At 37.7% G+C, this 144179-nt stretch overlaps 1 long non-coding RNA gene across 2 annotated transcripts; it reads left to right on the top strand.

The window, feature by feature from the left end:
* The first annotated feature begins 70515 nt into the window (after positions 1-70515).
* On the top strand, positions 70516-113612 carry LOC306643224. 2 transcript variants are annotated; one of them, XR_013758857.1, is made up of 5 exons: positions 70516-71176; positions 106899-107029; positions 108398-108483; positions 110277-110408; positions 113224-113612. It is a non-coding gene; the product is annotated as an uncharacterized lncRNA (long non-coding RNA). The 2 variants fall into 2 exon arrangements; XR_013758856.1 differs by lacking the exon at positions 108398-108483.
* The last annotated feature ends 30567 nt before the right edge of the window (positions 113613-144179 follow it).

The following is a 144179-nucleotide window of genomic DNA, read 5'->3' as shown; positions in this document are numbered from 1 at the left end:
CCAATTAAAATCCCAATGACGTACCTTACAGAAATAGAGCAAGCAATTATGAAATTCATCTGGAAGAATAAGAAACCCAGAATAGCTAAAGCATTCCTTAGCAGGAAGAGTGAAACAGGGGGTATTGCAATACCAGAACTTCAACTCTACTACAAAGCAATAGTAACAAAAACGGCATGGTATTGGTACCAAAATAGAAAGGTAGATCAATGGTACAGAATAGAGGACACGGACACAAACCCAAATAAATACAATTTTCTCATACTAGACAAAGGTGCCAAAAATATGCAATGGAGAAAAGATAGCCTCTTCAACAAATGTTGCTGGGAGAATTGGAAATCCATATGCAACAGAATGAAACTAAACCCATATCTCTCACCATGCATGAAACTAAACTCAAAATGAATTAAGGACCTCGGAATCAGACCAGAGACCCTGCAGATTATAGAAGAAAAAGTAGGTCCAAATCTTCACCTTGCTGGTCTAGGATCAGACTTCCTTAACAGGACTCCCATAGCACAAGAAATAAAAGCTAGAATCAACCACTGGGATAGATTCAAACTAAAAAGCTTTCTCTCAGCAAAGGAAACTATCAGCAATGTGAAGAAAGAGCCTACAAAGTGGGAGAATATCTTTGCCAATCATACTTCAGATAGAGCACTAATCTCCAGAATCTATAAAGAACTCAAAAAACTCTACTCCAAGAATTCAAATAATCCAGTCGACAAATGGGCTAAGGAAATGAATAGACACTTCACAGAAGAAGATCTACAAGCAATCAACAAACATATGGAAAAATGTTCAACATCTCTAGTAATAAGAGAAATGCAAATCAAAACTATCCTAAGATTCCATCTCACCCCATTTAGAATGGCGATTATCAAGAATACGAGCAACAACAGGTGTTGGCGAGGATGTGGGGAGAAAAGTACACTCATACATTGCTGGTGGGGCTGCAAATTAGTGCAGCCACTCTGGAGAGCAGTGTGGAGATTCTTTAGAAAACTTGGAATGGACCCTCCATTTGACCCAGCTATCCCACTCCTTGGCCTATACCCAAAGGACTTAAAATCAGCATACTACAGAGATACAGCCACATCAATGTTCATAGCTGCTCAATTCACAATAGCCAGACCGTGGAACCAACCTAGATGCCCTTCAATTGATGAATGGATAAAGAAACTGTGGTATATATATACAATGGAATTTTACTCAGCCATAAAGAATGATAAAATTATGGCATTTGCAGGCAAATGGATGAAATTGGAGAATATCATGCTAAGTGAGATAAGCCAATCTCAAAAAGCCAAAGGACGAATGATATCGGTAATAAGTGGAGGATGACACATAATGAGGGGGAGGGAAGGGTTAGTGTTAGGGTTAGAGTTAGGGTTAGGGAGGGGGGCAAGTATGGAGGAAGGAAGTACTGTATAGAGGGTACAGAGGGGTGGGAGGGGTGGGGGGGAGGGAAAAATAACAGAATGAATCAAACAACATTACTCTATGTAAATTTATGATTACACAAATGGTATGCCTTTACGCCATGTACAAACAGAAACAACATGTATCCCATTTGTTTACAATTAAAAAAAAAAAGTTATGGATACTTCAAGGAAAGACACTCTTCCTATTCCCTTAGATATTTTGCAGTTTAAGTAGAGACAGACATTTAACTGTCCCTTACCCCAATTTCATAAATCAATATTTTTGCAGGTATGGTATGTGCTCATCTGATATGAAATTGGTGCATTTGAATAACAGAGGGGTCTAAACTAGGCTGTGTCACACTGAGAAGAAGTGTCCTCTGGATCAAGGGATGTGATGGTGGATCAGATTTTCAAGGAGTGAAAACACATGGGCAAGGACCCCAAGGTATTAGGGAACTTGGTGCATCTGAGGTCTGGAGAACCAAGCCTGTGTGGCCCAATGGCTGGAGCAAGGGGCCAAGTGACATGAGATGATGCTGGAGGGGTGACCATGGCCAGAGCATGCAGGGCTTGTCCCATCAAGGTGAGGTTTTGAGATCAAGGGTCAGGAGAAGCCACCAAAACAAACAAACAAACAAACAAAAACATACAATTGCATTTGGCTTTTTAATTAAATTTTATAATCTCTTATGTTTTAATAAACGAAGCTTATTATATTGATGCATGTTTTAAAATTATTGTGATACTCAGACTAGTTTCTCCCAGTTTATTTTTGTGTTGTATTTGATCCACTTGGTCTATAACTCTTTTTTCTTTCCTTGAGCATCTGTTTTCCTTTTCTTTCCCACTTTTACCCCCTACTGGTTTAAAAGTTAAAAATGTTATAATGGTATAACATTTGTTTTTGAATAATGTGTTTTTCCAGTTGAGGTCTATTTTTCTGACCTTGTCTTCTTTGAAGATCCTGCAAAGCAACACAAAGAATCTGGAACACTTTGCATGCAGCTGTCCTTTCACAGCTGCTAACAGTAGTTCAGTATTTTTTCACTTTTAAATAGAATTTAATTTTTAGATCAGTTTTAGTTTCACAGCAAAGTTGAGTTGATGATACAGGACCTCCAGGACAGCACCCCTCCCAGAGAGTCCCTTCTGCCAACACGTCACAGCCGAGTGGTGTGTTCGCTGCAGCTGACGACCCCGCAATCACCCGAAGTTCAAGGTCGACCTCAGCATTCACTCTTGCGTTGTACATTGCATGGGTATTGACAGATGTCTAATGACCTGTACTCACCATTGCATGTCATGCAGAGAAGTTTCACTGCCCTAAAGTGTACTGTGACATCTTCCTGTTCATCCCTCCAACCTTCCTACCTGGTAGCCCCTGGTATCTTCAGTCTCTGAGCTTTACCTTTTCCGGAATGCCACATAGTTGGAGTCATGTCGCGTGTCTCCTTTTCAGAATTGCTTCTTGCACTTGACACCATGCATGGGAGACTCTTCTGTGTGGTTTCGTGACTTGACAGCCTTTGTTCTTTTCAGCACTATGAATATCTCACAGTTGAAGTATTTACCTGCTGAAGGATATCTTGGTTATTTTTATCTTTTGGTAATTTTAAATAAAGCTGTTACAGATCTTTGTACGCAGGTGTTTGTCTGAACTTAAGTTTTCAACTGGTTCCAATCATAGAGTAAGACCATGTTTTATTTTGTAACAAACTGCCAAGCTGTCTTTCAACGTGGCTGCATCGTTTTGTGCCAGCAATGGATCAAAGGAGGAGAGTTTGCCTTGCTCCACACTCACCGAAATTTGGAGTTGTGGGCACTTTGGACTTTGGTGTCTCTAATTGTTGTTGCTTTAATTTTTGCCTTTCTTTCTCTTATGACACTTTTCATCTCCTTATGTTCCATCTGTCTGACTCTTTTGCTGAGGTATTTGTTAACCTCCTTTCCACCTTTTTCAATGAAGTTATGTTTTTTTCTTTTTGTTGAGTTTTAGGAGTTCTTTGTAGTTTTTGAATAATAGTTCTCTATCAGAGAGCTATTTCGCAAATACTTTCTCTCAAACTGGGCTTGTCTTCTCATTCTCTTGAGTAGGTAGGTATTTTAATTCTGAATTTTTAACCCTATACATAAAACATTATTGTTATCAGCATCATCTCTTTTTACTCTGTTATAAACATTTGTTCAGATTTATCTATATGTATAAAACTTTGTGTTTCTCATTTATTCTTGCATCTTAGGCTTTTTATCTTGGATTATTTTTCTTCTTCTTGCAGTACATCTACTAAATATTTCTACAGAGATGGTCTATAGATAGAAATACTCTCAGTTTTTTATTTATCTGAAAGTATCCTTATATCCCCCTTCTTTTTTTTTTTTTTTTTTTATATCCCCCTTCTTTTTGAACATCAGTTTTGCCAGAAAGAAATAGAATTCAAGTCATTTTTTACAATATTTTGCATGATTTATTTGTGTTTAAGTGTTTCATGTTATAATCATTTTTTCAGATTATTTGTTATTTTAGGGGACTTTTTGTTTTGTTTTATTCTTAGCTGCTCTTAAATTTTACCTTCTGGCTTTGGTATTCTAGAATTTCACAGTGAAGTGTTTAGATATGCTTTTATTTTTATCTGTTTATTTTTAAAATTCTGGTACATTCTGCCTCTTTCTGTGTGAATTCACATTTTGTATTTGACAGTTTTCTGTTACAGATTCTTGTACTTAATTCTGTCCCCACTCTTTTCTTCTGTGGGACTCTAATTAGATAAATATGATCTATTATTTTCCAATAATCTAATCTTCATTGATATTTTCTATCTTATGTTCTTGTTCTTTCCCTCCCTGCTCTGCAACATACAACCCATATCTTTCACATCTTTCTTTCAAGTCAATAATCCTTATTTAAGTTTCCATTCATTTGTTTGTACATTGAGTTCTCAATTTCAACTGTTTATTTTTTATTTCTAAAGTTATTTTCTTTCCTCCTCAGTGCTTGGTCTTCATTAGTCTTTTATTTCATGGCCTCTAGAAAGAAATACATTTTATTCTTTAATAATGCATGCATGCATGTCTGTATTTTATATCATGTATTTGATAATTCTCCCCCAGAGTATTGCATGTTGACTTGTTTCCTTGTATGCTTTGTGTTGGCTTTGGTTTCACTCCTTTCAATCATAATATTTATCTCTATATATGGAATTGAAGAAAAAAAATACCAGTCAAGCTGTAGCACAATCCATGTTCGAATATCATCTAAACATTTGATTCCATCTGAACAATGTTCTTTGCATGATTTAAAGAGCCTTAATTCAGCATCTTATGAACATGATAAAGTTGTTAGTACATAACCATTGAAAAAATAAAGTTCTTTTGTCCAAATATTTTGTTTCATGCTCACCTATTAATTTAAAATAATTATTTCTTAAGGAAACAGTCATTTAAAAAAACTTAGTGGTAATATCAGTGATTATTGGTTGGATTTTTTAACTGAATCATTGAATCACCAAAGTCTGAAGATGCAGCAATGCGGCAGTGTTTGCCCTCCGCTTTTAGAAAGTGGTCTAGCATCGTCAGATTTCTGGGATGGTTTATGGATGGCATTGGATAAAGCTACATCTGATTTAAAAGGTGCCTAGCCCTTGATTCAGTGATTCTGCAGGATACGTATAGAGATGTTCACTACAGTGTTTCTCATCAATAAAGAACAGACTACTTAAAGCCGATACCTCAAAACAACTAAATGTCCTCATCTGTACCTGTATAATGACATAGAAATATATCCATAATGACCAAAGTAGGGGAAAAAAAATGACTGGGATCTCATTTTAAAAACTGTGTGTAAAGGTGGACCTATTTATCAAGGACGGACCTTCTTCCCATATATATGCTCTGTTTTGACAGACACCTAGGTGACGTTCCTTTCTAGTTCTTTTCACTGTAGTACCAAAAAAGCCATTACACTCTGACCTCAGTTCAAGGTTGTTACCATAGAAATACACAGAGAAAGAATCGTGGCCCTGCCTTAGTATAAAAAATTGACTTTTGAAGTCCAGGGCAGAAAGAAGAGCTTAGAGGGAACAAGGCTTTGTGTCATTAGAGCCATGATTCATTGAGTGTGAAAAGGTGACATTTATGCCATAAATAATAGATTTCAGAACAACTAAATGAAAAGCTAGATGACCCTATAAGGAGTCTGAAAGGTGGCCTGGTTGGGGGAATTTTTAACAACCCCGTGTACGAAATCAGTGGGGAGGAGGGAAATACATTTGGAAGAATCAACCCCCCAAGTACTAATATACCTAGGGGTTCATAGAACACAGCGCTCCTCTTTCTAGATTTTACATTCTTAGATATTTTGTTATTTTCAGTAAGCAAGAATCACTTGTATAATTTCTAAGTGGTAATAAAAATGTAAAACAGGAGAAAGAAGTATTGAGTTTGGGAGAGGGCAAGAATAACCTATGGAAAACAGTTAACAGGTCTGTGTGATTTGTGTGAGTTTTCATAAAATTATTTTTTAAAATAAATGTTGCTACTCCTAGTTATGTTTCAGGAAGTACCAAAGAATTAAATCAGTAAATAGAGGTGAATGTCTGATAATCAGCAGCAAGCTCTGTTATGGATTTTTCTTCATGTTCCTCAGTTATTTCTGAGAGGTTGGAAAATTGAGGAGGAAAGAAAATAATGACGGATGAATAAAAAATGTACTTATCCCATGTCCCAGAGGACGAGTGGAGGCAACAGGATAGAGAAGTGACCTGGGAAGGAGAGCAGACCCCACGCCGGAGGAAGGGGAGTTTTCCTAAGCGCTTCCCAGACAATCCCAAGGTGGTTGCGATCCATACTACAGACACTGTGTTAGGATCACCATTTTTTTTAAAAACTATCTCCCCGGGCCCAATCATGCATGCACCAGAAAATTCTAATGATAAATACTGAAAGCAGTGAAGATGGTGACATATTAATATTAATGCAATTGTTATAATTACTCTATTATTAATTTCATCTTGGATAATAGCAGAGAGCAAACCTAATTAACTGCAATTAATAAAATAATCATCTTAGGTCTTTAACCCTGAGAGAAAAATTATTTTCTGGTTTTCGATTCATTAAATCCTTGAATAATAATGGTTTTTCTCTTCCTTCTTTTTAATCAAGAAAATAATTGCAACAATAATTAAGCAAATAGTCTTAATGAACTATAAGATCCTCCTCCTGCCCCCAGAGCACATAACACTAAAAGAGCAAAAGAATGCGAGAGTAGTCAGCAGGTTGCTCACTATACACTCTATCTCAGCTGGCACATGCTGTTAAAAACTTTTCTAAACCAGATGGTTTAAATTCAGCACCAGATTTTAAAGTATAACCACTAAGCAATTCTTTGTCCGTTTGTTTTGAATTTGCTATGCATGAGTTCAAAGCAAGTATAGTGTATACTGAACTATGTTGCAATGTCTTATTCCAGGTTGCTAATATTTAGAATTTGAATCCAACTGCATGCAGGAAGTTTAGATTGCTTTCAGTAATCCCCCTGTAAAAATCACCTGTCTTAAATACTGTGTACAGCCTGAAATACCCTGATATTGTGTGCTAGTTGATGTCTCCCCATTTTATGAATTACTTTCCTGATGTAGACAAAAGATGAAGGAGAGAATCTATTTTTGGTAGAATTTTATTTGTGCAGACATTATATTCCTGTGATCTTATGTTATGTTCTGACATTTTGGGCTCCTTCCCCACATTTGAAGTCTGCTACCTAAAATGCCTATCAAGCATAAATTATTGCCCTACATTAATCTTTACCGTCCATCACCTGCCATCCCACCTCCGTGATCCCTTTGCCTCTGGTTGTTTCTCTATAGTTTCCCATACCCCTACGAGACACATGTCCTTTTACAGCACAGTGTTTGCAGCTGTAAGAAGCCGTCTTGTGCCCTCTGTGTTCTTAGAATGAATACAGGTCAAGCTCCAGCTATTATTTTTCCTGAAGTTCCTCGCACAACCCGGTGTTGAGCTATGGTAGAAGGCACTTTGAGCCAGATGTACCTGAGTTTAGTCCTTGTCTTTCACTCTTAGATGGGTAACTTGGCCCAAGTTACTTACGCTTTCTAGATTTCAGCTTCATCACTGGTAAACAAGTTAGTAATCTTACTCTATGCAGCCCTTACCAGTCTTAAGTGACTAGGTTGAGTGGAAGGACAGAGATCAGCTGAAGAAAACCTCCAAATGTTTAAACTGGACAACTGGACAAGCTTGATAGTTGAACTACCTTAATTTATTGAATGAGTTTTTAAGAAAAATTGAAATTGTTTAATCTCTTACACTGAATTAAATCAGATTGGAAATACAAACACAAACAGTCTCGACATAAATATCAGGAGTAAGCAACAGAAACTTCTATTATGGAGAAATAAGTGACTTCACCACACCTGAATGAATAATAAAGCAAGGAGATTCAGCTCATATGGTAGCATGTGCGATAGTTTTATGAGTAAATATGAAATTTACAGGTTTCTAAGCAGAAATGTAGCTTTAGTTAAGGAAAATGCATGCTGACGACAAAAGGGTGCTTAATTGCCTTCAGAAGGCTCTGCACGTCTGTGTCCCTATATTTGCATACAACTACCAATGTCCAATCTCATATGTAATTGGCTTGAAGATGTCTGAAACCTTGACCTTTCTGATTGACAGCAAACTCTTTCATCCTGCACTTTTTTTTTGGTGTGGTATTGGGGATCGAACTCAGGGCCTTGTGCTATCGAGGTAAGCCCTCTACCAGCTGAGCTATCTCCCCAGCCCTCATTCGTTCTGCACTTCTAAGTCTTTGTGCCTCTCCCACTGCCATTGACTGATTCCCATGATTCATCTAGTTTTTTAAAAAATCTTCCCACTAGTTCTCCCAGACCTTCAACTTAGTTATACTCCTCTCTAGTACCAGATTGACTTTTCTTGAAATGCAAAATGAATAATGTAACTTACACCTGATGGCTCCCTTTACCATTAGGAAATATTTCTAACGTTTTAGAAGGGTGTAAAAGTTTCTGTATAAGCTGTTATTATCCAAATATCTGGTCTCCTTTCTGACCACTTTGTCAGGTACGTTGAAACCTTGTCCAAGCATATCATTTGCCAGTTTTCAAAGTCCAGGGACTACAGCCTTTGATTTCAATTCTTTCAACAGACATTCTTGAGTCCCTATATACGTCAAGCAGTATTATTTCAGCACATTTGTGAAGGTACTTATATGGACCCTTTTCCCTCATCCTTCAAAACTCAGTTCAAACCTTTCTTATTTCCCTTTTCCTTGAGGCAGTTAGTTTCATACCTTCCCAACCCCCATCACACACATTTGAATTTATGTGTATCTGCATGTCTCTAGTAAGGTCCTTGAAGGAACAGATTATTTAATAATTTTGTGTTTATAAATGATGTTTTAATTGAGCTAAAAAAAAAATCATGCTAACATACCCTCTTGTGATGCCTGGTGAATTACTAAGGTTTTGCGTTGCTTCTGTTTGAGATGCTCACACGTTTATTTTGTATATGACTATGTGGCAGGTCAATTGTTAAGCAATTTGGAATTCTAGTGTAATAATTGGTGGGCATCCTGTTTATTCAGAGAAGCTGACTGCTTAAATCATAGAATCATAATCCCTAATAGCAAGATGTTAATGTTACTTACACTTACTATGAAGAATTTGGCAACAACTTATTCTGATTCAGAGATTTTTAGTTCTGGTCTAGTGGTGAGAATGCTAGAGTTAAATTTTTATAAAACATTGGTGATGAACTAACATAGCATGTAAACAGGGCGAGTTCAAGAGCACTGATTTGAGTGACTCGAGCAAGATATTTTTCTACTGCAATTATCTTTTATAATAAAAGATTCTTTTACGTGACTATAAACACATTTTAAGAGTTAATTAGTGTAAAATTCATTTTTATATATTGACTCCATAAAAGAAAATGATAAATTAAGCTAACAAGATGAACATGGAAGCTGTGGTTCAGTGATTGGCCACTTCTAGCTTCTAAAGCCAGCTCTCTGGAATCATGGATCACAAACAAGGGGAAAATTATGCAGTAGAAATATTTTTATAAGCACATGTTTGTTTCTGATGTTTCTAACATTCATGAAATTCAGCTTTTGGAAAGCCACAGCTTTTAAATTGAGAGCTGCCATTGGAAAGAGCTTTAGCTAATTGAGACTTGCAGTTTCTAGCCATTACCCCTTTTCTTCAGAGTGAATTTTAAGACAACAACACATCAGAGAAACTAATTTTAAAGTGATTTTTAAAATAATTTATATTTTAAAAAAATGTAAGAACTGCAACACAGAAACCATATTTCTGCAACACAAGGGGGTATATGGGAACTCCTCTAATTTTAATTAATTTAGTCTAATTACATTCAAAATATGCAGGTGCAGTGTGCTTGTACAAGAATGTCCTGTTTTATTTCTTATAGATAGTCCTTATACTACTTTGAAAAGTAAATAAAACACTGTCTATTGTGTTTGCATGCATAAGTATGTTCCATATAAGTAAAGTCTGTGCAAAAATAACAAGAGATAATAAAAAATAATGTCTTAAGAAGGACTTTATATAGAACATTCAGTATGATTCATTGCCTAATGAGTAGCAGAGGCATACCACTACTACTAAATTATTCTAATATATAATATGGTATAAGTTGCAATTATAATAATTTAATAAGCATATTCAAGGAATTAGAAAATTAAGAATGTAATGAAAAAATTAAAAGGAACTGAATACAGAAAACCATTGTAAATGAGGTCTGGTCACAAATCATTTCATTTGATAGAGTTAGGAAGATTTACTTGGCAAGTCTTTGCAATCAAAATTACATTTCCAAAATCAACATCAATTTTTATCTTCACAGATTTGAGACTATAATTTTAAAGATCTAAGATACATGCACCTGTACTAATATACAAACGAAAATAGTTATCCCCAAGTGGCAGCTTTAAGAATTAGAATATCTAGTAGTTATATGTTGAATTCCATACATTTTTAAACCAGTGTTATCATTTTCTTTGGAAAATTAGTGCAACTCGTCAATATTCTTATAATTATATTCACATAGGGTTCTAGACGGTTAAGCTCTGGGTAAAGGCGGAGGGTGTAGAGGTGGGCGTGCAGCCAACTGTAGGAGTAGGGAAGCCCCAGCACACACATTCCTTCTTGGGAAGTCGAGGTCTCTGAGAAGATGTGGAAGGTAGCTGGGAGAGCTTCAGGTAGAGCCTGCTTTGAATTGGGAAGATCGACACTGGAAGATGGAAACTAAGGCAAAATATCTTAACATCAGGGAGAGGGGTCGGTAAACGCTCCTCTCCCAATAGGTACCTCCCACGTAAAGAAACCAAATATTCTGCCAGGAAGCGTGGTGGGAAGACCAGCTTTTAAATGCTTCGTGCAACTGGTGGCAACTACAAAAGCTAACTTTGAATTAAAAAACAAGTTTGGTGAATTCTAACGGAAGTTGTGACTCGGATAAAAAGCATTAAAAAAAAAAAAAGAAAAAACAAAAAAACAAAAAAAACAAAAAACTCCCCGCTCTTTGTGTTTTTGTGACTTTCTTCTTTCACAAAGTGCATAATTTTGCTATTGAATAGGAGAAGAGGGCCTTTAGTTTGGTGAGGAAGACTGATGATTTAAGAAGTTTGTAGAGAGGCTAGTAGGGAGGGCAAATGTGGGGCAGGGGGTACCGCCTTAGCCTCTGGCCAGAGTTCAGTGGTCTTTCCAATTCCAGGGTAGGATACCTTTGAAAGAAGACAGATTATAATTAATCAACTCCAGGCAAATGAGTAAAGTTAAAAATGATTTTAAATTAAAAAATAATGAACCCGGGTGACTGTAATCTCTGGTCAAGGGGGAAACAACTAGTCATACTGAATTGTGTGGGACGCGACACAGCTCACAAGGAGGGGTGCTGCCTGGTGCATTTGCAGGAACACCACCCTGGGAACCGGCAAGTCTAGGGGGCGGGTCTTGGCTCTGCTATTGCCGAACAGTTGTGCAAGCTCATTCTCATCACTTAACCTCCCTGTCCCTCACATTCTTTCCTCTGCAACATGAAGGCCTTAGAACAGATAATTTCTATAGATTTTCCATACAAAATTATATGATCGAATCCCTCCCCTTTTACTTACTAGGCTATTTCCTCTATGACATTTGCCATCACTGAAATGTAGTGTTTCAGTAGGGCACAGTTCTCAGAGGTTTGGAATGATGTTGGAGGTTTTCTGCCATCATTCAGCCTTGTCAGCCACCAAGTTGTTAATTTACCATTGATTGATGGAGCAAATGTCTCCTGCAGCATCGATTGCTGAGAGAAGAAAGTCATGCACTCATCACGGGCCAGCTTCCTTTTTTGCTAATCAGAGCAAACTATTGACTGCATTTTCTAAGCAGTCTTTAAAATGAGTGGCAAAATTTTGTTCTAAAATAAAAATAATTGCTAGCGTTCGTTGGTCCATGTGTGATATGCCGAGGGTTGTTATGTGAGCTCCACATATTAACCCACTCATTTCTTGCAATTACCCTGTGAGTTTAGGCCTCCTCCCTGACTTTACAAATAGAGAAATACTAAGCCAGAGACACACAATTACCTTTTACATCTGTGGGAGGGGCGATGCTGAATCCAGGTAATCTAGCTCTGGAGTCCCCAAATGAATCAAGACTGCCAATTTCCATTATTAAAAACATCCATTATCCAGGTCCTCAGTCAGTCCTAAAGGTCCTTAATTCTCATTTCTATTTTTTCTATATCTAGTATTGCACATACATAGAAATTACTGAATATTGACATTTACCTTTTGGCTTGGCTGGTCTGTTGATGCAATCTGAGAATTACATATGAAGTCTTATATGCATTAAATTTTAAAAAAATAATTTCCTTCAAAACTTCAAGCTTCCTTCCTTCCCTCCTTTCTTTCCTTTTTATTTTTATTTTTAAATTTTTGTTCAGAACAAGAGTCAGTTTTGACCTCTGTTGACTCCTCAGCTGACTCTCATTAAACTGAACAGGAAGTTATTACCACAGTGATCTCCTCTTGCCCATGACTGTTTTCTCCCCTGCTGCCTCTAGACATCACTCTTCTGGTTTCACCTGCTTTATCTTTGCGGTGTTAACACATTCTTCAGAAAGGCCCTGTTCTCTTTGCTTCCATAGCTCATCCTGTTTTGGTTCATGACCCCCACGAAGGATTTTCTGCCTCTTTGAATCTAGGAGAAAACACTGGCTGTCAATCAATGGCTACTGACAAGCTGTCTTTTAATGGGACCTAAAAAAATACCTTTTAGCAGAACACAACTTTGGGAGACAATTATGCAGAACTACCTTTCTCCACATTTCTGGACCAACAGTAATGGGCCTTTAAAAGTAGATTACCTGCAGAGGGAGAGCTCACAAGGAATGAACTGCAGACGATGAAATGACACACCATCAGGAGATCTATTTTTGGGCAGGCAGCCTCATCGGTATCTCTGAAGCCATGCTATCTGAACACGCCTTTTGAAAGACACTTTGATAGAACATCTGTGAATAAAAGATTTCAGATTTTTCAAAAAACTTTCCAGTTCTATAGAAGCCTTTATTTAAACCCAAAATACATTATACTATGACATTTAGCTTTGCATCTAAGATGTCAAAGGCAGCAGGATACATGTGAGATTTATATGTGTAGCATCGATTTCCTATTGTTCATTCTTAAGCCTTAACTTCACAGAAGAACAGTTTTAGTAAAACTCAATGTCTCATGTGAATAATAATTCAACTCTCCACTAATTCAACTGTCAATTAACGTTTTGTGTTTTTGAAATTTTTATGCCTGAAAAAAATATTTTTACATAAATAGAAATTTCACTTATTAATATGACTCACCTGGAACTTTTTAGAGTCCTTGAATGGCTTTCGTAAAATTTGCAAGTCCTATTGAATTGCATGGAAAATTTCATGTGAGATGAAATATTCTGGATGAAAGACTCATAGTTTTGAACCGAATCTGAATGAAATGTATAAACATAAAGCCCAGAACCAGCAAACTTATGAAACACTCTTAAATCATTATTTATATTTCATTCCAGTGCTTGCTTGCTTCCATATCTCTCAACTCTGGGCTTTACATGGCTGAGTTTTGTTTTAGGGATGATTTCATTCACTAAAAATAAATCTAATCAAGCCCTCGTGAAAAAGAGGATGTATTATACAAAATCCGAAGCTCTCATGGAAATTGGACAAGAAGTGTGGTCATATTGGGAGAGAGACTGGAACCAGGACCTGCTTGGGCCATCAGTTGGGAGTTGGGTTCGTTCTCAATTTCCTCACGTGAAGAAGTTGTCCCAATTTCATGTGTTTTGTGAACCAGTTTACTTCTCAGAATCAAGGTCAAATGTGTTTATCAACTCTTGTCCTGTGTCAGTAGTTCATTGACTTGAGTTTCTCTGTTTTATTTCGAAGCTTCTGGGAGAGAGGCATGATTGGCTTAAGAGATGTTCACTGCCAGATCCGGGCTGGGGTTCCCATGAGTGCTTGCTCATGGTGACCGTTACTGGGAGGTGAGCCTCAGTTGAATGGTCATACTAACACCAACAATACGGGATGAACCTGTACAACGTGGGAGACTAAAAGTCCACCCAGTGACTTATTCTGAGAATCATCACATACAGTGTGAGTAGCTGAATAGAATCAAATTGCTTTCTCATGTAAAACCCAAATGAATTACCACCATTTAGGAAATATGGACCCAAGAATCACCCTGGAATTTTGTTTATGTATCATGTATTTGACTGCTGAGTCACGGGCGCTGATGTAGGCCCTGTCAGTGGAGCTGTGACTAGGACATGCAGATGAAACAGAAATTTACTGTCTTGCTCGGAGTATAGCAGAGAGCAAGAGAGCTAGAGTAAGAGGCCAAAGATGTGGTCCTCAGTACTGCCACTTAACTTCTGCAACTTCTTTGACTTATTAAGCAGAGGATGCATGCTGTCATCCTGAAGAATATCATAATTGTTTTAATTTATTAAAGTGATCAACACCCTTCTCAGATACTTCCATGAGTAAATTATATTGGAGGAGCACAGCTAAGTGTCTAATTCTGAACAATAGATGGCAAAAAGAGTTGCAATAAACAATTAGATAAAAGAAAAAAGAAAAGAAATAATTCTTCTTAGATGTACAAAAGGGAGCACAAGACTGTGATTTCTGACAGAAAAGAAAAAAAAATTGCTGTCTTTCTGTCTGGAGTCACTTTTTGGATTGCAGTGGGATGAGAGGGATCCAACCAAAATAGTCTTCTCAGCCAGTTGACAGGACAGCACAGAGCTGTTCGGTGGGACAAGTCCTGGAAGAAAAATCTGCGTGGACTTTGTGCTCCCTGAGTCTTTGACTGAGTGCTCGGCTGTGCATGTGCAGGGGAACACTCTAAGGTACCCATAAAATCAACAGCCTCAAAGTTCATGTACAATTGAAAATGTGTGTTTACCGCAGAGTCGACTCAGGGTGCTATGCTGATTGTGTGGAGCATTAGGGAGGATCAGGCCGTTAGCTGGGGCTGGACCTGCAGCAAATGACTCTACAGATCCAATGTACATGCGTAAGGCAAGGCTCAAACCTATCCAGCTGATCTCACTGTTTAGCTAACCACCTGAACTAAAGTCAACTACCTCTTGAGTTGACAAAATCTAGATAGATCATACTCAGGCATGACATTCATAGTATCTAGTATGTAATCAAATATTACTAAATGTGCAACGTAACTGAAAAATTTTAACTTTAGCCAGAACTAAAATCAGATAATAGGGGTGCAGAAATGACAAAGATGATGTTAAAACTCATATTACACCTCTGTTTACAAATTTAATGAAAACTTGTACACAATGAATAAATTAAGAGACGAATAAAAAGGAATCAAATGCATTTTGTATAACTGAGAATTACAATATTTGAAATGGAAACTTCACTGCACGGGCCTAACAACTGAGCAGACAGTGAAGACAAAATAATAGGTGAAGTTAAAGATGTGCCCGTAAAAACGATGCAACTGGAAACAGATAACAGCTGCTAAAACGAAAGGAACAGAGCCTTGTTGTAGAGCAAAACCATGTGTTCTAACTGGCACCGGGGAAAAAATTATCTCAAAATATGACAGGGAAAAAGTGCACATTACTCACCAAGGGACAGAGAAAATGAACAGTCTCCTTAGAGAAATGAGTCAAAGGAAACTTTATTAAAATGGGGGAAGAGGGTGTGTTTGTCAACCCAGAATATTGTACTGAATGCAAACATCACTTGAAAATAAAGGCATTTGCAGATAAACAGAAACAAAGAGAATTTGTTACCAGTCAGATTTCACTATAAGGGATGATGTTCCTCAGACTCAGCCAAGTTATCCAACGTGTAGCCTCGAATCATCATAAAGAAATGAAGAGCAGGGAAATGGGTAAACATGTCTCTAAATACAGAGTTTTTTTCTCATTAAAATTTTCTTTAATGATTGACTATGTAAACAAATCAAATATCACTCATACAGCATGAATAAATGTAGAAAACTCTCAAATTTTCAGTTAGCCTTCTATTTTTTTCTTAAAGTTTTTTATTCTTCAGTTCAGGGTCATCTAACTATTTGTTAGAAGATACTATTTTTTGCTACTATGCATCTGAATTTTCTGTCTCTGATTTAAGAACTTTCAATGCTACCTCTCTTTAAGAGGTAGAAGCTACCTATCAGGCTGACAAATGCCACCCATTTGCTCTCGCTGCCCGGAGCCAGACAAGCACCTAATCCCACTGGCTGCATGATTCTGGAAGGAGTGATGGAACCCAGGACGCTGTGCCACGGAGACTTCATTTTCAGGAGCACACTGCAAAGCTGAGCCTGTAGCATGGAAGGTGAAGACGTGCAGCCCAGAGTTCCCCTTCCCCATCACCATGCGAGTTGCCGGCAGTAGACCTTCTCTGAGACATATTTTAGGCAGAGCTGGTGCTTTGCTGACTAGTGTGGTTTCCAGCATGTTAAAGAGCCCAGCACTCTGTCCCCGAGCCTCCTGGTGCCTCCAGCACGCCTCAGCCACCTGTGCTATGGCATGTCTGACCTCTTCCAACAGAAGCCCAGTGCACAGGTGACGTCTGTCTCCTTTTCTGACTCACAATCGCCTGTGTCTACATAGTTGCTAAGCATTTGTTTCCTATAACTCTGCACATTTTTAGAGGCCTCTGTATTTCCCAAAGATTTTGATTATTAAGATGAGAAATAATTAATATGCTTCATCTACTGGCCTAATAAAGATACAGACTTTTATTAATGCCAATCAATAAACTAGAGAGATGACACAGTGGATAAATAGAAAAGCAATATGCACGTTTCAGAGACTGCAAGGAGAGAGAGAAGGTGTGAATACTGTATTATGGATGGCTTTCTAGTTTTGGACCTTTCTTTCATGAGATCGTCAGGATCCAGGACTGTCATAGAACTCTCATGACTTCCTCTGATTCCTCCCAAAAGAGTTCCACTCTGAATTTATAACAAATTTATCCTTCTTATAACTAAATCACCCAGACAATGAAGTTCACCAATAGGTAGTCCAAGATGGGGAGCTGGGAGAAACAGTATTGCAACAGACAGATCAAGCAGAGTAGTCACAACTGAGAACAGCCTGACAGAGACAGCGAGGTAAGGGCTTGGAATATAGCCTCGATGGTCAGTAGACACAAAGTAAAGACCAATGAGCTCTTGAGAACTGTGGCTGGTAAGATCTGAATATCCAGTGCTCATCTGATATATGTTGCAGAAGGAGGTCGGAAAAGCTGGAGAGATCGTGAGCTTGAAGATTCTGTGAGAATGTATTTTCTAAGAATATTCTTTAATTGATGAAAGATATAAATTCTCAAATCAGTACTCCTGAGTAAGGAGAATAAAAATAAATACACACCAAGGCTTGACAGCGCAAACTGTGGAAACTGCAGGGATTAAAAACAAACTCCAGAGGAGCCAGAGAGAAGACAGAATAGATGCAAAAGAACAATAACAATTCCGTATCTCCTAGATGATAGTCTGTACATTTTTACTTTTACAAAATCTAGAAGCCGATTTTCTATCCTGAAAAATGATACGTTCTTCCAACACCCTCTCCATGTCTGTATCTGCCATGTAGAAACATCTGTTTCTCTGTGGGCTGGAGATCCTTCAGGGAGAGTATGGTCCATCTGACTGTAAAACCCAGGACCTGGCTTTGCTTGGTGCCAGTGCTGAGAGAGGAAGTGGCGGCTACTCCATTGCTCCAGTTGCTGAAGGAGGTGGCAGCCCCTCTCTCACAAGCCCTTGACCGGTCTCCTTCCTCACGGGAATTCCATGCATGCCGAGTTCTTATACGTTTAGGAGGTCATCTGCATCAACACGCCTTCTCTGATAAGGCTTGAATTTACTCTTATGTTTATTTGTTTTGATTTTCAAAATTGTGCTCCTACCTCAGTGCTCTAGACTATGAGGAAGCCAGCAATTTAAGTTTTTCACTTAAGGTTAGTATTCACTTGTAGTATGGGTAATTTTTTCCCCCAATATTCTAAAGAGGAGATTATGCTAAATAATTTTTTAATATTCTAAAGGAGAGAATGAAGTTGACCAAAGAAGTAAAGAAAGAAACAAACAACATACTGGGAAGGTTGAAGACTGCATTTTTCTGCTTTGTGATTTTGAGGAGGATCAGTTTGGCTGTCTCATATTTAAAACTTTCAATATCTTTACATAATCTTAATATCTCTTTCTGATGAGTCAGTTAATGTAGAAATGGATGAATGAATTTTTGAGGTGTGAAATTAGAACAAAGTAGATTATCCGAAAATATTTATCTCAGTCAAGTTCAGATGGGAATGTGGTAGTTTTGCTTTTTCTGTCATTGGGTTTGTCAGTGGGAAATGCCTTACTTGAGAGGTCAATGGGGACAGTTCAGCTGTGCGTGTGATTTGCTTATAAATGAACCATCCTGATATCTCAGAAGGTCCCAGTAATTTCACAGTTCTTATTACCAAGACACTTATTTTGATTTTTCAAAGTGTCAATTTATCTTGATTCCTAACAGAAATGCTTTAATCTTCCAAGAATTTGCATCACAGAAAGCTGGATAAATTTCTAATACTGTTAATTGTTTTATTATAAACAAACAAGGATTCTTGAGTGTAAAACATTACCTCCCCCAGTTTCGGAAGTTTTAGTAATTGGAAATATTTGCATATGCTTTACTTGTGTTCCCACATTCTTTTTTTTAAAACTGAAAATGTGGAGAAATTAGGATCTTTATATTTCAATAAAGAGCAGGTGTGCGTTTTCTAAACTCCTCAGAACATCAGCATTTTCTCAACCGTGCTCACATTTATTTGGGTAATTTACATTTTATCTTTGGACATTCAGCATGGAAATGCTTCTGTTTAGAAGTGGTCTAGACAGTGAAAATTACAGCAACATATGTGACTTTGGAGATGTGCATATTTAGTGGCTGTTTGGTACAGTGATCCTTATGTTTCACCCAACAGAAACCACGGGTGAGAGGAAGAGGGAAAGATCTCAAAGTCTTGCCGAGCATGGGGTCCAGTTTGGTAGCACTTGGGACCCACATTCGGTATTTACATTCGCTGCAGCTGGCTATACTTTGAAAAAAGTTATCTACTTTAAAGGAAAGAGAAGAAAGCTTAATTGGTTTTCTTGTTTTGAACAGCTGAACAAAAATAAAACTCAATGAAGATGGCCAATAGACAAACCTGCAGTAAAAAAGCACGTGCAACATAAAATTGTCCTGTTTTTAAACTTCTAACCATGTTTGCATGATTATTGATCAACCACATTTGGTTGATCATGGATTAATATTGTAAGACTATTTTCCCCAAAGGCTAACGTATCTGTGTTAGGATGGAGTATTTAATTAACATTGCTATAACCTTTGCTATTTTCAAGTCAGCCAATCATGGCCATGGAGAGCAGATTGGCAGCACTTTCTCTTTTAGCACAATTTGAGTCTCAGTGTGAGACTGTCTTCCCTTCTACTTCTAGTCTGTTCACATTTGAATCCATTTGCCCCCAGCAAGAGCTCTCTCTTTCTCTCTCTCTCTCTCTCTCTCTCCCCCCCCCTCCCTCTCTCTCCCTGTATCTATCTCATCCATCTCATACTTCACTCACTTTGTAACAGCATAGGCATAAAGGAACACATCACTGCAGCCAGCCCTGGTTGTTATGGATAGGCATGTTCCATCTTTTTCCACCCCCTTTATTTCTAAGCTTCTCCGTGAGAACCCCCTGGTATCAGAAGTGTGCATTTGCTCCTGATGGTTCAGCATTCCCCACTACAACACTCATTTCTTAGGATCTTACAAACACTTCGCTTTCTGTAAAGTGTACCTAAATATGTTCTGACCAAATGCATATGCTAGAGGTACAGAGGGTAATGATATCTATATATCTACATGCATCTGTATATGTCATATATGCACGACATTGTATAGAATAATGAGTTGACATGCACAGCTAAGACTCCTCTCCTGTGGCGCGCATGCCCTCATTTTCCAGAAGGTCTGTGGGCCTCAGAGTCTGTCTTCTCTTGAGAAAGGGTGTATGGTCATCAAAGCTTTCCTTTCTCCACATTGTGCCATGGTGGCCTGTCCTCAGACGGAAAGTCATAAATCAGGAAACTCAGTTCCTTCTAGACTTAGCTTCTTTTTTTCCTTCTCTTCCGGTGCCTTTTGTTAATTCATGTTTTGTTCTGAGTTAATGGTTGCTGCTTTGTGGGAGTTTGGTCTGGCAGGAGCTTATTTTGGCATACAAGAAGCTAAATTCTCAGGTCGCTTCAGGAAACCTATCACTCTAGCAGTGACTGAATGTGTTACAGAAGGTTCTGATTTACCGTGGAAAGAGCAGAGGATTTGCAATGAGACAGAATTGGGTTCAGTTCTGTTTCATTGACTGTTAGCTTTAGAGCATTATTGACCCTCTCCCAGCGAGTACCTTTATTTGTAATATGAAGTTATAATACTTTCCATGAAAAGTTGTTTTGAGGATTAAATAAGGTAAGCAAAAACAGCTAGCAGAGTGTTAGGCACAATTAATGATATTTGCTATTATTTTAACTATTTTTAGCAACATTAATACTTTAAAATTTAATAAGGTGACTATCTCTAAAATTTTTCTTGATTTCTAGCAGAAAAATTTTAGTCATATTATCAGTAGAAATACATAATATATCCATGCCCAGACTCCTGTATTTTATTATCACCATTTTAATATGTAATAAAATTTTCTTCTATAGATGGATCATATCACAATATTCTTACAAGTTATCATTTTTCAGTCAAATCTGATTAGAATAAATTTCATAGTCTGATATCTATAACTGACTAGTTTCATTAGCTCAACAAATATTTATTAAAGCAGGCACAGCTGATGGTTGAGATTGCAGTACTTAAAATGATCGCTGGGTGCCTGATATGCAGATTTGAATTTAAGTTTCTGTCAAGAACATGAAGCAGCAGATAAAACTCAGCTCAGCGTCTCATCCCTTACCACACTAGAAAACATTTTAACAGAAGTGATGAACATAAAAATAAGACAGCATGTCATAGCGATTGTGATGACAGAGATATACCCAGGTCTGAAGAACAATAAGTAAAACTCACATTCCCAATTTCCTAAAACTGAAAATGAAAGAGCGTCTGCCTGTTTTATTTTATAGTTCTATCAAAAATCTCTACAATAGCTAAAAATGTTCATGATCCAAAGACATAAGAAGGCATTATAAATTTATCTTTTCCTACCTATTCATCTTAGGAATCCTGAATGTGCATGTTTGTCTTTGTGTGTGTATGTATGTGTGTGTTCCTGTGTGTGTCTGGGTGTGTTGTTGTTTTGATGATTTAGATGGCAAAAGGACTAGAATGTTGAGATATAAGATTTAATCAAAGTTGAAGTAATATTTTTTTCTTGATGGAAAATAAAACAGAGAAATCCTGTTAGAGACCCGTGTTCCTCTCTATGGATATAAGGGGTGTGCAGGCAAGAATTTCCTCTGTGTTGGTTCGAAACTCTAGGGCAGGCAAAGGGGAGCACACGACAGTACTTATTTCCAGACTAATTCATGTCAGATCAGAAATGAATTGGGGACAGACACCTGTTCAACAGCGGCACATGGATCACTTCCTCTTGTGAGAAATCCAGGAACCAGTTGAAAATCTCCTGCACCCAAAGTGAGTATAAATAGAGCTACATCAAAACTGGCAGTAAAAGCAAAGACACCTTTCATCATAACCCACCCCAGCTGCAGTGCCCATGAACAGGAAGGAGCCCTGAGGTTCCAACCCATCCCTGGGGGGAGGAGGAATTGTGCTATGCTCCTGCCCTGCTCTTCCAGCTCCCACGTAGTCGGCATGTCTTGGAAAACTGACAGAGTCCAAGTGAACCCTGGCCTCCGAGTGATTACAGACAACACTCGGAGGACAGTGACTATGGCTCTGCCCTCTTTGCTCAGTGCAGTGTGTGGACAGTAACCTCAGATCTGAGGTTCTCCAAGGCGTGGAGGATATTTGGACTGTACACTCAATGCCCCAATTTCTTTGGTTGCTGAACGAAGCATTGTCTTCTGTCTTGTCTGTGTTAGGGTGCTAAGGACTCCTGGTACAACCTAGCGACCCCAGGGCAGGGAGAACGAGGATGATGTGAAATCTCTTACAACTAGCTGTCCCCCACCCCTGCTCAGTGTTGGGTAGACAGACCAACAGCTCACATCCCAGACTCGGTCTGGTTTGTTTCAGAGTACTGCTGGGACCAGCTTACAATAGACAAGTGGGGTTCTCTAAGAAAAATGAAAGAATAATACAAGGATTGGCAAGATTTCCAGAATCTCTGGGCAGGATGATTGGTGAGGATTTTTTCCTGTAACAACTAGTCCATGAAGACTGACAGAGGAACCTACTTAAAGTAGATACAGAACTCAACATTACTGTAAGAAGGATATTCACTGGGGTGAGTTAAAAACTGTCCAAAAAGACAAAAAGAGGAATTTATGTGATGATTAAAAAATCAGTCCATCAGGAAAATATGACAATGATACATTTCTATGCCCCCAACATCAGAGCACCTAAATCTACAAAGCAAACATTGACAGAGCTGAAGGGAGAAACAGCAAAGCAATACCAGGAGGAGAGTTCAGATCCCTGCTTTCAATGGTGGATAGGACAGCAGGAGGAAACTGTTAGCTCACAAAACAAGCCTGGAGCTGGGTGTGATGGCGCATGCCTGTTGTCCCAGCTCCTCAGGACATTGATGCAGGAGGATCTCTTGAGCCCATAGTTCAAGACCAGCTGGGGCAACATAGTGAGACCCTATTTTAACAAATTAATAACTCTGAAATAATGCAGAGTTATCTTTTCTAGTTACAATGGAAAGAAATGAGAGCAATAGCGGAGGGAAAGCTGGAAAATTCACAACGGCACTGTCTCTTTGAGACAGTCGGTACACATAGACAGTGTTTTATGGACTGATGGAGATGGTCTTAGACTGAGGAATGCACTCGAGTCAGTTGTTACTGCTCAGAGCAACTTCTCGGTTGTTGGTGAGAACTTCAAAGAGGAGGGGAAAACACTAACATGTCACCGTCCCTCTTCCTGTGTGGCCCTAACGTTCTTACCAGTATACCAAAAGTACCTGATCTGGAATCTGCCTCTACATTGGCCAGCTGGTAGAGGGTTTGACTTGGTCTTGTTCATGTTATCCAGGTTTTAATCTTTTAAAGGATGTTTGGTTTCATGTGGCACACTTCTGACCCTATAGTAACACTATGAAATAATGGCCTTTCATTGGGTCATTGAGCACAGGGCCCCTTATCCATGGTGTCTCCTTCTGTGTCTTTAGTCAGTTACCTGCAGTCAACATGATCTGGAAATACAAAGTGGAAAATACCAGAAATAAATAATTCATAAGTTCTAAATTGGGGCTATTCTGAAAAAGTGATATAATCTTGTGCTGTCCCTCTCTGTTCCACCCAAATGTGGATCATAGTGTGTCCACACTGTGTACCCATCCCCACTATCAGCCACTGGCAACCATCTTAGTAGCCAGATGAACTATCTCAGAATTCACTGCTGTGTTCAAGTGATCCTATTTTCTTAATAATGACCCAAAGTCACAAGAAGGGTGATACTGGTGATTTTATGACATTATTTTTATAATTGTTTTATTCTTTTAATTATTATCTTCAATGTCTTCATTTATAAATTATCATAAGTATGTATATATATAGGAAAATATCATATAGATAGGGTCCAGTTCTATCCATGGTTTCAGAAATTCCCTGGGATCTTGGAAGTTACCCAGGGATATGAGGTGGTGACTGCATTAGATTCCTATAGGCACTGTTGCGAGCATCCCATGGATGACCTTAAACACTAATGATTTCTTGTCTCGATGTTGAAAACCACGTGCAAGCGGGCCACGCTCCCTCTGTAGGTGCGGGGAGGGGCCTCTTTCCATGGCTTCTGTGGTTGCTGGGCATTCTGTGGTTCTTCTTGGCTTAGGGCAGCCCGTCTCCAGCCCTCATGTGGTACTCTCCAGGAGTGTGTGTCTATGAACAAATGTCCCCATTTTTCAAGGACTGAACTAAATCTGCAATGCCAGTATCTCACAGTAAGGTCACATTGTGAGACATGGGAATTAGAACTTCAGTGAATGAACTTTTAAGGGGAACACAACTTGGTCCATAGCCATCATCAATGTGTTTTGATGTCCCTGAAACCAGTTCACAGTGAGACTCACCTATGGCTCTCAACAATAGAAATTGTGAGCAAGGGGCTGCACACTGCAAGAGAGGAGTCAGTAAGTAGTGTAACGTGGGAGAAACAATTCCCATGTCAGATCAGCAGTTGGGATCAGGAGATTTCTTTCAATCATACTCTGTTCCTGAATGGAATAAGAAGAAAATAATGAAAACTCATTCCCTCTTCCAGCAGGCTTATTGTGAAATAGTTTGAATTTTAGATTTTTCCTTTTTATTTATTTCTTTTCCTTTTTTTTTAAGGCTAAGAATGTTTGTGTTTTAAATATTATCCTCTTTACCTCTTTGTTCTGAACTAAAATTGTCATCCTTGTTCAACACAGACCTCTGTGCCAGAGAGAAATGTGTCATATTCTATTCTTCTGGTTCAAAGGGTAGTTATAGCGTTCTGGTGTTGACACAATACTGCGGAGTAGCACAAGAAAAATGACATGGGTTTAATGCAAAAGGAAAACATAAGTGTTTCATTTAAGAATACTTTTATTATGCTGTCTTCAGAAGTTGAAGAAAATGGAATGTTGTAGGAGAATGTAAATTATATTCTTGAATAAAAATCATGCCAGAAGTAGCATGAACTTTCCTTGTATCTGTTGATTTTGAATATAGGTATTATTGAAAGAAAATAGATAGCTTTTATTTTATATAAAATGTTTTTAATGCCAGATTTTTAAAATGTGATTTGTTAAAACTAAATTGGTATCATTTCATTTTATTCTTCTTTTGTTGTAATGTTGATCAAGGAAAAAGATCAGAAGCAAAGCTGCAGAGAACAGACTTTGGGTAGAGGAAAGGACACCAAACAAATTCACTGTTTTCCTTCCTTCCTTCCTTCCTTCCTTCCTTCCTTCCTTCCTTCCTTCCTTCCTTCCTTCCTTCCTTCCTTCCTTCCTTCCTTCCTTCCTTCCTTCCTTCCTTCCTTTCTTTTCTTTTCTTTTCTTTCTTTCTTCTCTCTTGTGCTTGGGATTGAACTCAGGGCCTCGTGCATGCTACACAAGAGCTCCACCACTGAGTGACCTCCCATCCCCAAGTTCACTCTTACCTGATTCATCTACCTAGAGCTTTTCCTTGTCATCATGTAAAAGTCAAATTGTGCTGAAGTCTATGAATCGTGACTCCACAACTCCACAATTTGAAAGCAGCAATTATAATATGAGGCCACATTCAAGAAGTTCAAGAAGAAGATTCAATTTCCACAAGTTTAGGAAAATCAAGGTTTATTTTATCTGAGTAGCTTAGAGAAATCCTCATGGCCCTTGTTCAGATCAGAGGATTTGTATTCGAGATGCCTTTGTAACAAGCAGTCCTGGAGAGACAGCGTCTTGAAGGACCCAATGGCAGGAACTGAAGTCTAGAAACTGAAATTGGAAAGTGATGAGAGACGGAGAAGAAATGTAATTTTTACTAAAGGTCAGAAAATGGTGTCAAGACTCAGAGGAGAAGGTCTGGAGAGCACAGAGGGATCTGAAGCCCAGACCAGGGTGTTCAAATTCAATTTGCTGGAAAACAATGTGAAAGCAAATAGTCGAGTACTGGGGTGACATGTTACCAGTAGCTTTAAAGACGATGTGCTGGGGCACCCATGGCACACTTGATTGGAGGGGTGCTGAAATAGGTGGAATGGATGCAGCACGTGTCACTTCCCAACAGGGACACACTAGGGAAACATAGATTTGGTAATGTCATTGATACACACGTGTCAAAGAGTGCATTCACAAATCCTGATGGTTCCTCTCAATCCCTGACCCTGGTCTTTTAATGCAATAATGAGAAAAGGAAAATCTGAGATGCATTCAGCTGCTGGAGGCAGCTTTTAATAAGTAGAAGGATTATATTTAAAATAATATTAAAATATAAAGAATAGTGAACATACAAACTAGGGACTTGTTATCAGTATCAAACATTAAGGACTGCACACAATTGCATGGTCTATTGTCTGTTGTGTGTGATACCAAGCACTGAACCCAGGACTTTTCACAAGCCAGGCGAGTGCTTCACCGGAGAGTGACATCCTCAGGTCCTATGCTGTTACACACCAGGCAGTGCAGTGGGTTTGTCTACACTGGCATCAGTGGGACCATTGAGTTGTGCTGCCCTGCAACATCATGACAGCTATAAATACTAGGTCACAGGACTTGTTCACCACCATTAAGCCCTTATTATAACCACTGTTGTATACGTAGTAGCTTTTGATCAAAACGCTGTCTTGTGGCTCATGGCTGTAATTGCTTCATGCATCATCACAAAGAGAAGACATGGGAACTTTAATTTGGTTGATGGTAGCAAAATAAAAGGAGAGAGGGAAAATGATTCTTTCTTTTGAACATATTTTCTTTGATATGATCATTCTTTTCTCCTTTATTTATGCAAATATAGCATGTGATCTTTGCTAGATATATATCGTATCTATGACCTGTAGACATGAGTTCTAGACTTTGAAGAATTAGTGAAGGTGTTATTAATCTAACTTGTGTATGTTGCTAGCAGTGGAGGACTGAGAAGGTGCTTCACAAACTCTGATGACAAGGAGCCTCATCCATCAAGGGCCCCAGTCGCTGAGCTTATCGTATCTGCTCCCACTCGTGATGGGGATTTGCTTCCCATGAGCAGCTCCCACCCGTAGCACTGTGCTATGTGGGTGCTTTCAGCAGCCCTGTTACCGGAAGATGCTGGAGTCCTTGATGGGGGCTTGTGGCTCCAAGGTTCCCTGATGGCTTTGAGACATCACAGATGGATGCCACAGCCTAGAGTGCATCCACCCAACTTCCTGACCCACCCTCTTTGCCTCAGAGCTTGATCTAACCAAGATTTTCTATGTCTCCCACCTTTTCCAATGCCCTCTCTTTTTATTGCACAGATATTTTCCTTCATAAAATCTTTGCATATAAAATCCTAACCTGATATCTGCTTCTCACTGCGTCTAGATTAATTTGTATGAGGCTAGGAGTGGTCCAGCCAAACATGAAGGAAAATAGACTTTGGAAGGACTCATGTCACCTGGTTGGCAGATAGGGCACTGTCTGGGTTTCTAGGTGGGGGGCACATAATTTCTGGCATAAGGTAGCAACTGAGTCACTAATATTATAAACAAAGCTGTCCTAGGTGACTATGCTGTTGTAGGGAAAGTTATGGCATGCACAAAGATGCAGATATATGAAAGATACAGGGAACAGCGCTTAGACAGACAGTGGGATTGGCTGGTGACTAAGTTGCACTAATGCCCTGCACAGGGATAACACAGAGACAGAGACAGAGAGCCTGGTAATATACATGTAGTGGCTGAGCCAAAGAGCCAGACAGCCTTGTGCTAGCATGTAAAGAAGGCCCTTGCTACTGAGTTGAAGATGGGGATGCATACACTCAAACATGAGACTGAAGTTCTAGTTAAGAGAGTAGTGTTGCATCAGAGGTTTTTAAATAAGAAGTTTGGGTCCCTCTATCTGTCATTAAAGGCTTAGAGCTCCCGTAGGGAAAATCTGGAATCTTTAAAACTGGAATGAGATCATCTAGCTAGATGGCCCTGAGGATGTTGACTCTACAGCCCCAAACTAGCCCCAGAACTTCACTTTCCCCATCAAGGCCTAGACTTCTATTGTGCTTATGGCTCTCTCAAGGCAAGAGACTGCGCCTTCTCACCTCCTCTCCTGGTGGCCTCAACCCACAGAGCATCTGTTTAACCTGATGAGGGAGGAAAGAGTCCATACACCTGACAAACTATAAAAGGTGTTTGCATGTCCTGGAAAGAGCCTGAGAAGTACCCAAGGGTAAAATTTGAGAGTGCTGGCGAAGGCGGCCAGAATGTAGGTCTGGTGAGCTGGAGTTCATTGGCTTGTGGACATTTTATTGGGGTGCAGGGTTCATGACATGTACAAGAACCACAGGGCTTAGGCAATCTTACCTAAATACTGCAAGTTACCCTGACACACGATGAAGGTGTGGAGAGGTTGAGGTAGACAGACATGGGGAGAGGGGGATGTCCTGGAAGGTCTGAAAACCTGCCAGAGAAGTCTCAAGGAGGCATCATTACCAAGGTCATGGGATGTCCCATGAAGGTTGATGGTGAGCAGGTTTGATGACAAAAGATGTCACAGGGATGGCTGCATGGGGAAGATGGGACCACAAGCAAGAGGAGGCAAGCGGTGGAACTCAGCTTCCAGGTGCATGGGTTCCAGAACTGAAATGCCTTGAATGAGGAGATACCTAGAAGGAAGACATCCTACAACATCGTGAAAAGCATGTTCTGTCAGTTCCTTAGCTTTTCCCAAAGGGGACTTGCTTTGGTTTTGAGGTTTTTGACCCCCACAGGTTCATGTGTTGGAAGTTTGATGCTCAGTGTGGAGGTGGTGGATTTTAGGAGGTGACATGTGTAGAAGTTCCCTAGGTCACTGAGGGCATGTCCTAGGAAGGGAATGTGGGGGTCTCTTCTCCTTTGGCTTCCTGTTTGGAGATGTGATCTATTCCTCCCACATGTCATTTGTCCCATGAGGTGTGGGAAGGTATTCACTGGCTATTTCTCTAATCACTCAGTGCATACTTGGAAGTAATATAGGTGTCATTTGCAAATCCCCTGCAATGAGTTCTTCATTTGTGGATAGAGACCATCAGGATAAGAAAGGCTAAAGGAAATCTCTGATTGCCACTCCCTTATCTCCCCTGCTTCATCCAGTTTAGGAAATTAAAAAGCCTTATCTTACTTTGGGGAATATGATAGAAATTAATGCCACCATTAAAGTTCTAAATAACACAAGCAAGTGGTCTGTATTGTAGTTCCGCTAATTCAGAAGAGTGTTCCTGGCAAAACGGCATGGATGCTGGGGAATAAGAGTAGATTAGTACAAGCAGCAGCTCTGATCACAGCTGCTCTGACAAACACAGAGTCATAGTTATGGTGGATTCCTGAGGCCCCAGGACCTGTGCGTTGAGTAGGCATTGAGTTGACAGTCCTGTTCTTACTCCTGCTCCTAGAGAGGGGTTTGGAAACTGTGCATTCATATCCCTTGAACAACAGTGCTCATTTACAGTGCTTCCTGGGGGCTATGCTGACCCTCCCTCTCTCAGTGTGAAGAGATCTGAACCATCTGCACATCCACTTAGCGTCACACCAATGCATTGTCTTAGAAAGTCACTTCTGGACTGGAGTGAGGTAGGCAACATGCTGGGGACAAGGTCCAGAGGATGGGCCCAAACCCATAGGGATTCAAGGGCCTGCTACTTTACTGTCTTTTAGGGTCCAGTGAACTGGAATATACTCTCAGCAAAGCCATCACCATCACACACACAAAAAGGGAAAACAGCAACCCAACCAACGCTGGGTTCCAGAATCAACACAGTTCACATTGAGAAATATTGTTCTTGTCCATATTTCCAGAGATATGGAAGGATGCCAGTTTTAAGTGAGGCCTGGAGGAATCTGCCCTGCCAAGTGGGCAGTAGTGTTAGGAGTACCCATGGTGATAGAAAAGCAGCAAATCCCAGCAGGAGAATCAGTGCAAAGCCCTGGTGTTCTCCTCTGAGGCCAGGCCACCAGTATCAGGTATTATGCCATTTGAGAAGCAGCTCTTGATACATAGGGGTTATCTGGGTGGATCCTCAATGCGTTTGCTAGGACACTGTAACAGAGTGGCTTAAGTGACAACAATGTACTGTCTCACAGTACTGTAGATGGCACTTCTGAGGTCAAGGTGCTGACAGGGTTGGCTCCTCCGAGGGTCTGAAGGAAGAACCTGTTCCAGCCTCTTCCCTTGGTTTGTCCATGTGTCTTCCCGAAATGTGGGTACGTCACCTTCCCTCTGTGTATGTCTGTGTCCCAGTTTCCTCTTTTCATAGGAAAAGCCATCATATTAACAAGAGACCATTCTACCACCTCATTTTTACTCATAGCCTCTGTGAAGAAACTGCAAACACAGTTGCAGTGTGAGGAATTAGGGGTGAGACTTCAACATGGGCATTTGGGGGTTGTGATTCATAATAACCCTAACTGGCATCACAAGGTCCTTAGAAGAAGGAGGTGGAGGAAATGTGAACCACAAAGTCAGAGTTCAGAGTGCTACAGCCGTAAATCTGGAATGTCCACAGCTGCAGGAGGCAAGAGACAAGCTCTTCCCTGGAGCTTCCAGAGGGACCAGGGTCAGACTTCAGCTTTGGTCCAGTTCATGCTGATTTCAGACTTATGGTCTAGCAGACTCTGAAAGGATAGGTCTATGCTCATTTGAAACCACAGAGGTTGTGACAATTTGTGACACTAGGCTTAGGAGACTAACACAGGCCCCACCTGCTGTCCTCTGAAAGCTCTTCAGTTTTGTTCCTACTCAGTAATGGACTATGGCTGGGATACCAAGGCAGCTCATGCCTGGAAGACGGGGTCTCTCCAGATGGCCAGTTTTAGCCCAAACTCTCTCTGGCAGCTTGGTTGAACTTTTCTTAGATGATGTAGCCATTTAAGTTGTGTTCATCCCACTTGCAAGCAGTCTGATGTCTCTCCTAGGCCTGTGGAATTGCCATTCTACTTTCTCTTATAAGGTCATTTCCCCAAATTACATCCAGTAGTTTAGTCTCTTCCTCACACCCTCCACTTGGAGGATCTAGATTCACACATTGGAATTCCAAGACATTAATTGAAAAATTAAGGTAACGTTCTAATTTCTTTCAATCCCAACTTTTTCCCCAAGTCACAGTTCTCTGTGTATTACCATCTGAACTGTATAAATTTCTCACAGATACTTCATGTACTGCCTCATGGCTAAAAGTATGTTCAATGAATCCTCATCCCGACATGAGTGTACACACACACACACACACGCACACACACACACACACGCACACATACACCCTTCCAACTGTAATCCCAATAAATGCCACCATTGTATGCTCATTGCCCAAATGGAAATTTTTTTCTTCCTTGGCTTTTCTTTTTCTCTTCACACCCCTTATTAAGAAAAGCCCAGTTCTATACATTCTGCTGTGAATTTTAGATCAAATTTTCCCATGACTCTCCATTTGCAGACCTCAGTCCAGACCATCATCACTTCATATTTAGGGTACGTCATTGACTCCCTAATAAATGTCACCATCTTTAATCCCATTGGCCTCTACTTCATTCGAACCCTGATTACACAGATCTGTGATGGTCCTGCCTCCCTGTTAACACCTCTTCTACCATCTACTGCCACCAGAAGCCCTAGGGTGGGTTCCTCTGAGACTCATGGAGTGCTCCTTGCCTGGCTCCCGTGGGTTTCCTTCCTCCCTGCGCAGCGTCAGTTGCCTGTCACAACACATGCACCTTTGTCACACGGTGCTCTTTGTCTTGCTCTTCACAGTTCTCACAGTTTTCTTTCTCTGCTGGGAACATGCAGTTATTTGGTTTTAAAGACTTTATGCCCTGAAAAGTCTTCCAGAATGAGCCTCTGAAGCAGTGGTTTTCAGACACGGGCAATTGCTCCTTTTGGGGACTTTTCAGCAATCTCCAGAGATGTTTTCAGCTGCCACAGCTGGGAGGAGTTACGGGCATCTAATGGGGAGGCCAGGTCGCTGCTGAGCATCCTACAGAGTGCGGGCAGCATCCTGGGCCCCCAACCGAGAATTCTCTGACCCAGAGTGTTGACAGTGCTAAGGTTAAAAAGCCCAGGTGGACTAGTCTAGGTACCTGAGCTTCCTGAAGGCAGAGGCCATGCCAGTCTGACTCACCTGTGCCTCTCGCTGCCTGTTGCTGTGCTTCAGCAGGTGTTTGTCAAATGAACAAACGCATACCACTCTGGTACCCTCATCTCTTTGCTGAAAAGACAAATACATGCCATATTGAACATAATTTGGCTTTTAAAGAAAGTTTTATTTCCTGGGCAGGGGTGTAGCTCAGTGGTGGGCCATCTGATTAGCACGCATGAGGTCCTGGTTTTAATCCCCATCACTAAAAACCACAACAAAACAAAGATCATTTTACTCCCCATCCCCGCCCACATTAGGTACTATGGTTGGCTGGGCCTGTGATGTTACGGGAGCTCAGACTTTTCACACAGCCCCTTCTCCCTTGCTCTTTCGGGAGAGGGGCTAAGAAGCCAACCCCATGACGTTCTCAGGGATGATTCACAGGCCTATCTCCACAGGGAATAATTTCATTATTCCATTTTCTGACTTTTAATAGTATTGAAGCCGTGCTTCCCCCATTGTGATTGCCTCATTTGGATTTTAAGATAGATATCACTGTTGAGACCCGGAGCTTCAAAACACCACTTGACTCCCTAGGACTGAGTTGTTTCTGCAATTGGAAATGAAAACTTCTGTACTTGAGGACTACCTGAGATAACATAAAACTGGATCAATATTAGCATGGCTTAGAGAACCAGCAAATTTCTTCAAGTCTGAGGAAAATGCTTAATGAGCTAGAGGGCTCTCTCTTGAAGATCTTGGCATTCCTGATGAAATGCTTGAGTAGCCTTTGACATTAATGAAATCAAGAGCATTGCTAGAAGTCAGAGAGAGATTTACATGCCCAGCAGATTTTGAAAGATATATCAGTCTTTAGCCAGCTTCATGGTTATGCTAATAAACCTAAATCAAAAATCCTTTTGCGTATGGAATCTAACAATGATAATCTAGCTAACGTTATTTTTTCTGCAATGTGTCTCTGTCAAGAGGAAACCTGGCTTTCTCAGTATCATTTCTCTTAATGATGAGCTTGCAGTAAAACTCTGACATGTGCTCACAAACAATTCTGAGAAGTCCTTTAACAGGAGTCAGGGTAGGCAGTACCAGCTTCCTGGGGACGAGATTTGTTGTCAACTTCAACTCCCAGGGAGGAGTGTCTCAGTATTTCACCAGGTTCTCTTTTCATATTACAAAGCTCTCCCAACTCACCCTTCTTCCATCAGTAGAACGGCATGGTGGTCCACACTCCTTAATACTCCATCAGAGGTATGTTTACCATAGCAGAACACCGCCGCAGGTATTTGGACCTACGTATCAGGTCTAGGAGTTGGAGATGCCTCTGTGCTTCCTGACACTCTGGTGCCTGTGAATGACAGTTGAGATTTCAATGTGATTCCCTGATATCCGGAGAAGAAGCACCAAGACCCACTGCACACTCCTGCTCAGTAAGCAGGAGTAAACAGGCTCTGACTCTCAACACCCTGAGATCCAAAAGGCTGTAACAAATTCTTTTGTGTCATAGAGTAAGATTACCTCCAGCTGGCTGCCTTTTTGCAATTAGGGAAGTTATTATTCATTTAAAAGGCTTTTAGCCAGATTGTAGAAAGAAAATAAATGCCTGAAAGAGTATGATAAAAGAGAGAAGGTTCAGCTTTGTAGAATGCTGTTTTTTAAATGGGGGGTTCTAAAATATCTTGCCCTAATTAGGTTTAAATAGACTTATTTTAAAATTAACACAATGCAATTTAGTAATTTGTGTAGAACTAAATAGGATTCCATGTTTTCAGAGGAAAGTAGCTAAATACATCAAATCTGGGGTCATGTGGCTTACCAGAAGCTGCTTTCTAAGGTCATGCTTTAAAAATATGGGGTTGTGGGAAAATCTGCTTATTAAAATCTATCTTTTCTTCTTCCTGAGGCTGCAGCTAGACTACGTTTTCTGTTTTCCATTGCAATTAGATTTGACCAATGTGCTATGAACAAAAGAATGTGTATCATGTACAGGCTGGGCCCCACAAAGGTTCCAGAAGGTTCCTTCCACTGACCTGACCCTTGGTTGCCTGGAAGCAGGTGAGCATAAAGACTTGGGGTCTTGTGGCACCAATGAATGGAAGAAGTTTCTGCCTGAGTGTTGTGGCACTTGTCTCTTTCCACTGGCTGAAGTAATAAACCAGCTCATCTTCCCAAGCTTGAGAGCACCAAGTCAACTCTCCATGTGAAATTTGTTTTGTATGTTCCCACATCCAGGGCACCCCGACACATCCAGGGTTTGGAGGGCTTACTTACTGCAACTGTACTTATATCCTCTTTTGATATTTTTTCATTCTTTACATCTCTAACTTAGCCATCTAGCCTTGCTTCATGAAGTCCCACTCACTTTTATCCTCAAATTTCTTATATTTCCCTCTCAGTTCTCTCATTTCCAGATGAGCAAATTCCATGACTGCTCCTATGTGTTTGATGAGGTAATTAACAAGGACACGATACAAAGTTTAAAAATATTTTCATGAGCAAAAATAGAGTTTAGTCTTGGAATTATGTAGGAAAATTTTGGAAACATTCCGATTTTGATATCCCTTTAGTGTTTTAATGTTTCTTCTTTCATGTTGTGTTATAGACCATGATAGGTGGGATTCTGAGTTTAGATGAAATTTTATTTGACTTTCTAGGTCTGAGAGTTTCTTTCATGAGGGGAAGAGCATAGTAGACTCAATGAAGAGACATGTCCTATGACTAGATAATAGATCTGAAGGTCGAAACCCTCTAGAATAAACCTAAAAATGGTAAATGTTATTAATTATACTCTGTGAACTTCACCTAGTTTTGCAGTATGAAATATGCCACAACATACTAAAGATTTTAGGAAATCATAATTTATATTGGTGAACCTCATTACCAAGTGGCAAAAAATAGATATTGGCTGGATATTGTTATGTCATTTTAACATTTGATATTAATCGTTTATTTTAAATTTTATGTTCAATTTATTTCTATATTCTGTTTTCTTGAAGAGTTTTTTTTTGAACATCTAGTTCCACATGCACAGGTGGTAAGGAAGCCCAGGATCACGGAAGGCTTATTTTGCCATATGTGGAAAATAATGTTTTGGTTTCATTCAGAACTTAAGTCATCACTTGAAAATCTTAGAATTAAATCTCCTCTGCTCACACCTCTCTCATTACTCAATATTCTCATTGTTAACAACTTAATGCCAGAGAGGTTGTGCTGTTTAAAGGGTAGAAAATCCAGGTACCCTACTTGAAGGAGGAAAATGTACACTCAAGATGGACTGAAGTCTTGACATGCTAAGCATGTGATTCATTACTGAGTTACCAGTCCTGACATGGTGTTCTAAGAAGTCACCCAACACAAGAAGGCAGCTCATTTGACCAGTCTCTCAGGCTGAGTAGGGGGTGTGTCATGCTGGAGTGTTTACTTGATGTGTGACTGACTCTTGCTGGAAACCTGACTTTCCTGTTCCTCTGCTCTGCTTGGAACCCTCCTGCTTGTGCCTTGTCTAAGAGAACTTCGACTGCTCAGGTAGCAACTCACTTTTCACTTCCCCAGAGAGGAGTCCCTGTTTTACCCTGCCAGGCGAATTCCCTGTTATATAGTATGCTTCATAGTACATTGGCCCAGTTGTAATTCTGCCTTTTGTTTATGTAGTGATGTTAGTGTCGGTCTCATTTTCTAGATCTTTCTGTTCAGTGTGTGACCAGTGTACGGAATCACTGCATCACATGGGAACTCATTAAAAAATCAGAATTTGGGGCTCAAGTCAGGCCTATGGAATCAATCTGCATTTTAACAATATCCTCCATGATGCATATACAGATTAAAATTTAAACTGCACTCCCTAGGCTCTAAGCTTCATGAGGCTGTATTGCAACAAATCTCTAGTGCTACAACTGAGCTAGAAATTTATTAAATAAATTTTAATTGAATTACTACATATGAAATGTCTAGAATCATATGTGCTCATTGAGAAACAAAAAATACACACCAGATAATCATGATTCTTTCCAAATTTCCTCATAGTTCATCCAAATCACAGGGCATAGATGATAATATTAACAGGTGCTTATAGCACACACATTAACTTATCATCTATCCCTTGTTAATTGATAAATAGTAGCATATTCCAAAGATTAAAAAAGATAAAAAGCTGTATCAGAGAACTACATAAATTTGGCCAGTCCACTGTTTCTACTATTTTGAAAAGATTATCAGAATATAATTTTAGCAATAAAATTCCTCAAGTAATTTTGCAAAACAGTGGCATGAACTGTGAGTATGTTTTATGGCCACTCTTGTAAGCTGTGAGTTCAGGAAGGGGGAAGTCAGGATGAGGGGACTCATCCTGAAGCCTTCGGCTAGTGCACAGACCCTGTAGCTGCTACTTGGAAAGGGAGCAAGATGCCTTGTGGAGGAAAAAAGGCAAGATTGTGGGAAATCTTCCAAACTGAGATCAACATGAAGCAAACAAAAACATGAAACAAACAAAAACTGATAAACTGTCTGTCATCCATCTAATATAAGAAACAATACCAGATCTGTAACTTCTTTCAAATTACTAGATCTTTTAATTTCAAGAAGGTCTTAGATTCACTGGTTAGGGAACAGACTAAGCCAAAATACCCCAAATATGTGTGATCGGGATGAATACACGTTTCTTATTTCATTTGCATCTACACAATGTAATGACATCAGTATGCAGAATGTGCTACCAACTCCAGTTTGATGGGACTAGGAATCCTTAGCTCTAATTAAGCTGGAGCACAGCAAACTTTTCTAAAGTTATGCTTTCAACTTATGTAATTAGATTTTCTTTTCATAGAATAGCACATGTGGAACAACTTCAAAACTATATGTGCAATCATTTATCTTTGCTAGAAATGTGAGTTTTTCTCAAAGGATCCAATTAAAGTTCTAGACCTCTATCCTTTTGATTTGACGCAGACTATAAGATCATAGGGGCTATGAATGTGACTGATAAAGACTCTAAAAATATTTCACTGGTTTAATATCATTGTGCAGAGTCAATTTTTCTTAATTAGCTGAGAAGAAAAATTATTAAAACTTCCTGAAAGGAAATATGTACTGGTTATTACATTCTAATATGATCAGGTCTTTAATTCCGTATAAAGCTTTTATAATTGAATCTTGGCAATACACACACTCACACACACACACACACACACACACACACACACACACACACACTTACTTTTCTGTGTATGTGAAAAATGCAGGAAGAAATACTCATATGGCTCAAATAAACTATGTATGGTGGAATCTTGATCATTTTAACAGAGAAAGCTCTATCTGATTCAATGTAATTTGAACCAAAGTTAATTTTTAAATATTAAATATATGACAAGTTTTACGGTATAGATCCTAAAATGGCAGAAGGCCCTTGAGATTGATGAGATAGTTTTCTTCTCCTTGGTCCATCCTCCACGCTACAATGGAGGGTCCCTCTTCTAATTTACTTCAACAATACAATCTAAGAAATTCATCTACTCTGTACTGGCAATTCAACCAATCAACGTCTACAAAATGTCCATGAGGACATTTTGCTTTCTTTACTGTCTCATGGACTTTGCATATGTGTGATAGAATGAGAAAATAATTAAACATAGCTTTATATATAAGAACTCTGTTTCAATTAGGTTCTGATTTTCACGATGTGATTTCAACATTAGTGAGTATTGAGATTAGGTAAATTATTGCACACATAGAGAAAATGTTGTGTTTATGCTCTTCTTCCACATAAAGTACCATAAAAATTCTTTAAAAATAGAAAAATTATGCTAATTTTAAACCCAATGTATAACTAAACAGAACCGGTAAGAAAACAGTCAGTTAGCCCCTATTTCAGTGTTAAAACTGAGACTGGAATTTGAACATCGAACTGCTGTTGGTCTGAGTCCATGAGCCTCTTTCGCATGTTCTATGCTGCCACATAAATCTTTTTAAATTTAGATAACTATATACAATGTATTCAGTATTCTCATTGTTCTCCAAAACATACACAATTTTTGACGTTTAGAGTGTCATCCATTTTAATGAACTTATTTGTATAATACTTTCCTATCATTTTCCTTCAAACACACAGTGGTGAGAAATAATGTCTCCTTATCACTCATCAGTTCTCTGATCCTTCTTGAGAGTCTCTTCTTGTGGATCCACCTTAACTTAGCCCCGGAACTCATTGTGGCTGGCATCTTTTTTCTTTACCTCTCCATTCTAATCAATATGTAAATTCTCTCTCCTCAGAATACTCTTATTTTAACTAAATGCAATTCATCCTCTGTCACTTTGGTTTATTCAACATCCCTCCTCTCTTGGAGGGCAGGGTCAGCAGGGACATTGTTCAATGTTGTGTGCTTAGCAACTAACCCCAAATTTGACATTTAGACGGCATTCAATGACTATTTACTGAATAAATGATTAAATTTCTGATGGACAAGTTGACCTTGCAGTCATATTCTAATGAATATTTCTCCTTTCCTCCATGCTACTAAGAATAGTTCATGGATGAAAACAATTATATAGGACTTAAGGGTATGTGACATATAAAATAAATTAATAAATTTTCTTACCTGTTATCTTAGCCTTACTTTTCAAGCTTTTCTCTTGCAGATAGTGTTTCATTTTCTTGTTCACTAAAATCAAGAGCTTACTTATTTCTCATTTTAAGAATCCTTGATTTCATTTATTCCTTTAAAATAGTGCTCCATGACATGAGTCCTTTACGTTCTTCTTGCAGTATCCCTCTTTTACATCCTGCCACCCACTCAGGCATGAAGATGTTCGGATCCTCTAGGTTTTCTCTTTCATAGGTTATTATTTCTCAGTTTTGTTACGTCTCTCTCCTCAAGCCCTGGAGTGAATGCACATAACTTACCCATTCCTGTCTAAAATTTCCAACTTCTGATCAGTGTTGCTTATTTCTTCATTCATCTCTAACTAGTATCAAAACGAATGTTTATACTTCAAATTTATTGACAGTTATATGCTAGGCCTGTTTCTCCATCTCTTTACTTGGGTTCTTTCTTTACTCTGACATCCTCAAATTGCTCACAGTCCTAAGTCTAACAAGCCGGAACTTCTCAAAGATACTTTACCTGTTACGCTCACTCAGGAGTTTTCTCTGCCAGCTCTGTATTCCAGGAACTTCCTCATTCAAGTATAGATTACTGTGTACCGTTAGAATCTTAGTCTGCCACTCGTTAGATGAGATGTGGGACCTTGAGTCCTTTGAGTTTCAGTTTTAACATGTGTCAATTGGAGCAAGTAACAGCATCTATCTCAGATTTAAAGAATGAACATACTGATGCATGGAAAGCACATGGACCTGTGCCTAGTGTGTGTCATGTGTTGGTGGCTGCTATCTATTTTTCAGCACATGATTCTACGTGGTCCAGCACTACAGTGTGGGCTTCCTGGAGACACAGGGAGTGACCGCAGGAACTCAAGTTGGGCCTGAAGTCGTTTCAGGACAAATACAGATATTGCACAGAGATTCAGTTAGAATTTTTTAACCTACAAGTGTTTCAGTGGAGATTGAGGAAGATCCCAGTGAAAAATAAGTGCATTGCTTGGACCCAGCAGCCTTGGGACCCAAAATGCCCCAGTGTGAACTGCTGTTCTATAATCATCCCACTCCCTCCGATTTCCCCGCATACTGGCATGGTGGGGCTGCTGGTCCTGCCCTCACAACAGAAAATCCCTTCAAGCGTTATCCCTGACCAAAGGTTCCTGTCCACATCTCGAGACCAGTTTTCTGAGGACATTTGAATCTCTGTTGGAAGATCTAAGTGCTGCGAGTCTCTAAGTGAGCTCAAAATTCAAGAAAAGCTGCTCCATTTGCCCAGCTGTATGACATCGCAGATTTCTCCTGCTAACAGACGAGGCGCTCAGCTCTGCTCATTTCTGTGTGCTCGAAGAAGCTCTGAGCAGGGAGGCTGTCCCTCCAGGTACCCCCAGCGCTTTGTACCAGCCAGAGGACTGGGTGGCGCCTGGCTCAGATGTGCCCCTCCAGGCCTTGGCACACAGCCGCTGCTCCCTGATGGTCTACACACAGTGCCCACCGCACAGCAAAGGCAAAGTGACTTCAGGCTTAGAAACAGCCTGGCCATCCATCTGTGTCAGCAAAGAAATAGCTTTATCTCAGCGCACTGGAAAGAACCCAGAGGCAAAGTTCCCCAGCTCTCCTTTCTGTGATTATTTTCCTCTGAATAAATTCCAGCCTGCTGCTTTGTCCTCCTTCATCTCTCTCTTGCTTGGTGATCCCTCCACCATTTATTGCTTTCTGCTCACCGCCTTGCTGATCTCATCTCCCCTTTAGGTTTCTAGTTTCAATAAGACTCAATGACTGAAATCACATTATTTATTATTCATGTGGGCTTTATAAGTTTTTGGAACCTCCATATTCCACTTAAAGGAGAGCTCATCGCACTTCCCTGGAGGGGTTGTCAACAGCACTACCACCATGTTGACTAGAGGACAGTGTTTGGCACTGGAAACTAACAATCCTGCTGTAGCCAATGCTGTGATCATGTAGGGAGCCGGTGAACACCCTAACCCTCTGCTCCTCAAAAGGTCACCAGTAGACCCCAACTCACTGTGGCCACTGCATCCCCGAATAGCGAATCACTTCTAAAATACGCAATCGCCCATAGAAATAACCTATTTGGTTTTTGAGAAAAAGTGCTGTTTAGTTTTTGAAGAAAAGCATTATAAAAATTTTATTGTCTTCTCACTGATTTTATTATTTTTCTGAAATTGATTGTATCTTAAAAGTTCTTCACAAACAAGTAATTATAGTGTGTGTTCACATATCTATCCTGTCAGCAACCAGAGGAGAACAAGGCCACTTGAAGGGCCCCAGCTCATGGTATCTTACTATGTGAAAATTAAGCTCAAACATTTAAATGGAATAATGAAGAGATTAATCTAATCCAGAGACTTTCATTGGCCAGAATTGGCAGCGTGAAAAAAATACCCATAATGTGAAAAGCAAAATGATATTATTGCCATCTTTCGTATGCTCGTACTGCTTTTTATCACATGCAGTGCATATTACAAAACGGCATTACTTTTGTGCTGCATATGTGAACTGGCAGATTGAGAAACAGAACCACAGAGTTTCCATGTGTTGCCGAGGTCTCAGAACGGCTGCTAAGCTCCATCTCCTTTTCATTTTCCATTCAACGGCTCTCCTCCTTCTGACAGCTAATCCATACATTGAGTTCTTGAACTGTATATGGTAAGTGCACGGTTTGAGAGGTAAAGTAATTAGCTGATTTAAATGGACTGGGGAGAAAGCCCCTGGGCAGGGCCTGGAGCTGCAAGCCTTCTTGTCATTGCTCTTCTAGCCCATCTTGCAGGTTCTGCCTTATTCCTCCATCAGCTGGCACTTGTTTTGTTCCGTTCAACTTACTCATTGTCATGAGGAAAGGACAATTTTTAATATATTTAGGACTATGCTTTATCCTTGTGACATTTAGCCCATTAAGGGGAAATAAAACCCATGCAGACCAAAATTACTCTTTGACAGCTGTTCCTCCTTCACTCTGCCCTCCCGTCCTGGTTTTCTCCATTGCACACCCACCTACTGAAACCCATTCTGCACTCACTAAGCCGCAGCATCCTCCCAGGACTGGGGCTGGATTCCTCAAGAGGTTTCCCTGACATGCAAGGTACATTCCCCAGGCTGGTGCACCCAACACCAGCACCACCACCACCATCTTGTTGAGAACACACACACACACACACACACACACGCATTTATACTTTGATGCTCCATGTCTCAGAGGATACCCAAGTTACCTTTAGAATGTGATGACGCTTTTACTATCTTTGGTTTACTATATCACCATGACAGAATTGCTTTATGTTCTTAATAAAAATACATTCTAGATCCCCATCTACATTTATTAATAAGAGTTCCAGGAAATGAAACCAAAATCTTTTATTTTTAACAATCTTCACCCCAAAATCATGGGGAATAGCCAGATATGTTAAATTACTCTGAAGTTGTGAAATTCACCATTCTTACTACCCATGTCAAACTCATTTGCTCGGTTTCTGATAAAATATACCTGTACAATGTAAATTATTAATAACTGCCAATGGCATAATGTTCCTATAGGAGAATTTGCACTGGAAGAAAAGATACTTGAGGACAAATGCTTTACACTCATGAAATGAAACACTGAAAGCTGATGTGTCAGGAACTGAAGTGTGCAGAGGAAGAAGAAGAGTATTTTGGGGAAACTGCCATTGTTGGCATGTCTGAAAATCCACGGTAGCATGGGGACGGCTTCCTACTTGCAAGGCAGAATTGTATATTGAAGGAGAAAAGTAAAAACTTGCACATCTACTAATCAATCTTTTTTATTAGTAAAGCTGCGGTGCATAATGGAAGGGGAAATATTTGAGCAAGCCCATTAAGATGAAGTGGTTGAGTCACTATTTGCAGAAAGGCATTCAAATGAGGGTGATGAGTCATGTGCAGCCTCCCTTTCCTGGCCAGGCAGCTGCTCACCATTAATGACCAGCAGCGGAGAGGAGTGATCCATCTGCCCCGCGCTGGCACCGGGGAGTGCACCACCTGTTCAATTTATAACTAAGGCTCCCACAAATCAACATGGAAATGAAACCTCTAGATTCTTTCATAAATTGGTGATATTGCTGAGCCAGAATGGAAATAATGTGTAGCTTTTATGAAAAAAACACCAAGAAATTCAAAAGCCTTCGTTTGTTCTCCCCAGTGAGCATTTGGAATTAGTTGGAAGAAGCAGTGCTGTCACTTCGAGATGAATATCTTTGACACAATGCAAATTGTTAACTCAAGTGTTCCATATTAATAAAATGGTTTTGGATTCACTGGAAACTAATTGTCCCTGGTTCTTTTCTGGAAAACACCTGCGGGAAGAACAATGCACTTGTGTGCATCTGTGAGAGTGTAAATCTATGTAACAATTTGAGTCCTAGAGAGGTAATAGCATTCAATAACTACAAATAAGAAAAGTGTCCAAAGTGTTGCGATCATACTTTTCTCTGAATATAAAAATTGTGCCTTATAAGGCAACCGATGATGTGTTTTTGTTTTGTCTAGCCAACCCTGACTGAAGTTCTTGCCTTTTCTGTGGAAATATCCCTTTTCATTTTCCTTTCAGGTTTCTGTTTCTGTTGCTTTGCTCACAGTATCCTCTCAGCTACATCCACCTCACACTGTCAACTGTGCTACCCAGGGACTGTCACCCTCAAGACCCGAGTGACCTGCCGAACCCTAAGTGAGGAGGTCTCAAAGCCACCTGGCTTCTGGCCTAAGGGTATTTCCAGCTCTTACATATTAATATTTAGACATTCCTTTTTCCTTAAACTTGATTTTTTAAAACTTAAAATAATAGAAACATGGAATGTGATTCAACTCTCACAGGCTACTCAGTTTTCTATGGAGTGCAAAGCAAACTTTATTGTTCTTTAAAGAACTGATATTTTGTAAAATTAACATTCATTGTATTAATAAAGTATACTAAAACGAGCACTAGATTTCAAGTCTGTCAAGCTGAATGGTCTGAGATTTTACTTCTACTATAATAAGTAAACATGTCAACCTATGGTTTCATGAATCCTGGAAAAATAAATGACACTCTTGGGTCAGAGATAAAAAGATTTATTACTTACAACCCAGAAAGAAGGATGGGCCTCTGCATATTTGGTCTCCAAGTCCCATGGTGGTGTTTCAGATGTACCCAGAGGGTGCTGCAAACATACAAGAGAATAACACTGTGCTGGTGGAATTCAAATCTTTTAAAATGAGAGTAAGCCTGTCCGACATTTGTTAGAGAAAATGGGAATTATGTCTATTACACTGGACAGTAAGGATGGCTGCCTTTTTCTCCAGAGCAAAAGTCAAATGGTTCCTCATCATACAAGACATGCACAAATGCAAGGGACCTGTGGAGAATTATCTGCCAACCATTGTCTCTACATCACCCAGGTTTGTGGAGAATGGTCAGGTAGGTGCCAGTCTGATAAATATGACCAACAGAAACTAAAGTTGCATTTTTCTAATTAAACTAAAATAGTTTTTATTTAAGGTTCCCATCAACACGATTCCAAATATCACGCTGAGGCCCTTTTGTAGCATGACCCCAAATGATCTTTCACCCTCTGACTGAACTGAACAATCCCAGGTGGTTTTCTCCTTAAGTTTCTATGTTCCTATTTCCATTTGGCATTTGTCTTCCTTTGTTTTCTGTTGCTAATAACAAAAGGCCACGGACTGGGTAAGTTTTAAAGAAAAGAGGTTTATTTTGGCTCGCAGTTTTGGAGGCCCAAGGTGGAGGGGCTGCATCTGGTGATGGCCTTCCTGCTGGTGAAGTCCCCAGGTGGATTAGGACCTCACATGACCAGAGACAGGGAGGGTACCTGCGTGTCTTCCTGCCTCTCTCCCTCTTCTTCTTAATTCAGTGATGGAGCTCCACCCAATGACCTTGTGTGATGCTAGTCACCTTGGGAAGTTTCCACTTCTGAACACAGTAGTCAGATGGTTTCCAGACTCTTGCCTTGCAACAGGGGTTGCATTTCAACACAAGAACCCTCAGGAGACACTCCAATCATAGCCACCTGCAAGATAATGCAGGCACAGGAGGAGGAGCGGAGTGTGCCAAGCCCCTACTTTGGCCAGCTTGGAGGAAGACGAGGGCGAATCTGCGACCAGTGAGTTGAGGATTCATTCCCGTCGTCTTCCAGGGCTGAAGGAGAGTAATTCATCATGCCAGATAATGTCAGAGACAAATATCAGAGCAGTTTGTAATTGCAGGATTCCCGCTGGAAGGATAAGTGTCCACGGGGTAAACATAAATCACGGTAATACATGAATGAGTTTTCCTCTGAATAAATAAAGTTTGCCTTATTTTTTGAGAGCGTTCACACTCATTTAAGACCTGCATAGTCTGTTGGTGGATCCTCAGCTCGAAGGTGCCTATGGCCACCCTTAGCACGCAAGCCCGCATGTTTAGGACAGGAAAGGGAGGTTACAACTGACTGTCTTGGACAAAATAGTCTTGGGATGCACATGATCGGCCTGGAAGGAAAGTGTTGCTTACAACCTTGGGGCCCCTGAAGCGAGATGCTCCTCAGCTTACTGCCTCCGACTTGGCATCCTGGCCACTGAGCAAATTGAGTCTCAGCCACTGTGAAGGGTCAAAGCTGGTCTTTGTTGTTGGAGGGCTGGCTGAAGGCAATGAATGCAGCCTCTCCCGAATGTCAAAGCCATCGCCTGGTGACATTCATCTGCCACACAGGAGGACTGAGGAATAGCTTAAGAAATGGGGCTGGGGAGGAGATCCAGCAGAAGCCACAGCCGTGCATTTTGATCCATTCCTGTCCTTTGAAAGGAAGGCTTTCTGGGATATGTATTTATATCCTTCATGAAACATAGGAAATTCCTCAGGAGTTTTGTGCATCTTCTTCACCTCATAGTGAGAGGTGTTTAATGAGAAAATCACGAGCTTAACATGCATCTCCTAATGGCTGTTCTGATGCTGACCTGCAGTTGAAAGTCTAGGATTTGTTGCAGCAAAAGATAGGATTTAAATGGACCAGGGATGGGATGCATGTGAAAGACTACTTGGGTGAAATTGTATTGGATTCTATTTAATAAAGCTATGGAGAGAGGCGTATCTGACTTAGACAGAAAATGAGGTGTCATCAGCTTCCTGGGGCTGATGAAGTAGAAATTGCCCAGCAAGGACATGAGTGCAAATTATTTCATTAAGGACCCACAGCAGGTCCAGAAGCCCTGATGTGGTGAAGTCCTCCCAGTAACGCAAGAGGAAATCACATGGTGCTGAACATATTCAATTACTGAACTGAGATTGTGTTGGTTATTTCGAGTGACTTATGGTTCTTCTGTTTATAATACTGACCAAAGAATCATATGACCTGAGTAAGTTTTCACAAAGAGGCGAGGCAAAACATTGGCCCAAATTTTCTGATCATATCTACAAATTTATGTGTAAACAATATTCTGTTGACATAATATGTTGTGCAATTTATTTAGTTCACATAGGAATTAATATATGTTACACATAATGCAGGATATTATGGTATGTGTGTTGTATATTGGTGTTAGAATAACTTCCAGTATATTCCCATGAATAATTGATTAAAGGAAAAGAACCACCAGTCATAGCAGAGAAAATAGTCTATGGGTTATGAGACCCTTAACCAATTAGTGAATTAGTCCCCTGATGGGATTAACAGAGTGGTAACCACAGGTGGGTAGGGTGTGGCTGGAGGAGGTGGGTCATTGGGGACATGGCTTGGGGGTATATAGTTTGTGTCTGGTGAGTGGAGTCTCTCTTTCTACTTCCTGATGATCATCATGTGAGCTGCTTCCCTCTACCACACTCTTCCTCCATGATGCCCTGCCTCATCTCAAGCCCTGAGGAATGCAGCTGGCTGTCTATAGACTGAGACCTCTGAAACCATGAGTCACAAAATAAACTTTTCTTCCTTTAAAATTGTTTTTGTCAGGTCTTTGGTCACAGCAGTGAAAATATTGACTAGAATATCTTATGTTTTTCTTGCTTCACATAGTGAGAGTTATTGAAGCTTCTTATAGCCTTTGCAGAGAAATCTACTTATATTTGTACATTCATAAGTTCAAAATATTCATTGGAAATAAATAACCAAATGTATGGTCTGATTTTCTGTGTTACCTTTTTCCTTGACACACCATGAAAGATTCCTACTGTTAACTAATAATTACTCTTAAATGGATCAAATGTTCTTTTGTGCAGCTCCATGGTAGTCCATTTCTTCTGTCTTGAATAATTTGAATTATGTGTCTGTGTCTTCCTTTGGGCTTCTTCTATAAAATGCTATGTTCTGCATCCGTGAATTTTATAGCCCTGCTTTTTGTTTTTGCAGAAAGAGCCAGATTAGTGTTTGAGCTTCTGATGTTACACTGGTTGACAGTCATAGCCACTGGGATGATTCCTTGGTGGTGCTGTAAGTGCCCCCTAAAGCATGGTACATGGAGGTTTCAGTGTTGATCATTTTCTCCTGCACGTTGGTTGAACTCGTCATGATCACATCTTAGTTCTCATTTTGGGTTTGAGAGTTTTCACAACCCGCTATGAAAGCTGGACTCTGTGTTGGAAATGGACGAGGTGAGAGTGGTTTCTGGACAACCTCTCCCAGGCAGGCTTGCCGCAGAACCTGACATGTCTGGCAGTGTGGCAGGATAGCCTTGATTCCCAGAATAAAGATTCTCTTCTGTGCAGTGAGCTCACATACACTGATGCTGGTGAAATTTCCTGTGTATTTTTAAAATATAGAAGTGCAATTGAAGGGAGGTTGTAATATTACTGCTTATTTGACAGGAAAAGATAATCGTGTACACTATAAAAAATACTCTTCAGAGTTGATTTATGAAATAGAAATATTAGGGAATCATTTTTCACATTTGTAATATTTAATGATTTTTAAAAAATATCTAGAGCTTTTAAATTTTAGTTCAATTTTATATGATGTTTATACCCTGTGGAGTTTAGACTGCTAAATAAAAAGTGAGATCATTATGAACTGTCAGTGTGACTCCTCCCTGACTTCTTTGTGACCTTGCCTCCTGGTGTCACTCGGATCACAGAGTTTGAGATCCCTAGAGACATGTTTGGTAATTCAGTGGATCCCATTTACCATACACCTGAGTTTTTTTATCTTTAAAATTTTTTGATTTTATTTACTTAACTTGTTCTTTCTAGGTATACATGACAATAGAGTGTATTTCGACTTAATAGACATACGTGGAGTATGATTTAATCTAATTAGGCTCCCATGCCTGTGGTTGTACATGAAGTAGAATCTCACTGGTCATTTATTCCTATGTGAACGTAGGGAAGTTAGTCGGATCCATTCTACGGTCTTTCCTATGCCCATCCCTTCGCCTTCCCTTCTTTCCTCCTTTTCTAATCCAATGAAATTCTACCCTTATTTTGTGTTAGTATCCACCTATCAGAAAATTTGGTCTTTGGTGTTTTGGATTGACTTATTTCATTTAGGATGATAGTATTCAGTTCCATCCATTTACCGACAAATGCCGTGATTTCATTCTTCTTTATGACTAATATTCCATTGTGTATATATTCACCACATTTTCCTTATCCATTCATCTGTTGAAGGGCATCGAGGTTGGTTCCATAGCATAGCTATTATGAATTGGGCTGCTGTAAAGATTTATGTGGTTGTGTCACTGTACTGTGTCTGTTAAGTCCTTAGGGTATATGCTGAAGAGTGGGACAACTGAGTCAACTGGTGGTTCCATTCCAAGTTTTCTGAGGAATCGCCATACTGCTTTCCATAGTGGTTGCACCAATTTGCAGTCCCACCAGCAATGTATGAGTGTTCCTTTTCTCCCACATCCTTGCCAGCATTTATTGTTACTTGCATTCTTGATAATTGCTATTCTGACTGGGGTGAGATAGAATCTCAGTATAGTTTAAGTTTGCATTTCTCTAATTTGTAGTAATGTTGAACATTTTTTTTTCATATATTTGTGGACCATTAGTACTTCTTCTGTGAAGTGCCTGTTTAGTTCCTTTGCCCATTTATTGATTGGGATTTTTTTTTTTTTTTTTTTTTTTTGGTATAAAGGTTTTTGAGTTCTTTATATATCCTGGAGATTAATGTTCTATCTGAGGTGCAGGTGGCAAAGGTTTTCTCCCATTCCATTGGATCTATCTTCACGTTCTTGATTGTTATGAAGAAGTTTTACCTTGTCTGTTTTTTGAACTTGAGTGTGAATTAACCATTTAGAGTTTAATTTGTTCTACTTATTTCAAATCATTTGTATGTGAATTCTGAGAATAACCTTGAGAAATCAAATTGGGATAACAATGTATTCTCAGAATTCCTTTCCATAGCCTCATTGACTTCAGTGGTCATAGTGTGCCTAGTAGATACTTATTGTTTATACCCTTTATATTTATGAACTTTAGAGTACTATTTAACCCATGAGATATTGTTTCTGATATCAGTGCTTCCAAATTGCAGATTCATATTTCAGATAGGTCAAAGCACCTTAAAGCATTTTGCAAATGTTTGCTACCAATCTATTTTTTGTTATATTATCCTTATAAAATTGTGTATGAGAGACAGTGAATGAGAGAATATAGAGAGACAAAGAGAAGAGAGGCAGAAATATAAACAGAAGAAGATTTTCTAAGTCACTACTGACATTTCATTTCTTTGTCTGTGTAGTGGTGACATGGGTGTTTTTTTCTTTGAAAATATGCATGTGTATTTACACACTCTTCTCCTTGTATCATATTTTTCACAACATGAACTGAAATAGTTAAGATACACATAAATATGTGCTTGCAAAATTGCTATTCCAAATATATATATTAAAAAAATGCTTATTCTCCTGAGTATAGGAATTCAATTTCTAGGAGTGTATATTCAGAATAATAGAAGCGAAGTTGGATAGAGTGAGAAATAATAATTGTAAACCCTAACTTAGAGATGTTGCATGGTTACATGACACTGAAATAGAGTTTGTCAAATGTTCACAAATGTTTATTTGAACAAATGTTCTCTTTGCATTTGATGCATTCTGGGGGACAAATATGAAACAAATCCATTCTGCAAATACATTGATGTGAAAGAGACACAGCATCTTCCCCATTCTGGTCCAGAGAGATTTTTATAGGTAGATTGGTTAATAAGTGACAATTATTATTATTTAAAAATACAAAAGAGTACAAAAAATTTCAAATATTTAGTTTTAGTGAAACTACATGGCACAGAAAAGCATTTGTCAAACTTTTGAAATAGCTGAATATATTCTATTTTTGTTTCTGTTTACCTTTGCTTGAAAAGCATAGCATTCTGAAGAGTATAGAAATCTGTACTTTGGTTTCATGTGTACAATTATCCTTCACTTAAAGTGTACTTCAAAGATGTCAAAATAAGTACTTCTGCTACTTTTACTGTTTTTATTAGAAATATGTGTAGACACTGTCCTGGGTTTGAGAAAGTAAATCTCTTATTTAAGTTTTCATTACCAGACAACAGCATCTGTGTCTTAGTTGAAAATCAATTGTATTTGGTTGTAGCAATTTAATTGTGTGATGACAAACTTAAATACGCTAGTCTACCTGAAAAATATGGGTAAGTGCAAAAATTATTTTTCAGGCTTCTCCCTGTCTGAGACAAAGTTGTTCTCATTTGAAGACCTCTGGGGTTCTGATGATTTGGCAAGCATCACCAGCAGGCCGTACTTCATGTTCAAAGGCCTGATACTAGGGGTAATGACTTGGAGAGAGATGCCGTGTGGCACCCTTTCCAGACGTGACAAGCTGCATTGCCTCTGTACTAGGGTGATCCACATAAAGAGAGTTAGGGTAATTCAAAGACCAGTTTCCTGTGTGTATTGTCACTTTTTTTCTTTTTCTTTTTTTTTTAATGGCGTGTGGGGAGAAACTCAGTAAATAAATATCTGACACTTGCAAATTAAAGAAACTAAGAGATCTCCCGCGGCGTGTGTTCCAGGACACAGAACGGGCCTTGACTCAAGAGGCTGCGTTAGCAGATGCTCCTGCCTGCGCATTCCTGACGGAAGTCAGGGTGCTGTGCTTCGCTCAGGAGGAGAATGGAGGGTGGCACAGGTATCAGGGGGAAAATGGTGTCAGCCAAGAGGGAGAAGGAAATCTCAGCCTGGCTGCCAGGTTCTCAGGTGGCCAGATGTAGGATCCCCGAACTGACTATTTCTTTTTTATGTATTTCCCTTTTATTCTCATCATAATTGCATCCACTTCGTTCAAAAAGGCAACCAGCAGATCCATAATCCATAGATTGTGAAGATTGACAAAGGTGTTTGTTGAGGGAGACGCGCACATAGAGTTCTTGAGCTCAGACTAAATGATAAACTGCATCCCCGTCCCCGTCTTCATTTCTAATATGTACTTTTCCTTTTGAGAGAGATCACAGGTCCTGGGAGTCAGCGTAGATCGTCAAGGGTAGAAGACCATGGGAGAAAGCTTACTGTGGTCCTCAGGGTTCACATAGCAAATAAAGAGCCAAGAAGCAGTACACACTCATCTGAATAAATTAGTGTTTTATCCCGGAGAATTGTGTCAATAACTGAAATAAACAGCAAAACCCAAATCACTAAACTGGAGCAATTCAGTGTATTGAATCACTGTGTTGAAATGGAGTAATTTAAATTATGATTATCAATGACATCATTCCACACAATTTTTAAGGCAAGATAAAATACCTAAAGGTATGTCAATGTGGGTTTTCTTACAAGAAATGTCACTAAAAACAAGGGTTGCAAATCTAACTGACTTTATATACCTGCAGGTCTATGCACATCACCAGAGATTTCGCTATTTTACCGCACTTGCTTTGCGACGTCTTGTTAACTATAGATCTTAACAGTAACAACTACCTTTCATAATGAATCTTAACACATCTTGCAGTGAAAAAATACCTTTTTGCTTAAAATAAAAGCATTGAGATGCTTTGAATTTTTTAAAAATTATTTATTTATTTTTTGGTTTTTTACAGATTGCACCTTGATTCACCATACAAAAATGGGGTACATCATTTCATCTCCATGGTTGTAAACGATGTAGATGCATACCATTTATGCATACATGTACATAGGGCAATGATGTCTGTCTCATTCCACCATCTTTAATACCCCCCGTCCCTCTCATTTCCTTTTACACAATTCAAAGTTCCTCCATTCTTCTGTCACCCCCCACGCCCATTATAGCATTCTCCACTTATCAGGGAAAACATTCAACCTTTGGTTTTTTGGGATTGGCTTATTTCACTTAGCATGATATTCTCCAATTCCATCCATTTATTTGCAAATGCCATAACACTATTCTTCTTTATGGTCGAATAATATTCCATTGTGTATATATACCAGAATTTCTTTATCCATTCATCTGTCAAAGGGCATCTAGGTTGTTTCTACAATCTAGCTATTGTGAACTGAGCTGCTATAAACATTGATATGACTGTGTTACTGTAGTATGCTGATTTTAAGTCCTTTGGGTATAAGTGAGGAGTGGTATAACTGGGTCAAAAGGTGGGTCATTCCAAGTTTTCTGAGGATTCTCCACACTGCTTTCCAGAGTGGCTGCACCAATTTGCAACTCCACCATCAATGTAAAAGTGTGCCTTTTTTTCCACATCCACACCAACATCTATTATTGTTTATGTTCTTGATAATAGCCATTTCAATTGGAGTAAGATGAAATCTTAGAGCTGTTTTCATTTGCATTTCTCTAATTACTAGAGATGTTGAACACTTTTCATAAATTTATTAATCTGTTGCTTTGAATTTTTAAGAGATCCTGCTTCTTATATGAATACTTAGAAATGACTACTTTAAAAATATTTGTGGGTGCTGGGGTCTAAGTATGATTAAGAGAAAGGAAATGAATGAGTATGTCCTTAGTTTCCAGTTTTTGCAAAGCACTGTGTGACAAAATAGGTGTATTCTCAGAGGACACAGTTTTGCCCACTGTTTGGCAGAGTAGATGCAAAGCTGAATCCTAAAGAGGAGGTATGTAATGAAATGAAGTCGGATGTGAAAATAATGTGTGAGAGACTCACAGGTCCTTTGAATAAAGAACTGGAGGGTGGTGAGTCCAAGGGTTTCTGGAAAACCTGCAGGGTTTGCAGAAAGGCAAATGAGGTACACTTTATACATTATATTTCTTTCTTTGTATGTTGCACTTTAAAAAATTTCTTTGTTTTTGATCAATCCTGCACTTCTGTCCCTTAAGCACTAATTAGACCAGCTCCCCACTCAAATAGTTCACTAACATGTTTCTGAGGCATTTTTTTTTCTAGATTTTAACCACTGACATTTAATGAAAAATTCTCAAAGCCATCTGTAAAGCATAAGTGACATGAAAGGGGAGAATAGCATTATTAGCCCAAGTAAAGGGGCTATCTGGAGTCTGGAAGCACCTTGTTTTAAAAACTTTGAAGGCGTAGGTGAAGATTTTTGCGCCGTTAGTGAGAATGAGATTTATTTTGAAAAAAAGGTACGGTGCTTATTTTCAGAGGATGGTGACTCATCAGGATTCAGGAAGGTAATTTTTCTTTTAGAATGATGACAGCTTAGAATTAAAGCTATTATTTTCTCCTAGATGCATATCTGGATTATTAATTATGCATTCAATGTGCCATGTGCAAAATGAGTTAAGAGATAAGGGCTGTGGATCAAGAAAGTTACAGCTGTAGATGATGAAAATACCTTTCTAAATTATTTCATGATTTTAATGCCAGTTTTGTAACAATGTGCACACTTTTTTCTAAATATGGTTGCAGCTCAAAACTTCTGAAGCAGCACTGCATTGTGGCCATAGCCAGAAATATATACACATACACATTTTGGTACACATATATACATATACATATATACACATATATACATCAATACACATTTTGGTATAAATTGAGAAAATTTCTCTGGTTGGAACTTCTCTCTACTAGTCCTCTTGTCAATCATCAAATCCCAGCCCTGCATCTTTTGGTGACCCACACTGAGCAATGTCACAAGTTGCTATGGGAAACTAGACATCCTCAGGGTTACCACCACTATGCTGGTCTTATCTAGAGCTACCTTCTACCAACATGGTAGTCACCAGCCACGTGTGACTATTGAGTAATTTAAATGTGCTTAGTTCAAATTGAGATTAAATGTAAAATAAGCCAGATTTCAGACTTAGTAAATGATGGAAAAATAATATCCCATTAATTATTGCTTATACTAATTACATGTTTAAAATGGCAATAATTTTGGCTATATGCAATATTGGATAAATTTAATGGATATATTATTACATAGATATTTGAACACTTGAAAGTGAATTTCACCTGTTCCTTTGCTATTTCCAATATGAATACTAAACAACTTTAAAGGCCTACATGGAACTTATGGCTTGCATTATATTTCTATCAGACAACATCAATTTCGCAGTTTTAGTGGATCATTACATGTTTATATTGTTTTGTCTTGATTTTTAGTCAATATCATAATTAACAAAATTATCTTATTTCTATTTCCCATTTAACTCATGTAGTTTTCAAACATTCATTTCTTTTAGTCAAACTTTATTCTATATTTATAATTTTTCCCTTTATCAATTTCAAACTGTTTTTCATAGAGGTTGATTTGCTATCAAGATACATGATTAGAAAGTTAATTCTTCTGTTCTTTTTTCTTTTTTTTTCCTTTTCTTTTTCTTTGTGTGTGTATGTGTGTGTGTTTGTGTATGTGTATAAAATGTTAATTTGAATCATCTGCTTGGCTGGGCAAAGTGCCCGGATGTGTGCTTAAATGTTATTTTGATTTCTTCTGTGAGGGTATTTTGGGAGGAGATTAATATTCAGTTGGCAGATTTAGAGTAAAGCAGATTGCCCTCCATAAAGGTAGTGGGCCTCATACCATCGGTTTAAGGTCTGAATAGAATAAAAGACTGATTTTCCTTAAGCAGGAGGGAATTCTGAAGCAGACAGCCTTTCCTGAGTGGCAGGCTTGGCTCTTCTCTGGAATCCCCAGACTGCTGACCTATCTTATAAATTTTGGATTTGCTGGCCTCCATAATCATATGAGTCAATTCCTTAAAATTAAATCTCCTTCTCTATTGTATAAGTAATCTCTTGGTTCTTTTCCTTTATGAAGTGTTTGGTAAACTTTTCTTAAATTGATATCCTTAACATTCTCTAGATTTTTTTTCAATTATGCTATATGTTTCATAACCAGTCTTTAAATTTTTCCTTTATTCAGAATATTTATTGGTCAATTTCTTCAAATTTTTCTTTTCCTTATTTATTTTGCTTCTCATAAAGAGATGGTAACCCTTGATTTTTCCTTCACATATCCATTAAATCTTTTTCTTTTAAATTTTATATTTCTTTTCCTTGACCTGACCTTTTAATTCATTAATTCAAATTTGTCTGTTTTCATTCTGCTATTCAGTTTATCTATCATATTCCTTATTTAGACTATTATGAATTTCATGCATTATATTTCCATTTGGCCTACCATGTAGTCGCTCTAGAAAGCCCCAGCTCTACTCTTTTCTGAAGAAAGAAAATTCTCTCTACTAGTTACCGACAGGTGTGGGGAAATCAGAATAGGAAGAGTCAGAATGCCCCACAGGTAGTGAGTCTGCATGCAATTAAAACCATTTCTTGCCATGTGGCTGAACACCAGCTCTACTCTGCTCTTCTGACCTGGTTATTATTCTAGATTTTTACCTTAGATGTTGAACATGTTCTCTTATTTTTTTCCTAAAATTTTTATTCTTGTATCTGTAAATGCATTAAACAATCCATAATTTACCAGTGTAGGTCGAGAACCTAGCTGTACTTAAACATGGGCTTTTGATGCCTATATTGTATCTGATGAGAAATAGACCTTTTACTTATTTTTCCAATTAAAATGATATGTTTCTGGCTGGTGTTCTGGGCTGGTCCTGGAGCAGTGGGCAGTATCTGACCAGGAGAAGGATGGGGAGACCTGTAGACCATAAGCTGCTCCTCCCTTGACCTCCTCCAGTTGTGGTCATGGAAATCTTTTTTTGCTCTGGGCTATCACCTCCTACCTTATCTACCTTTTGCCTCTATAGGACTTGTAGAATCTTCACAATAGCTTTTAAGGTCCATCCACAACCTTTCGATTTCAGCTGTGGTTCCAGAATTGGGTTCAATAAAGGGAGTTAGCAGCTAGAGTTGGCTCACCATTGTTTATAATTAATTTTTGTTGGTTCTTTTACTTCACTCTCTTAATAGTTCAAGAAGATTCTCAATTGACACTTTCATGACTGTTGGCAAATATATTCAGTTCTTAACTCATTTTTAAATATGATTTAATTTTTAAAATACATTTTTAGATGTTACATGAAAACAAAAATTGTATATATCCATGGGGTAATTGATGTTTTGATACATGCATATATTGTGCAATGTTTAAATCAGGTTAAATATATATAGAGATCTATGTATATCTCTATAGAGATCTATGTATATCTCTATATCTATATAAAGCTATATATAAATATATCTATATAAAGATATATATATATAAATATACATATATATGAATATATCTATATCTACCTATCTATACTCAAATGTTTGTCATTTCTTTATGGCAAAAACTTTCACAATTTTTCTAACTTCTTGAAATACAAAATACATTAATGTGATCTAGAGTCATCTTACTGTATAGCAGCACATCAGAACTTCTCTTGAAAGAGGATCTATTTTCTCTGAAAACCATTGTAACATCAGTGTTGGAAAAACAAGTTTCTTGAATATTTAGCTGTCTCTAATTTGATGAACTTTCATTTTTGACCTGTTCTGGATTCTACTCATTTCCTTGTTAATAAATGATACGTATGTACTGTTAACAAACCATAATCATGACATTGTATTTCAATTTTTAGTATTACTGACTATGCATATTATTACTTAAGCCAAATAGTTTATTGACATACATTATATGCATTTGTCTATGTATCTGAGTTATTTGAGTGTTTCTACCAAATAATGCATTAAACAATCCATAATTTACCAGTGTAGGTTGAATACCTAACTGTATTTAAGCATAGGCATTTGATGCCTATATTGTATCTGATGAAAAATAGACCATTTACTTGTTTTTCAATTAAAATATGTTTCTAAAGATATGTGAACATAAATATATTATTTCTGATTTATATTAAATGTTTATGTATTTGAATAAAATCTATATTCAAATCATTATGGTACATAAAGAATATATTTTTAAAAATTTTATGGGTATTGCTAGAAATTTCATATATTTGAATATATTAGACTAATGTTTTATCTGATAATTCATTCTTATTTGCTTATCTTTTTTAAATATTATTATTAACTCCTTTCCTAGTGAAATAACTTCATTGTTCTCATGAAACTTAATTGTACCATCTCTACAAAATTGTCACTAATGGATCACAGGGTGATTTCATCTGAGAATTGTCATATTTTAGGTTTTTCCCACAATGAACATTTAGCTTTTGTCACTATGCCTTGATTTCATCTTGCATATATATTTCCCTTGATGCATTGCTTTTCCTAAAACCTGTGAGCAGTTTGTGTAACTGATAGCAGTTTGTGATAACTTATGCAGTGTTTTGCTCCTTCCTACAGCACCTGAGAAAGGGGTGTTTGCATGTTAGAGTCTTAATTACTTCGGCTGACATGACTTGAAAAAGAGTCCAAAATAAATGTCAAAATTCACAATAATTAGTCATTTAAATCAGAAATCATTGTATTATAGTTTATGGAATGGATTGGACCAGATAGATTTATTTTTAATTTTCATGAGGTCCCACTTATCAATTTTTCCTTTCAAAGATCCTGCTTTGATGTCCAGTCTAAGAATTCTTTGCCTAACTTTAGATGTTGAACATGTTCTCTTTTTTTTTTTTTTTCTAAAACCTTTATACTTGTATCTTTTTCATTTAGGTCCATGATCCACTGTGTGTGTGTGTGTGTGTGTGTGTGTGTGTGTGCATATGCGTGCATGCATGTGGTATGCTGGAATCGAACCTGCAGCCTCATGCATGCTTGAGTATAGGATGAGGTTATTTTTGCCTATGGATGTACAGTTGCTGAAGCAACTTATCGAACAGTTTGTCCTTCCTCCAGGGAGGATTTTTGACTTTTGTCAAAAATCAATCAGGCTATTTATCTCAGTCTATTTCTGGTTTCTCTTTTCTATTCTTGTTGTTTTTTTGTTCTTGTTTCTCCACCAATACCCACTGTATGGGGCCATACAATAAACCCTAATATCAGTTAGAGAGATTCTTCCCACTTTATCCTAGGTCAAGACAGTCTTAACTATTCTAGGGTTCAGGCCTTTCCACAACATTTTAGAATAAGAGTGTCCATGACTAAAGAAGTCTTTGCTGAGATCTTGATATGAATCACTTTCATCATGAGGGAAAAATATTTCCCTTCACTATTGAAGTCTTTTTTTATTTATTTTGTCAGCATTTTGCATTTTCAGTATATATTTTCTGTACATATTTGTTGGATTTTTGTCCAAGTATTTAATTTTCTTTGGAGCAATTATGCATATTTGTTTTTAATTTTGATTTTCCCAGGTTTCTTGTTATTATATAGAAGAAAAAATTCTTTTTCTTTTGGTGTATTGATCTTGCTACTAGTCTGAACTCATGTATCTGTTCTAGAACTGTTTTGTAGATTCTTGTGGTTTTTTGTTCACACTGTCATGTCATCTGAAAAACAGGAACAACTTTACTTCTTCCTTTATAATCTGCATGCGTGTTATCATCCTTTGTGCCATATTGCAATGGCTATAACTTTTGGTGCTCAGTGGAAAAAGACTGACGAGAATAGATGATATTGTCTCTGATCTGAGAGGAAATTCTTTCATCTTTTGCCATTGTGGTGTTAGTTATAGATTCTTTGTAAGTACCTTTATGAATTGAGGCAGTTCCTCTTTGTTTTTAATTTGATGGGATTTCTTGTTATAGAGGGTATTGTCTTGTATAGTAATTGAAATTCATATGAATATTCCCACTTAACTTATTGATATGGTAGATTATACTGGTAGATTTTTCAATATTGAACCAGCCTAGTAAGTCTGGAATAAATGTTACTGTGCCATGTTGTATCATTATTTTCATAAAATTTGATACGATTGACCCATAGGTTCAAGGTTTATTTTATGTCTCATTTCATGAGTTATTATCTGTAGTTTTCTTCCATTCCACTTTTTTTTTTTTGGTCATTGGGATTAAGATAATTTTGACTTTGTAAAATTATTTGGGAAAAAGTCTTCCCACTTTTATTTTCTGGTAGAATTGATTAAAATTAGTCAATCTTTAAATTGACAGTATAATTTTTTTATCAACCACTACTTTTAAAATTATACTACGATGTCATTGGAGCATGGTCATGTTTATTCATTGACATATTGTCAAGGTTATTTTCATGTCAGGATGGCAGACTTGAATAGCTGTGATAGAAACTTTAAAACTCACAAATTAGAAAATATTCAGTAGCTGGCCCCTTGCAGAATAACATTTCCTGTTCACTGCTCAAACCACTTTTTCTACTCAAACTTTTCACTATGACAACCAAACTGATTTGTTTGTTTGTTTGTGTGGGTGATGTTCTTCTCAATCTGCTTCTGATGAAGTAAATGGTCTGAAGCAAATAATCAGCAGGGGAGAATATAAATAATGAGAAAAGTAACAGCTCAGTACCAGAATAACCACCAGCTAAATAACTCAGAGTTTGCTATTTTGCTGTGTGTGATACCCCTTCAGTAATTTCCCATTTCTCTGCTCCGATTTGATTTCACTTAAAAGTTCACACCCAAAGTCCGAAGAGGCCATAGCATCAGGTCCTTCAGTGTATATACACAAATAGAAATTTGGAACTGGACACTGAGAGTGGAACCACCTCAGGAGAGTACATGAAGATTGGTATCAAAATGCTCTCACGAATCTTCCAATGGTTCTTACTGGAAAGAGACTCTTATTCTATCTCAGAGTCCAAGTGAACTAAAGCATCTCTTTGTTAGCTTGCCCCTGGAGTGGAAGCCAAGCTTCCTGTTTGTTCTCCAGTGGTGCTTTGCCCTCTGTTCCCTAATGTGATTCTGTTACGGCAATCTTTCTTCCACTGTCAGATAAAATGGATTGGACCAAGGTCTCTGAACCAGGCAGTTTCTCTGCCTGAACTTGCAACTTCAGCTGAAGTTGTCACAGTTGGCTTTTTCATGCCTTTCCCGGCTCCTCACAAGATGATTAATCTTTATCTTTTTATCTGTTTAGGACAGAACATTGTCAGTGGTCAAGAATTTTCATATTGCTGCTGAAATCTCTCTTTGAATTTGCTTGGACTCTTAAATCTTCCATTTTCTCACATATTCTCAACCCAGTTTTATTTTAAACCTAAGGGTAGTTATATGCAGAGCATGTATTCCAGAAATTGCAGCCAAACATTGCCTTCAGCTCCTCAATGGTGGTGTTTTAGGATGAGCTGTAAAATGAGCTCAGAGAGAAACAGGGAGACTGTCTAATAGCCAGTCAGGAAATTATGGTCAGGAAAATAGACTCAAAGGCAAGTATTTTGGCAAAAATTGAAAACAAAATACACTTCAGATTCTTTCCAAACCTGAGAAACAGTTGTGCTTGCCATATAACCAGGTCTTCCTTTGCCACAAATTTCCCATTATCTAAATAAGTTATGCATGTTTCCCCCTACCCCAAATTTTCTAATATGTATTTTATTGATGGCCATTATGTCTATGCAATTTCTGAAGAAAAATCTTGAAAACATTTTTTCCATAATAAAACTGAGAGTTCTAAACAAAGAGAAATCTCTGAGCCACCAATTCTTTGTTACAACTGGTTTTACTTAATACTGACATTGCTCACAGTAGGTGTGACACTTGTCATTGCTCAGAGGGAGTTGTCCTTTTTTTTTCCCCCATATGATCTTAGAATGATATTGTGTCTCAGAACCAAAACAGCATTTTATAAAGATACAGAAAAGGCATTTCAACCAAGCATATTAGTCACAATGAGAAGTTGAAACAAATAGAAAGGACAAGAAATGAAGAAAAACTCACATGTTCTATGTACACACTAACTCACACCTCAGTGGAGACACTGAAGTGCCCACAAAGCACACCTAACACTCAGGTGCACACACCTCTCTTCTTGAACACACATTCCTCTCAATGCACTTGTGCTCACACACATGTACACACACACACAGTCGCACCCCAACCCTGGTAGGTACACAATCCCTAAATGTAACACGCCTTATCCTAAATCCCAGAATACATATAGATAACGCAGCCAGTCCCAAAGCACACAGCACAGTTTATCTCAACATGCTAATATGCAACCCCAACACTTGCCTTCCAACGCACGTACTAACATCCGCACGCATCCACACACCTCCTCTCCTCTGGCTGCCCATCCCTCTTTTAAGGTCCCTGTCCCCACACTCCCTGCATTTGTCCTGCCCCTGCGTGGCTGCCTGCAATTAGGATCACATCACCTCTTCTACCTCAGCCACCATGCACAGCTCTTCCCACTATTCACACAGAGGAGTAGCCAGACACACAGGCAGGCAATTTAGTGAATGACTGCTACAGACTGTCAGTGTGATCTCTTCGGGGGGATGATAGTATAAATCAACATACTGTCATAAGCTAATGATCCAGAATGGTTAAGTTGCAGTCACTATATTTTATTTTAGAAGCTATGAGAATATATGTTTCAAGATTTCCATTAAAAGCATGGCATAACAAAGTACTGCAGTGATTAAAAATCCCTGGGGAAAGTTTTAATGATCCAGAATGGCACCTGTCTTAAGATTTGCAAGGTGCTGATGTTTTTCTCCTGGATACTCATAGCTCTTTACCTGCTGCTCCGGCAGTTACAATCTTTATCTCAACCCTACTTCCATCATAAGGTGATCATATAATGGGACTTTTTTTTTTTTTCTTACATACAAGAGGAAACATTTATAACTGTCTGCAGAGTAAGTGTAACTCAGAGCTCTCTGTGAAAATCACAGGCGCCCTTCCTAATATGCGAGCTATGTGCGCTGCCTTCTCATTGCTTTCTAGTTACTGGCGAGTCCAATTGAACCTGAGTCTGACCCTATTTTCTCCATGAAAATTAATTTTGTGATTTTCATCAAAGATCTTTATATGACAAACTCCCAGTGGGTGCATTTCTAAACTTCTGAACCTCGCAGGTGAGTGCTTTCTTCATGAAGGGTTCTCTTCTTTTGGTGTCATGGTACCTACCATACAATTCTGCCTTTCTCTGTCCTTTCTGGATTATTCCCTCCAAGTTTCTTTTCTCACATTGCTCTTGGATTACATTTTTGTTTTCTCACTGTATTTGTTTCTATGAGTATATCACTCGTTTTCTGGTGTTAAATACTACAGCTCCAATTCCTTGAAGTACACAACTGTCTCTCTCCCAGACAGTTACTGGGCTCCAGGCTTGTGTAGCTACCTGCATTTGGAAGTCTCACAGGCATCTCAAGTTTAATATGGTGAAACTAAGTTCTCTACCTGCCTTCTCCACACACCTGTTTCTTCTCCAGGATTCCCCATCTCAGAATCTCCTCTTTGATGAACTCATGCCAGAAATCTCCAACATATTGTCTTCAACATTCTCATTTCTCATCAAATCCTGTCCATTTTAGGTCTTCAATGTTTCTTGAACACATCCCCTCTCCCATCTTCTCTGGCATGCTTCCTTTCTGAGCTACGATGGACTTTACTGCAAATGGCTACACAAGACTCTTTTATCCATCTCCATCCCTGTTCACCTCCTAGCAATTAATTGCATTGCCGGTTATTTTAAAAGGCAAATCAATCACATATTAGCCCTGATCAAAACCTTCAAAGATTCTCTGGTTATTAAGGAGCCTTCACAATCCTTTAGGTCTTGTATCATCTGACCTCTATTTATAGACCTACTTTTCCATCTCAGTTGTCTGACAACCATCCTGCTCATCACACCAGCTACCTTTCCATCTCCTAAAAATGTCTGTGCCTGCACCAGCTCCTTCACAAAGCCCATTCTTTTTGGATATGCTTCCTTCTTGCTCATTGAGATTAACACCATTTACGAATCAGCCCCCATCTGTTTAATACCACTTATGCATCAGATCTCAATTCCATTTATGTGCTCTGGTATGAATTAGTTCCTAATCCAAGTTTCCTAAATACCCTATATTTTTTCTTTATCACATACATCACAATTGCCATTCAATAGCTGTTGGGAAGATGTTGTCAAATGTCTATTTCCCTCTATTTATATTAATGTTCAGTCTATTATTTTAATTATTATATTATAAATGTTCACCACCTAGTAAACATTAAGTAAATATTGTAAAGTCAATGAGATTTGTAAGATATTAATGTAAATGGATAACTAAATAAGCCATATTCAGAGCATACAAACCAAAACAATCTCATTTTTTTTTTCACTACATTTTTAAGATTGCTTTGTTGGATATTTCTCTTCTCTTTGATAAAATCTAAGCCTTTCCCAAAGCTTGTTTACTCAGTCTCCTATAACAAAAAGTCCTTAAACCAATTAAAGTTGCAGTCCAGATTTAGTGCCCAGCCCTATTCTTAATTCAGTTAAATTTAAAACATTTCTCCTCCCGCCTAGATCAGGTTTGGAAGCCTGCCCTGCGAGGGGTCCAAAATAAGTTCGCTCTTTTTCTCCCATTCACATTTTCCTCCACTTCCTGTTTTTCTGATCCTTATATCAGGACAAAGGAGGAGGGACTCAGAAATGCTTGGTGGGCAGGGAGATCCCCCTGGGACCTCCAGACCCCTTGACGCTGACAATGCTTGATTCAGCTGACATCTCACGGTCCTACATTTAGGGGACATTTAGGGGTCCTACCACTGTGCTGGGGTCACCGTGCTCCTCCCTCCACAGGGCAGCCCTGTCTCCAGGACATGCACAGCTCTGCCTTGTGGGAACAGAAGTGGCTCCTTCCCAGGCCTCTTCAACCTCCCACAAGCAGGGCAGACGCAACCTCTGCCCTTCCTTCTGGACTCTGCAGGCATGAGCAAACTCCTCTGGGGTTGCCAAACTCTGGGGTCTCATCTGAACTTTCCTGCAGTTCTTTTCAAGAGCCTCTCTTTCAGCTTAGGACAATGGGGGACAGTACCCTTTCTCTCACGGTAGATGCGGGAAGTGTAAATACAGCAAATAAACCACTGTATTCCAAATAGCCCTATTTTTCCTGCCAACTTCTCGTGGACTGACGCTGGCCGTACTGCCTTCAGAGTCTTAGCACGTTCTGCCAAGTGAGCGGTCTACTCCCTAAGAGATACAGCGTGCTGCTTACTCATCACATTTTCACAGTCGTGGGAGTCCCTGTTGAAACTAAGACAGAAAGAAAATCATTTTAACACCTTTTAAAATTAATCTACCACGACTAAGCCCCCAGATAAAAAAGGAAGCCTGGAGAGGTTCAGTTTTAACCCAACCTTGTAGATGAGGAGCAAGAATTGAAGGGCAGTTTAATGTTCCGACTTTAAGACATTTGAACGTCTTAATTAAACAACTTTGATTTGCATGTGGATATCCAGTTTTCCAAACCACATCGATTGAAGAGAATATTCTTTCCCTGTTGTGGGTTTTCTGGCACACTTGTCAAAGATCACTTGACGGGGCGCAGTTGGGATTACTTCTGGTCTGTATCCCCTTGCTCTGCAAAGTCTGTTTATACCAGATCCCTACTGTTCCATTACCAGGGCTTTAGTAGCAGAGAGTGATGTCAGGAAATCCGGGCCCTCAGCTTTTCTCTTTCCCAACATTGCTTTAGTTAGTTGAGATCTTTTGTGGTTCCAGAGGAATTCTAGGATTGCTTTTTCTATTTCTGTGAAAAATATCATTCTATAGAGGATGCACCGAATTTGTAGATTGCTTTAGATTTTGTGGGCATTTTAACAGCATTAATCCTGTCAATCAATGGTCACGCAAGGTCTTTCCAATCTTGTGTGCCTGCTGAAATTCCTTCCATCAGTGTTCTATGGTTTCCGCTGTCCAAGTCTCTCACCTCATTGGTTAAGCTTTTTTTTTTTTTGTTAAGTATTTCATTCTTTTGATGCTATTGTAAATAGCATAGCTTTCTAAATTTCCTTCTTGCATTGTTTGTTGTTAGTATATGAAATACGGCTGATCGTTATTTTACATACTGCAACTTTACTGAATTTTTTTTATTAGTTCTAATGATTTTTTGTAACATCATTAGGATTTTTCTACCTAGCAGATACAAGGGGAAACATTTACTTATAAGCAGAAATATCTATAAAGAGATAATTTTGCTTCTTCCTTTCTGATTTGGATACACTTATTTCTTTTCATTCCCTAATTTCTCTTGCTAAAACTATGTTGAATGAAACTGTCAAGAAGGAAACTTCAAGTGTTTTCCTGATCTTAGAGAAAAGTCAGTTTTTAACCAGTAATAGATTTTACACACATAACCTTTATTATAACGCAGTTCAGATCTTTATATAAATAATTTGTTGAAAGTTTTGATTATGAAAACATGTTAAATTTTATCCAATCCTTTTTTCTGCATCTTTTGAGATGACCATATGATTTTCACCTTCTGTTAACGTGGTATATCACATTGATTGATTTGTGCATGAGGAACTGTCCTTGCCTCCCAGGGATAAATCCCTTTCCTTCGTGATGTGTGATTCTCTTATTTTGCTATTGAATTGACTTGCTAACATAGAGTTAAGAATTTTTGCATTAGTGTTTGTCAAGGGTATGCATCTGTAGTTTTCCTTTCATGTGATATTTTTGTCTGAATTTTGCATCATGATAAGGATAGTCTCATAAAATGACTTTGGAAATATTCTCTATATTTTGGAGGAATTTAACAAGTAATATTAGCTCTTTTTAAAATATGTGGTAGAATTTATCCATGAAGCCATCTGGTCCTGGAATTTTCTTGTTTGGATGATTTTGGATTACTGATTCAATCTCCTTATTTTTATTGCCTTGTTCAGGCTATTTCTTTTTGATTCAATATTGGTAAGTTGTGTTTCTAGAAAGTCAAATTTTCTTGTTGTCCAATTAGCATATTATTATTCAAAATAATTCTTTATGATTTTTTTTGGTAGCATTTATAAAATCTCCTCTGATTTCTGGTTTTGTTTGAGATTTCTCCCCACTGTTTTATTCCTCCACCCAAGTTTAGCTAAAATTTTCAATTTTGTTTATTCCATAGGTTTTGGAACACTGTGTTTTTATTCTTTTTTTCTGAAGTTATTGCCTCAAAAAACTTAAAATAGAGCCACCAAGTGATCCAGCATGCATTCCTAGATCTGCCCACGCTTGATCACTGTGGCATTATGCATAATAGCCAAGACATGGAGCCAGCCTAAGCGTCCATTGACAGGTGAGTGGATGAAGAAAAAGTATCATCCATAGGATGGCATAGCATATGGCCTTAGAAAGAAGGAATTCCCGCCGTTTCTAACACTAGGGATGCACCTGGAGAACATCATGCTAAGTGAAATAAACAGAAGGGTAACTACTACGTGATACCATTTATATAAAGAATCTTAAGTAGTCAGACTCAGAAGTAGGGAGTAGGCAGTGGCTGTCAAGTGCTGGAAGAGAGGGAAACAGTCAGCGTCTGAAATTTCATTTATGTATGATAAATAAACTCTAGATATATACCACGTAGCATAGTGCCTACAGTTAGAAGTACTGTATCATATGCTGGAAAATGTACTCAGAGTACAGATATTGTGTCAAGTGTCCTTATCACAAAAATGCAGTTTGTTTAGAAACTGGTAATAACTAGTAAAATAGAGAAAGTGTATATGCTAGGAACTCAGCACTGCTACATCTATTTACATTTCTTGGTAAATTCCATAAGGAGATTGGCATTATTGGTTATAGAAACAGAATTTTACGAGTTATGATAATACTGGACACTCAGATAAATATCCACAATAAGAAGGTGGATAAAAATTTGAAATGTGTCCATGCAGCAGGAAATAGCATAGAGTGATTAAAATGAAAGATTTCTATCTCCATGGATCCATAGGGCATATTGCTTTTAATAAGTACAATGCAGAATTAGACTTTGAAAAGAAAGTTAGAGGTCTCCTTACACAAGCTACACATTATGAAACATCACATAATTTGAATTTTAGAATATTTGGTTCTATGTAAAGAAAGTTAAAACCCAAATAAATAGTAAATTAGTAAATATTGTTTGTAGTATATAAATAAATAATAAAATGTTTTTAAAATGTCAGAAAGGAGTTCTGCGTGCTTCTTCATAAGAGCTGTCTCCAGAGGAAGAATGGGCAACATGAGAGAGAAATGGCACTTCAATTTTGAGAATAAGAGTTATTCTTTTAAAAGAACAGATGGAGAAATCTGTCTAAAATGTAAGATTTATTTACTTTTGCTTGTATGATTATAACAAAATGAATTTTTCTGTCATGTATAACTAAAAGAACCAATAAAATATAAAAAAGAGATATACCATAAATTATTTAACCAACATCACCCCCCAAAATGTAATATTTATTAAAATAACTTGGGAGTTACAATTACATTTATTTTTATTATATACTACAATTTCCTGTATGTTTAAATTGAAATCTACCTTCTTAATGGAAGCTAAAATAAATTGCTGCATTTCATTTTAATTTAAATAAATGCTACTTAAACTGTACTTTGCACGGGTCTTATATTAGAATTCTCCATAAGGAAGCTTTACGACTTTTATTCCTTTTTCGTTACCTTTGAACTATGCTACCATCATTTGACCTTGCAGAAATCGGTATCTGCCTAACAACAAAGCATTTAGATGAAAAGCTAAATACTTCAGTCAACCTCATGGGAGTGTTCATGATGTTAAATGTCTGGATAATGAAATCTAATTGGGAGAAAGAGCTTTGCATCTTTTCCCAAAAGAATCTACCATGCAAACAGTGGCACCTTTGAGCTTCAGAAACATATGATTATTATGATGTGTACCTTTCATTGTGCATGTGGCCTTATTTTCTGTATATCTGTGTGTAAAAGATAAAGGCACTCATAATGACATTGTTTTTTTAATAATAAAAATAATTCTAAATAAGTCTTTTAGGAATAAAAGTATAAATTATTATATAAGTTCATTCCCATTTAAAGTTATTAGCTGCTTAAATGTCATTGGCTTCACTCCATATGAAAAGGTAATCAATTAAAATCAGTCAAAGGTATACTCATACATTGCTGGTGGGGTTGCAAATTGGTGCAGCCACTCTGGAAAGCAGTGTGGAGATTCCTTAGAAAACTTGGAATGGAACCACCATTTGACCCAGTTATCCCATTCCTTGACCTATACTTAAAATTAGTATACTACAGTGATGCAGCCACATCAATGTTCATAGCAGCTCAATTCATAATAGCTAGATTGTGGAACCAACCTAGATGCCCTTCAATAGATGAATGGATAAAAAAACTGTGGTTTGTATACCCAATGGAATATTATTCAGCCATAAAGAAGAATAAAATCGTGCATTTGCAGATAAATGGATGGAATTGGAGAATATCATGCTAAGTGAAATAAGCCATTCCCAAAGAACCAAAGTCCAAATGATTTCTCTGATAAGTGGATGATGATATGTAATGGGGGGGGGGGGCAAGGCAAGAATGGAGGAAGGATGGATTGTGTAGAGGAAAATGAGGGGTGGGGAGGGGGCAAGGGAAAGAAAGATAATGGAATGAGACAAACATCATTACCCTATATACATGTATGATTACACAATTGGTGTGACTCTACTTTGTGTACAATCAGAAATGAAAGGTGTACCACATTTGTATACAATGAATCAAAATAATAAAAAAAAATCAGTCAAATAATTTTTATATGTTTATTTATAGTTTGTACATTTTGGAGAACTGAAAACCAGTTATTTTGGATATGCAACATTTTATTAAATCATAAAGGACTCACTATAAAGAACTGCTTCATTTTCTGGGTGGGGTCCAGTTTCCAAATGGGTATGCTATCCCATCACGCATTTATTTAGTCAGTCAGTCAGACGGTTTGCTAGCTGCTGTTCTAGTCACCAACAATTTTCCTGTGACAATATTCAGTCATTCTTCAGGTCACCTCTATGTTTCAAAGAAAAAAAAAATCATTCTCTTCGGATGAATTCGAATGCAAGGACAGAAGAAGTGAAAACTGGAGGGAGAGGCAGGTCTTGGGTGCTCCTTTCTTACCTGCAGATTTGTGAGTCAGAGAGTAGCCCGGATATGTTTGCGAGCTGCAGGAAGACACTGATCAAGGTGCCAGTAGGCTGTGAGGAATGAGCACACGCGACCCGTAATTTGGAGGACAAAGAGCTTCCATAGGCACTAATGTAAAAAGTAATGAGGAAACAAGCACAAAGGACGCCCAGCACTGGGGACGCTTCGGCGAAACTGCAGGAACGGTGTGGCTAGAGGACATGATTATGGCCTTGTGGATCAGGGAGGCACATGGAGTAATGAAATGATTTTTACCCTTGACAACTTCATTTTAGTCTCTTAGAATTTGAAGGCAGCATCGTCGGTTGATAGAGTGTGTGGGTTATGGGTTGTTAGCGCATAATTTCTTAGAAAAATTGATCTTGAGCACATGTCAAAGTATATTAGCTTGTTAATGAAGAAACTCACCAGAAGATAATGGACTATGTCAGGTCAAGGCAGTTCGGGGAGAAGAATTTTTTCTTTTTCTCATACAAAGAAAATGTTTACACAAATAGATAGGTTGCTGAGGGCAGGCGTTGGTTTATTTCACATCATTGTAAATAGGCATAGCTGGAAAATTACCCTGTTTCTGTTGGCGCTTGTTAAATCTGGGAGCTCAGAAATTAGAGCCAAGTCCTGGTGTCATCAGGCATGAATCATTATTCAAAAATAACAAGTCCTGTCTCTGAGAAGTAAACAGTACTCGATTGACCTGTGGCTGTTATTCAGACATATGGGGTTAAAAGTCTCTATCTCCTTTCAAGGAAATCTTTATATATTTAGCACAGCGATACCAAGTGATATCAAAGAGAGACTGCTTAGAAGAACCAGAGATTGCTGAAGAAATTCAGCGTGCATGTAAATATACTCATCACACAACATTCTTATTTTGTCTGTATGCACACACACACACACACACACACACACACACACACACACACACGTATAAAGCCTTTCTCATTTCTTTCTCATTTTGGGCTAGACAGTTGTAGGTATTTCTTGACATGACTATAAAAATTCTCATTAAAAGTGTGTGCCTATAGTTCCCGCTACTTTGAAAGTGAGACAATAGAATCATTTGAGTCCACTAATTTGAGAGCAGTCTAGATAAAATAGTAAGAATCCATCTAAAAAAAGAAAAAGAAAGAGAGAGAGAACATGTGATAAAATTCTTGCTTTATTTACCACTTTCTGAAATGCTACAATGCATTGGTAAGTCAAGACATGCTTATCAAACAAATACAATATGATTATGGTCACAATTATCAGCAACACATTTATAAATTTGATATTATCCTTTAACTCTACTTCTAATTATCGGGAAAGAATTTCCAGGTAAGATTCCAAGATTTAATCTGAATCTAAAGGAAGAGAAGTGAGAGCAGATACAGATAAAGAACTTCATAGGCAAGGGTGAGGGAGGGATTGGGGGTCAGGCCGGGGTGCAGTCTCTCGATTTTCGCTTCTGAGAACCTTCCCACTTTCCCTGAGTGGAGACAATGCCCTGGGCTGACAGCACCCCGGTGTTGTGGTGTGGTAGCATGAGGGAGGACAGCGAGACTTAACTTGACCTGAAGGAGTCTTATCTTTAACCCAGTCTCACCGTCCAACAGTGGCCAATCTTCTCCATCTGTTCCTAGTGTGTATGTGTGGGGAATTAAAAAAAAAAATGTACTTACTGACAGGAACACAGATAGAGGAGGTCCAGCCAAATTTCCTTTTATACAATGTGTTTACCAGTCCGAGTAGATTCAGCCCCACAGGCGCTAAAGAGGCCTGAGTGGGTCAGGACGAGCTGGGTCACCCTGGGGGAGGAGCAACGCCCAGCTTTCAGTGGTCGTAAGGGACATGTCTCTTGCTCATGCTGCATGTCCACGGGTTCAACAAGGCCAGCACTCCTCAGCCCCCTGTCATCCTGTGGGTCTTGGGGCCTGTCTGGAACACGGCTGTAGCAGAGTAAAGGAGGAAAAAGGAGTCAGACGTTCCGACAGATTACACTTGTTTTCTGTCTAAAATTCATAGTCTTAAATTAGTCACAGGACCACAGCCCAACAGAAGGGAAAAAGGAATTGCACTCCTACCTGGCCAGGTGCTCAGGAGAGCTGGTGACTAGCTCTGGACTAACGCAGTCTGCCCTACTGGTTGCCAACCATCCGTGCACTCTCCCTCTCACAGGCAAAGTGCACTTACCCCGTCCTAAGAGGGACACCCCAGAATTCCTGTCCAGCCAAACCAGCAGACTCAAAGTCCAGATGTGCTCACGCATGTCAGGGAAGGAAGTGCAACTCTTGATCTGCCTGCAGGAAAACCAAACAGCAAGTTATTGCTCCTCAGACGTAACCAATGTGCAAGCTGGAGTAAGGACAAGTTGATGACGGGAATCATTCCCTGTGGAGAAGAGGAAGAATGTGAGGTTGGTACCAGTTGTCTTTACAGACCAGTTCTGAACCAGGGAGTCCCGGAACCTTATCTGAGGGCTCACATATTCTTTTTTGGTCCTGATGTTGCTGACACTGCGTCAGTCTGTTGTTGTCCCCGGGGACTCGGCTCTGCTTCCTGAGACGTTCTGATGGTTTTACAGTGCATTTAGTCATAGGGTCTCCCGAGTCCCCTGTAACTGACAGTCTCCCACTTTTCTTGATTTTGATGACCTTGACAGTTTTGAGCAGTATTGATCAGGCATTTCTTTAGAATTTTCTTCTATTTTACTTTTCTGATTTTTTTTTTTTTTTTTAAGGTTAGAATGATTTGTGGGTTTTTGGTAAGAAGGACTCAGAGGAGGAAAACCATTCTCATCACACCCTATGGATTTAACAGAGTTATTGCATTACTGGATCACATGCCTCACTGTGGTCTTGAGTTGCATTTTCCAATGACTAATGATGTTGGACATCTTTTCTGTGTTTAGTAGTCATCCATAAATCTTCTTCAAAATACTTTTTCAAATATTTTGTCCACTTATAAAATGTACTATTTTTCTACTTATATAAAGCTTTTTTGCATCTATAGTCTGAGGACTTTTGTCTAAAGTAATTTGCAAATACTTTCTTTCAGTCTATGCTTTAATTTTTTTAAAAATTACTTTTTAACAGCAAAAGCACTTAATTTTGATGTTTTATTTGCTATGTTTTTTTCTTTTACATACTATGTCCTTGGTCTCATACCTAAGAAATTCTTGCCTGTCTCAGAATCACAAAGATTTTCCTTTCTTTCTTTGGTAGAATTATATTCTATTACATCGAGGTCTAAGTTCTATTTTGAATGAAACATTTTAGACATATTTGTGCGGGCATATTTATGGAGCCTCAATTTAGTTCCAATCTTTGTATCTGTTCTTTCATCAAAACCACATTGTCTTGATTGCTGTAAATTTGCATTAATTCTTGAAGTCAAATACTGCTACTTTTAAAACTTTGCTCTTTTTTAGTATTTTGGGGGGCAGACTAGGATTTTTGTGTACAATATAAACTTTGGAATCAGTTGTTTGGTATCTGTAAAATTCCTTGCTTAGATTTGATTGGGATTGTGTTGAGTCTATGGATCAAGTTGGAATAACTGACATTTTAATAATAATCACTCTTCTGATCCTTAAACATGGTATTCATTTTTCAGATCTTATTTGATTATATTCAATAGTTTCATTTTTCAACTCTCTAGGTATTAGAGAGTATTAGGTATTGTCTCATAGGTATTAGATTTATACCTATGTACTTCAATCGGAGGAGTCATATTCTAAAGGTGAGAGAACTGGCTCAAGAGATTACATGGACTGAGAAGTTTCAAATCCAGAGAGCAGGTCAGCAGGCTGCAGATTCAGGGGCAAAGTGCTGTTGCAGTCCTGAGTGCAATCTGCAGGTCAGAAGCTCAGGTATCATCTCTTTGATTCAGAATTGAGGCAGAACTACTTCTTTTTGAGGAATCCTCAGGTTCTGCTTTTAAGGGCTTCAACTTACTGGAGAGGCTCAGTCATGTCATAGAGGATGATCTGTTTTACTCACAGTCTATAAATTTAAAGGTTAATTATATCTAAAAAACACCTTTAGCACTACATTTAGGTGGATGTTTGAGAAAACAGGTGGACGCCTTGGCCTAGCCAAGCTGCCACTCAAAATGAGCCATTCCACTTGGCTTCCTTGATTCTCTGCCTATGCCTATCTTCCCTTTCTACTTATTTGTGTCTGTTTCAACCTCATTTCAATTGTTATATGTTTATGCTTTTATCCTTGGTCTATGTTGTCCAGCTGGAAAGATGTTCTGTAACCAATCCAAAATTCTTACCTATATGCAAAAGCAACATTGACTTATTCTTTTGTGTCTGCAGAGTTTTAATGTATGTTATCCTTTAATTTCAGCTTTTGCTCTTTGGAGGCGAGAAGCAGGTGACTCCACCAAATACGCAGGTCCATAAATTTATAATTTTTCTTAATCTCCTATAATTTCGCATGGCAACCAGCCAATTCATTTCTAATCAATATATTTCTTATACTACCTTGCCGAAAATAACCAATTACCATATGCTAACAATCTATTTTCCCCAATGATGCAAAGTTATTGAATGCTTTATATGACTTTGACGAACATTTTCCCACCATGTATGTATGAATGACTGCTGCTCAGTCCACATGATGACTGTATCTTGTCTCGGCCACACGGATTATGCAGTAGTATTTTGACTTGCTGTTATTTTTATATCAGAACTTGGGTGAAGCACTTGCACCAATTCCTGTGTCAACCAAGACCATTTAAAGGTTTGCCCCATGATATGCATGATATAGCTGGTTCTTCCTTACCACTGTCTGGAGCAAGGCTTATCTCCATGGCAATGAGAAGAGCATTTTAGGGAAGGCATATACCACCAATTACATGGTCCAGCTCAGAAGTGACATCCATGATTTGTCTTATCCACTCACCGGGTTGAGCTAGTTTCATGGTCTATCACAGCCACAATGGTTCTAAAACACACAATTCTATTCAGTAAAGAGAAGGCATGAAGCCAGCAATATTTCATGAGCAGAAGTAATGAACACTGTAAGTCAATCACCTGTACTATAAATTATCTTGCAATAAGATTTGAAGGTCTCAAACAGCTATTTAAACACACATGCTATATTAAATCAATAACTACTTTAAGCATGTTAGCGTAGGGATTCCATTGTGAAATATGTTAATATATATTATCACTAAATTTTGTGAAAGTTTTAGAATAGAGAAAAAATATTTTCAGTAAATTAATCTTTGATTTTTAATTGAATTTAATGTGTTCTACTTCATAAGGTAAATTTTCAAGATAGCATAATGGATATGAAGCATTTTTTATTTCAATGCTCTATTTAAAATGTTTTCTGAATACGAATATTTTAGATCAATACCCTGATACGAAACATATGTGTAATTGCTGCACTTTACATAGGAATTAAGCTTGAAAAATATATTTCTGTATCTGCTTTACTGTAATTCAGATGCACATGGGTTATGAATTTAAAGAATTTAAATGCATTACTTACAGGCTATGCTATTATGCCATAATTTCATTATCAGCTGTCAGGAACTTGGACCGTTTCAATGAACCTTCATTAAAATTCTTTCTTTTGTATCCTCCTTATCTACAACTAGTTCAAAGTAATAACAATAACAGCAGTAATGCTATTAATTCTGATAAAGCAGCTAACATTTACAAAGTGCTTTCTATAAGCTAGGCGCAGTGTTAAGCACTTTACATTAATTGTTTCACTTAATCTTATCAAAAACTGCATAATTTAAGTATAATTACCGGCATCTTCTTACATAAGAGAAAATGGAAGCCAGCAGGGTTAATATGAGTTGTATGAGATTAGAGATCTAGTATGTAGAGTCTGAATTAGAACCAGCAGCTGGTTTCATGATCCCTGTTCTTGATCATTATGCGTACCCATAAATCAGTGGAAAGCTGACTTCAGTGGTGATTTTCAAACTCTACCCATAGGAGTTCTGAGTCATAAGGGTCTGACTCATGATCACTTATTCATCTTTGGGGCTAAAATATCTGCAAGGTAATCTATGCCTCCCCACGATGGCAGATTAACACTTCCAACAGAAGATCTGAAAATTCTGTAGAATTGTAGTACAGTCGACTGAAGAATGTATCCCAAAGACATCTGGGATATGTGAACAATTTCTCATTTGGCAAAGACTTGGCCCATGTGGTTAAGTTAAGGATGTTGGAGAGTGCATCCTGGGTTTTCTGGCTGAGCCCTAAATATTACACAAGTGTCCTTAAATGAAGAGACAAAGATTTTATACAGATGAAGAACACTCAATGTGACCACAGAGTCAAAGATTGGAATGGTGCAGACACAAGCCAAATGGTTTTCTCTGGGTCCCGACCAATATTGTAATCTATGGAAATTGCTCTATTTGGATTTCAGGAAAATATTTAAAATATTTTATTCTTCGCATGCATTTATTTGAATGTATGGATACCTTCAATTAAAAAGTTGAGGTAGACTGTGCACTGAGTTAGAGGCTATCTGAATCTATTTAATCCTTTTGAAAAATTGGAGCTCAGTACCATGCACACCTGTGATCAGAGGTGGATAATGACTGTCCTGCCGAGAGAACCAAGGTGGATGAGGCTTGAGCGATGCCCACGGGCAGTGCTTGCTCAGTGTTCTCCATTAGGATGCTCATTCACTTTTCTTGGGTTCATTGATTCCTGTGCATTTTATGCTTATGGAGTCTTTGATTTTCCATTGGGAAAAAGCTTATTTTTATTTTTTTTATTTTTGGAAGAAATTTCTCTTTGAGTCCTTGTATTCCAGGAATGCTGGGAAGAAGGATTTTTGACTTGCACATTTAGAGAAATTTCCTTAATACACAAGTAGAAGGCTTATTTTAAAAAAGTAAAATAGATACTTCTGTTTTTTAGAATTGACAGATAAAATCGTATGGATTTGCCTTGCACAGCATGAGGTTTTGAAGCACACTGCATATGGAGTGACTGAATCTAGCTTGTTAGCATATGCATCATCTCACCTAGTTCTCAGTTTTGTGGTGAGAACACTTTACATTCATTGCCTTATCTTTTGTCAAGAACACAGTGTGTTTTTAGCTGTGGTCAAGATGCTGCGCGGTAGGTTTCTTCACCTTATTCCTCCTGTCTAAATGAAGATCTGCCTCCTTTGTCCAGCACCTCACCAACCCTTCTCTTACAACTACCACCTACACCAGGCCTGGTAGCCATCATCCTACTCTCAACTTCAATGAAATCAACTTTTTGAGATTACACATATGAAATCTTGCAATATTTATTTTTCTATGCCTGGTTTATTTTACTTAACATAATGTTCTCCATGTTCATTGATGTCTTCCATGTTTATTCATGTTATTATAAATAACAATATTTCATCCTTTGCATGGCTGACTAATATTCCAATGAGTGTGTGTGTGTGTGTGTGTGTGTGTGTGTGTGTGTGTGTGTGTATCACATTTTCCACTGATGGACACTCAGGTTGCTTTATATTGGCAAATGTGAGTAACATTGTAATATACATGTTACTTCAGATCTCTCTTTGACATACTGATTTTATTTCCTATGGATACATACCTAGTAGTGACATGGCTAGATAATACCTTAGTTCTATTTTTAAATTTTTAGGAATACCCTACTGCTTCCCGTAGTAGCTATGCTAGTTTGCATTTCCTGGCAGTGTTCAAGCCTTCTCTTTGTCCACATCCTCTCCAATCCTGGTTGTCTTTTGTCCTTTAGACACTTCTAAACTCAGGACCCATACTCAATGTTGAAAACATTTGTCATCTTAATATAATATAGGATATGCTAAAGTTATTCAAACAAAAGAAAAAGAATTTAATTAATAAAATGTTATAGAGAGGTTAAATAGGATTTATTTAAAGTGAAATTATGAACCTGAACTTACAATTATTTAATAAAAGTTTTATTCTGCTAAACCACTGTCATGTTTTTGTTTAAAGTGTAGTATAATTTACATATAGCAGAAGAGCCACATATTGTGGGAACAACAAAAGGAATCTTTACAGATACATGCAATTTTGTAAGTCCTTCTGGATGCTATGACTTTCTTTTCTTTAAATTTTTTTTTTTTACTTTTACAGACTGCATTTTGATTCATTGTACGCAAAAGGGGTATATCTTTTTGTTTCTATGGTTGTGCATGATGTAGGTTCATACCTTTCATGTAATCATGCATGTACAGAGGGTAACGAGGTCTGTTTCATTCCACCATCTTTCATATCCCTGTCCCTCTGGCTTCTCATTTCTCTCTACATCATCTAAAGTTCCTCCATTCTTCTCTCTTCTCTCACCCCCACCCCCAACCCGCATTATGTATCATCATACACTTATCAGGGAAAACATCACCTTTAGATTTTTGGGTTTGGCTTATTTCACTTAGTATGATATTCTCCATTTTCATCCAAGAATGTATGACTTTCAAAGGCTTCTTCTCTACCACTTTCCTTTACAGTCCCATGTACTTATTGGAAATCACAAACATTTATTATCAATAACTGGTCTGTGCTTTAAAAACTAAAAATTATCAGCAAATTAACCCATTTTGTGTATTAGGTAAGGGAAAATGAGATAAAAAATTAACAACTTTCTTGGAGTAGGGAGAAAAGTATAATTATGGAGTATGTTACCTTTATCAGTGATGAATAGGTGAATCTGAATCAAAGTATAATGTGACGAAGTTCATCAGTGACTTCTAAATCCAGGACTGTAGATGCCATTGTAGAAACATTTTTGCTAATTCCTGTCTTTCTAAAAAATTTCCTCTCCACCAGTGAGCTGCTGAGGAAAATCAGTCAATGAAAATTTCCACTTTTGCAAGCAAATATGATCATTCTGAATACATATCTGCATTGAGGATCATATTCACCACTTTATCCATTGGGATTCTATGGAGTTTTACTGTATATTTTATTCGAGTTCACATTTGAAGGTAAATTTATTACCAATTTTGACAAAGTTCGATACCTGCTTCTATATGTAAATAAGTTCTGATATGATACACAAGTAGGAACATAAATCATTCAATCATTCGATCATTCCTCTGTCATTTTAAGTGTTTAAACAGATATTTATTCTCTGCTGACAAAATTTAAACAATTAAAAACACTACTCAAAAGGGAGATTATTTAGCTATAATACAACTTTCAAGTTAATCTAAGAAAAATTTCTATAGTCTGCATGTTTCACAAGTATTAGCTGATAGCATTACTACTTGTACCATTTAACGAGACTGTGAGGTGATTTTACATTTAAATAACAACAGGTAGTTTTCACTTCAATCTGTGATTCTATTTTCCATGACTGGTTGACCTTCCAAAGTTCACAGATAAATTGAAAATTACATGGACTCCAACCAAGTGTTTCTGAGCCATCACTCCCAAACAAACATGAATAAAAGTTACCAATAAAACAAACACATAAAAACCTTATTTTGAAATAATGCCATTCCACCTGATTTAAGTTCAGGCTGACTCCAACAGCTGAATTAATTTTCCAGCTGAATAAACTTTAGGAATGATGACAGATATGATGAAGAGAGAAGCTGAAGATGTGACTTCATCAGTTTTTGAGTGTAATGGGAAACCATTTCTTGGGAGGGAAAAATCAATCCTCTTTAAATTTCAGTATGATGGATTATGATCTAAGTTTTGGGAAGATTTTCCAAGAAGTCAGAAATGATAGAAGAAGAGATCAAGTTTTGATTCATGTTATTCTCTGGAAGTTGAGGGCTTTTAGAACAATTGTTCAAGAAATATTTTCCAAGCAAGACCCTTTTGTCCAATAGAACCAGAGGTGTGAATGAGGTAACTTTAGGGAGCCGGGCATCATCCTGCCGGAGGGGAGCACAGGAGATTGGGGAGAGACGGTTTGGAGACATGGATGAAGGTCATACCATGAAGGGTTTCTTATGCAGCATGTGAGAGTTTCTCATAGCAACAAAGGGGACTGAAAGGTCCGAAGGCAGGGATTGGTGTGTTGGGGTGTCTCACCACTCTAGAGGTAGTGATGCTGATGGATCAAGGGTAAAGGCTGGTCGCCAGTTTGTTGGTCAGTATTCAGAAGTCCAGGTGCAGGTGTGTGCCCTGCCATGTCAGAGCAGCTGAAGAGACAGCCAGACTCTGCAAAAGTAGGGATGAGATGAAACAGGAGGCTTCACGATGGGCGAGCTTGCGGAATTAGAGGGAGGCTTCTCAGATCACTTTGAAGTTTCTGACTTTCACAGTTTAATGCTAATGCTCTTCACCAAGTCCCAAAATTAAAGTGGGTAGAATAAGAATCAGGAGATTCGGGAAGAAAAGATCTTTGAAAACTAGGACACTCATTTTTTCTTTTACCTTTCTAATTCTTGAATGCTGATGTAATTTTTAAATAATTGATTATGCCACTATCACAAACACATCGGAGTGGTAACATTCCATGTATGAATACTAAAGTTTAATATTACTACTTTAAATTGTCTTGCTTCATTGTTATTTCTATGCGTTTCTTCAATATATGTTAAGGTTTTTTTCTTCTGTACCAAATGAAACATCATTTAAAATAGCCTTGTCAGCTTAATGCTTGACCATTGCAGATTTTCATGAAAAATATTCTTAAAAATACTTACCAAGGAAACAATGGACTCATTGAAGAATGTTAACTCAGAACCAAATCAGACAAACTTGGCCAGTTAGTCAACTGTGTTTGACACTAAGAAGTTCCTTATGTTAAAACATGTAGCACATTGATTCAGTGACAATCCATTGAGATTGTTAAACTGTATTTTAGCTTTGAATTTATTAGTGAAAGAAAGTTACTGTGCTATATCTTCATATTGATTTGTTAGTCTGTTTGTTACGAGAATGAAAGTTGAAGCTATCGTGTTTCTGGTTAGCTTTGTCATAGCTGGTGGGTGCCACCAGAAGTCACAGGAAAAAAGCATTTCTGGAAAGTTGTTTCTTTGGTGATTATGGATGTAATTTAGTGCCGGCCGCAGAAGCTTTTGATGCACTCTGCAGGAAAAGTGCCCTCACAGGTCTCTGCTGCTTCCTGAGAGCTTCTTGACAAGGTTGAAAGACCTGAGGTGCAGACTCTAGAGCAGGGTCGACAAATGTTTTCTGTAAAGAGCTGGATGGTAAATGTTTTCAGATTTGCAAGGCAAATGAACTGCAGCTATTCAAACCCTACCTTTGCAGGTAGTGCAAAAGCAGCTGGCGAACACATGGGATTGCCTATGATTCTGTCACACTTCTCTCACACCATTGGCAGAGGGCTGGATTTGGCTCCTGTGTTTTCCAGTGCTTGCCCCAGAACCAAGTCCATAATGTGTGAAGAAGAAAAATATCACTCAGGGCTCTGATCCAAGTTACAAGAATTGCTTCCTTGTGACTCAGCAGTTAGTACAAGCATTTTCTTTCTGATAAAACCGGAGTGGATGTAGCCGAGGTAGCTTTTCCTGATTCCCACCAGCCCACCTGTCCAATCGGTCGCAGTAGCTAGAGTCATCTGAGTTGTGTCCCTGGGCTCCTGGTGTCAGTTTCTATGACTGTGAATACCTGGAAAGTCACCCTAAAGGAGGAAAGGTTGACTTTGGCTCTCGGTTTCAGAGGTTCCTCTCCACGTCACTTGGCCCCGCCCATCAGGGTCTGCGGTGAGGAAGAGCATCCTGGTGGCTGGGGGTCTCTGCTTCATACAGACACTTAAATAGCATTTTCCAGGCTGTTGATCTTTCATTGTCACCAAATTCCTCTCTTTGTCCCTAATAGTTTATTTTGTTCTGAAGTCTAATTTTTCTGATATGAATATAGCCACTTCTGCTTTTTAAATATTTGATATTAAATATGTGCTCATAAATAATCCTGGAAATTTCAGAGTCTTAATACAGTATGTGCTTTTCATTCAAGAACCAATTTTATGTGGCCAGGAGTTCCCCTCTGTCTTGCAGTTTGGTTGACAGAAGCAGATGACTTCCATGGTGGCTGTAGGAGGAGACGTGGCTAAGAAATTCAATGGGGTGTTATTATGGGCCAGGCTTGGATTGCTTGTATCCCTTGGTCTGCATGACATTGACTTTATTCTCGATTTCATGATCCCTACACAAGTGTAGACATAACATGGCAATTTTCTTGAGATCCTACTTAATAAAGGCCTCTGGTACACATGAATATTTTTGCTTTAAATGAAAACAGAAAAAAAATCCTCACATCTCTAAACTCTGCAAGATTTTGGAAACACTGTATTTCAGGGAAGTGCCAATTTACTATGCTGATGGATCTTAACCAAGTTAATTAGCATTGTATTAAACTCCTTCTGAAAACACAGAACCATGCTCTTCCTAAGCCCGTAAGAAGTCTCCTTTTAAACACAACTGTATCAGAATCTTTCACTAAAATGTGGAAACTGATTCAGCAGAAAAAAATATCTGATATCAATGGCACTGCTGGCTATGCAGGTGACCTTTGTTTGGTCAGTTCCCAAGAAATTAATGAACAGATTTGATTCTGCTTAGCTTGGAGAACTGATAAAAATCTCACTCCGAGGTAATGTAAAGGGAGACATAACCTTTCATTTTCTATTCTTTTAAGAATAATTAAAAGACTTAATTAAAAACCCTACCCCATTCAAAGTTCCTTTCACTCTAAACTATAATAATGCTGACTTATCAGATAAGCCCCACTATCTATACCCTAGGCTGCAATAATCTTTCCTCTGGTTTTGGACTATGTGAAAGAGTGAATATTTTTTTTAATGGTAAAATGGACTTTCTGTTCTTTTAACTTGCACGGTCATTTCTAATTGATTAAAGCAATAAAGCTGTTCTCTGCCTTCTCTTTACATGAAACTGCCAAATTCTGCCACTATACATATGGAAAAAGAAAAAAAAAAAAAAAAAAACTGGAATACTTACTTTCCCAGAATGAAAATGCATTTAGCTATGGCATTTTATAATTATTTTTATAGCTCTTGATAAATGAGAGTAATGTAACCTGGAAGTGTCAAAGAAAGATATAGTAAGGTGTAAAATTTTAACTGGTATTTGAGAAATGAGCAGGAGAGTGCTCAGTGATTAAGAACGGAGGGCAGTATTCCAGAATAAAATCATCAAGAGGCAAATTGTGTGCGATCCTATGTTGTTGGAATATGGGGAATATGAAAGTCTCAAATGGATACAAAGCTAGGAAATTGGTGTTCTAGAACCTTCTCATATAATTAAAACTGATTTAGATCCTTTCCTAGTGAGCAACTCTATGTATACAATTTAAAAATTCAATGAAAAGTCAGTTTGTCAGCCATGAACAAGACCCGCGGGCATTTCTGCCCTCTGTTTTGGCACAGTGCCTTTTGCAGCCTGAGTGACCGGCTGTGACAATATTTGGTATTTGTTTTTATGATCATTTTCCTATTGAGTGTCAGAGGTCTTTTTGCTTTATTCGTATCAGGCCTTAGAATGGTAAGGAAACACACCAGAATGAAAAATCCACGTTGAGTCATGTCTACTCTGGTGTCCCAAGTAAATCCTATGCACTCTATTGAGTGAGGAGGAACCTGCACTCTTTTCTCAACACACCTATATGACTAAGGTCGTTGCTGAAGAGCTGACATATATTTTGCAGTGATTTAGACATTTAAGGGGTATCAAAATTTCAGATGACTCAACTTTCTTGCTCTCTATATAAGCTCAGAGTGGGGAACACTTTTCAAATTTCAGTCTAATAGATCTGCCTGTGTCATTCATTTGTCTATCCGTTTGCTCCTTCATTCATCCATTCATTTATTCATCCCCTGCCATGCCAAATGTGTTCAAAACATTATATCAGGTAAAAAATTAATCATGAGAGGACCCTGCCCTCAAGCAGCTGATAGTCTGTTAGAGAGAAATGTAACGGAATAGAAAAGGGCTAATGAAAAGGAAAAGAAAGTTGCTGGAGAAAATGTAGAATGAATTTAATTTAAATTTATTTTGACTTGAGGCTGTTTTCAAAATAACAAAAATAATACAATGTATAATAAGAAACAAATTGTAACATTTTCTCCTTGCCAGCAGAACCATGAATCATTTTAATTGCTCTGATACTAAGAATGGCTTTATAGATTTGAGGGGTGCAGGATTGAAGTATAACATGGTTGGTTAGCTTCTGTGGGAAATTGATTTGCTGATGGAAACCAAAATGTCAGGAAGCTTGAGATAATCATGAGGTTTTTCTTTTGTTTTTGTTTTTGTTTTTTGTTTTTTAATATTAATGAACACTGCTTTGTGTGGAAAAGAATTGAAGCCATACATTGTGCCTGTGGGACAATTTACATTCTAAAAGATGTAGTCATTAATTCCTAGATTTTAGAATTTGTATCATCCATTGGATTTGATAACAATATGTCTTCTTAAAACTTTAGAAACCTAAAAAAGACAGCGAAAACAGATTTTTAGTTGAATTATAAGTAGTATTTCTGTGCTACAAATGCAAATATTTCGGTGTTAATTCTAGAGTACATCTATACTGTTTTGAAAATCTCAAAAGAAAAATTAAAATAAAATTACAAGTATCTCAAAATGACAGCTATGTGACAGACAATGTGGCTGCTTCTACACAAACATCTTTTAAATGCTCACGGAAATCTTGAGGGAAAATAGTATTTTTTTCCACATTTTAAAGATGACATGTCTCTAAAGGAAATGACAGTGACCTGCTTCGAACTTGGTCACATCTGAGCTTTTAACCATTATGCAATTCTGCTACTTACCTTTTGCACCACACTTATTCCATCATTAGCACAGATTCCTAAAATTGCAGTGTTAACATTTGAGCATCATTGAGAATGAAAACATGTCATTGTCACTTCATTGCTACGCACCTCTTCAAAACACGCACGAACCCTGCCTTCCTTTAATTAAATGGAGGCCTCTCAGAATGGCCACATCAAAGGAAGAAAAAGACAGTAGAGTTTAAAGAAGAACAGAAAAAAAAAAAAAAACATAAAGACATCTTAATACTGCTAATAAACAAGGGACCCTGAGAAAATCACACTCGTCTCTCCTGCAAGCACGCAACGTGTTTGCTCTTATGGGACTCGGTGCTGCCCTTTCGGATACTTCCTTGGGGTGAACACAGATTCCGACTTCATTTCTTTAATGCCATTCATGGGATTCACGAGCACGACCTCTTATTTGGAGTAGTTGTTTGCTCTGGATAGACTCACAGTGCGCAGTGTTAGAAGGAGGAACATTTTAGACATGGAGATGGGGGTGGGTCACTGCCAAGAATGAGAAAGTGCGCTGTAAGAAACAGGGCTGCTCAAGTCCCTTTCTTTATCTGTTTTTTCTCTCAGCAGGGTTCACCAAAATTTCTCAATATGTGCACTCTGCAGCTGTAATGGATACGAATGGATTTAGTCTCCTTCTTAGAGATTTGTTGATAAAAGATATTCTGTGACAATTTTTCTTGTAGTAATTTCAAAATTTTATTAAGAAAGGAAAAGTCATTTTGAACTAAGAAAAGACACTTGAAGTACATTTATTTTGCACTCAGATCATTCTATTATTTTTTTCAAGATAATGGCAAAGAGACTTAATTTCCTTTAGAAATGAATTATCAAAATGATATTCATAATTTAGTTCTGCTTTATAAATATCGATAAAAGTCTGCATACGACTTTTTGGGTACACAGTCTATGTTATGTAGACATTGGTATAGTATATATTAAGAAAAAAGTTTATTCTTAACCAATCATCTTTCCTACCTCACACTGATAATAGAAGTCTCTTTGTAATGCTATTTTAGAAATAATTGGGAGAACAAATAATAGCAATATCTGCATTCAGACAGCAAATCAAATTTGGGTTTGGCTGATTGCTTCCAAAGAGCATTAGAATTATTCGATCTATAAGATTTTTGAGAGTTTACTGGAAAAAAAAACACTGCCTTAATTGGAGCCACACTGTCCCTTTGACATAATTCAAAGAACTTCAATTAATATTCCTATAATTCACCAGCATGTAAATTGACATTTGCAGAATAGCTAGCACAGATTTAATAAGATTAGAGTTACCCTTTGATTATAAAGATAATTTTCCTCTTGATCTAGGCAAAACAGTGATTATTATAGAAAATGTCTTTTACAGACATTGCACACAAAGAACATGATGGCAAAAAGAAAAATTTAAAATTAATTCAATGCTCCCTAGCACAGTGACAATTAAGAAGATCTATTAGTGATTTCAATTAATGATCTGTCAATGAAAATTCATCCAAAAGTGATTGTGGTTTTTGTCAAATTCAAATTGTAAGGATGTAAAAATTATTTGACTGAGCAGTTATCTTGTACGTTTTCCTTATATGCTATCGTTTTTGTTTTGAAATTTCAGGTAACAAATTATTTTAACCGTTCGTTAAAATTATTTTAACCATTTGTTTCAGAAAGTGGGCTTAATTTTTTGTATTCCTTCTTTTTAGTTGTACATGACAGTAGGGTATATTTTGACATATTTATACAAAGATGGAGTACATCTTATTCTAATTAGGATCCCAGTCTTGTGGTTGTCCACGATGTGGAGATTCACTGTGGTGAAATTCACATATGGTACATAGGAAAATTATGTCCGATTTGCTCCACTGTCAAAAGTAAGCTGTGTATTATTGCCTATTCATTATGAAGTTAAATTCAACGTAAAATACAAAATGTTGCAGATGCGAAAGTTTTAAAGAAATTTAAGAATTCATAATCAGGAAAGTTTTGATCCACTTTTTGAGGTTTGATTGACATAAAAACTGCATACTTAACGTTTACGACTTCCTGAGTTTAGAAATGAGTGCAGAGTCCTAAACCCCTCAGCACATCCTATGCAATCAACATAGACTCCTACCTATGAAGAGTCACGTGCCCTTCCTCCCTCATTGCAGCTTGTCTTGTTCCTGGCTTCACATTTGCTTTTACCAGGCATGAGAGAATGTGAGCTGTCCTGCAGGTATCCAAGTCATGGTATGCATGTTCTCAGTATAAATGAGAAAAGGACCTAAAATAAAACAAGTGCAAACTGTAAAACATTTATGTGAAATATTTCCCACTGGCCTTCCCTATCCCTTTTCTATTTAATAATAAAAGCAAGCATTATCAATATTTCTACATTCTTTTCTCTGCAACAATTTGTTACTAAGAATTGATAGAAAGAATCACCTTGGTCATTTATTCTTTTCACATAATTGAAAAAGATATTTAAATCTAAACGAAAAAGATAAACTAAGTTGAATGACCATGAAATAAATACATTTACGTTTGCATTGTCATATACCATAGGCATAAGTATCTGTGGTCATCTGAATTCCAAACATAACATGAGCAAAATTTCTATCTCAGTTACATCCCAAGGACTCAGTAGCTACATGCAGCCAATGCCTACAATATAGAACATTTTTGTTGTTATATGTTACAATGCACAACATTGGTTTGGACTTTGTATCACAGTAGGGCACAAAACTTAATGCAAACATGTTAAATAAGATGTGTCCTGTTAGTCTGTTGCATATATAAATGTCTTCTGTCTTTACCAGTAGGCTTTAGTGAGAGAGAGAACCACTTGTGCTCTCCATAGAGTAGCTGAGGCTCAGAGCTTCCTTAGCCTGGGATTTTCTGGGTCTGCCCTGGCAAAGTAGTCAGACCTGCAGAGTTGCCACAGGCATGTAGACTTCTTGGCTTTCTTCCTCTTATCTATCCCTATGAACTTTTCAGTCTTCTTAATTTCAATAAAGTCAAGATAATACAACATTGGAACACTTCAGCAAACAGCCATTGGAACATATTGTTATCTAATTAAATTTCAAATACAAACCATTTATCATTTGATTTGGATATCTGATCACCATAGTACAAGTCCCTGAAGAGGAGTCACACTGTTTTTATAGAAGAGGTAGACAGTTGTACTCTAATTTAGAATGAAATCTAAACAACCAGCTAATAGTTCTTAAACATTACATTTCTATTCAAGACAAATGTATATATTTTGAAAATTTATATGAAAGGAATTTTAGAGGAATATTTTTGGAGGCAGAACTGGTTATTCTCTCAATAAAGCAATGCACTTAAAATTTATGTGAATTTTATTAATATTATCCAGTTGATTCTGATTCTTGCAATCATTTCAGAAATTACATATTGTAGAAAAGAAAGTTATAGTCAAATTGTGTTTTTAATAAAATATATGACAATTAGGAGTATATCTTGGTGACTGCTTTCCTTCTCATTTACAATGGTTGAGAAAAAACAACTTCTCTATCAGTTTGTGCTGGAGTCATCGTTCACAGGTGACCAGCTTGAAACAGTGTCTACGTCAGCATGTTCTTGGAGCAAAAGTTCTTAGAGAAGCTTTATAGTATGAGTACTGCGTGAATGCACAGATGTCATTTATCTTCCCACGCATTTTCCTGGTTGTAATTCATGAAGGTCTATATCATATTTCCTCTTCTATACCGTTTTAAAACGAGATATTGTATATACACGCTGCAGTCTCCATGAAGTTTGAAGAAAGGTAACAAATTAAGTCACAATCTTGTCGTGAGTTTTTATTTGTTTTGGCTTGGGTCTGCTTTGCTTTGCTCTTCGCATGCTCAGACACTTCAGCAACCAGCCATGTGGTTGCAGAATAACAATAAGGTGATACTGAATGCCCAGGATTGAAATTCCCATGTTAACACAGAGGAAATCCTTACAGTTCTTACAATTAATGGATACAAAAGTAACCTCTTGTAAATCAAATGAAAAATATGAGAACTTATGAAATCTCTTAGATTAAGAGCACATTCCTTTTTAAGTACTTGATTCACACACCCCCATCTTTATTTTTAGTGCATCATCATTATACACAAGAGTGGGGTTCATTTTGATGTATTCATAAATGCGTATGGTTTTCTTCCTTCAATCCCCAGTACTATCCCTTTCCTTCTCCTGCCTCCTGATATCCTTTCTCTACTTTGTCTTCCTTCTACTTATTTGTTTGTTTTTAATGAGTACTGGGAAGTAGCGTGATAAATTCATGCACGTACACAGCATGATTCCGTCAGTTGTACTCCCCAGATCTACCCCTTGGCCTCCCCTCCTCCCTCACCCCTTGTCCCCTGCTGCTTCTATCTTCCACTCTACCTTCTATCTTCATGAGACCTGCTTCTTAAATTTCTTTTATTTCTCTAGTCACATATATGAGAGGAAATGTTCAACTCTGTCTTTCCTAGTCTGGTTTATTTCACTTAGCATCATGTTTTCTAGGTCCATCTGTTTACCAGCAAATAACATGATTTCATTCTTCTTTATGACTAAGTAGAACTCCATTGTGTATATATACCACACTCTCTTTATCTGTTCATCTGCTGATAGGCACCTAGGCTGGTTCCGTAACTTGGCTATTGTGAATTGTGCTGCTATAAACATGGATATGCATGTAGCACTGTAGTGGGATGATTTTAATTCTTTGGGATAAATACTGAGTGGGGGAGAGCTGGGACATATGGCAACCCCATCTAGTCTTTTGAGGATCTCCATGACTGCTTTCCAAAGTAGTTGTACTAATTTGAAATCCGGCATCTATGCATGAATGTACCTTTTCTCCCACATCTTTACCAGCGTTTATTATTGCTTGTACTCCCCATGACTGCCTTTCTCACTGAAATGGGATGGAATCTCAGGTGGCTTTGATTTTCCTCTCCCTGGTGGCTAAGGATGTTGAGTATTTTTTTTTCCCACATATTTGTTGGCCATTTTGTGTTTCTTCTTTTGATGAATGACTTTGTAGATCTCCCACCTATTTGTTGAATGACTTATTAGAATAATATAATTTTTAAACATGGCAATTTGCTACCAGAGAGCACAGCTTTGTACTAGCTATTCCTGTAATCTGAGGCATGCCTGCTCTCCCCTCACATGGACTCACTCTTAAAATGGTTTTCTAATTCACTTAGAGAAGACAATAAGAAAAAGTAACTTTTCTTTTATTTTTTCCTTATTAATGTATTTTATATTTTGAGTATTTTATTTTACTCAGACTATCATGATTATATATTGAATTGGATATCAAATGGGAATTTAGTTAAGTCATGTAAAAATAGTCAATAATAGCTTACAATATAAATTCAAAGGAAAGAGGAAATCTGAAAAATAGGAGGCTTCCCTCTTTTTCTGCTTGAAAAGTAGAATACAAATGTCATTCTTTATTTATCTTGCTTCCAAAACTTTATGAAAATTTTAAGTCAATCTGTTTCCAAATGTGGAGATCAGCTTAGGCAAAAAGCATGTAATGAGTTCCTCATCTATTTTGTCCTCCACATGATGGTCCTGGGCCTCCTCAGGAGAGGCTTTGAAAGTTCTGAGTGGATGTCTTGCATGCCTTGGGCGCCCCAGCAGCCATTTACCCTCAGGAGGTTCTTCCCTTTAGTCCTTCACGCTGGTACTTTGTTCTGACAATTATGTCTTTAGTTGATGAAAAGTTCATTTTAATCAGTTGATCATTCATAGTTGGCATGTAAGCATGAGGGAATTAATGATTTAGAGAAAGAAAGAGTTCTCTTATCTTTCATCATTATCTTGCTCATCTTGACAATCTCCAGATGTTTGGATTGCCCAGTGTGTTCTATGAAGCTTCACCATAAGAGAAATGAGAACAGACTGAGGAAACGAAACTGCTTTAAAAGTGAACCCTGTCCTTCCCCTCCCTCTCTCTCCTTCCTTCCTTCCTTCCTTCCTTCCTTCCTTCCTTCCTTCCTTCCTTCCTTCCTTCCTTCCTTCCTTCCTTCCATCTTTCTAAATTTTATACGTGCTGTCTTGTGATTGCAGCACGTAGCCAAGGCCTTTTGGTAGCCTTACGATTCTGTTATTTTGATTTCTGAAGCTTTTCACCATGACCCCAGAGCTCTGCACTTTAACTTCTTATTACTCTTGAACTCGTATTTTCTCCTGTATTCTTATTCTTATCTCATATGAATATTTGCCTACTACACTTTATAAAATATATACTGCAATCCCAAATGAGTGTGTAAATAGTTCTGTGTCTGCCCTGGATCCCATTTCATATCTCAGCAAAAAAGGAGCATACACACATGCATCACACACACACACACACACACACACATATAAAGGAGCATACACAATGCACCTCTCACACACACACACATATAAAGGAGCATACACACATGCACCTCACACACACACACACACACACACACACATATAAAGAAGCATACACAATGCACCTCTTACACACACACACATATAAAGGAGCATACACACATGCAACTCTCACACAAACACACACAGACACACACATACATATATACATATATATATATGTAAAGGAGCATACACACATGCATCACACACACACACACACACACACACACACATAAAGGAGCATACACACATGCATCACACACACACACACACACATATAAAGGAGCATACACAATGCACCTCTCACACACACACACATATAAAGGAGCATACACACATGCAACTCTCACACAAACACACACACACACACATACATATATACATATATATATATGTAAAGGAGCATACACACATGCAAACACATATTTTAATATATATGTATATGTAATTTATATATATTTAATTTTACAAATTTCATACTTACAAATGCAACATCTGAAATACCTTCCATTGGAGTCATATAAATAAATTCTCAATGAAGGGAGTGAAAGGGGATGATACAAACCAGGTGAATTTGCTTTGCTGATCTTTTCTAAAAATCAATTTTTAAAGGTGACCTTAGAAAAGTTATTCTGACATCAGTTTCTGAACCTCAGAAAACTTAAATCCAATCTAAACTAACTTCTCTTTCTTTTCCTCTGGAAGAAACTTCATAATCTTACAATATCAGAGTCATGTGTTATCATCAGTTTCTCTAAAACAGCATGATTCTCCTTATGAAAGAAAATTGTTGAAGTTCTATTTAAAACATGTTCTAAACACTCTTGGATTAATGGGAAATCCATCAGCATATTCTGGAAACTTTTTTTTACTCACTGATTTATTCATCTTTTTCAATTTGCCCATCACCTGGAGAATAACTTAGCATCATAGATACATAACTGCTAATGAGTGAATCCACCTAAATGCTTCAGTATCTTTTATTAGTCGTACGTGTTTAACACAGGATTCAGTAGAAATTACAAGGTAAATCACCCCAGAAGGTGCCTTCATCCTGTTTGTCTCACATGCTTATCACCTTGCTCTTTCCTAATGGTGACAGTCAATTCCCCTTTTCTCGTACTATCCTTCTATAAAAAAAAGATGATTTTATATTTTTGATCTTTACCTTCCTCTTAAATCTCTTTTTTCTCCTGGTTTCCTTGATTCCTCCCATCTTTGATCTGTTTTACCTCTCCAGTTGCCACTTTTCATTCTCCTTTAGACACCCCCCCCCACTCCTTTAAATACTAAAGTTTTGGGCACTGTCTTCAAACCTGAATTCATATCAGAATCATCTGAAAATAATGTTCAAGGACAATTTTTAGGCCTTTGTGTTGGGTATTCACATTCGATACATTTATATTTCCATCTAAATTAGTCTGCTAGGGTTGCCATAACAAAGAACCACAGACTGGGTGGTTGAATGACAGAAATGTATTTGCTCACACATAGGGAAACCAGAAGTTCAAGGTCAAGGTGCTGGGAGGGTTGGTTCCTTCTGAGGGCCGTGAGGGAAGAACCTGTTCAGAACTTGGACCTCATCCCTCCAGCAGGCAGGTCAAGGCAGCTGTGCAGAAGATCTGCTGGAATCCCTAGAGAGAGGCTTTAACCTTGATGGCCTAAGACTTCAGTTACATCTGAAAGTGCAATGTTGCCATGCAGACTATCAGACAAGCTGGAATGCTACCAATCGGCACCTTTGCACCCTCTGTCCTTCCCCTTCTCAACAACATCAAGGTGATGAGGACTTTAAAATCACCTCGAAATCGCTCATTGAAAAAATAAAGACACACTTGTGGTGTTGAAGCTGTTTGAACCTATAATTAGTTTTTGGTGTAATGTTACCTTTAGTGATCCTTTCAGGCTTTGAGCAAATGATCAAAAAAAAAAAAAATATATATATATATATATATAGAGAGAGAGAGAGAGAGAGAGAGAGAGACACACACACATTGTAATCCATTATTATTATTTTTGTCGTACTTCTAAATTCCCCTTTGGCTTTTGTTTTCTGTGTAAGTTATATTCAGAACATGGAGCCCAGAACAAGTATGTTCTGAAACATGGAATCTGGATGTAAAATGAGATGGATTTTATTTTGCTGAGGTTTTCACACATGGAGTGGGAGACAATGATTATTGCTACTTTTCTTTCTTTTTTTATTTTTGATATTCTCAACAGTCTCCTAGGATAGATATTACGTCATTGTTTATAGATTCTAAAAAGGAGGGTGGGAGAGGGAGTGACTATTTCCTCAAGGGGGTGGTCTTGAGGTTGACACTGGGCAGAGTTCACAAAAACCCTAATGCATCAGGTCCTGATGACTCTGTGACACAGCCTGGGTGAAGATTTCTGCTGTTTCAGTGAGCCGAGGGAATCCTAAATGAATGCTTTATTATACAAATGTGAGTATTCTTAGTGCTCATTCATTGCTGCTGCTGTGGTATTCATAAGACAGTTCCTGAATTTCATAAGCTTGGGGACACTTGAGGGGGGGTCTGCATGTATATAAGAATCAGTGATGCCAAGCCATTCAGTTATAATTGCAGCAATTAATAACCTGAAACTTGGCTTTCAACTCAAATGTAGTTCTTTATCTTTCTTAGTGACTTTCAAGATCCACTTGGATTCGTTTTGCAGTTTTTTTAGTAAAGCTTAGAAATAATGTATACCCTTCATGGTGATCTTGTTGACCGCCCAGGGAAAGAAAAAATCATAACAATTGATTGCAAGATGAATTGAGATATTCTTTTAAATATTCATAAAGATTAGAAAACAGTTATGTCCATCGTCCTTTCTACACTTAATTACCCTTCTAGGCTTTGGTTAATTATCAAACAAAAGATATCATTGTCTTTTTAAAGTAATTTTCTTTCTTATACCACATGTCTAATTGCCTTCCTGTATTCCACTTTGAAATTGAATATGTTGGTGAAAGTTGAGCAGTATTTTTTTGCAATATAACCACAGTCACATTTTTACTAAGTTTGACCTGTATTTGAAACAAGAAGGGATAAGTAATGCATGTAAAGTTCAAAAATTGTTAGAAGCTAAAGAAGAAAATATCATTTAAAATATTCTTTGAAAAGTGAGGAAAGTTTTCCCATTGTAACGTGCAGCTCACAGCTTGGAGTCATCTTGGTAACCACATCAGTCTTTCCTGAGTAGATGATGAGACTAATGCTGGCAAAGACTGATTAATCAGCTAAAACAGAAGGGGTGCTTCCTGACTGACCCAGGATTGACCAGAGTGACCTGCCAAGCGCCATGCTCTTAATGAGCTCTAGGTTGATTCTGGAATATTTCCTTAAAGTCCATGACGAATGCAGAGAAAATGAAGACAGGCCCGATTCCAACGTCTGCAGTCATTTTTAGTGGCACTGCACACATAGTGCCGGTCAGATCAAGGCTCTTCCCCTTAGAGAACTGCTTATTTTAAGAGGCGATGAACACTTTCTTGTTCTAGCAATGCTTTTCTCACATGACTTTGTCACTGTTCCTCTTTCAGCACTTTCCTCTGACACTTGGTAAGCTCAGAATCCTCCTGAGAGGCTTCACCTTTTAGGAAACTATGGGGAGAGTTTTCTTCTTGAAACATTCACAGACTTTCCTGAGGTGATTTAATGCATCTCATGGCTGTCAAAGTCTCTACATGTTCATAAAACAACACAAAACCTTAGCCCAGAAGTTTCTAACTAAAAATCTAACCCGTAAGTCTATCTACCAGTGTGAGAATGTCTCATAACCTTCAAAAATATAATTTCCTCCTAAAGAACTCCAATCATGATTGACCAGTGATAAACCCATACCAATGTTTGTAGATGCACAATTTACAATAGCCAAGTTATGGAAGATGTCCATTAATGGATAAATGGATAATGAAAATGTGATGTATATATGTGCGTGTGTGTATATATATATATAAAATATGAAATGTAATATATATATTTATAATGGAATTTTCCTCAGCCATAAAAATGAATAAAATTATGACATTTGCTGGTAAATGGATGGAACTAGAGAACATAAACTGAGAACTAAGTGAAATAAACCAGATTTAGAAAGTTAAGGTTTGAGTATTTTCTCCTATATGTGGAAGCTTAGGTTAAAAAAGAATTTTGTAAAAATATATGGAAGACCAATAAAGTAATAAAGTGGACAAAGTTGATTCCTGGGAGGGAGCAGGGGAGGACATGAAGAAATACTAACTAGGGAATGAAATCTTCCAAATTATGATGTGCCCATATATGAATGCACCATGGTGAATCTCATTTTTATATATAATCATAACACATTAATTAAAATACTGATAACAGAAAAGAGAGCAGCAGATTCGAGCAAGCAGATCAGGAAGGAGGAGGAGAGAGAAAGGGAAGGTAGAGGGAATGAAGATTGACCAAATTGTAGTGTGTTCTTGTGCAAATATGAGTAATGAATCCAACCATTATGTGTAATTATAATGCACCAAATAAAACATGTATTCTTCCCCTTGGCAAACCTCTACCAACCCTCTATCCATCCCCATCCACTTAAGTTAATAAGTGAGCCTCCTCCTAGCCAGCTACTCAGAATTGCCCAAAACAAAATATGAGAATCTTGTATTTTTTTCACATTTTCTTCTCCACATATCCAAAGTTAACAAACTTACCAGATGCAGTCTGTAAATTATACAGTTTTTAAAATTTATCATTCCCTTTCAGCCAATATTTTGAGTACCACGTACCCGGCACTGGAGAACGTCTTAAAGTAAAAAACTGTAAACAAGGAAAAGGAGGTCTCTGCTCTCACGGGCCACGCGTTCACAGTAAGAGAGGCACAAAGTACGTACACTAATCCAGTAATTACGCAAGATAGTGCCATGCGGGGAATAAATGGCATGCCGTAATAAAGACAGAAACAGTGAAGTTTTTTGGACATGGTGGTTAGCAAAGAACTTTCTGAATTTAGAACTGAGCAATGAGGATAATCTAGCCAAGCGGGGAGGGGGAGGTTCGATAAAGGGCCTGGCTGCAGTACTTATTGTAAACTTCATGGTTTCCTTGTTGCAAACTTCGGTTTCCTTAGCCTCTTTGCTGTGACCCACGTGGCCCTGTGTGGACTGGCCTCTGCTAGCTCTGCGTACAACGGCTCTGTCAGTTACTGTATAGAACGCAGAAGTACCATTGGGAAAGGGAGAGGGAAGCTTGGTGATTGCAGGACTTCCTTGAAGAGAGCTAAAAATAAATAAGAATAAGAAGTCGAGAAAAAAGTCAAACAGTGGTAAGTGCTGCAAAGACGCGGTGGAGTCCCTGGAAGGTCAAGGGAGATCCTCTGGGAAGTGACATTAAAAGTGAGATTTAAATGACAAGAAAGGGTCACTTTTGAAATGAGAGAGGGAAATGTCGTTCAGAGTGAAATCCTGAAGCAAGGCATTGAAGGCCGTCAAAAATTTAGTGTGTTTGTATCACAGAAAGGGGCAGTTTGGGCGGGGGCAGGGGAGAGGAGGAAGAGGAGGTTTGATCTCAGCAGGAGGCAGGGGAGGGGGCTGGAACCGGCCTTCAGCCTGATGATACATGCACACAACACAGCACAGAAATGATGTAGGTGTAGCTTAATCAGTCTGACTCATTCTCAATGACATAAAGAAGCATGTTATCTTTTGTTTATTTTTTACAGACATTTATTGTTCTATATGCGATTCTAATCTATTAGTAGGTGATTAGATTAATATGTCAGGGTATAATTTTTAAATCATCTGTTATCATATATTTCATAAGCATATAGCTTCTCTTATTGGACTCTATTTTGGGTTTTCCATAAAAGAAATATGAAATTTCCCTCTATGCAACAGAAAAGCAGTTATGGTGAAACAAGTTGGCATTTTGCAATTTCACTGATGATTTGATATTCAGATTTGTTGACCTCATTAAACATGCTGCTATAGTGGCAGCAAAAGTAGATACTAAGTGAGTTATTGCACCACTGTATCTTCAGAAGAGCATATGCTGGCTCATTTAGGAGGAGAGGAAATGTCGAACAGCACCAAATGAATTCACCACAGGGAGGTGGCTGTTTACATCCTATGAAATGGATTCATATTCCAACAAGTGTAAGTGAATCATCTCAAAAATATTACAGAAATTAAGAAAATCGTGGACTTCCTGTGCAAACCTAAACATTTCAAGCTACATTTTGCTTTTTTACTGCAAAAATATTTTTGAAGATAAAATGTGCAAAAGCCAAGAGCTGTTAAAGATAGTTCACAAGTGTTCTGGGGTTAAACATTGGCTCTTATTTATTTTTCACTTCTCAGAACTTACCGAAATATGAAGATAACTTTTTCTCTAAATTGTGGGAGTCATAAAATGGCACAAACACACACAGCAGGATGTCCTCTTTCTTTACATAAATATGCATAGAGAAGCAGAAGTATCTGCAAATCCCTGAGCAGTTCTCTCTGTTTTGCAGTGAGAAACAAGACTTGTAGTCATAATTAATGTAGACTATGCCTTTCATTATTTAGAGTTTACAAAGCAATTAAATTTTATTTTCCAGGTATAGATAGTAAGCAGTGAGGCCACTATGGCTATGTAAGTTATTGTGCCCACGCATTTTGGGCCCTTGAACCTAGTAAAATGAGTAAGAGTGCACAATTGGATTCATACTGGGAACTTCCCTTGTCTATTCACTCTGCAAGCCAACAAGTCTAAAACATCTCCAGGAAGGACTTAAAATGATAAATGAAAGCATTGAAATAATTATCGTAATGATGGTCTTATCTTCTTCATCCAATATTTTCCAATTTTTGCTGTATAGCAACTTCATCAGATATGTCAAGAATATTAATATTTCCCGAAGTCTTATCAGGAAAAAAGTTTCCTTCCATTTTAAATGAAAAATTAATAGGAATGGGTTAATACTTGATATCTGAAAAGAATGCAAAGACAAACCAAAGATGATGCTGAATTTTGAATCACAGTTTGATAATTTAATGGAAAGGAAAAGGGACCGTTGTGGACCATTAATTTTGAGAAAATTATTAATAAGTCTCAATAGGCAGTTAGAGAATTAAGAATGTTACTTCCATGAGAGGACAAGATTGTAAGGTTAGGATTATAACTCGTTTGGCATGTTTATTGAAATACTGAGACAAGAATTCTCTGGAAATAAAAGCATAATGCAGGAGGTGATAGGTCAGTGAGAGAAAGTGGGAAAATATTAAAGTATGAAGTAAAAAATTTCAAACAAAAGCAAGAGAACATTGGGTCATAGACACCACATCAAAATATATTTCGGAAACCAGATTTAAATCACTTTCTGTTCTTGTCTGTTGAATTTTTTCAATCATGAAAAGTATTGAATTTTGTAAAAATCTTTTGCTCTGCTTGTTGAGATGATCCTGTGTTTTTAATTCCATAGTTCTTATTATTAAGGTGTACTGAATTGACTGATTTTCATATGTGGAAAAAAGCTTCCCTTGCTGGGTTAAATTCTACTTGTTTATGGCATGCCAATTTTTCTCTCCATTGTTGGATTCAGTTTGCAAGTATTTTTGAAGAGCCTACACTGACATTCATAAGGAATATTGGTCTGCAGTTTCCCTTCCTTGTGATGCCTTTGACTTTGGTACCAAAATAACAGAGGGCCTAGAGAATGAGCTGAAGCATGTTCCTCCTCCCAGTTTTTGGAAGAGTTTATTTGAAAAGTTCATTTCATCCAGGTTATCTATCTTTTTCTGGCACAAAATGGTCCATAGCATTGTTTTATATTCCTTTTCATTTCTACAATGTTAGTAGAAATGACACCTCTTTCATTTCTTCCTTTAGTAGTTAGTCTTTCTTTTCTCTTTCTTCTGATTTCTCATTTTTGGTCAGGCAGAGTTTTTAAGTGAATAAAATTGACCAATGAGAAGAATACACAGTGATATAAACACTGTGGGAAACTGGTATTTTCTAATGAAGGTAAACACAGTACTACCCCAAAATATAGTCTTCCTCCAAGATCTGTATGAAAAAGAACTTTGAAAATGTGCCAGAAATGACTTCTACAAGAATGTACATAGAACTTTGATTCATAATATTGAAAACTATCACCAACCAAATGACAAATAACAAGATAATATTTTAAATGTAGCATATTCATACAATATATTCTTCTATAGCAACACTAAATAATGGGTTATCAACATATTCTAAATTCAAAAATAATATATTGAATGACAAAAATCAGTCTTGATGTATAGTTCCTATAAAATTCATTTTACTTGAAGTTCAAGAATGTTCAAAATCAAATTTATATTCATGGAAATAGTAGTTGTTATATATGGGGCGAGGATTGACAGGGTAAAGGCAATAGAAAGCATTCTGGTATAATGCAAGAATTTCATATTTTATTGGAGTGATATTTTCATGAATATGTACATTTGCTGAAATTCATCAACATACACTTAAGGTACACACATTTTACCATAATGAAATGCTACCTTCTTTAATATTGAATTTGTAACATTTCCCATGTACGCAGTCGTATTTTAGTAGAATACATCTATTCCCTCCAAAAAACATCTACAGCATTATTTTGCAGTCTATCATTATGTGACTGATAACATAATGCATTTATTCTCCTGCATCATGCTTTATTGTCCAATACTTTTGTGAGATTCATTATGAATTCTGTAGCTATAGTTAATTCATATGTGAATTCTTTTGTATTATTGAACTAAAATTTGTGGTTTTTTGTTGATAGATTTTTTTTGTTGTTTCTACTTTTTTATTAAGGAAATTTTTGCTATTTTCTATGAACAAAAATAGCAGAATTTCTTTAAGGTATGTAGGCTTAGATATGTATATACATTGTGTATGTATGTATCTGACTTAGAACAAAATGCTTCAAGTTATTTAATAATTCTAAATTCATGTTTTTTTCCCAAATGATTATGTACTTTACACATGAGCATAGTGCATGAAATTCTTAATGCTCTATATCCTCCGAAGTCTTTGTATTGTGAAACTTAAAATTTTGTTACATCCCATCCCTGTAATGATGTTAGGAATCATTTAATAGTTTATTGTTGTCTCTTCTGAACCATCCATTGATATACTTTGCCCATTTTCTATTTTGTAAAGTGGTGGCTGTTCTTTATTTTGGATAATTATGCTTTATTCCTTATTTGTGTTCCCAAAATCTCCCAATATCTATTTTGTCATTTAAAAATTATTTTGTGATATCTTCTGAGGCACAGTTGTTTTAAGGTTTTCTGTAATAAACTTAGCTATTGTTCCTATATGAGTTGTACTTTGGTGTCTATTAAACAAACAAACAAAAAAAGCTGTTGTTACTTCTGATGCTTTAAAACATTATTTCTGTTTTTCTTCCAGAATTTAAAACAGTTTCTCTTTTCAACATTTTGTTTGTTTTCTATCAGGTGATCTTTCTATCCTTGACCCTCTGAGAACACATTTTTCAAATGAAAGAATGGGAACTTAAATTGGATTAATGTATACCATTTTCTTCCAGACTCATCATTTGTAGTTTTTTGAACTTCAATTCCTTGAAATATGAAGAGTTTGTCATTTATTTTATGTGAAGTATGGAAAAAACATTCTGCTGACTGGTACTTCAAAGAGTCTGCACAATATATACTTAGGTGTTAACTTTTTAAGCATTCTTTACACTTCCCATGCATAATAAGAAGCCATTGAAAAATTTTGAAACAATTTTGTAATGTAGTCTATCTTGATAAATGTATTATATGAGCTTAAAAAGAATGTGAGGTGTGCTATGATTAGGTGTTTTGTCACCTAGGACTAAATGGAGTCAGAGCTGACAGTGTAGTTCAGCTCAGCTGCACCATGCTTGATAATTATTAAGCTGTTTATCAGCTGCTGGGGGGAGGGCATAAAGTTCTTCTTACCTTTGTAGAACCGTCTATTTCTGACTTTATGAACTTCTTCAGCTAAATTAAAAAAAAATCTTACGTTAGACACGTGGACATTTATTGTAACTGTGTCTAGTATTTGGTATAAACATTTCTATTCCTTTACTTTTTAACATATTTATTTGTACTGAAGGTATGTCTCTTGCAGGAAACAGTAAAGTTGCATTTCACTTTCTAAAATAATCCAACAACTTCTGACTTTTCACAAAGCATTTTGTCACTCTACATTTTTAATTATGGACATCTTTTGTTATTTGAATCTGCAGTTTGAATTCCATTTTAAATTTTTTTTCTACCTTCTCATGTTCTCTTAGATTATTTCCATTTTTTTAATGAATTTTAATTTATCTCTTGGAATTCTGGCATAAAGAATTTTATATATTTATGCAATGTATTTAAGACTATGTATACATACATAAAACTTTAAAAATATAACACTTATATATACATATATATACAAATACACATGTATTTAAATAAATTACAGTGGAATTATTGCTTAACCGAAATATTTACCATTTTCAAATCACATCTTCCTGAAGATCCAGATAAGAATCTATAATAATTGGTATTGTTTTTCCTCTGAAACTTATATTTCGTTTTTCCCTGTGTACTTCCATTCTTTTCTCGTTATCTTTAGTTTTCATCCTTAGAATTTTCTTTGTGTCTGGGCACATTGCCCTTTACTATTTATTTTAAAGCTGCACTTTTATGCTCTTCCCTATTCTTCATAAATCTTGGTAACTGTTTTCCCACTGTTGCCCATTTTTTCCCTCCTTTTATTTCTTTTCCAGGATTCCAATACATATTTTTGCAGACCTTGATATTTTCGCAATTCTCTCAGTTTCTTTTAATTTTTGGAAAATATCTTTTTCTCTCTTTTCTTCTGTTTTTTATTGATATGTCTTGGATTCATTGACTCTATTTTTCATACTCATTGACTACTAAATCCATCCAATATTTTAAAGTTTAGATTCTATAGGTCACAAAATCTTCATTTGGCTCCCTTATAGTTTATATATTTCTGCTAAGCTTTATAACCTTTGAGCTTTTCTACACACATCTTTTCCTTCATGTGCATAAGCATAATTGTCCTAACCGCTTGAAAGTACCTATGTAGAAGATGTAGTGGCTCAGCCCTACAATTCTAACTACTCTGGAGGCAGATGCAGGAGGATTGCAAGTTTGAGCCCCGAGTGGACAACTTTGTGAGAACCTGTCTCAAAATTAAAAATAAATTGAATAAATAAATAAAGTGCTAAGGATGTAGCCAGGATTCAATCCCCAACAGTGAAAAAGAAAAAGAAAAAAAAAAAAAAAACAGGAATATTTATGTATCTAACTACCAGTTTGAGCCAGTGCTTAATCTCATAGTTACCATTGATCATCTCTTTTTTTTTTTTGTATGTGTGAGAATAGCCATCTTTTTCTTATTTTACATACATTGCGTAATTTGGACACATTTCTGGATATTATGAATATGATTTTGTAGAGAATCTGGATTCTGTTATATTCCTTCAGAAATTGTTTGGTTTGGTTTGGTTTATTTTAGCAGGCCATTAGGTTCATCATATTCAAACTTCAAAATGACTGTCAGTGGCAGCGCTACAGTCACTTCGATTTTTTTATATTTAATTGGGCTTTTAAAGTTTTCCTTTGCATGTTTGAAGGTTAGCTAGAGACAGGGGCAGTTAAACACAGATGTGTAGATTTCTCTTATAGAGTCTTCTTCTTTGGGGCTAAGGCCCTTACATTTTTAGTGTGTAAGAAGACTCTAACTATTAGCCCACTATTTCATCAGGCCACAAACTTTGCAAGTTTTCACCTCTTTGTGCAACGTTGTCTGCTGCTGGCTTCTAGGCTGGGAGGTGTGGAAGTGATACCCTCACGGAGTGACCGTCATTATTCCCATGTGTTGACTCCCTTTTGGAATCTGTCAGCTTTTGTTCATTCCCAAGTTGTCCCATCTATGTTACCTAGAGTTAATTGCTTTGTCTGACAAGGTTGTATCTTTGGTTGGAAGTTACTTAGGCATACCAAAAGTAACTGGACAACTTTTAACACATAAAGTGTTGCTAAGTATGTTTTGTTTTCATTATACTGTCATTTCCTAGTGTCAAAAATTCAGCAATTATTTGATGTTACCTTTTAACTGTGTAAACTATTTTACTTTAAGTTTTTACTTGGCAATTACACATGAAATATATTTGATAAAATATGGCCTTCATTTCTTAAGTTGGAATTTTGAGCTGACTGCATGAAAATAGCCACATTGTAGAGCAATTTACTACTTCATTGTGTCAGGTTGATGATAAAAATGCAGACATGAGTTTAAAAAGTAAATTACAGGGTTCTACCAAATGAAGGGTAAAAGCTGTCATAACATGCTATATAAATGGGAGTTTTTCATAAGGGCAAATATTCAATGTTAAAGATAAAATAGAAATGAAAAGTAGTTTATATATTTAAGTCACTTTCAAGATGATTTGGATTATCTAAAAAAGAATTAACTGATTTTCTTCAACTAAATAATGTGTTCTTCTTCCCCTAGAACAGTAATAATTAAAATTGAATTTATATATTCATTTCCAGTTCTCATTCCACCTTTCTAAAGGCTGGGGAGTGTTAGTAGAGAAACAATAGCAAAGTTCATGGGATAAGACAATCTGTACAGTTATCATTAAACACCTAATTACAATTGACTTTCTGAGAATTGTTCATTGAGTATTGTTCTGATTAAATATGAGAATCAATTATTCTGAATGAGCAAACAAAATTTTGGCATTAATTCCATTCTGATAGCGAAATGTTCATTCTCTGTATTTATTTTCCTGATTTGAGTGTTTATAAACCTAAGATATTAAATGAAGCTTCACATAATGTGTTTTATATAAAAACAAGCTTCAGTCTATCTCATTAATTTAATACTGTGAATTTGAGGGTTAGTGACTTATAAATTTGTTTGTAATTAATTTGCAAAGTAATTTTTAATAGCAATAAAAAAAGGGAAGGGAATTTCTATGAAGCTTAGATTTATCCCCATTAAGCAAATGGGAATGAATTTGCCTGCTATCAGGAATATTAAAATGTAATCAACACTAAGCATCTCCATGTATCATGTCCTTTTAATAATGAATGCTTTCTTTAATGATCACTTTCTTACCAAAGTACAGGAAAATAACATAGGAAGTTGGCCTTTGAATCTGAGCTGCACGGTGTTGGGTAATGACATAAAAACGCTGTGCGTCAGTTTCCAACACTGGAAAATGGTGGATAAATAACAGTACCATCTGCAGAACGCGTTAGGAAGATTAAATGAGGGATATTTCTAATTCATTGTATGCCCCACTTAATTTTCATTAGAAAACTTTTGAAATTGAGGCTTTTCATAGAAATACTGAGAACTGTTAGACTTCAGAGAAAATGTTAGAAGAAAACACAGAAGGCTTAAGCTATTTTTATCCATTCTCTAATGTCAACCCATCTCTGTTTAGCATATTCGATTGCTCTAACAGGAGGGTCAGCAGCTTCTTGGCCAGTTTGTCTGCTTCATCTGCCACCTGGACCTTACAAATCACCTTCTTGGGTTCTGTTTTTCTTCTTCCTTTGTCTTTTGAATCACAGGATGTTATTGATCAATGAGGACCAACACAGAGTGTGCCCCAGCTTCTCACTGAAAATCTCAGAGCATCCTAACCCTGATCTAGGATGTGGAGGGGATGCATAGCATGTGTTTGGAGACATGCGAGAGAGAAGGGACACAGGCTTTCTGCCTGTGGTGACTTCCTGAGTTCTCTGCAGTTCATCTTGTTTTACAGGATTGTTACTTTAAGAAAGTTTGGTAGTAGCTGGCCTTTCCCTCAAACATTTCCTTACTGATAGGTGGTGGAAAAGAAAACAAAAATTTTTCTTTATAAATTTAAATGTAAGATGGAGCATTTTAGTCTCTAGAAATTAAATATTAGCAGCAAGTAGTGGTAAAAGTTGACATTTTGGTTTGCAATAGCAAAATAACTTCTTTTAAATTTCACAATTACCTTACTGAAATAGTTTTTTTAAAATAAAGTACTCTAGTTAACCACATATTTGGGTGTTCACAGTTGAGAAAATTTTTCATATTAATAGTGAGAAAAAAGGTGTTGATCAGTAAATACGAACTGCACACTTCACCAATTCTGGAGTTAACTGAGAAACTGCAACACTTGAAATACCCACCATCGAGATGCAAAGAATAGAAGTTCATTGGAGTAGACAAAGGGGAACGAAGGAAGCAGGAGGATGGGAATAGGAAAGATGGTGGAATGAATCAGACATCATTTTCCTGTATTCATATATGAACACACGACCCGTGTAACTGCACACCTTGCACAATCACAAGAATGGGAAGTTATACTCCAGGTACATATAATATGTCAACATATACTCTACTGTCATGTATATCTAGAAAGAACAGAAAAAAAAGTGAAAAAAGACACAAAGAACATGTTCAATATTTTGGTTTTAGAAGCAGAAGTTACTGAATCTTCTAACATTTCTGTCCCTGTAGCATCACTTCAGAATGACATTTATAATGAAGCAGTCTATATATTTCGCTGTAGTAGACAGAATAATATCATTATTATTTTATAAAAGGGAAATAAGGATTCTGTAGTATATTCATAAACATGATATGTCAGTCCCAAAGAAATCTCTGTAGCAAAGAAAAGAAATGTGGTCAAGAACTGTAAAGTGGATGTCCTTCATTTTAATAAAAGAGCCCTGAGATTACTAAATATAGGGCACAGTGATCCTTTTATCTCTGCTTTTCTCATAAAAATGACTATGTCACCCTCTAAAAACAAACACAGCCTTATAAAGTTGCTGTGTATACTATCTGCATCCTGAATGAAAAGGTTTTCTTAAATCCAAGTGGAATTTTATATTCTATTCTCTGAATTGTATTTTTAATTACACTGAAGTTACTTTTTGCTTATAATTGGGTCATAATGTATGACATAAGCTAAGAGGAAATAACTAGCTGCTCTACAATCCGTTAATTTTCATGGACAAAGCTGACACTCTACTGAAGTAATTTGCAAGTCAAATATATGCTTTCTCCCTCTTGGATACTTTTTTATTTACAGGAAGTCTTGGTTGAATTAATAAATAAACAGTAGCTGAAATCTTTCATTTTAATTAGTGTGAGGTGGCATTTGTAGAGGAAAGTTTAACCAAGAGATCTGAGATGCTGTCAGACAGGGGATTAACACAGAAACAAAGATCTGAATAAATATGTGGTTTTTCAAACCAAATTCACTCTACACACAGGGGATCACACTTTAGATAAGTCTCTTGCATTTAATATAAGATACTATAGCCATAGTCTTTGGACCATGATAAATTGTTCAGCAGGTGTCTTTGGGGACATGAAACAACAATATATTATTCTTACCCTTGAAACTGTAGAGTTCTATGATTTTCTTAGACGTTAGACAGTTTTAGAAGTGAAACAAAAAGACTCCTGTTTGGAAATATGATATTCTATAAGTATTTTGTCCAGTACTGACACAAAATTAGCATTGAGGTCATTCTTGTAAAGAACCTGCATTGATAGTCAAATGCAAAAGCAAGGGTCTCCCCCTTCAAGGGTGATAGAAACCTACAGCAAGCTAATCTTTGCTTTTTTTGAGCCTGGTTTTCACTTTTGTATTCCATTGTACAAGTTCCAATTTTTACCTGACTGGTTGCTTTATACACTTGAAAAAGCGTTCTTGGTACTTTTCCTTATGAACTCCCTATGAAGCAGAGGTGAATCCTCCTCGTTCTCGTGTTTTTAATATTGGTTTTTAGTGTGTTCATTCATGGAGAAACTATTCTTGGAGCAATATCTTTGCTCAAAGATTTTCTAGCTGCTGTCCACAATTCGAAGAAGTATGAGAGTTGCCGTCGACCTTCATTGAATTTCCTGTCTACCTGGGGAAGTCAGACAAGTGCATGATATTGGGTTATAAGTGTCTTAAAGGTATTACGGAGAGCAGTACAAGAGAGCCAGAGGCAGATAGGAATTCTAGTTGGGGCAGTCAAGGAAGAGGGATTTACTCACAAGTTTTCAGGTGGGGAACAGCAGCACTCTCCTTCACCTACGTTTCCCATGTATCCATGGCAACCACTTTTGACTTTGGGTGGAAATCTGCCCAAGTCAAAATGAAAATGTCGGATCATAAGACTCCAATCTAGAGTCAAGTAACTGAATCTTAGCACCAACATGCTCAGCTTTCAAATCCCACAAGCAGGTGAATGTTGCATAAGAATCACCTACTAAAAATTTTCATAGAATTGTTTTCTTCTGACGAGATCTTGGGACTCCCAAAGTTTTACTCAATTTACAACCAGTATTGTTATTATGTTGATTCAGTGGGATGCCTCTGAGAGGCCAAGGATTGGCCAGGTCAGGTCCCTAGCCTACTCTTCCAGGTTTTGACAATGCATAAAACAGCATTTTTCCAGTGCATTAAAAACTTTGAACTTTCTAAGGATAGGGAAAAAAAAAAACTGACATAATCTTATTTGTTGTCAGGGCTTATTAAGACTCAAAACAAAAATATGCTTTTAGCAAAAGCATATTAATAAAATGCACTTGGATTCATTCTTCAGAAACAATATATACATAGTTAAGGCAAAAAAATTACCATTAATTTTTACCAATTCTTATTTACTAAGTCTTTAAATTCATATTTACTAACACCTTATTTTGGTTCTTAATGAGAAAGATAGAAAATTCAGAGAAATCACATTTTTATTTGGATTTGACTCAAATAATTTTGTACTTATTCAGGTTCTATATCAAAAGTGAAGCCTTTATTGCACATAATTTTACTTAAGATAAATTATGTATTTGTTTCTTGCATACATTATTAATGTTTTACTTTCCAGTTGTCTGATCATAAAAGATCTACCTTACAGACAGACATTTAAAAATTACAAAATGGAAAAAAAATGTTAAATTTAATTTAATAGAGTTTAAGGAATTTCCTTCAAAAATTCCAGGATGAAGAGAGAGCCAAAATGTTTACAATGCAATAAGCCAGGCCCAGGACAAGTACAAGATGATCCCAGGTGCATGAGGAACCTAAAGAGGTCAGACTCCTTGGAGTGAGTAGCATGGTGGTTGCCAGAAGGTAAGGGAAGGGAACCTGGGAGGTACTGGTCAAAGAGTTAAAGTTTCAGTTAAACAGAGTGATTAGGTCTTCGAGATCCATGGCAGGATGATGCCAGTTGTCAACAATGTATTGGAAACTTGGACCTTTGCCCAGGGGATTGGTCCTACCTTGAATGTGCTTGACTCATGCCCATGCCATCACAGAAGGTCGAGGGCCCTTTGGGCATCAGTTGCCATGATGGCTTCTCAGTTGTGTACTAATCCCCAAGCTCATCATGTTACTCATTCAATATGGCGGCATTTTTCATATCAATCATCCCTCAAAAATGGTTTCAAGATGTATCCTGGGAAAGAAAGCATGTCAGAAAGGGGAAGTGTCTGTTTGGGGTGGCTAGACACACCCGCCCTCATCCTGAGTCATATGCTCAATGCTTGCATGACCTCCTCTGAGCATTTTAACCTTCCCTTGTTACCAGTTTGTGAAAAGAAGACATGACATTAAACTCTTAGGAGTTCCCTCCTATTTTTAACAACTATGCTAATTCTGAATTTATTATAGCAGCAGGTGTTTATTTAGCATCCAAAGTATCCTTGATCCTTTAAATGTGATTTTTCCTCTCTACTCACTTTGCTTAAGCCAGAGAATAAAACCCAGCCCCAGACTGCCACTGTCCCAGTAATCCCTGCACATGCACTTCTTGGTAGTCGAGGGATCTGAGTTCCACCTCCGAGGTTACCTGTCGGGCCCTGCACCTTCCTCCTGGACCCAGTGTTGCATTTCAGGCTTGGTGGCTCAATCAGGTTGCCCTCCCACCTCCTGCATCTTGGTTTCCTACAGACACTGAGCTTTGCAACTAACTTGGATTTATGTCTGTAACATCATTAGCTGAGAGATATTTTCCTTTAACTCTGCTATCACAAAATTGTTCAGCTGAATTGTCCCTGAACCTTTCCTAGGGAGAAACTTTGAATATTACATCAAGCACTGAGATAGGAGCAGAACAGAATATAAATGGCAAACATACCTTACCTTTAATTGTAAGCTTGGGAAGAGAGTACTGACAGATATAGCTATAAATACAGATATATACATTTCTAATATATGGCAAACATTTTAAATATTAGATACAGATATAAATCATATGCATTCATATATTTTCTTCCCAACTCCACAACTAGTGACAAGCAATATATGTAGATGTGTGCATATATCTATATTGATCTACATATGCATATATGTACATCATGAAGCTCAATGAAAATGTCATTAATCACCATGATAGAGGTACAACTGGCACATGGCATAGAACAGCCACTATATGATGCTTCTTTTCATGGTGATCTCCCTCAGAAATGACTTTTTTTTTTTTTGTTTACACACTCTTAGGAGTCAGACAGCACCTTCCTCCTTGGTAAGCAGTTCTATTTGCCTGGATTATGATATATGGACAAATATTTATTTATTTAGCAAGGGTGAGTTTATTAATCACATATTTATTCAGACACTTACATAAGTGCCTGTTAAATATTATGTGAAAAAAAAAAAAGAGTAAAAAAGCAGTTTGTGGGAAAAGAGAAACGTATTGGGGAAGTTCAGTACCAAATTGAAAACAAACTCAGGAGAGGAAAAGTTGTCTATAGATATAAAAATGTGTGGTAGGAGGTGGAAAGTGTTTGTTCTGTAATTCAGCACTATAAAGAGTGAATGGTGTAGCCAATTTGAAAAGGTTATGTTGAAGAATTACTGTGAAAACTCAAAATTTGTGGCACTGAGGAATAATTATATTATTGCATCTACTGGGAGATGTTTTCAAGTGCAGAAATTGAACGTTCAATAATAATAAATAATAAAATAATAGTTTTGTTAAAAGTAAACTATTTCTTCAAGATCATTCAAGACTCCGCATGGGTGGGGCCTATCTCCTGCACAGCTCTAAAATTCCTCCCCAAAATCTGCACAGTTCTGAGGGCACTGTTGGTTTTTCATAAACATTTGTTGATGCCAAAGTTAAATCTAGTGTTCAAAAACTCACTCTGAAACATCTTCCCTTTGTAGCTCTTTAGTCCATGTAGTTTCATACGCCATCATCTTTAATTCCATTTGCAGAATTACTTAAAAATGGAAGGATAGTTGTGGGTATAATTTTATAACTTCTCTTGAAATCCCAAAGTTAAGTGGTTTTTATTTTCCTTTCATCGTATCTTGGTCATAATGTGATTATATTAATTGTTCAGAAGTCAGTAACCAAAGAGCGAGATCTAACAGATAAATAGCTCATATGTGACAGATGTGTGCAGGTATGTGTATGTGAAACAAAATGTTTTAACTTCAAGAACTATTTTTAGAAATTTATTTATTCATGTGAGGCACAGCTGTAATTGTAAATATTCTGCAGGCTGAGGCAGGAGGATCACAAATTACAGGGTAGTTTGGGAAATTTAGCAAAACCCCATCTCAAAATAAAAAGGGCTGGGGATATAGCTCAGTGGTAGAGTACCCCTGGGTTCAATTCCCAGTACTCACCCCCAAAATCTATTCATATTCTCCAGAGTGGGAGTATCTAATTAGCTTTCTTTTCTTCACTACTATTGATTTTTCTGTTAAACATTTAAGATGCCTGAAGCTCTATCATGAAGCACTAACATTACACATTATTTTGCTGAAATGTTAAACCCTTCATACTCATATGTGTATCTGTCCTGAGATGTGCTGATCCTTGTCTTTTTCTACTAGAATTTTTCCTGTCATCAAAAATTACCTTAACCTTCCCCTAAAGTGATTTAACTAGTGCATCAAACAATGAGTTTCTTAGGAGAAAGATATGGGGCATATACTAGAGAAATGTCCAGGGTTTAGCATTACTGTCTTGATTTTCCACCAAGCCCAGGGTCAGATCAATAGTAAGAGATGTCAAAACGAAGCAGAAAATGCAGAAGGGCCAATGAGGGAAGCATTCTTCCTTTAGAGTCAAGGCAAATTAGGATGTTTTCATAGGGGATGTGGATGGAAATTGAAAGGGTGATGTTTGGGATGAAGTCCAGTTTCTCACTTAGAATCTTTTACTTACACCTAGCAGGTTACACTGTTCCTTCCTGAGGAATGTGGGTCTAATTGATCCGTTTTTCAAGTACCCTTGATGCCACAAGATTACAACATTATGCAATGCCAAACCTCTACCTCCTCTGTTCACTTCTGCAAAGGTGGGAGGGGATTGTGAGCATTCTCAGGGATTCAGGTTTTTTTTTTTTTTTTTTCCAATATTCAGATGGAAATTGGATTAATGGAATCTAGAACAGACAAAGAGTAAAGCTGGGGACTGAAATAAGAAGGAACTGTACTGAGACAGCTTTTAATTAGAAGTCTCTTTAGAACCCGCAGCCAAACTCTGAAAGAAAAGGTAAGCAGGGAGGGCTCACGGCTATGTCTTCAGAAGGTCAGTAGATAGAAACAGATGAACAGACAAAATTACTTCTAGTAGATTTGCCGCTCTTCTTTGAGGGACTCACTGACCTCAGGAGATCAGTAATGTGCCATTTGCTAGAGTTACACATTAGACATGAGTGTGAAGGTCTGTAATTCATTTCATAACTGGAAAGTTTAAGTTCAGTGTATTAATCAGATTTAGCCTTTATGTAAAGCATAAAGTATAGCTTTATGAGCCATAAGCTATGTTAGCAAGGTTCGTTATTTCCTGCAAATTTTATTTCTTACAGCACTTTAATTTCAAAAATTTTTTGATCTCATGACATGAGTCCATAATTCTCATGAAGTCTCCTTGATTTATCTGTCTGCATCATTAAATAATGTGTGTCACCAGACTCTAGAATGACCATAAATGAATACTGGGTTAATGCATATCTGTCAACAAATTCCTTGATATTATTTACTCCTTATGATTTTGGACAATGAACATAAGCTGGCAAAGTTCACAGAATAAACACTCCTGATAAATTGCACAGCGGGAAATAGTAAATCAAAACACCTGTGTTTTCTTTTCATTAAAGGAAAATTTTCCGGTATAGCATGTGGGGCAAAGAATTTTGGATATTTTTTCATATTTTATCCTTACTCGTCAAAATTTAGTTATGTTTAGGATATGCTAGTTATTGAAAACTAGATGAGTAAAGTTTTTTTAAAAAAAGTCAGTATTTTCATATTTTGAATGTGGTACATTTATATATCACATGGTCAGATGGGTGCCTCTGAAGTATTCTATTTTGGTCTAACTATGGAATTTGCTAACTTATTTAGTTTATATGCACGTCTGAGTTTTTGAGTGTTCAATTGATGCTCCCATTTTTATTATATTTATTTTCAACAATAAGTATAAAGTCACTAGAACTTCCACACTAACATGTAGCTGATGTGTGGCTATTAATTATCATGGGCATTTTAGATCACTGGACAAGGTTATGTATAGAGAAGAACATTTTCCCTAATAATGGTTGGACCAATTGTGAGGGATGGGAGGCTGTTATGTCTCATTATGAAATTAAGTTATCAGTTAGCTTTCTAACTGAGTTAAATGATGGACAAGAAGGGTGAGTATAGACTCTTGAACAGCCAAAGTATTTCAAGTTATCCTCCTGTTGGTCAAAGTATGATCATTGTGATTCTTTACATTGAAAAACAAAAAAGAAAAATGGTACAATTACATAATGAAGTGAGAATTATCTGGTGACTGCTTTCCATGAATAAAAAGCCAAGCTACATTTACACCATTAGATGTACTAAATGGAAGAAAATTAGATACTGATGTTCATTTCTATTCATAAAGCATTTACTGATCTGTAATTTTTTCATATGAATGCATAAGTAATTGTTATTGCTTTTTTGCAAATCAGATTTTAGTTTATGAAATAATGGTAAGATTTAAGATTTTTGATGATATTGAAAGTAGGGTCACATTTTAAAGAAAATGCTATTTTTTATGATTATGATCTTTGGAGAATTTTTTTTCCTCACATTGTGATTTAGTAGTACTGATTTTTCAAATAAACTATGGATTACTTATGGTATGTTTTTGAAAGCAAGGTTTAAAAATGAATTTAAGATTTAAAATGATTCTTCAATAATTTTTTTTTTTTTTTAGTTTGCAATTCAAGACAATACCCTCAAATCAGTTTTCAGTGGCAGAAATGATGCAGCGTGTACTTGGGTGTGTGCATGCATGTGCGTGCGTGTGTGTGTGTGTGTGTGTGTGTGTGTGTGTGTATACACGTGCATGTGTTCTTTTAAATATATCCTTTCATTAACACAGGCCCCATAGACTCCTGCTACGTGAATGTGCAGGCAACACCTGCTTTCAAAATCTGTTCTGAAGTCTGTTACTACAAACAGTAAACCCAAAGACAGTTCATCGCTATCAAACATTTTTATCTTCTTAATCTGAAATGGAAATATGTGTTCTTAATGCCACCTGGACTGGCAAATTCAGGAAAAGAGTCATGCAGCTATTATTTTTATACACTTCCATTGATTTTGATACAAAGTCGAGAAAAGAATTTTCAGAATTTTATATGGATACATTTTATAGTTAGTTTCATGGTCATTTTTGTGTTCTCATGACCTGGTTTCACTGCTGAAATAAAAGATTAAGAATTTTCTCCTGGTTGTCTTATTGCCTTACCTATCAGGTTGCTATTATTCACAAATGCAAGTAGAAATTTCAGTGAAAACAGTTATTCTGAGATCTCAAACAGCTCCATGTTTCAGGTAATCGAATGTGAATTATCTTCTAGGTACCTTGCTAAGAGCTTCAGGAATGCACAACAGGTGTCCAGGAGTTTGCAAGCATTGCAATGAGAAGAGGGTTTGAAAAGCACATTACTGTAGCACCTGAAATTCAAAATCAGATAAACAATGGAAAACCACATGTAGGTAGAATCACATTTGAGAAACCCTGAGAAAAATGCCAAAGTAAAACAAAGCTAAACCCAAGGCAATGCTACAGAACTGGAATATATGACTATTCTGTGGTTGACCCATGCTCCAGAAAATGAGCTTCTGCTATAATAAGCTTCCCCCACCCCACCAAAAAAAAAAATCGGTGGAAAGCAGATACTTGACCCTCCCAAACTCCCTTTGGGCTTGTACTCATTGATTGATCTATTTGAATCACCAGCTGTTTCTTCTTTTTTCTGGGTTTTGCCTTGTTTGTTTTATGTATGTATTGTGCATGTCACATCTTTCTAGCTCCTCTGTCTTCCCAGGTGCTAATATTGGCATCCTGAATGTCTGCCAAAGGCAGTGACGCTGAAAACAAATGGCGCATCCCAAGGTGGCCTGAGTTGTGTTCGTGGTTCCTGTGACACTCCATGGGGTTCAACACAGCAAGGGAAAACCTCCGGTCAGGTTGGCATTGGGAGACTGGATGGCAAGATGATGTTGAGGTGAGTTTCAGAGACACAAGGAAGGGACTTAAGTCGCACACTGGAGAGGAAATGCCATTTTAGGCACAGACGCCTGTCCCACGACAAGGAACTGAAAAGAGTGGGCTGCACATCTGTTTTCACATGGACTTGGAAAGACTTTCCAGGATGTGCCAAGGGTTGTGTGTTGTTAAGTCCAGGGTAGAGGCTGCATTCACAGAACAACACAGTGGAAACAGAACAAATATGTTTAAAAGTATTTTGCCATATGAGTTGAAGAGATAGCTCATATGGGAGAGTAGCATGCACAGGGGCCGTGGTTCAAGTCCCCAACTCCTCAGAGGAGGGGAAAAAAAGTATATTACCATATAAATGAAGCTCTGCTTCAAAAAGATTCTCTCAAAGCAGTTCATGCTATGGAAATAAATAAAACACAGTGAATATGGCAACAAGACAGAAAAAAAATAATAAAAATAAATGACTAAATTGTTTTGGGCTTATTTTGCCTAGAGAATGGTTGTGCTGTTTGAGAATTAAAGGGTCTACATAAAATACCATATAGTTGTAGGTCTGCATTTTAAGCTTAGAACTTCAATCACATCCAAAACCACACTTGAACCTGTTCCTCTTCCCAATCTTTACGTTACTGCTGTCGCACTTTACATTTTTAATATTGTGTTCCCATTGACAATATTCATATTAATAGTTGTTATTATTAATTCTTTATCTTTTAACTGTTACACTAAAATAAAACTGGTGTGCATTCTCCCATTACTGTTACAGGGTTCTGTATTTATTTGCCTAGGTATTTTCATTTACTAGTAAATTTTATATTTCATCCTCTTTTGTAAGTTTTTATGTACCTCAAATCTGAAAAATAGTATTTTTTGCTTTCAGTGCCTTATTTTTCATTTTATTTTTCTATTTAATTCTTAATCCCTTTTAAGTTCTTTGGGGTTATCATATAAGATCCAACTTGATTTGCCTTTCTTCTAGGAAATTTTCTTCTTAACATTTTTGAAAACCATAGTGTTTTCTATTGATTGGATTCACGTAGTCTTATAACATATATGTCTATTATGATATGCATTATGCTACTTAATACATGTTTCAGAATTAGTGTTTATTATTATACATATTATCTAGTATTATAGTTACTTAATATCTATCCATCATTCTTTGTTATTGCTAAATACATATATATCTTTTTCTATAGTTATCATTGTCTTACTTTTAAATAAAATATTTGATATTTGATTATTGTTCTCCATTGAAAATCTTATTCTATATTATGAAGTGGTTCTTTTATTTGTGTTAATATTATCTTCCCTGTATTATTAAGTTCAAATGTCTTGTAAGACATAGAGATGGCTTTGATAAAAGCAAGGTGAAAGAGGGTTTGCTGAGACACCTACGGAAGGTAACATATACGAGGAAAGATAGAAATTCTAAAATATTTAGAAAGGTAAATTTACCATCAAATATAAATTTGCCCCTGCTTGTGTGCCCAAGCTATCATTCACATAGTCATTTTTCAGTGGTCGATAGTAAGGAAAAATATGAAAATGAGGTTGGTTGAAAGAATTATGCTGTTACTCAATATGACATGATATTTTAGAAACATCAGAGAACTTCTTTTTAGCAAGAGTGGATAGACACTGTCAGTACAGAATGATGTTGAATGCCACGTCAGAACAGTAGAGAGCACCAGACATCTGAAACATTAGGAGACATGGGAAATAATTCCACAAAAAAGCTGAGTTGCACACCAAGCTGGAATTAACCTGTTGTGTTCAGGATTGGAAGTACTCATGACACTGAAGTCCATGCAAGACGTTCACATAGTTTCAAATCAAGCGTGAAACAACTGCCTGGTGCATTCCCTTCCTCTCATCTTGTCATCTGGCAATTCTCCCTTTCTGAAGTCATAATATTTTTGTAATTTCTTTACTGTTTTTGCTGGGTGTTATGTACATTTTTAAAGGTATTTTTGCTACCTTTTTATCTTGTACTACATGTTTGCTGTGGTATAAGAAAAAATATAATGTCAACTGCTACATAGTATTAAATATTGCAAACATACACACACAAACACACACTTACAAGTTTATTAAGTGTTAAATAACACATTGATATTTTAAGTGATTTACATTTTGCAAGAATTTGTGATGGAATATTACACAGATGTTTATGAGTGTTTTGATAATACTTGAGAATTTTTGTTGGGACTTTGGGTAAGCAGAGAATGCGCTATCATTTTTTCCCACTTAAATGGAACCTAGGCTCCTGTCATTAAAAAAATCCACTAGCATGTTTTATGAATGGGTTGTACACAGAGACGAAGGATTTTCATGCTGTTACTGTTAGTACTCATGCCACTCCCCTGCTTTTCTCCTCATTCTCTTAGTACTTCTACTACTAATACTTCCAGAAGCTCACAAGGTGGTGCCCTCCTATGGAGACAATAAAGAACACAACAGTGGTTTGCCCAGAAGTGAAAACATGTGTCTAAATATGGTAGATGGATTTGTGTATATAAATTAGAGTATTATTTTTATTTTATTATCTAACTGAATGCCCAATTTATTTCTAAATTATACTATATTTTGAGATTATTAATTCATAGCAAAGATAATTAATAAAATGTAAAGTTGTGTAGCTTTCATTTAACTCCAAATATGCCCTATTTCTCATAATAGTGACACCTTAAAATAGGAAAAGAAGATAAAGTTTATGATTTCTAACTTCCTAAACTATTTCATATATGATAGTGGGTCATAATTAAATACTCCCAATGTTCAAAAGTCAATTTTAATGGGTGGTTTTCTAGTGTTTTTTTTTTTTCTTTTTTTCCAACAATATTTTTAAAAAATTATTGAAAATGAGCTAGAATGAGCAAGAGGAAAATAATAGCTATGTTCCTAATAACAGGAGGATGATATTTTATGTAGGGTTTACTTTCCTTCCATAGATTAGATTTTCCCTTGGTTTTAGTTCAAAGTTAAGGAGGATCAACACATTTAAAAATTTTCTACTATATTATCTGTAGCCCAGTAATACAGAGAAAATGAGAAAGAGAAGAACTCACTTGATTATGGATCTTCAGTGCTTAGGTGGGGGTAGAAGCCTTCTCTGTTCCTTTCTTCGGCTCTAGCCAGGGACCAACAAGTTGACATTCTCTTTTCATTTTTTTTTTTATATGAATAACCATAATAAACATGAGTGTATTTTATTTAATCTATACAAGCTACATGGTTGCTTTCAAGCGTAGGGAAAAGGAAATGTATTTTTTCACTTACTTGCTAAAATAGATGTATAAAATATGTGAATAAATGTAACATACTTTGCTGAAATGAGAGGTTTTTAAAGAGAAGGACAATTAAAGTTTTAAAAGAGAACTTTATTCTGATAAAGTGCCCCTAAAGGATGTGTGTATTCTCTGAGGTGTGCAGAAATATTATTCCCTATTGAGATGTGTAGAGTTAGTAATAACCTCTAATTTATCTGCAAGCTCTCAAGTAATATTAAAGCTGCTATATTTTTATCATAAAAATGCAAGTCTCATTGTAACAGGTTCTCCCTGTCTGCCTGTTGCCAATCGAGAACTGTGTCTGTTCTCTGAAAGTGTGAGCATGCCTGTACAGATGATGAAGTTTCCTCATGGAAGCCAATTAGACATTTTGTCTAAAGCTTTATCAAACACAACAGAACGGTGTTCTTATACACTCTAGAGAGTACATACAGACACATCAGGGTTACTCCTGGGTCATGATTTACAAATACTTCCTGTAGGAACTGGGCATGAACTGTAACAGAATTTGGGGTCCTGACCGATCCCCTGGGTTCTAGAATGCAGGCTTCACACAGAGGCAGGTGGACTTCACACAGTGGCAACAGATCAGCTCTCCGAGAATCATGGCATTTCCCTTCCAGCCCAGAGACAGCTAGTGGACAGAAATCTCAGGGAGGGTCAGCGGGCTTCTGAGTAGCCCTTATGAGCACCGGAGTTAGCCAGTGGTTTTATCCATAAAGAAGTTCTGGAAGAAAATGCTTGCCAGGCCTTTGGATAACATTCCACGCCTCTCTTTAATAGTTTCGCAAACACACGTCTTCTGATTGGGATGCATTTTAATCCCCACTCTTCACTTGGCATTGTTTAGAACTTAGACATCACCTTTTTTGGGGAGGGGAGTCTATAAAATTTGTCTTTGATTTTATGAATTTTACTTTTGATATAATAAATAATATAGTCCAAATGAAGACTGGGAGCAGCGTGTTGGAATGGCATGGAGAGACGCCCTTTCAGCTGCCTCCCTGCCCTGCTGTGCACACCCCATTGGTTGCTTAAAGCACAGTTTTCTTTCCCCATCTCACCATGCACGCAGGGCCCCCCGCCACATCTGGGGGGCCCCTTTCCTGCACTGTTTCTCTAGTGCATTGTGCTCCATTTAGAGCAGTATTGATGACAAAGGTCACAGGTCCTGGGGACTCCTTCTTGAGGCCAGGGTTGCTGTTTGTCTTCTCCTGGGTAAAGTGAAGCCAGAGTCCACCACCCTCTGAAGGTTTCCAGTCCCTCTGATTCACAGATTCAGATAAAATATTCTGTCAAAATTCTAAAACCTTAATAACTCTTCAGCTGGAGTTAAGAATTTTCTCTTTATATGTAAGTGATAACACAATGCCACATTCTCCATCTTTTTTGGGCATAGAAAATAATTTTCATCTGAAAATTAAAAAAAAAAAGAAAGTCAAAAGTAGAAAGACATTTTAGTCAAATTCCTTTGCTTCTTAGTGTCCTTACAAACAAGTTATTTGACCAAATTATAGCACTTTTTTGTTGCTTTATGAAATGTAATCTGTTTTTTGATGTTTGACCTTGTTGTAATACGTGATCTAAGGGCTGAAATCGCTTTTCCTCCTGTTTTGTTTGAGTTTGTAATGTGATTTATAAACCCTCTGTAACCCAGATGTGAGAAAGGGGAATCATAGCCAGACACTCAGAATAAATATATCAGACAAACAGACGTGCCCATGCACTCCCAGAACTCACAATCGGGGAAAAGCTTAAGAGTAAACAGATAGATCAAGTGCAAATTGCTGTGAGTATAGAACACTTTGCTTTATTTAAAAATTTTTAAAACCCGGTGGTGATTGCTTTGGATCTCTCTCTCCCTATCCTTATGCTTCTCTTTCCCTGTCTTTTGTTGGATTGTGTAAGATTCTGAGGCCTATAGAATTGTAGTTTGAGGAAACCTGGCCCTTATTCCATGGTGGCTGCCACTGTTTCCTCTGTAGAGATGCCGAGAACCACTCCTTGACTTTCTCTGGGTTTAGCCATCCCAGGGAGCTGTGTTACAAGCAGTGAGTAAGAGAGGAATTGAGTTTGGTTCCAACAAGTGGGTTTTATTCATGCAATGCACACTCAATTTAACATTCCTAATAACATTCCTAATAATAGTAAGTAACAAATACATTGAAGACTCACTCCCTTGTTCACCTAGAGTCCAATCCCCACGGACTTACTCAATGCAACGTCTCTTAGCCAAGAAGTCCGTCAGCAAGACTTAGGGGATTCTTCTCAGCCATAGCCTCTCTCAGCTCCTTGGATGTCCTCAGATATCCTTGGATGTCTGATAACCTGGAGGCTGGGTGGGAGTCGTTATCGCGGGAAAGGTGGTTAGTCATCTGGCTTCGGTGACAACAGTCAATCAGCAATCAGCGATGGTGTGGACAGCAGCCCAGGCAGTCAAGAGACAAAGTGATGTGGAGTCCTCTGGTCATGGTGCTGCTGACAACTTGCTCCAGAAGTCCAGGGGTTTAAGTAGTGATTTCTAGCTCAGTCATGCTCTGGTCTTGTGGATAAGAGTTCATATCAACATGGTCCAGGTATGTGTCTTGCTTATGCTTATCAGTCCATTCCACATGTTTGTTGCTTGCTTACTAGTTTTGGTTTATGCCAAGTATATCTGTCATTACACACAACTGTATTAATTTCTACTTGTTTCTCTAGTCTTGTTACCAGCTGCTGCAGCCATCTGCCCTGGCTGCTCTCAAGACTCTGACACTGTAATCAGGAAACAGTGTTCAGCCAGGTTCTGATGCGTCCAGGACCTGCAGGAAGCTGAGATTCAAGTTTCTGCTACTTGAGAAGCTTGTGTGACCCAACTCCCCATTATCTTTTTCCCATCTCAGCATCAAAGCCCTATGGTTCTGTTTTCTTCCTGTTGGGATGACTTAGTTTCATCTCTCTCTGTGGACCAAACCCTTTATCCCAACCTGTTACCTGTCCAAAACACCTGTGGTGGGGACTAGCTCTAGGGAAATCACTGAAACTCAGGAGAACTGTGGACTACTTTTTATACTGGGAAGCCCTAAGCTCAAGAAAGCAAAGGAGAAATTTATGTTTTAATTTCTTTTATTTACCTGCCCCTGGAAAATGACAAAGAAGAGGAACATTACATTGATGTTACTTCATCTTGAAGTAGTCAATTAAAAATAATTCAGTATATTAGGGACCCCAGGGAACTTGGCTTTTTGGAAATGACATCTTTGTTTGAGATTTGAAAGATGAAAAGTTGTTATCAAGTTAAATGAAAGAACAAGTCTTGGACACATCTAATGATGTGGTTCACAGAATGAGGTAGAAAAAAGTGAAATGAATGTATTAGTCTGTGTGGACCACATGCAGAACAATCAAAATCTGATAAGTGATAAAGAGGTATAAAAGGCTATTTGTGAAACAGGATGGCATCTAATTATTTAACATGCAGCAAGTACTCTGTAAAAGCAAGGGGGGAAATCACTGCTCCTAAGCTCCTCGTGGAGGCTGCAAAGCCAGCAAGGGCAGAAGCTGGAGACACCATTGTGGGGGCTTCTGTGTGCTTTTCACCCTTGAGTTTAGAGAGGGGCCATGGTTATTAAAAATGCTGTTTTTAATTTTTATTAAAAATTCCTTTCCCCTTCCTCTACTGGAGGAAGTAGTCTTTCTTGGGATGTTGGTTTTCCAGCTGCTGGTTTGTCCAGGAAGCTAAAAGAAAGCATGGTAAGGCACTATACTCTTCTGTTGTTCCCTGGGTCTGAAGGACCCCAACCAATCTTCCCCTGCTCCACCTTTCATAGTAATTTTTTAAAAATCCAGGCTTTGAGCTATACTTGCTAAACCTGCTAAGAGGCTAAGGGAAGGACTGTGTACTCTACCTGGTCTGCACTGAAAAAGCCTTTTTTAAAGATTGCATTTGCATTAATTAAAATGTGCTTTATTTCTTGCCATTTGCAACAATGCCTATCTCAACTTAACACCACTAAATTATAATCCATTCTGCAGGGACACTACCCAGGGTGCCAAGCCCTCTCTTGCTAGGTCCTGCTCTCTGTTCTTTCCTAAGCCCCTGCTGCATCCCTTCCCTTGGCTGTAGGAGTGAAATGGTTAGTTATGAGACTCACAGCAACTGCAGGATGTGTGCATTTATCTTCTCCTGACATTTTGACTGTCAATCAGGCGCTCTGGGGAAAAACCTCATGAGTGAAATTTATTTGATTTTCTTTATCATGCAGTAATACTGGAGATAAAAAACTTAATCTGAGCAATGGTATGAAATCACTGCTTTAAACTTTTAATGTGTGTTTCTTCCAGGCAGCATTTTCATGGACTATTCTCTAAGGTTTACTGTTATAGAGAAATGTCTTGAGTGAATAAATAAAAAAAAAAAAACTAATATATAGATATATTGGTAAGTGCTGAGTGAGCTGCACTAGCTGTTTCCCTTCAGATTTGAAGATTGTACCCCTGGGTTTTATTAGTTTTAAAATCTATCTTTATGACTGTAGAGGTGAGTTCACTTTTGAGGCTTCTTTTCTTGTATAAGAAATAAAACCATGTGTCTCTACATTAAATTTTTTTATTGTTCTCTGGCAAATTTCTTTCATAATTCAACAGAGAAAAGGCTTATCAGTTTATCATTTATAATGTCTCAATTTTTGTAGCTTCGTCTGTTTTAAAATGTTTCTGTGTATAATTTGGACGACATATTCTGGGAGTACAAAGAACTGCTATTTTTTCTAAAGCTGTGTAGAAAGAGCCATATTTTTATTTTAGTCAGATTCTCTTTTCATGTCATGTACATCATTCTGAAACAAGGAACTACAAACAACAGGAAAATTTCATATTACCATAATAGATGAAAATAAGAAAAAACAATCACTGAATATACTTTTCCTGTTCAACTCTGTTGACTACCTTTCTGGGAATAAAAACAAATGCTAAACTATAAACCTCTATAGAGTAAGAGTAAATGTTTATGCTAGAGTCTTAAGAAATCTTTAATAATATTTCTGCTTTTAAAACAATTTTCTAAATATCACTTGTTAAATTTGTTTTACTACATCAACCTATGTTGATCGCAAAGATCTGGATTTATCTTTGAAAGGTAAATAATATGCTTAACGTAGTTGTATGAAAAGTCTGTGAGATCTTTACTCGCCCTACTCAGATCACATCATTCTGAGATGCAACTGTACTTTAAGCTTGAGCTTATGCTTCATGCTTTCTCATGGCCTGAAAGCAGTGATTCTGAGCCAGGAGGGGGGTCACTTTCCCCTCCCAGGCTATTTTGCAATGAGCATCCAGTAAATGTCCAGAGATATGTTTGATTGTCATGACTGGCTGTTGCTGTTGGCATCTAGTGGGTAGAGGTGAGAGATGTTGCTAAACATCCCAGAATATAGAGTCTTCCCACAAAGAAAGAATTATCTGGTCAAAAATGTCAATAGTACTGCTGTTGAGAAACCCTGGCCTTAAAAGAACAATTCTGGGACTTGATAATTTGTGGATGGCTGAAATCTAAAGAATAAGCAATTGGCTCACACTGTAGAGTTTTATTTTCTGTGTTAGTGCATGCATAATGGAGCGCTATGTATAACATTTCAGCTGACAGAGGTCTTTAAAAATTCCAGGAGTGCTTTTCCCCCCTAATGGGCCCTCTAATTGTTTACTTTGTTTCTTCATGTTTCTGAACAAATAGATCTTGTATAAAAAATTCTCCTGAGTGACTCTTGATGAAATAGGAAGAAATGAAGATAATCCTCCATTTGTGGCTTTGCAAATCATTATGGGTCCCTCATGTCTCTGCCATGGGAAAATTGAGGGGAAGATTCAGGTCACATTCATTTTCATCTGTGTTGAGCTGTTGCTGTTTGTAATTTCCTACCTGGACCCCAAGGATCTCAGGAAGTTGCATGGTACACACCACGGGGAGTCCATGTAGGGACGGGTACCTCCCTATGGCAGGTGCAGCAAGACCTGGCCTGATTCCTCCATGCGCACCTCTGCCCCTGGGAAAGAACAGATCCTTATCAATTTACCCCAAACTTGTTCTCTGAATCTTCCTATTGCTGTCACTACTTTTGAAAAAGAAGAATCATTGCCATTCTTGATTCTGGATAGTGTTCTTTCAAGGTCTCCCTGCTACAGGATTGCTTTTGCTTGTGAGGTTCTCAACTCAAGGAAAACAACTTTTCATTTCATAAATAAAATTCTCTCCCTAGTGCAAATGGGTGCCACAAAAATATTTTGAGGATTGACTCAAAAACCAGATGGTTCCAGAGTATGGCAGGGATAGGAGGAATAGAGGGATTGCAGAGGTACAGCCTATATTACTACTGTCTGTCAATGCTGGCTCTGTTGCCACGTCTGGTTCTCTGGCAGGACTCTTCTTGCATTCTTTAGGGTCCCTTTTGCCTCCAGATCTCTGGCACTCTCTCCTGCCACCTTGTGCAGGCCACAACTCTACCTTGCCATCAGTCAGAATCTTCTTTGTACATTTAAATCTAAGTGTTAGACAACACATTCCTTATAGTGTGCCATTGCAAATTTAATCAGATCTAATTCTGACTCAGTTGAGACTCCACTATGATCCTAATCAGCAAAATAAGTGAAAACAAAGTCATTATTGAAACAGCACAGACACTTTTTTAATCTGACCATAAACTATCGATTGCAGAGATAGAGTAATAAGTGAGAGCACATTCAAAATGTTTTTAGAATATTCAGTTGATTTATTTTTAAGACCCAAAGGTGGTCTGATGACTCAGGAGAGGGATACAGTGTGTTCAAAATATTGGTAAAGTTACAATTTCATATCTTAAAATATAGAAACCCACGTATGAATTTATTCTTTCTATGTATGATTATTTCCTTTTAAATCAATGAGGTTGGCCAAATACAACTGGAAGTTTCTTAAAAGAACTCTCCTCTCTAATTCCTCAGGTAACGCAGGGCTTTGTAAACTGAATCAGTAAGTAGGAAGCATCCCTCAGAATTCATGATAAAGAAGTGCAGTACTTCATGCTGCCTGTCCAGGCCCCATCGATGATAACTATTGCAAGTCCTCTGATTGATTATTTTCACACAGCATCCATGTTTCATGAACATGTGACATCTAGTAATCACTAGGAAACCTCAGCACAAGTTGGCCCTGGAGGAATAATAAGTAACTAAGTCCAGATGTGCTTTAATTGACAAGGTTGGGGCTTTACGGGACTGAGTGTCTTGTGGTCAACCATATAGTGTCCTCCTGCAGGATTCCCACCCATATCCTTGTCCTTGGTACCTGTGAATGTTACCTTATATGATAAAAGAGAATTCACAGACGTGATTAAGCATTTTAAGGAGGGCAGATCACAATCAGAGGAGTGCAAGGATATATCATGAAGGAAGCAAGGCCTGGAGTTTTGTGGAAAAGGGGTCATGAACCAAGGAATGCAGGGAGCGTCTAGAAGTGGGATAAAGCAAGGAAACTGATCAATTTGTGAGCCATTAGAAGACCCTACCCCTGCACACATCCAGTGGGACTGATTTGGACTTCTGATCTCTATGTCTGTGAGAGAACAAATGCATACTGTTTTAAGACAATAAGTTTGCCATAATTTACTCCAGCAGCAATAAGAAATTAATATAAGCCCCACTTTGGTCTCCTACAATGAGATAGCCTCATCCCAGAGAGGCCAAAGCCATGTTGCCAACTCAGCTAGTGTCCTGGGAAAACGACAGTGCTTGCTGACCTTTGACCTTTTGCCTATGCACTCGAGTTTGCTTTGCTGAGAGTGTTTCTCTTCAATGTTTCTCAGCAAGTTCCATATTCTGTAGGCTTGCATGTTCTGCAGTGAATTGGCACCAGTTTCCTCGATGACCATTTCCATATACAGAACTTCCTTTTCTCTCAACTCTTAGGAGACACTTGGGAACCAAATAGTCATTGTTTTGAATTCCATGTCTGCCACTGATTTTAGAAAGCTAATTTAACATCTTCCACCCTCAGTTTCCTTATCCATAAAATCAACATCCTCATGGTTCTTTCTTCTGGTGACACTTTCAAGATTAAATGAGATGTGTGAAATCTGTCAATTTAAAAATAAATAAATAGTGCCGGATATGGTGGCACATACCTGCAATCCCAGCATCTTGGGAGGCAGAAGGATTGCAAGTTCAAAGCCAGCCTCTGCAACTTAGTGAGGTCTTTGCAACTTAGAGAGACCCTGTCTTAAAATAAGATATAAAATAAAGGGCTGGGGAGGTGGCTCAGTGATTCAGTGTTCCTGGGCTCAATTTGCAATATCAAATAAATAAATAAATAAATGGTAACTATTGTAATGCCAAGTCATTAAGATAACCTCTGTGGTTGGTAGGACAGACTCTAAAGATAGATCACTGCCTGCACTATGGAGTCCTGAAGGCCTGGAAGTCTCCCCTTCCCACGGCCACATGATTACCTTCCCCTCGCTCTGAGTGGAGATGCAGCACTGGCTGTGTGTGATAAGCCGTGGCTCCAGAGGCAAGCTGTGGGTGTTCATATTCCATCTCTTCCTGTTACTCCTGTCTCGAAAGGTGGTTGCAAAGATTCTGTGAATTGATGCACTTAGCTTGCCTGAATTGCTGCTAGCAGTTAGTAAATATTATCCTGATCATTTCTCCTGCTGCACTGAAAACATTTCTTTTATTGAGAGTAGAAATAAAGAGGAAGGCAGAGACACTTAAAAGGGATTGTACTGAGACAACTTGAAATGTCGAATCAAAGGCCTTTGCACACACAAAGAGGCAGACATCTCAAGGACACACATGTCCAGAACTCGGAGCTGTCAGCCACGTTGAAGAGAAGTGTCTTTAAAACCAAAGGAATGGGAAGGTGTTGAAATGTATAGTAAACTGAGAATGCTGAATGTTTCCTGAAGTTTCAACAATTTTCTCTTAGTATCCTGTGTTAGTGGAAAATATACTTTATTCCTAACAACATATTTCAGATAGCTGTTTCACTCCCTTAAGTTTTGCTTTCTAGGACTAATTTTCTATGAGACGTCTTGCAATGCTGTGACTTTACTAATTGACGGCCAACCTCCATTGCGGAGTCACTTTCCTTTCTTGAGTTAACATTTGGTTGTTGTTTCCTATTCCGTCATAGTAGGGTGCTGTCACTTATCACAGCCAAGGGTGTGCACTTATTTGTGTGATTATAGAACACTGTGATTTCTCTCTGAACTGGAAGCTCTATTATGACAATAGCTTTGTGTATATTCAGTCCTGATTTCCAGCATTAATCCCAGGACTGACAGATGGCAGATGCTACGTGAAGGAAAAGTGCAAACCTTCTGAGTCCTATTTCTTATTACTTTATCATTATTCTGTGCTAACATATGTATGATCATGTAGCCAAATAATTCTTTACCATATTTCCTCTTACCAGTCTCTTACCAGTGTTGCCACTTTTATGTCTTTCTTCTCATCTTAGAAAATTTGTTACCTGTATGGTTTTGGGTTGAATTCTAGCTGTTACAAAATTTTCACAAATTTAGGAGATAGGAGAGCCCATGATCAGCAGCAGTAGAGCCTCTTTGCTCCAGAGAACTGAGGAAGTCATCAGAGGTGTTATGGTTTGGATCTGGAATGTCCCTGAAGAGCTCATGTGTTGAAAGTATGACAGCCAACACAGCCAGGCTCAGAGGTGGGGCTTTCAGGTAATGAATGAATGGCAAGGGCTCTGACCTCATCCGCATATGAATCCACTTGCTCAATTAATACAGAGATAGTTGATTGAATGAATCCTTGGGTGGCAATTGTAGGCAGGTGAGATGTGGTTGGAAGACACTGGTAACTGGGGCTGTGATCTTTCCCAGCTGAAGAAAGATGAGAGCTTTCTTTTGCCATTTCCCTTCTGCCATGATATTCTCCCTCATGTAGGGCCCTGAGCAATGGAGCTTGCCAACATGGACCTCTGAAAATGTGAGTCAAAAATAACCTTTTCCTCCTCCACGTTGTTCTAGTCAGGTATTTTGGGCCCAGTGACATAAAGGCCTCTGAAATTTGCTCTTGAGTCACTTAGTGGTTTCCTAAAGCTCCTGTTCCCATGTTCAAGCCTCTTGTACTGGGAGTGTCCAAAATGGCTTGTTTTCCTGACCTGATCTGGAACAACACCATTTGTTTGGGAGGCTCTCTGTTTTACTACAGGAAGATATTGAATACATACTTTATCATACGATTAGAAAAATCTAAGTTCATATTGTCTTGTCTACTATTGATGTAACTATTTTCAGTGCTGTCTAACTCTGTAAGTGGTTTAAAATGATTAAGGATCTGTTATCCATTTTATACTTCTCAGTAGATATTAAATTATCTTCAATATTGCATTAGCAGTTGTACTTTCAATTTTGGTATTTTGGTATTTGCTTTATAAATTTATTAAAATGCAATAACTAATAAATTGAATCTTGTGACTTAGTTTCTTAGAAAATGTGATATCCCTTAAACTTAATTTTTTTTTTTTTTTTTCTATTTCTCACATTCAGATAAGGGGCAATTCACAGCTTTAAGGAAGGAAGTCCTGTGAGAAATCACTCATTCTGTCACAAAACAATGCAAACTTTTTTTCCCCTTCTGTCCTTGTTGCTGCTTATGCTTTCAGTTGTAGCAATCTACTGGTAATTAAGATCTCAACAGTTAGTCCCTAAAGTGATTTTACATAATTTGTAGTCGATGAATATGAGTGATTTCAGTTTTTATTTCAGATTCATTTATCAATTGCTATTGCTACTTTGGTTTGCTGCAAATCTACAGGTAATGCTTCAAAAGCTCTAGAGTCATTTATTTTGAAAGACAAGTGGTTTGGTTTTTTTTTTTAAATGGATATTTTGTTATTCCATGGCTTATAACTTGTTCAAATCTAATCAAAGCACCACATTGAATGAAGTTTTATTTTTATTTCCTCGTGAAGTTCCTTGAAGTTCCTCTTTGTGTTTTGTACCGTGACTGTAAGATTGTATATTTTTGCAAAATGCATCCACCCAAATTGAGGAATCAGAAGGGTATTATGTTAAGCTGCGGTTCTCACTAACCTTTGGGAAAAAGAATGTATTTGCTTTATTTCCTGCTGTTACTCTAAACAAAACAGAAACAAACATTAAAATTGCATCTTAAAACTGTGGTTGATTTTCTGGATGAGAAATCAAACAAAGATCAAACAGCTGAGGGCATGCTAGGCTCCAGGTCAGTCAAGCAGACAGGGCTAAATGTGGCAAAAGAAGACATAATGAAATGTTTTTAGTCTGTGTCTGATATAGGGTTCCAGTCGACCCTTGTGGACCCATATTGAAGGAGGAGAGAAATGGGGTCCCAGCCCTGGTCTGCCGCAGTGCTGACTCCCAGTCGCCTCAATGTCTACTTGCAAAGGGCATCCCAGGGAGTTGGGTTGATAGCACTGGAGTGGGACAGGCTGGCAAAAAGTTCTCAAAGGCCCCACTCAATTCCCTGTTAGCTGAAAATATCACAGCCTGATGTGCCTGCCGATATTGGAGCCACTGAAATATGCAGAGAGAGGCTATTGTTTCCACATCCGATCACCAGTCTGCCCTCCACAAACACCACATGCAGCCTGGAGGTTGCTTCCAGATGTGGTGTCTTTGCTAGAACGGTAAGCATACCTCAAGTACATAGCGTGAGGTCATTCATCGGCAAATAAGCTTGTTTTTTGTCCTTGTCCAAAGGCAGATGGAGGACTGGAAACCATGGTCTCTCCTGGGAAGCAGGGTAGACAGTCTCAGTCCAGCCAAGAGCTGTAGCTTCCTGCCTATTGTCACAAGGCAATGGTCAGTTTGGGTGGTCAGTAAGAAATAACATGGACTGAGTGGATTAGAGAATAAACACTTTATTTCTCACAGCATAGGAGGCTGGGAGTCTCTGACAGATTCAGTATCTGGTGAGGCTCCTCTTCCTGGTTTGCAAATGGCCATCTTCTCATCCATCCCTGCACAGAAGGCCACAGTCACACACACAGTTATCTTGTGTCTCCTCTTTTTATAAGGGCATTAACCTCACCATTTAGACCCAGTGCTCATGACTTCTCTAACCCTGATGATCTCCCAAATGCTTTGCCACACACACCAACTCACTAGGGGTCAGAGTTACAGCATATTCATTTTGGAGGGACAGAACTTTTAGTCCATAAGTATAATTCAAAGTGGTCTGGATCACCTATGCTTTCCAGAAAATGTCATGTGGCCCGCTGTATCAGTGACATCATGATCATAAATGAGCAGATGATCATAAATCAGCCTGTGAACTGGAAGTTGGGGTTAGACACCGGTTATACTGAAAGTGGAACATTAATGCAACAGAGTCAAGGGTGCTGCATAAATGAAGTTAGTAGTCTTGATTGTACACGAATACCCGCTCCAACTAAAGGACAGGTATTATGTCTTGTCCCCTCTCCTGTGCAAATGAACAGAATCCCTTTTTTTTTAGGATCTGGGAGCAGTATATTTCAGACTTCTGCTTACAACCCATTTAATAAGAGACAAAATAGTCTTGACTCTTTTCCTATTGATAAGAGTAGAGATGTAGTTCCACCATATGTAAAAGTGGCCTCTTGCTCAAGATATTCAACCCTATGACTTTAGAGATATTTGTGGTGGAAAAAAATTGTTGTGTGAAGCTTGGGTAACTTTTCCAAAGAATAGTCACAGATACACACCTTGGTTTCTAAAGCAAGGCAATGCCATCTGCAGTAAGGAATGCTGTAGCTGACTGACATGCCATTCAAACCTGGTAGAAATGAGTACCTGACTGTGGGACATGTGGTCAGAGTTTTTGTATCAAGGGTCTATCAACCCCCTAATGCCATACTGTCTGAGAAGTTCAGCAACAATCAACTATCAGTTGAGAGTGTTACATCCAACTCTGAGCCTGAGCAGAATCCATATTGAGTGCGTGCTGCTTAGATTAAAGAGAGACACCATGCAAGGATCCAGCTTCCACAAGTCTGGAGTGGATAGTGGTGGATTTCTGATGAGGACAGTCCAAAAGAGTGATTCAGATTCCTGTGGTCCAGGAAAATGCTCCATTCATGTCTGTATGTTTGGAATATGAGATTATTCACAAAAGCTCAGCTGTGGATCATTTTACAGTACCACTCACTGCTTTGGTTAGCTGTTTAATGACTCTTAATAGTCTTTATATTCTTAAATTAACTACAGTGGATTAAGTTGTCTATCACCAATACAAGTTGAAAATATTAGGCCCAGTATTTTTTTTTCTTTTGATGAATAATTCTTATCTCTTTGTTCATTTATTAATTCATAAAATATATGATAAATATAAAACATATGCCAAATATATATCTAATATCTAATATATGTGTTATATTAATATGTATTACATATATATTATATACCCATACTTCATATATAGAATACTTCTTTACTAAAAACTCTATGGTGATGACAATTGTAAAGACCTTTGTGGATTTTGCATGTGAGAGTACAAAATTAGAGGGTAAAGAAAGTGCTATACAGTAATTGCATGGTCTCGCATTGCTTGCAGATGTGGTTAAGTATTAGGAGGGCCGTTACACAGCATGACAACCCTGCCCACCAGTGAAACCTCCCCTGGCAGGGAAACCAAGGGAAGCCGATTGGGAAACTGACCTTTAGGTTGAGTTTCGAGATGATTGAGAGTGGAGCCAAAGGAAGGGTTGTGGAGAAAGAGCATTCTGGGCACGTGGAAAGACCCACACAGAAAGGATGCTGCCAACGACAAAGGTGCTTAAGTGAGTCCAGTCCAGTGTGGGACACTGTAGGGAGCGGTGGACAAAATACAGGGGAAAGGGTCTCACTTCATAGCAATGTGCCGTGGGAAGATTTTAGTAGATGAATAGCAGCTTTTTATGCAGTGGGATTGAGTCATATCAGGTACTCAGACAATCATTCTATATTCAGGGACTGTCTGCCTCCCTGCAGAAAGAAATGTGCTTAGTTTCACTGAGGGAGAGCCATTGACTTGCTGGAAATCTTAAGTCTCCTACAATCTCAATAATAAGCATTTGTAAGCAAAACTTGTTTGTAAGAAGTTTATGCTCTTTCTGGTACAACGCACACAAAAATTAAGTGTAAACATCAGATAATTCAACTGTAAAAGAGGAAGGCTTTAGTTTTAAGTATTTTTTTCCCCTTGACTTGAGAGGGAGGGATATACATAAAACACTACATACAATGTTATTAGTTACCTAATTAAATAAAAATTAAAAGTCCTGGGCTTTTCCTTAGGCTATAATTAAAGTCAAAATATTTTGCACTTGATTGTCAAAAGCACAAAACTAAGACAGGACAAAACAAAATTCATGGAGCAGAGGAAGAGAATCACAGATAACATGAACTGTGCCTCAGAACTGACTGATACCAAGTCCAGTCAGACACAATTATCTGAAATTAGAATTCTAATAGTGCAGCAAGCAAAAGCACAACCTGTACTTGAAAGCAGTGTTTTAAGTCAGGGTTAAAAGAAGTTTAGGGTAAATGAAAAATGTCTTTCAACTTCTAGTCGTTCATAAAATGTATTTCCTTATTTTTCTTGTTCTTTAATGTCCTTACTATTTTCAGAGAGACAATATTAGTAGTTAAGGTGACTTTGAGATATTATTCTACACTTGATGTTGTCACACATTTTACATCATCTGGATTCTGGTGAGAATGAACTTGGATGAAGGAAATAGCAAAATTTTCTACGCTACCTCTCTACCCAACTGAAACAGGGTATGTTACCTCAAGATCCATCTTTTGAAGTAAATTTAAGTATACTCAGGGAAGCAGGAGGTGACAATTCCAAAGCAGAATTCCAAAGGGAATGTGTTCCTGTGTTCAATAGGCCAACCAGAGGCTTGGCTTCAGGAAGGATGGTGCTCCACCCCAGAGCTTGGATGATTCAGTTCGGAACCCTTTCCCCAGGAGATTCTATTCACTTTAAATCTAAGCGTCTGACTAAAGAATTCAGTGACATTCCATACCACTAGAAAAAATGAAGACCTCAAAATGGTCAATTACTTTTTGCATGAAAATTGGCAATTTGTGAGCAGGATAAATAAAATGTTAAGAAGCGTGAGGGACGTGATTCTGTTCTTACGTGGAAGTAGAGACCAAACGTCACATTTCTTTTCACTCTGCTTTTCAGTGTTTTATGAGTGCATTAAATACAATAGTGGGGTTGGTTTTGACGTAATCATGCACGGGTTGATATAACTCGCTACCCTTGACTCGCTAGTGCTTCCTCTGCCCTCTCTCCCCCTCCTGCATTCCTCTTCTCTACTCTGCTGGCCTTCTATTAATTGGTGGTTTTTCTTCATTGGAGCTTTAGAGACGCACATAAAGGTGGGATATGCTGGTGCATTCACACATGAACATGGCCTCATGTGCTGGTTTCCATCTCGCCCTCCCTCCCTCCATCTTCCCAGCCCTCCTCCCACCCCCTCTGTCCCTTCCTCTGCTCCACTGATCTCCCTTCAATTTTCACGGCATCCCCTCCCCCATCTTCCCCTTGCTTTGCTCTAACAAGAGAAAAAACGTTCGAGACTCTTGACTTTCTAAATTTGACTTATTACACTTAGCAGGATGTTCTCTAGTGCCATCATTTACTGGCAAACACCATAATTTCATTTTTCTTTATGGCTGAATAAAGATGTGTACATAGACCACACTTTCTTCATCCACTCACCTGTTGATGGACACCTAGGCTGGTTTCATAACTTGGTTATTGTGGGTTAGGTTGCTATGCTTGTAGACATGCCTGTATCGCTATAGTCACTGGTTTTGGTTCTTTGGCATAAATACCAAGAAGTGGGATAGCTGGCTGTCACGGAGGTTCCACTTCTAGTCTTTTGAGGAATCTTCACACTGCTTTCCAAAGAAATTGTACTAATTTGCAGTTCCACCAACAAAGTATGAGTGTACCTTCCTCCCACATCCTTGCCAGCATTGGCTTTTATCTGCATTCTTGAAGACATTTCATTTTGTTTTTGACTCATCTAGTCACACAGTCACTGTTGATGCAGCTTTCAGTTTTAAAGTGTTCATGCTGAAACAAACACTTCAAATAAATACTATCCACATATTAAAAACCACTGTGGTAGATGAGATGTGGGAGTGCTTTTTAAATCTGCAGTAAACCCTTCATTAATGCAACTAAAGAAACACCAATTAAAAACTAGATCTTTAATTTAATTTACGTTAATTTAAAAACATGAGACAGAATTGACATCTGATTAAGTTATTCCACCATGAACATGACTCTCTATGGGCTTCTTTATTACATTCTTTATTAGAATTTTGCAATTTTTAAATTTTTATACGTGTATTCCTTAAGATTGTGTGTTCTTATAGTGATTTTGCATGTTGTTTGGATATTATATTCTCTCTTTTTCTAAGTGACTGATTCCGAAGTAGAGAAATGTTATTTATTTTAAAATTTGACATGGTTTCTATTAATGTTATTGAGCTATCTTATCATCCTGAACATTGATTCTTGTGTTTTTTCATGTACAAAATAAGATCCTTTAGCTTTTTCCTTTGAATATTGTTTTAAAATTATTGAGAAAGTCCTCTAGGTGCACATTCAGTAGCTAAGGTGATTAAGCACAAATTTGACTCCTAAACACACTAAAAAGAATTTGTCTAAAATTTTAAATTTTGTGAGCCAAGTCTATTAAGTTTAGGAATTATCCCTATTCCTGATTTTCTGAATTTTAATAAAAATACACAACATCATTTAACATGTGCTTCTACTGTGATAAACTTTTTCTATTTTAGTTTACTGTGATCATGATATTTATAGATATTTCTAATATCGAAATTTATTGTCATTTCCTTGAGAAATATTACTTGTTCATGATGAAGTATATATTTTTAATGCACTGTTGGTTGAATTCATAATACAAAACTCAGTTATAATTAGCCTGAAATACTTTAATTCTATCTTAATTAAAATGATTGATTTCAATTACACGTCTCAAGTTAGAAAGACTAAAAATACATATGGCTACAAGTGACTTAAACAATGTTAAGTTGTTAGTTAGCTTTATACTGAATTTGAAAGAATAAGAAAGAATGTTGTGTAATGTGTACCATAAAAATATAAGCTAAGTATTCAAGTGTTAAAAATGAGTTTTTGGGTTTTCAAGATGATGGCCTAGAGGGTGGTTGCATTTCATGTTGCTCCAGGACTCAGGATTCAAAAGAGGAGATATTGAGAGACTTGGGACCAATTCAAAGCAGCCGGGTGAGTCTCTCCCGTTGGGGAGGCGTCCCGGATGGGGCGGTAGTCCCGGAAGGCAGGGAACTTTGTGAAGTAGACCTGCCCGCGAGACACCCCTCCCCCCGCTGGAGCAGTGAACTCAGACAACTGGGAGCGTCGTAGAGGAGGCCGCTCAGCACAGCGCTGGGACTCGGAGCAACCACTGGGGCTCCGGTGGCTGCCCAGGGGAGGAGCGGCGAGGAGAGCGGTGGGGACTCAGAACACCGGGGCCTGCCCTGAGGAGGAGGAGGAGGAGCGTGGCCGCTTGGATTTGGAGTGACTCTACCAGAGCTGCAGGCGATTGCCAGAGGAGAAGCCACGCGGTGAGCTGTTTGGACTCAGAGCGACGCTTCTGAACCCCGGGGCCTGCCCTGAGGAGGAGGAGGAACAACGTGGCCTCTTGGATTCGGAGTGACTGCACCAGAGCTACAGGAGGTTGCCAGAGGAGGAGCGGCGCGGTGAGCTGTTTGGACTCAGAACACTTCTGAACACCGGGGCCTGCCCTGAGGAGCAGGAGGAGGAGGAGCGCTACGGGTCGTTTGGACTCGCAGTGACTGCATTAGAGCTCCAGGCGGCTGCTCAGAGGAGGAGGCGACTGGTGAGTTGTTTGGACTTAAAGCGACCGCTCCTGAACACAGGGGGGCTGCCTGGAGAAGGAGTGCAGTGGGTTGTTTGATCTCGAGTGGCCACACCAGAGCTCCAGGCAGGTGCCCAGAGGAGGCGTGCAGCGGGTCACATGGATTCAGAACCACTCAGAGTGACCGCTCCTGAACACCCGGGGGGTTACCAGGAGGAGGAGGAGGAACGGGGAGGGTCATTTTGACTCGGAGTGATTGATTGCCCAGGGCTACAGGTGGTTGGTGGGAGGAGGCATGCAGTGAGTTGCTTGGACTCCTAGTGACCCCACCGGAATACTGGGCGGCTGTCTGGAGGAAGAGGCCTGTGGCGGGTCTCTGGGACTCAGAGCGATTGTACGGGGCACCAGGTGTCTGCTCAGAGGAGGGGCTGCATAGCCAGGCAATTAGGTGCAGAGCAGGGTCCCAGGATCTAGGAGGATTCTTGGTGGAAGAGCCGCACAGAGACAAGCTTAGGGGCGGAGCGAAGGTTCCAGGACTGCGGGCAGATTCTCCGAGGAGGGGCAGCCTAAGGAGATTCATCTGCGAAGGGTGAGGCTCCCAGGCCCAGGAGGTAGGGCTGGGCCCCTGGGAACTTTGCAGAGGAAGGCAGCCCAGCCCAGGCGGTAGCTGTAAATTGAGGGGAACCTCTAGGAGGGAACTGACCAGCAAGACCTCCCCACCGGGTGAGTCTTCCCTGCCGGGTGAGGTTTCCCCACAAGGACGGTAAAACCAGAGACTCAGGCCCAAACAGGCCTTGCCTCAGCCCACAGCCAAGTTCCCCTTTGGATGACCATTGGTCAAAAAGTGGAGGCACCTCTGCCCACTAGCAGGGATTATACCCCACCTGAAGGCCACCACTCCTAGAGAGGCAGCTTCCTTGTGGAGCACCGCATTATCAACTTCCTCCGTGACTTCAGCCTACTGAAGGCTAAGGGGGGATATATATAGAAATCTTCAGGGACATTGTAAGTCAATAGAGGAAATCTGCAATATCTCAGTGGTCCACTGATACCTGAACAATATGAGAAAACAAGGAAAGAAAATGCCCCAAACAAATCTAGATGTTACATCAATAAAACCCAATGACAGCATGGAAGAAGAAATGACAGAAAAGGAGTTCAGAATGTACATAATTAAAATGATCAGAGAAGCAAACGATGAGATGAAAGAGCAAATGCATGCACTGAATGATGAGATGAAAGAGCAAATGCAAGCATTGAATGATCGCAGCAATCGACAATTAAAAGAGCAAATACAGGAAGCAAAAGATCATTTCAATAAAGAGATAGAGATATTGAAAAAAACCAAACAGAAATCCTTGACATGAAGGAAACAATAAACCAAAATCCATAGAAAGCATATCCAGTAGCATAGAACACCTGGAAGACAGAACCTCAGACATTGAAGAGAAAATATTTAACCTTGAAAGCAAAGTTGACCAAAAAGAGAAGATGGTAAGAAATCATGAACAGAATCTACAAGAACTATGGGATATCATGAAAAGGCCAAATTTAAGAATTATTGGGATTGAGGAAGGCCTAGAGAAACAAACCAAAGGAATGAACAATCTATTCAAAGAAATAATACCAGAAAATTTCCCAAATCTGAAGAATGAAATGGAAAATCAAGTTCAAGAGGCTTATAGGACTCCAAATACACAAAATTACAACAGACCCACACCAAGGCACATTATAATGAAAATACCTAACATACAAAATAAAGACAGAATTTTAAAGGCTGTGAGAGAAAAGAACCAAATTACATTCAGGGGGAAACCAATACGGATATCAGTAGATTTTTCAATCCAGACCCTAAAAGCTAGAAGGGCCTGGAACAACATTTTTCAAGCCCTGAAAGAAAATGGATGCCAACCAAGAATCTTATACCCAGCAAAACTTACCTTCAAATTTGACGATGAAATAAAATCCTTCCATGATAAACAAAAGCTAAAAGAATTTAGAAAAAGAAAGCCAGCATTACAGAACATTCTCAGCAAAATATTCCATGAGGAAGAGATGAAAAACAAAGAAGCAAATCAGCAAAGGGAGGAATTATCCTAAAGGAATTGTCAAATAAAGAAGGAACCAAGTTGTGTCAAACAAATAAATAAATAAAATTTAAAAAATGAACCAAACCATCGGGAAACCAAATCATATCTCAATAATAACCCTGAATGTTAATGGCCTGAATTCATCAATCAAAAGACACAGACTGGCAGATTGGATTAAAAAGAAAGATCCAACAATATGTTGCCTACAAGAGACTCACCTCATAGAAAAAGATACCCATAGACTAAAGGTGAAAGGATGGGGAAAGCGTACCATGCACATGGACACAGCAAAAAAGCTGGAGTATCCATCCTCATTTCTGATAATGTGGACTTCAAGCCAAAGTTAGTCAGAAGGGATAAAGAAGGACATTTCATACTGCTTAAGGGAAGCATAAATTAGCAAGATATAACAATCATAAACATCTATGCCCCAAACAGTGGCTAATCCATGTATGTCAAACAAATCCTTCTCAATTTCAGAAACCAAATAGACCATAACACAATAATACTAGGTGATTTTAACATGCCTCTCTCACCACTGGACAGATCTTCCAGACAAAAATTGAACAAAGAAACCATAGATCTCAATAACACAATCAATAATTTAGACTTAACGGACATTTATAGAATATACCATCCAACCAAGAGCGAAAACACTTTCTTCTCAGCAGTACATGGATCCTTCTCTAAAATAGACCATATATTATGCCACAAAGCTAATGTTAGCAAATACAAGAAGATAGAGACACTACCATGTATTCTATCAGATCATAATGGGTTGAAGTTAGAAATAAATGAAAGAGTAAAACACAAAAATTATCCCAAAATCTGGAGATTAAACAATATGCTATTATATGATGAATGGATAACAGAAGATATTAGAAAGGAAATTAAAAAATTTCTAGAGGTAAATGAGAACAAAGAAACATCATATCAAAATCTCTGGGACAGTATGAAAGCAGTACTTAGAGAGAAATTTATTTCATGGAGCGCATTTAATGAAAGAAGTAAAACTCAACAAATAAATGACCTAACACTACAGCTCAAAGCCCTAGAAAAAGAAGAGCAGACCAGCACCAAAAGTAGTAGAAGACAGGAAATAGTTAAAATCAGAGCTGAAATCAATGAAATTGAAACAAAAGAAACAATACGAAAAATTGACAAAATAAATAGTTGGTTCTTTGAAAAAATAAACAAAATTGATAAACCTTTAGCCACACTAACAAAGAGAAGACGAGAGAAAACCCAAATCACTAAAATTCAGAATGAACAAGGAAATATCACAACAGACAGGACTGAAATACAAAACATAATTAGAAGCTATTTTGAAAATCTATACTCCAACAAAATAGAAAATTTCAAAGACATCAACAGGTTTCTAGAGACATATGAATTGCCTAAACTGAACCAGGAGGACATAAACAATTTAAATAGACCAATTTCAAGTACTGAAATAGAAGAAGTCATCAAAAGCCTACCAACAAAGAAAAGTCCAGGACCAGATGGGTTCTCAGCCGAGTTCTACAAAACCTTTAAAGACGAGCTCATTCCAATACTCCTCAAAGTATTCCATAAAATAGAAGAGGAGGGAACCCTCCCAAACTCATTCTATGAAGCCAATATCACCCTGATACCTAAACTAGACCGAGACTCATCAAGGAAAGAAAATTTCCGACCAATATCCTTAATGAACATCGACGCAAAAATTCTCAACAAAATTTTAGCAAATCGCATACAAAAACATATTAAAAAGATTGTGCACCATGATCAAGTGGGTTTCATCCCAGGGATGCAAGGTTGGTTCAACATCAGGAAATCAATAAATGTCATTCACCATATCAATAGACTTAAAGTCAAGAATCACATGATTATTTCAATAGATGCAGAAAAAGCATTTGATAAAATACAGCACCCCTTCATGCTCAAAATACTAGAAAAAATAGGGATAGTGGGAACATTCCTTAACATTGTAAAGGCCATTTATGCTAAGCCCATGGCTAATATCATTCTAAATGGTAAAAAACTGAAAGCATTCCCCCTAAAAACTGGAACAAGGCAGGGATGCCCTCTTTCACCACTTCTATTCAACATCGTTCTTGAGACTCTAGCCAGAGCAATTAGACAAACCAAAGAGATTAAAGGGATACGAATTGGAAAAGAAGAACTCAAACTATCCCTGTTCGCTGATGACATGATTATATATTTAGAGGAACCTGGAAATTCCACCAGAAAACTCTTAGAACTCATAAGTGAATACAGTAAAGTAGCAGGTTACAAGATCAATGCTCATAAATCCAACGCATTTTTATACATAAGTGATGAATCTTCAGAAAGAGAAATTAGGAAAACTACCCCATTCCCAATAGCCTCGAAAAAAATAAAATACTTGGGAATCAATCTCACAAAAGAGGTGAAAGACCTCTACAATGAGAACTATACAACATTAAAGAAAGAAATTAAAGAACACCTTAGAAGATGGAAAGATCTTCCATGTTCTTGGATAGGAAGAATTAATATTGTCAAAATGGCCATACTACCTAAAGTGCTATACAAATTCAATGCAATTCCAATTACAATCCCAATGACGTACCTTACAGAAATAGAGCAAGCAATTATGAAATTCATCTGGAACAATAAGAAACCCAGAATAGCTAAAGCAATCCTTAGCAGGAAGAGTGAAACAGGGGGTATCACAATACCAGATCTTCAACTCTACCATAAAGCAATAGTAACAAAAACGGCACGGTATTGGTACCATAATAGGAAGGTAGATCAATGGTACAGAATAGAGGACATGGACACAAACCCAAGTAAATACAATTTTCTCATACTAGACAAAGGGGCCAAAAGTATGCAATGGAGAAAAGATAGCCTCTTCAACAAATGGTGCTGGGAGAATTGGAAATCCATATGCAACAGAATGAAACTAAACCCATATCTCTCACCCTGCACAAAACTCAACTCAAAATGGATTAAGGACCTCGGAATCAGACCAGAGACCCTGTAGATTATAGAAGAAAAAGTAGGTCCAGATCTTCAACATGTCGGCTTAGGACCAGACTTCCTCAACAGGACTCCCATAGCACAAGAAATAAAAGCAAGAATCAATAACTGGGATAGAATCAAACTAAAAAGCTGTCTCTCAGCAAAGGAAACTATCAGCAATGCGAAGAAAGTGCCTACAGAGTGGGAGAATATCTTTGCCAATCATACTTCAGATAGAGCACTAATCTCCAGAATCTATAAAGAACTCAAAAAACTCTACTCCAAGAATTCAAATAATCCAGTGGACAAATGGGCTAAGGAAATGAATAGACACTTCACAGAAGAAGATCTACAAGCAATCAACAAACATATGGAAAAATGTTCAACATCTCTAGTAATAAGAGAAATGCAAATCAAAACCACCCTAAGATTCCATCTCACCCCAATTAGAATGGCGATTATCAAGAATACGAGCAACAACAGGTGTTGGCGAGGATGTGGGGAGAAAGGTACACTCATACATTGCTGGTGGGGCTGCAAATTAGTGCAGCCACTCTGGAAAGCAGTGTGGAGATTCCTTAGAAAATTTGGAATGGAACCACCATTTGACCCAGCTATCCCACTCCTTGGCCTATACTTACCAAAGGACTTAAAATCAGCATACTACAGAGATACAGCCACATCAATGTTCATAGCTGCTCCATTCACAATAGCCAGACAGTGGAACCAACCCAAATGCCCTTCAAATGATGAGTGGATAAAGAAACTGTGGTATATATATACAATGGAATATTACTCAGCCATAAAGAATGATAAAATTATGGCATTTGCAGGCAAATGGATGAAATTGGAGAATATCATGCTAAGTGAGATAAGCCAATCTCAAAAAGCCAAAGGACGAATGATATTGCTAATAAGTGGATGATGACACATAATGGGGGGAGGAAAGGGTTAGTGTTAGGGTTAGAGTTAGCGTTAGGGAGGGGGGCAAGTATGGAGGAAGGAAGCACTGTATAGAGGGAAAAGAGGGATGGGAGGGGTGGGGGTAAGGGAAAAAATAACAATGAATCAAACAACATTACTCTATGTAAATTTATGATTACACAAATGGTATGCCTTTACGCCATGTACAAACAGAGAAAGAACATGTATCCCATTTGTTTACAATAAAACAAAAAAAAATGAGTTTTTGTCTTTGTGTATTTATAAGGTAACAATACTTCCTTATATAAAGTCATGTGCTTATCTAAAACTCTTCTTTATAATTGAGACTATAAAATGGGTATAGAAAATATTTTCTAAATATAATTTTGAGTTTTTTACATAAATATCTAATACATTGAATTAATGCAATGAAAACATTTATTGTTCTTTAAAGTTAATTCACATAGCATATTTGAAAAGTTTCTCATTACATTAGGAACATAGATGAAAACCTTCTCAGAAACATCTAGTTCGGTCAGAAAAATTTAAAAAAACCTAATTTTAACATTTGTTTCCTAAATACAATTTAAGCTGTTATAATTCTTTATATCAGTTTTCATCAATGGCTTTTATTAGTAAATGTAAATTAAATGTATGTAATTTTCTATTTACACTATTTGTACTTCCTTTTGGATTCAAAGTTATACTAGATTCACTTCCATAGGCACTGCATTGCATCTTATTTTTGTGTTTTAATTTAAAATATTTTATTTGTGCATCACAATTTTACAAATAGTGGGATTTGTTGTTACATATTCATATATAAGCATGGTATAACAATCTAATTGTTCATTTTCATTCCCTGGTCCCTCCTCTTCTCCTCCCTCTCTGTGGGCTCCTCCATCTACTCTACGGTCTCTACCTTAATTTTTAATGTTTTCCTGCACTAGAATAGACATTTTTTTATTTTCAAAATTTTATCATTATTTTTATTCTTTTTAAAATGTTATTTATTTTGATTCATTGTACACAAATGGGGTACAACTGTTGTTTCCCTGGTTGTACGTGAAGTAAAGTCACACCATTTGTGTAATCATACGTGTACACGGGGTAATGATGTTTGCCTCATTCGGTTATTTTTCTTGTATCAAATCATTATGTACATTGGGTGAATTGTTGACCTCTCAATATTATTTCTTTCAGCTATGAATATTTCTTCTTTATTCAATATGTATTTGTATTCTCCCTTGCTCTTGTCTCTCTCCCATGTTGAGCTTTCCCTAATAAGTATTATCACATTATTGCTAACGTGAAGGGACAAGTTTGGGTCTTATTCTTCAATTAGTTTTCTTAGCTTTATGGTTTGGGTGTGAGGTGATCTTTCCTGCTCTCACAAAGCTCCTGTTTCCCCTGCAATATTCAGAGGTGACAGATTGAATGAGAGCTGTAACCATCCTAGTTTGAATGACTGGTGGTAACTGCGGGCACCTGGGACAGGGCTGGAGAAGGTGGGCACGGAGTTCTGCCATGAGAGGGTGTTTCTTCCTGTGGCACCTTTGTCTAATATTTGAGAACTGTGTTTATGTGGGTTTGTCTCTGTATCTTCTATTCTGTATCATTGGTCTTCATGTCTATTTTGGTGCTAATACCATGCTTTTTTTTTTTTTTTTTCACTATAGCTTTGTGTAATTTAAGTTCTGGTATTGTGATCTTCCTGCATCACTTTTCTTGATGAGGATTGCTTTGGCTATTCTGGACTTACTATTTTTCCAAATGAGTTACATGATTTGTTTTTCTATTTCTATGAAGAATGTCTTTGGAATGTTAATAGGAATTGTATTAAATTTGTATAGCGCTTTTAGTAGTATGACCATTTTGACTATTTATTCTGGTTGTCCAATAACATGGAAGATCTTTTCATCTTCAAAGGTCTACGACAATTTCTTTCTTTAGTGTTCTGTAACTCTCATCTAAGAGGTGTTTCACCCCTTTTGCTAGATTGATTCCCAAATATTTTAGTTTTTGTGAATGAAATTATTTTCATAATTTCTTTCAGTTGATTCTTCACTGATGTATAGGAACACAATTGATTTATGGGTGTTAATTTTATATCCTGCTATTTGTTGGATTGATTTATGAGTTCTAGAAGTTTTCTGGTGCAGTTTTTTGGTCTTCTAAATGTAGAATTATGTCATCAGAAAATAGGAATAGTTTGTTTTCTTCATTTCCAATTCATGTCCCTATTATTTCTTTCTTCTTGCTAATTGCTCTGGCTAGAGTTTCTAAGATTATGTTGAATACAAGTGGTGAAAGCGGGCATCCTTGTCTTGTTTCAGTTTTTACAGGGAATGCTTTCAATTTTTCTCCATTTAGAATGATGATGACCTTGGGTTTGGCATAGATAACTTTCACAGTGTTGTGGTATTTTCCTACTACCCTTAGTTTTTCCAGTGTTTTGAACATGAAGAGGTGCTGTATTTTGTCAAATGCTTTTTCTGCATATATTGAGATAATCCTGTTGCACATGGATTTCCAATTCTCCCAGCACCATTTGTTGAAGAGTCTATCTTTTCTCCATTGCATATTTTTGGCCCCTTTGTCTAGTATGAGAAATTGTATTTATTTGGGTTGGTGTCTGTGTCCTCTATTCTGTACCACTGATCTACCTTTCTATTTTGGTAACAATACCATGCCGTTTTTGTTACTATTGCTTTATGGTAGAGTCGAAGATCTGGTATTGCGATACCCCTGTTTCACTCTTCCTGCTAAGGATTGCTTTAGCTATTCTGGGTTTCTTATTCTTCCAGATGAATTTCATAATTGCTTGCTCTATTTCTGTAAGGTACATCATTGGGATTTTAATTGGAATTGCATTGAATCTGTATAGCACTTTAGGTAGTATGGCCATTTTGACAATATTAATTTTGCCTATCCAAGAACATGGGAGATCTTTCCATCTTCTAAGGTTTTCTTTAATTTCTTTCTTTAGTGTTCTGTAGTTCTCATTGTAGAGGTCTTGCACCTCTTCTGTGAGATTGATTCCCAAGTATTTTATTTTTTTTGAGGCTATTGTGAATGGGGTAGTTTTCCTGATTATTCTTTCCAAAGATTCATCACTTATGTATAAAAATGCATTAGATTTATGTGCATTGATCTAATCATGGGATTCTTATCTTTGAATATATTGATGTGATGAATTGCATTTACTGATTTCCATATGTTGAACCAAACTTTCATCTCTGGGATGAACCCCCCTTGATCATAGTTCACTATCTTTTAAGTATGTTTTTATATGTAATTTGTTGGTATTTTACTAAAGATTTTTGCATCTATGATCATCAGGGATATTGGTCTGAAGTTCTCTTTCCTAGACTTGTATTTTTCTGGTTTTGGTATCAGGGTGATTCTCGCATCATTGAATAAGATTGGAAGGTTCCATCCTATTCTATTTCAGGGAGTATTTGTGGAGGATTGGCACTAGTTCTACTTTGTAGATCTGGTAGAACTCAGCTGATAATCTATCTGGTCCTGCTTTGTTGTTGTTGTTGTTGTTGTTTTGTTGTTGTTAGGGTTGTGATGGTATCTTCAATTTAATTGCTTGAAATTGATCTGTCTAAATTTT

This window comes from Sciurus vulgaris, assembly GCF_902686455.1.
Source record: "Sciurus vulgaris genome assembly, chromosome: 13".
NCBI classification, from domain to species: domain Eukaryota; kingdom Metazoa; phylum Chordata; class Mammalia; order Rodentia; family Sciuridae; genus Sciurus; species Sciurus vulgaris.
The sequence above is the reverse complement of the archived record's forward strand: the minus strand, read 5'-3'. Positions and strand labels throughout refer to the sequence as shown.